This window comes from Dermacentor silvarum, chromosome 10, assembly GCF_013339745.2.
Source record: "Dermacentor silvarum isolate Dsil-2018 chromosome 10, BIME_Dsil_1.4, whole genome shotgun sequence".
Classification (NCBI taxonomy): domain Eukaryota; kingdom Metazoa; phylum Arthropoda; class Arachnida; order Ixodida; family Ixodidae; genus Dermacentor; species Dermacentor silvarum.
In genome coordinates, this window is record NC_051163.1 from 22280976 (window position 1) to 22421758 (window position 140783).

At 46.5% G+C, this 140783-nt stretch overlaps 4 protein-coding genes and 1 non-coding gene across 5 annotated transcripts; 4 read left to right on the forward strand and 1 right to left on the reverse strand.

Moving 5' to 3' along the window:
- The first annotated feature begins 8640 nt into the window (after positions 1–8640).
- On the forward strand, positions 8641–66456 carry LOC119431409 (focal adhesion kinase 1-like). Its single transcript, XM_037698901.2, is given in 31 exon segments — positions 8641–9131; positions 18315–18546; positions 18702–18877; positions 20599–20686; positions 21600–21676; positions 23868–23985; positions 24800–24940; positions 27666–27743; positions 28675–28779; positions 29857–29968; positions 32726–32755; positions 33341–33362; positions 33470–33531; positions 34069–34119; positions 36197–36294; positions 36942–37029; positions 39933–40033; positions 40473–40553; positions 40555–40589; positions 41567–41757; positions 43072–43276; positions 46486–46565; positions 47641–47672; positions 47949–48326; positions 49251–49289; positions 50172–50288; positions 53255–53345; positions 54307–54386; positions 55326–55526; positions 60839–60919; positions 61638–66456. Coding segments are annotated over 31 exon segments (3684 nt in total). The 5' UTR covers positions 8641–8991; the 3' UTR covers positions 61992–66456.
- A 10520-nt stretch (positions 66457–76976) lies between these two features.
- LOC119465996 (transmembrane protease serine 6) lies at positions 76977–82095 on the forward strand. Its single transcript, XM_037726477.2, has 7 exons — positions 76977–77133; positions 78675–78811; positions 79184–79272; positions 79570–79648; positions 80397–80592; positions 81151–81272; positions 81764–82095. The coding sequence occupies exons 1-7, from the start codon at positions 77076–77078 to the stop codon at positions 81920–81922; spliced, it is 840 nt and encodes a 279-aa protein (XP_037582405.1). The 5' UTR covers positions 76977–77075; the 3' UTR covers positions 81923–82095.
- Positions 82096–85651: 3556 nt separating this feature from the next.
- On the reverse strand, positions 85652–85835 carry LOC119432087 (U2 spliceosomal RNA). Its single transcript, XR_005188144.1, has one exon. It is a non-coding gene; the product is annotated as a U2 spliceosomal RNA (small nuclear RNA).
- A 1312-nt stretch (positions 85836–87147) lies between these two features.
- Positions 87148–136830, forward strand: LOC119430924 (uncharacterized). The gene is made up of 14 exons (XM_049657496.1): positions 87148–87507; positions 88306–88411; positions 90045–90099; positions 90164–90232; positions 94153–94208; positions 106365–106441; positions 117896–118001; positions 125733–125799; positions 129415–129556; positions 131090–131192; positions 131272–131326; positions 132863–132931; positions 135003–135058; positions 136725–136830. Exons 1-14 carry the CDS (start codon positions 87389–87391, stop codon positions 136770–136772), a joined length of 1128 nt encoding a protein of 375 aa, XP_049513453.1. The 5' UTR covers positions 87148–87388; the 3' UTR covers positions 136773–136830.
- Positions 115154–122451, forward strand: LOC119431188 (2-iminobutanoate/2-iminopropanoate deaminase-like). Its single transcript, XM_037698659.2, has 6 exons — positions 115154–115277; positions 117896–118001; positions 119915–119969; positions 120097–120165; positions 121014–121069; positions 122321–122451. The coding sequence occupies exons 1-6, from the start codon at positions 115192–115194 to the stop codon at positions 122399–122401; spliced, it is 453 nt and encodes a 150-aa protein (XP_037554587.1). The 5' UTR covers positions 115154–115191; the 3' UTR covers positions 122402–122451.
- Positions 136831–140783: the final 3953 nt, after the last annotated feature.

Below are 140783 nucleotides of genomic sequence, written 5' to 3' on the forward strand. Positions count from 1 at the left end.
CCGGGTTATCGAAGCATGTCCAGCATGTTCTGACGTAACTGCGTAGGGTGCGATGCGACTCATGCATAACCCGATAGAGAGGTAGATGCTATATTGGGACTGCTATACAGGGCGTTTCACTTAATTACCTCGGGCCAAAATTAAAAAAAAATATGCAAATGGGCCACGTAGCTGGACAGAACCAAGGTAATGTTGTTTGCCGTCGCTTGGAGATACTCAGATTATTTTCTGCATTCCGCCTAATTACATAATTATAGTCTTCATTAATTAATCAACTTATAAAATATTATAATTAGATGAAAAGTGTCAATGAGAAAATTGTACAGCAGCACGAGAAACTCCCATTACAGCTTTCTGTTGCTCAATACGTGCTACATAAAAGTGTTTTTCCGGGCGTGAAAGATGCCCGCGAATACATGTGAAGTGCCTCGAGCGGCCAGTCGCGCGGCAGTTTTGCGTGTATTCGTGGGCTTCTTTCACGCTCGGAAAAACACTTTCATGTAGCACGTATTGAGCAACAAAAAGCTGTATCGGGAGTTTTTCTTGTTGTTCTACAATTTTCTCATTGACACTTTTCATCTAATTATAACAGTTTAGAAGTTGATTAATTATTTAAGACTATCTAATTAGGTAGAATGGAAAAAGTAATCTGCGTATCTTCAAGCGACGGCAGACAGCGTTACCTTGGTTCTGTACAGCTACTTGGCATTTGCATATTTTTAACGTTTGACCCAAGTTAAGTGAAACACCCTGTATAGATTCAGGTCGTTTATGTGGAGCACTGTCGCGCAGGTTTACTCTGATATATCGAATGACTTGATACGACGAATTCTATAATTTAGCGCACGGAGCAGTTCGTGATAAACCGGGTCCTATATATTGTGCGCCGGATGGATCGATCGGACGCCAAATCGTACCGCAAGTCTTCAGAAGTATACCGTTTGTCCCAGCTAACGTTAGACAAACTTTTCAAAGAAAAGATTAAAAAAAAAAAAACGAAAAAAAAAAACGTGCGAGATACAATTATAAAACCTACGGCATTTGGTCGTCAGAACTGTTTTTTGTAAACCTCTCATTTTTGTTTTCGTTGAAAAGCTTGGCTAACGTTAGCTGGGACATCCTATATATTTCACACGCGGTACGCGTCGAAAGCCGATGTGCTCGTACGTACACAGATGGTTTCTTTCCCCTTGGAAAGAAATGGGGGGGGGGGGGGGGGGGGGGAGTAAAAGCTAATGCACGATCGAGGCGTCATTGCCGGCGTTCTCTCGGTGCACGCAATCGTGTGAAGGTCAAGGCGCTTTCGAACCTCGAAGAGGGACAGCTGCGCGGCAAAGGATGAGATGCTTAATTTGCTCGTTCATCGGTTCGTTTGAAATGTCAGTGACCGCGCGCCTGCGCCTCCATGTATACGCGCGTTCGTCTCCGCCGCTCGATAACACGTAATAGAAGAAGGGCGTTATGCGCCTCCTCCTCCTCCTCCTCTAAGGTTTATAGTTCGTGATTTCGTACATCCTCCCCCTCTACCCCCTCCATCAGCCCCCCACCCCGTGCTCTCATCTTCCTGGGCGGGGCGCGTGTAAATTTAGATGACGGCTGCGCGTCGCCGGCGGCGCTTGTCGCGCTCGCCCCGGAAGGATATGCGCACTTTGACGCCCGCATCTCGCGTGCGGCGCGTTCAAAGGCCGAGAAAGTCGCGACGGCTTCGTTTATACCAACTCGATTCGAGGAGGTCGAGTCAGAAGTCGAGCTGAGCCAGCTCGACTTCTGCGAACTCGACTCGATCGAGCGGGTCGAGTTGGAAGTCGAGCTGAGCCAGCCCGACCCGCGACCGCGTTTACCCGTCCATCTTTTCCAAGCGAGTTGGGCGAGACCCAACTCGATGCTTAAATTGGTCGGCCCGACACGCTATAGCGCTATAGCGGTACGTCACACTGACGTACCGGCGCTGTGGTTCCGGCGCGAAATTAAAAAAAAAAAAGGTCGATGTTGAGCCTTCATTTTCTCTTACCGCGAAATAAACCAAAATATAGTTTTGAAAGAATAGTTTGTTTACACTCTCTAGTGTGCCCTTTTTTAAAAACCCCGTGAATCAGTCGCCACGTGCGCGATGGACGTTGCGCGCTCGGTCACAAGAGTCTCGCCCACTGAGTCAGACAGCGGTGCATGCACGCGCGAGTGATCGCACACGCACACCGCCAAACACCGGTATACGTGACTGCGTCGTGCCCGGAAGGGTTCGCGTTTCCGCGCGGATCGTCGTTACGCGAAGGCCTAGCTCGTCGGACCGGAATAGCTGCGATGAGACATGCTCTTGCGAAGACGACGGATCGAGTGGCCGGTGAAGTGATCTCCTGCGCTGTCGACGCTTGAGGGGTTCCATATAGCGGGCAGGACAAAGCTCACAAGAACGAGAAGGTTATAGGCACGCGTGGTAAACAGGACGCAAGAACACCCGTGTCGTCATTTTCGCTCCTATTGTGTCCGTATCTTCTATATATATACAGTGGAGTCCGGATATGTAGAATACCGGATAATGAAACGTATCATCCGAAAATCGTATTATCCGAAATGCATTGATACTGTAAGACATTGGCTGGGAAAAGAACAAAAGAACGTATTATCCCGAAAAACGTATTATGCAGAATCGTATCAACGAGATTCCACTGTATGCCTAACATCTAACCGGCAGGGTGCGTACAGGTCCTTGAAATCCTTGAAAACCCTTGAAATTGAAAAGTGCATTTTCAAGGCCCTTGAAAGTCCTGGAATTTTTTTCCTTCCTTGAAAATCCTTGAATTTCGTGAGCAATGCACTCTGATATCGACATTGCGACCTCCTTTCTGTGGTAGAACGCCGTCGATCTGACAAACTCCCCATTTCAGAAACAATACGCCAGCGCGAACACACATGGTTCCGTTTTGCAGAACTGCACGGAAAAAATAAAGGGCTTCACCTAGTCAAACCGGGAACGGAGCGAGAGAACCGTGCTGCGCTTTGGTGATTGCTCGGCTGGCAGTGTTTACGCTGCTTTCCTCACCCTATCGTTGGTTTCACTCCTCGCCCGTCGGTCTGCCTTGTCCCACTTTCACTCTTGCGCGCGAGCTGAAGCTAGTGAAGCTAAAGAGAGCTATAGTGGAGGGCAACTTTACTTACCACTGATGCTCAGTGCCTTTGGGTGGAGGTTTGTTATAATATTATTTATCATAAGATAAGTGCAATAACATTGCCGTATTTTCCGGTCGCACCTTTGTATAAGACGCACCCCCCTCAAAACAGCAGTTTTTCCGGGGAAAAAAAACGTTGTATAAGGCCTACCGGTGCATAAGACGCACCTGTTCTTTCGCTACGCGATTTAAAAAAGTTACAGTGACGTTTCGCTTCATGAACGCGGGTCATGCGCAAGCGTATGGGAGCCATATATTTCCACACCAGGCACATTTCTGCCGTCGTGGTTGCCGCGATGTTCCCTACAAAGTCCAAGGGCGATAACATCGTCCCCGTGAGTGAAAGCATGTGACGGTGAGCCGAATCGCGCACAAGGGAGGAAAGCGGGGGAGGCGGGGGGGGGGGGGGGTACAACTACGCAGTTGTACTCTCGTAGCAACTGCGTAGTTTGCGCAGCGGCACGTGCCGTATCTTGACAGCGATCTGCAGATGCGACGACTTCGGGGTCGATCGACTCGCGGTCGGCCTACCGCCGCTTTTGTTGCTGCTCCATCCTTCTCGCACAGCGCTCGAGAACTTGATCACGAGAACGCGGCACCTTGATAGCGCGCACAAAACCCGTAGCAATTAAGTCAACCAGCGCGCTTCGCGTGGCCATAGCATCGGATATGATTTTGAGGGCAGCTTTTCCGATAAAAAAAAAAGAAAGAAAACGCTTAACCTTGTACTCGTCCGCGCAACGCTTGAAACAGCGAAGGTGGGCGATCATAGTCCAGTATTTTCCGGAAGTGCGCGCGAACTTTTCATCTTATTACTCATGATGATAATTTCTTTTCGTGCGTCTCGGACTTACGGCCGTAACTGCGCGTTGCATAGCGCAGCTTGCAGCATGGACACCGCATTGCTATGCCGACAACGCGTTCCAGCAGATCCGCTCCGTGAATGAGTCTCTCTCTCTCTCTCTCTCTCTCTCTCATAGTGCGCAAAACCTCTTCACCTTCACCTTGCGTTCGCACGCAAGCTGTGGACGAAGACGAAGGCGCTCAAACGCAATCATATGACTCACATAAATGCATGCTCTGCCAGCGTGGCTGTATAGCCTAGAAAAAAAAAAAAGAAAAAAAAGCTGTTAGCCTAGCGGTTACGACGCTCGCCTTTGGACCCGGGGGGTACGTGGGTTCGAATCCCACCTCGGCAAGAAAGTTTCTTTTCTTTTATTTCTTCACAGTTTCTTGATACAAACCACAAATTATGGCTGGCTTAAACAGCTTCGCTGTTAAAAACGTACATAGGTCGCACCGTTCTATATAAGACGCACCGACGAAAAATTCAGCAAGAAACTAGTCTTATACACCGGAAAATAAGGTATGCTTAATGTTTTGAAAATGTTTGATGAACCAACCCAGCTTATACTGCAGAAGCCTGAGCAGCTGTTGTGAGTTTTTATTGTGTTAACTTTTAATATTGCGGACTCGAGAAATGATCAAGATAAGACATATTTTACAAAATTGCAATATACATCTATTTGTTATAATATAATGGATGTGTAGCAAGACTACACTGAATGGTTTGGAAATGTTCGGTAAACTTGGCCAGTTAGTACTGGAGAAGTCTGAGTAGCTGTTAAGAGCATTCATTGTGTTTTGTGAACTTTTTTTTTTAGTATTGTTGTGAACTTGCAAGGTGATCAAGGCTGCACAATAACATCATTCGGATATGCATTTATTTCTTTTTATTTTAGTGCAATAACCCTATGCGGAATATTTTGAATATTTGTGGTGAACTTTACCCAGCCTATACTGGAGAAATCTCAGCCGCTGTTGTAAGCGTTCATTTTGTGTTGTGATCTTGAGAAGTTATCAAGGCTAGACATTTTTATTATAATTGTGATATACATTTATTTATTGTAAGTGCAATAAGACTAGTCATTTTTGGAAATGTTAAAGTAGAGAAATCCTACTTTTGATGCCGCTTTGAGTCCTTGAAAAACCTGTGACAGGTCCTGGAAAGTCCTGGAATATCCTTGAATTTTTGCTTTAGAAACCTGTACGAACCCTGCTAGTAACCGGGATCGGTTGCCGGGCATAACGATGCGCCCCACTGAATGGTCCAGCTCCGGCGAAAGTACGTAGGTGTGCTTTCGTGGTATATATCGGTGTGGTGGTGTTATTCAAGGCTGAACGGTCGCGGACAGCTTCGAGGATGTTGGAACAGTTTCTGCGAAGGGGCGTTGAACAGACGCGGGCACTGGGAGCTATACATAAGTAAAACCTCGTTGTAACGAAGTTGAAAGGGGGAGCCAGAATTATATTCGTAATATCCATTATTGCATGTACTGCACTATGAATCTCGAAGGGGATTTCAAGAATTTCACTTAATTCGTTATATCCATCATTTCGCTATATATACCGTTCTGACCAGAACTCAAAGGAGTACAGCTGATGTGGATCGATTGATACATGCGGTTTAACATCTCACAGCACTGCGGCTATGGCATTGGAATAGTATAGCGAGATCGGCAGCAACCACTAGAACATCGCCCCCCCCCCCCCTCCCCCTCCGGTTCGACACCCTGGTTTCGGCACCATTTCGTGTGGCGACCCGCGAAGGAGGAAACAGGAAAGGGCAGTCGGTCAACAAACATGGCGGTGTATAATGGAATAACGAATAGCTAGGTGATGATGATGACATATAATGATAGCGGGGTGAGCCAGAAAGAAGAAGCTTCAACAACAGCCAGAGCCGTTTATCGTTCGCATTATACTCCTATAACTGCGGGTGCATAACGAGCCGCCAAAAGCCGGCCCATCATTGCTTGCTCGCGCGGTGCCCTGCCGTTCGCGCGTGCACGCACACTCACACGCGCGCGTGCGTGCTTATGAATGGACCCGCGCTCGCTCGGGGCAAAGGGTTGCTCCTTTGCCGGGCCGGTCGCGTTCTTTTTTCGTTTTCGCTCCGGTGTTCGCCGTCCGCCTCCTCGTGAGCGACCGACCGTCGACCCACGCGCCTTTTTTTCACCGCCAACGCTTTTACTTTCCGTGCGGCCGGCCGGCCGATCGGCCTTCTCGGCAACCGGTCCTGTCCTGCTTGCCGCCCGTCGGTGGTGCTACAAGCCGCTCGTCGCTTATTTCTCGGGAATCATTGGGCGCGCGCGCCCGCCGGCGGCAAGCTCGCTTGGTGTCACAGCGTACTATACACAGAGCGCCGCGGTCGCACCTGCATCACCTTCCTTCCTTCTTTTTTTTTTTTTTTTCGCTTTCCCTCGTATCACCAGCGCCGCTAACGGAAACGCGTTCGTTTGCAGCGTGCTCGCCTTTTCTCTTGTTGGTTCTCTTCGTGATCGGGTAGGCCCATCTCGTTCGCCCCCGAGGATCGCAACAGCGTGGGCGACGGTCCCTAGCGCGCGAGCCGCCGCCGTCCCTGTCTTTCGAGGTAGTGCGCGCCCGACTCCGGCGCTTGCGCGTGTCTCTTGCGAAGCCTCCGTCGGAATGGATGGGACTCCGGCGGACTGGTCGGCGGTGCGCGGCGAGATTCGCTTCATGCGTGTGCCCGCATAGTTCGTTCGCTCCCGTGTGAGCGAAAGCACCGAGTCGTCGAGCCGCTCTCCTCGAGATTTCTTTTCGTCGGTTTAATCCCGAGCCTCTCCCTCGGGAGTCAGCTGCGTGACTGAGTGACGTGTCGTGCGTGTTTTCTTGTGCGTGTGCGCGAGGTGGACGGAGTGAGCGGTCGTCGTCATCTCCTTCCGTGCAAGTGTCTCGTGGGAGAGCTTGTTGCTGTTCCGGTTGTTGTTTATCCGTGCGCGCGCGCTTTTTGTGTGAATCGGTGCGCGCGGGTGGGCTCGACAAGTGGTGCTGTGTGTGGGTGTGTGACTGTGCGCGCGCGCGCGTGCGCGCGGTTGACGTTGCTTCTACGCCAAAAAGCCGCGCACGTTTTGTTTTGTCTCCCGCCTTTGTTATTTTTTTTTTGTCTTTGCGCTGGAAAGAGATTTCTACCTGCTTTCCGAGGTTCGTCGGCGAGTGTTATAGCTGCTTTTACCTGGAATACGCGACGACGTTGCCGTCCTGTAGGCGAAAAATCTTGGTGCGCGGTTACGTAACGTCCGATCGACGTTTGCGCGACGGGACCGCCGAAGTTCGACGCCGTCGACGTTGTGCTGCTGCGCAAGAAGTAAGTTTCCGGTACGTCTTCCGTATTCTACCGGAACAAGCCTATATACACGCGGCGAACCGCTGAAACGTCAACACCCCACTGGACGACGCCGATCTATCAACGCGAGAGAGCAGGAACCGTTTACACGAAGGTCGAGTGACGTCACTTGCTCAAAATACCAGCACGGGACAAAACGCATGGCCTACAGTGGCTCCGCGGAGAGCCGTCTCTTCAAGACGACGGTCACCGGTTCTGTATATCTCCTCCCGACGACCACGTGAGAACCTGAGTGTCACGGGCTACTGCGCGACTCCACTCGCTTTCTTCGTTCACTGAACAAAAAGATAACTTCTAGCAGGCCGTCTCTCTCTCGTTGGCCCACGGCACAGTGTTTGGATTGAGAAAACCGTTGCGTTTGAACGGAGTGTGAGATAAGCGCCGCTGGCGCTGTTTGCTCAGTGGCCGTCGCCATCACGACGACCGCGGACGACGCGATTGTGTGTGTAACCACTGCGAAAAGTCTTCGACATAGCGGAGGATGGCCAGCGGTCGCTCCAAGACGTCGCGACACATTGTCAGAAGAACGTCGCGCCGTGGCGGAGGAGGAGCTCGCTTCTCCGCGAAGAGTCGTTTCACGGTGTCGAGAGGCTTCGAGGCGCAGGAAAGGCTCAACGGCATCGCCCCACGAAGCGACGCCTCTTCTAGGTGTCGTGGACTTTAAACAAGGCGCGAAGCGTCGGTATAGAAGCTGAACATTCCGTAATAGCCAAGCGGTGACGTGCACCGTGCTGTATCCGGAAGAACTGCATTGTGGTTGGAGTCGACTGTCCCCAAAAAAGCGTCGCTTCAAGGGCTGCCAGGATTGCAAGGTGCCTGTGCACATAGTTCACTACCTGTGATTCATTGCTTGTGGTATATACACTGTTGAAGGACGTATATATATATAGTCACAACGCAACATGGTGTTTGAAGACGGTTCGGAGAATTTTCCTCGTCGGTGGGACTCGGCGCTTCGGAAGACGGTGGCCCGCTTCCAAGAGATTCGACTTTTCCGGAAAGCCGAGTGATTCCGAAAGGATACGCGCTTATTCAAGTGAGTGCGCTCGTAAAATACCTCGCGAAGTCGGGATATACTCGACCCCCTGAATACGCTAATCAGTTTATGTCGAAATCTCAGTGCGAATAGGGGGAGTGAAGTGAACGTTGCAACGAGGAACTCTCCCCTAGGAATCGCGCTGGTTTAGGTGAAAGTCCTCGATTTCCTGAAGACCCGCCGAAGTGACCGCGAAAGGACTGGAAGCGGGTTATACCGTGTAGGAGCATTGGTTGGAAGACTATAAAGTGACCGGAAGGGCTGAAACGCGTTATACAGTGTTGGAGCATTGGTTGTTTGGAAAGCTACAGCGCGTGCCTGAGGACACGGCTTCGCGTGTGCGGAGCAACTTGGAGCTGAGTGTCCGAAACCTGCGGGAATACACTGGAAAGAATAGCCCCCGAGATGGCCGAGGCAATGAAAGAGACTGCGATGCCCTAATACCTGTCAACGCGAGATATCCCTTCGGAGGAGACTGCTTGGAGGACGTGGCCCGGTTCAAGCGTGGACTAGACCTGACCGGCGCATCGTGTGGAGGTTCGCATTTTTTTTGCGTGGTTCCACCTGCGGCATGCCATGACATGCTCAGCTGGTGCCTGGCCTGCTGCTGGAAGGACGACACTTGCTGCAGCTTCGTGGGCGCCGAGCGCGGACTGCCCCGGCACAGCGACGAGAGGACAGAGTCCCTGCTCTACTGGCGTCCGCCGCCCTGCTTCGTCAGGTATATACACGCCGGCGCCGCCCCGCCCCGCCCCGCCGAGGTGGCTATTTGTGGCGTGGCCCTCTGCTGCCTGCGGAGCACGAGGGTTCGATTCCCCCTCGCGGTGGTGACCGCATTGCGAGGGGGGAGCGGAGTGCAAACGCGATCGTGTGTTCTGCGCCTTGGGTCACGTGTACGTTAGAGACACTCAGGTGGTCAAAAGCCATCCGGCTACCCCTGCTGCAGCGTCTATTCGTAGCCCGTGTGTTGATATCAATCAATCAATTCGTAGCCCGTGTGTTGATATGAATAGATCAATCAATCAGCAGTCAATCAATCAGCAGTCAGTCAATAATCATGTCGCCCGACTGTCAGGTGCACTTATATTGGTTACATTTGCGGAAGAAAAGTGTAATTGATTTCCCTTATCAGTTGCAGCCAGGTGGTAGTAGTGGAGCAGTTAGGAAACCGCAGTTCGATTGCTTATCAGACATTATTGCATTTTGAGAAGTTCTGTATGCTGATCATCGCCGCTGATACATGATCACTTTCGCCAGCAGTTGTTTCTTGGAGGCTTTCAATCACTCAATCAGTCAATCAATCATGTCGCCCGACTGTCAGGTGCACTTAAATTTGTTACCCTTGCGGAAGAAAAGTGTCATTGATTTCGCTTATCAGTCACAGCCAGGTGGTGGCAGTGGAGCAGTTAGGGAAACGCAGGTTGATTACTTATGGTACAGTGCATGTTGACAAGCTTTCTATGGTGATCGCCGTTGATGCATGTTCATTTTCTCCAGCAGTTGCTTCTTGGAGGATTTCAATCAATCATTCAATAAATCAATCAATCAACCAATTAATCAATCCATCCGCATTCGATTAAGCTATAGACTGAACTCTGGGACATTTGAGTCTCGAATGTGTAGAGGCATGAGTACGTGCAAGATAATAAAACGCATGGAAGTAGTGGTCAAATTTACAGTTCGGTTATTCTGGACCACGTTGACTGCGTGGCTGTTTTCGCGCTTCATTTCTCGTAGTTCGTGGCTATGCATGTCGATACTTGCAACTATGAAAATACTGCAGGATGGCACCGCGTTGATCCACCACTTCACCCATTTCGTGACGCGTCACGGTGGAAACTTCGTCGTCCACTGCGTTTTGTCTCTCTATAAGGCAGGCCTTGGGTGTTATAACCTCCGCTGTCATTGCTAGAAAGAGGAAAAAATAAGATATGAAGGGCAGGAGAGGTTAACCAGATTAACTGCCCCGCATTTCGATTGGGGCGAAATGCGAAAACACCCGAGTACTTAGATTTAGGTGCACGTTAAAGAACCCCAGGTGGTCTAAATTATTCCGGAGTCCTCCACGTGCCTCGTAATCAGATCGTGTTTTTGGCACGTAAAACCCCATAATTTAATTTAATTTTAAGATTGACTGTCCGTTTGGCAACTCTGCACTGGCGGAAGGGAAAAGGGTAGAAAAAATGAAAATGAGAAAAGGAGAGAGGGATACGAAGGTGATCTGTCCGCACAAGCACAAGACTAACGATTACAGTTTTTCATTCAGTCCTATATAATGCTCAAAAAAAAAGGGGGGGGGAAGAAGACACTATAACGTCTTTAGAGCAGTTTCGTACTGACGTCAGCTGTGATCAAGATTATTGCATAGGTCTTATACCAGGGTCCTTCAACACAAACTATTGAAGGACCCTGGTCTCCCGAGAGAGTGCTGGACCGCCAGCTTCATTTGTAGGCGCGATGCTTCCGAGCAACATGCTTGTTGGAAGGAACCACTTCCAGGAAACACTTGCATCCGAAGCAGACTAAATAATCCTGCGCCAAGAATGACTCAGTTGTCCACTATGTGCTCAATAATTGGAGACGCTTAAGCTTCGCCTTTAAGAGTAGAACGCGATACCATTAAAGGGTCCCTGACTGCTTATCACGCTTCCCGGCAACTGCAGCATATGCAACCGGTAATCTTTACTGGGAAACGCATGCGGCGAACGCTATGCACGAAGGCGAGCTTTCTGGTTCTTTTTTTATTTCTTTGTCCCGCATGGCCGGCGTCGCCGCTGTCGCATGGATGCGCGGAGGCGAGCGCCATCTGGTAGTGCTGCATGGAACCTAGCTGCGCACGCGGTGTGCGCCGCTTCTGTGATTGGTAGAGACGCGCCGCGCTGTGATTGGTAGACAATTTTCGGCTCACGGTCAACGCCGGCGTCACCGTGCTTTCTGCGTAACGGGGCCCTTAAAGCTATGGCTTTGATAAGACTTGACTTGGGCTAAAATGGTGTAACATCGTTCTGTTTACTGCGCAAAATGTGTGCGCACATGTGTGTCAGTTTCTTTTATTTTGTCCTTTGTGTAACAGCATATCGCAGTAAACAGAACGACAGAGGTGCTCGCAAATTAAAAAAAAAATTGCAGCAGTGTGAAGTCCGCATGTGCGAAAAACACAGCGCGAAATTGATCCACGTGAAATGGGTGGGGTGATGAAGTTAGGAAATTTGCAGGCCCAAGTTGGTATCAGCTAGCGCGAGACAGGGGTAATTGGAGATCGCAGGGAGAGGCCTTCGTCCTGCAGTGGACATATATATATATATATATATATATATAATTTGATTACTAATCTTCGCACGGCGCTGTGCGGAAAGCAGGAGGGTCCATATTAATAGTTCGACCGCCATTCGGGGATATCACTTTCCGTGAGCGCCGATTGGCTAAGCCAGCGGCTGCAGAAACGCTGCCGTTGATCCAAACAAGTGTTGTCGCGCCGTACGCCCACGGTCAGAGTGAGTGAGTGAATGAGTGTCCCAATAAGTTGTCAAATGGGGTCCAGCACCACTGCGTGCGCTTATATGAGATTTATCTTTCCGATATTTAATCATATTCTGATCGTGTCATTTCTTAGAACGCACGTGCGAGAATGACCGCGAGCCGCGTACGTAATAGCGTTCCCATTTCCACGTGTCCCTCCCTGTTACACCTACGCCCGTCATTAAAAGCTGCGCTGGTATGCGGAGCGAACGATGCTTTCTCGGGCGGCGCGCCTTTTAAACACGCACGCGCGCTAATTAGATTCCGATAGCGCTGATTACTCGGCGTCCTTCTTGCCCTGGCCAGTTCTTCGCGAATAAATACGCTTATTTATTTTTCTCACCTATATTGGTGATGCCAGGATCAGATTCTAAATTCGCGCGCGGATTGTGTTCGACCGAAGAACGCGCGGAGCGTATTAAGCATGAAATGCTTTTAGCTCCCGTTGTCGGTGATCTTCAAGTGACCTTAGCCAGAGCCGTTATCCGGGCACTCAAAACGAGAACATGCCGGCAAGTTGCGAGAACAAAACGAGATCATCCGGGCAACCAGTCAAATAAAACTTAACAAAATGCGGTCTTTGGCCCCAACCAGGGCCGCATTACATACGCTATCGTTACTCTCCAAACAAGCTACAAAACACATTGCTTCCGAGTTCTTCCTAATGCTTCTTCACAGTATCACTCAAGCTGTAACTTCTAGTACGCTGGAGTTTTATTTGTCATTTCCAATAGCGGACGTTCAAAAGGTAGATACAGGGGACCTAAGGCCGCACACTTGCAGACTTCGATGCGACAAAAATGGCGATGGCGGCAGGCGATGAGCGCGTTGGACTGTTGCTATAGAAGAAACGCGGTTGAAGGCGGCGCCACCACAGGCAGCAAAAGACACCATATGGTAGCCATTTCATGCTTACATCTACTCTCGATTATTTCCGAGAGAGAAGGGGTTCTGTGCCAGGAAGGGAAAGGTTGGCATTGGAGAGTTTTAGGTGTACGCAAGCCTCTTGCGTCCCCTAATCTAAAACTCTCTGCTATCTTCTGCACCCCTTGAGGGAGCACGGCTCAGCGCCAGTTTTAGAGAACACCGATCTCGGCATCTCTCTCCGTCACCGTGCTTTCCTTGCGTCGTCGACTCTACGATATTGCTTAGCGCGCATGCACTGCATTACCGCTGCGGCCGAGGGCGCGCTTCAAACTGCAGTAGTAAAATCGAGCAATTTATTTCCCGGAAAGAACAGTTCATTGGCTAAAAGTTATGGACAGCTTGACAAGGCCAATGAACCCTTGACAAGGCATTTGGGACGACAATATATGGCCAAAAGGCAATATACTTAATACGGTAAATGTAAAAACACTGAATTTTTTGTACGTCACACTAAATACTCATACGTGAGCAGGTGCCACCACAAACTTGCATGTAACAACCGTATATAAATAAATAGGCTATATTGTATTCATAAATGAGCGTGAACTCAAGCCGTCAGCTCTCGGTATAGACTATTTCCCTGCGCGAAAGAGATCCATATGCGCGAAAAGGGCGCGACGGTCCGCTGACGTCACTTGCGGTGCGGTTGCGGCGCGAAATTCGAGAAGGGAAGCCTTGTCTTCATTTTCTGCGTTGTCCAACCACCGCCGTTAGTCGAACAAGTCTGGAGAAGCGCACGGAAGCACCATCTACCACTTTGTAGACTGATAGAGGGTAAGGCTTCGTCGTCCCTTCGAATTCCAGCCAATGGTATTGCAGCATACTGCCAACCCTCCAGATTTTTCTCTAAAGTTAGTTTTACGAAAAATAAATTCTGTCTGCGAAAAAAGTGCGCATCATATGTACAGTACTTGCCATTGTTCACAGTCATGTTCAGTGCTACCCTGCTAAGATCATCCTTGGGGATTGAAGTAACAACAACAACAACAACAACAACAACAACAACAACAACAACAACAACAACAACAACAACAACAACAACAACGACGACGACGACGACGACGACGACGACGACGACGACGACGACGACGACGACGACAACGACAACAACAACAACAACAACAACAACAATAGTAATAATTAGTTTCGCTCGTTGGTCCCCGAACCTTGAACCTCAATTCCGTTGGAAATCAACATCAAAGTCGCTGTAATCTAAATGTTGTCTGTCAGTATTTGCTGTACCACGGCTGACAATGTTAAAAAAAAAAAAAAAAAGTGTGCTGGCTTGCATCTCACCTCCTCGACCTGCATTGCGCCCGCAGAATTTCACGAATTAAACAAGAAATACAGGTTGGCAGGTATGTCTCGGCGCACGTAAGCGCCTGTGCTTATTAGTGTATAAAGCAGAGTGCTTTGATAGCCTTTGGCGTAAGCAAACTCTGGAGGGACTGTGCGTTTGAACGCACTTCGTTTTGTTACAGAAAGAGAGAAAGAGCTCTTTATTGAAAAAAAAAAAAAAAAAAAAACAGACATTGTTTAGCCAGTGTATTTTCGCCTACACGTGGGACGAAGGGGAAGAAAGGCCGTAGAAGAAAGTGGGCAGAAGTAAAAGGAGAGAGAAAAAGAAAAGCTCAGTATATGAAATTGACTAAATATATAAAAACAAGCTTTGCACTCGTTTGATGGGAAAGGCCAGGGACCCAGCATCCGTGTCAATGTCAAGGCCTTGGTCGAGCTAGCTCTCTCACGTTCATTTTATATCGCTGTCGCTCGTCTCTGTAAGCTGGGCATTCAAGGAAGATGTGCTTTAGAGATTCCAGGTCGCCGCATTTGTCACAACGTGGATTTGTGGTCTGGCCAATATGCGAAAAAGAAGATTGTTCGGGTAGCCAACGTTCAGTCGAAGCCGGTGATAGAGTTGCCGCTTCTCCCGCTTTGTGACACGCAATAAGTGAACGAAGTATAAGATTGTACGCGCATTTGTGTCGGTTGGTACGCAACTTCATTGGAAGCTAAACATTTCGACAGAATTGCGCCTGTTTGGTTGGGACAATTAGTTGTCCCCCCCCCCCCCCCCCCTGTTACGGAGAGAACGAACGGGGATACATTAAGCGAAAAAAATGGTGCTGGGCAGGCCATGTAATGCGTAGGATGGATAATCGGTGGACCATTAGAGCTACAGAATGGATACCAAGAGAAGGGAAGCGCAGTCGAGGACGGCAGAAAACTAGGTGGGGTGATGAAGTTAGAAAATTTGCAGGCGCAAGTTGGAATCAGCTAGCGCAAGACAGGGGTAATTGGAGATCGCAGGGAGAGGCCTTCGTCCTGCAGTGGACATAAATATAGGCTGATGATGATGATGACGATGATGTTACGGAGGACTTGTAAAACCTGCACCCCGCCACCAACCGTCCCTGTGGAAGGAGCCGAGTTGGCTCCTTCCACTTAACGTCAGGTTTAATAAATCCACATTTCGGCTGAAGTCGTTCCCAAATTGTTAACTCCATTGGATACAGGGACTGGCGTCGTTCATTGCGTCGCCTGGACGCGATGCCCCATCTAGGTGGCGTGACGATCGCTCCTTGATCGCCGCGTCACCCCTCCGAAACACACCGGCCGACAAGAGGTACGGCGGCGTGGGACTAACCAGACCTTGAGTTGCGCTGTTACGACCGTCTACCGATCTCGCCAACGCGCTACGTTTAGGGTCTTAGGTCGCTTCCTGTCGTGGGAAGCAGCTACGGCTGCCTCGTCGCTGGCAACGGCGTCGGACGGAAGCGTGTGCTTCAACGCGGCTTGGGCGCGCGGGACGTTGCCGCTAACGTTACTTCGGATATAACCAGCCGTACACTCCCGTTTTGCTGGTGGCAAGGCCGCGACCTCGGCGTGTTGCCACGCTATCGCGATCGGCGTCCGTCCTGGTTAGATGTGTTTCTGTAAACATCGTCCGCGCTGGCTTCCTTCATTTTCGTTTCTCTCTCGCTTCCCGCCGAGGTGGCTCCGTGACATGTGGCTTTCTGCACGCCGAGCGCCAGGTCGCTGGTTCGATTCCCGAAATTACGCTCGTGATCGCGCGTTGGGTGCACGTTACAAAGGGGTAGTACTGGCCTGATATCTCCGGATTCTCATTTTTTAAAATTATCAATTTAATATATACCGTCGAACCCGGATGTAGCGAACCCACGTATAACGAATTATTGTGTATAACGAAATCCCCTTGAAAATCTCCATGAACTATTTATTTTATATATCGAATTACCTATATAACGAACTTTTTTATGATCCCTTCAGATTCGATATATCCGGGGTCGAATGTAACGGCTTTTCTGCAGCCAGTTTCGGTTTCGTTCCTACTGTGTTGTGACGTCATGTAGTCACCTGAGACCAGGACACGCGGGCCGGGAGCTTTCGGGTCGGCCTGAGCCCGTGCAGTGTTCCTCTATCGTTCGCTGCTTTCGTCCTTTCCTGCTTAGAACAGCGTGTGGTCGCAACGAAACGTGAATGACGTTTATGTATGCGACTCGCCGCGAGCATTGGTCACGCATGAGGGCGCGTGACTTTGGTCAATGCGTGTTTTGGTTTGTGAGCTCTGGCCGACGCGTATTTTCCCCGCTCTTCTGCTGTTGCAATGGGTGGCATAATCCTAAACGTTTCGGAAAAGATGAAAAAAAAAAAAGAAGTAATTCACACTTGCCGCCTTCAGACATAATTAGCACAAACATGACAGCTTGTGGAGAGTATAGGTGTAGTGCTGTTTCTTAACAGCTGTGGCAGTAGTTTGCAACGGAGTAATTGTACAGTGTACCGGTTACAGTACACAGATAAACACAGAACAGCCTGTAAACCTCCTTTCTTAGCTTCAAATGCCATCCAAAACAATACAGAGAAGTTTTGAATAGGTTTACCGTAACGCGATTAAAAGACAGGACAAAAGAAGACACACAAGGACACACACGGCGTCATTGTGTGTCCTTGTGTGTCTTCTTTTGCCCTGTCTTATAATCGCGCTACGGTAAAACTATTCAAGATGCGTTACCAACAAGCTCACATTGCAACCAGCAATAAATATAATGCTGCTATCATGTGTAATTAAGCTGTGTTAGTAAATTATGCTTCTACAATAGCAGAATGGCCACTGCTTGGTGAAGATTGGTGAGCCGGAAAAGACGTGAATACGAAATACAGGTGGTAGCGCTGTGAAGTTGCCACTCCAGCTTGCGTTGACGTCATTGGCTGTGACATCATATACTAAAAGGTCTAGTTAATTGTTTGTTGATAAAGAAGCACAAGGGTTCATTTTAATGGAACAAAACGACTCAAAACAAAACAAAAAAATGACCCCTAGTGTTCGGCTTATTATTTTTTTTATCCGCCTCATACGTTCCCGGAATACACGCTTTTTCGGCACAAACGTTCAGTACATCGCCAAACTGCGATCGTATTATACGTTTTCTGGCCGCTGGATCCAATGCAAAAAAGAAAGAAAATGCGCGAGGCGCGTGCAGTCGAAAACAGTATAAGCCGCCCCCCGTGGCAGCTTCACCGCAATACTCGCTCGTCCGTTTCACGTGAAAACGCCGGCGCGCGCTCAGCTTATTATTCCAGTACCAGCAAATCACCTCCGGGGTCGTCGCACGCCGCATTCACAACTATCGCCGCTGACCCTATTGCGATAAGCATCTTCGCCTATCTGTTTCACAGGGGGTGGGGCCTAGTGCCGTTGATAGCGTACTGCACGCTTTTAGTAGGCGATAATCCAAACGCGTCGCCGTTCCCTGCCGCGGGCGGTGCGATGTTAGTGTCACGTTTCACTTCGGCGGCATTCGGCGTCATCCGCCAGCTCATTTGGTTTCGGTTTCCCGTCGCCGTCATTAAACACTTCGCAATAGGAAAACAACACATGTCTCGGGCCGCCGAAGCTCCACCAGCTCGTCGCGCGTCGGCGTCTCGCGCCTCGTGCGCAACGATTTGCGCAACGCTTTGCATTACGCAGATGTCAAATACAGTTGAGTCTGTCACATTTTTTAGGTACTTCGGATAGTACGTTTTCTCGGTTAGTACGTTTTTTTCTTGCGTTTTTAACCAGAACATATGAACGAGGTTCTACTGTATTTAACGAACAAGTGGAGTTGTGATAACACACTAGGCCATTGAAAGTGGCATTAAGTTTTAATGCCATTAGACATGTCTATGTGGCAGCACACTAATAGCAATAAACTGTAAGGCATTCTACAGTTAATGTCATTATTTATGCTCGTGTCGCATTGGTGTTGCCTGTTTAATCTGATTCAGTATTGCTCTTTTGTATTTCTATAATTGTCCGTTGCTGGTCCTTGTTCTTGTCTACGCGGTTATCGACTTGTCCAAGTATGTTGGAAAAAACAGAGCTGCACGGTTGGCATAGCATGTTTGCAAGATAGTGAGCGAATGAGTGAACGATCAACTTTTGGTCTCGCAGACTGCAGGATGAGCCAGCGAACGAGTTGCCCGGGCTCCGCGATGCTGTTGCTGCCTCACCTTGCCCTCCCCGCAAGCCCGTGCTGTCTCCGACGCGGACTGGCGGCGGCAGTCGCCCAACGTCGCCGCTCGCGGCACGAGCTGCTTCTGAGGCACCTATGTCTCCGTTGAAGGTGCACCTGTCAAATGACACCTTCAAGGGAGTCAAGTGCGGCGATGCAACTGATGTCAAGGTGTGTGGTGGACGCCCTCCTACGTTTTTAGTACATCGAAAAATTGGCACTCTTTGGCGCCTTCCTTGTCTTGCAGTTTGTTGCAGTTTCTGTGGATGTGGTGTCGTTACGCCTGTCTTCTAATCCTTCCGACACCTACGTACACGCACGTGCAGGGCATCCTGCGGCTGCTGTCGTCGCAACTGTCGGAACGGCCACTGCCCCTGGAGTGCCTGTTGGCATTACGCCTTTACCACCCTGCATCCGGGGAGGTCCGGTGGCTCCACCAGGACACCACCATGTTCCAGGTGGTCGAGAAGTACCTCCCACAGCACAACACCAACGACTGGAGGTAGGTAGTCACATGAAGTGCTGTACTCCTCCTGTCCACACAGGCACCCTTGAAGGGGCCCTGAAACACCCTTTTGTAAAACGTGAGCAACATAGTGGCATGAGTGTGACACCTTCCAGGTTTTATATTCCCACAGAGATGGTTGAAAATGACATTATATGAATGGAGGTATAATGAATGCACTGTTTACTTTCACTGTTCCCCTCATCTAGAGCTGGCAATGATAGCAGGGTGCTGCCGATTGCTAATTTCTCCCTTTTTGTCTTCCTTGTGCGCCGTGCTTTTGGTAACCAGTCCAAGGCTGGCATCTGACAAGTGTGCCTGTTGGTCACAGAGGAGTGGTGACAGGGGGGATGGGACGTGTTAACAACCGTCGCTTCCCCATTTCTTAGAAGCTCTGGTAGAGTTAATAGAGTGTGTTGCTGGGCTAGTCGGTTCTTACTTGCAGGTTTAACAAGTGCACACCTTAGATGGGACAAGGAAGTAGACACAAGACAAGCGCTAGCACTTGTCTAAGGCTAGTAGACTAGCACTTGACTAGGAGTTTAGAAGACTACATTAGAAGACTAACGCTTGCCGCAAGACTAGTGCTTGTCTTGTGTCTACTTCCTTGTCCAGTCTAAGGTGTGCGCTTGTTGAACCTGCAAATCTGGTAGGGTGTGCATGCATGTGCCCAATTGCTGGTGTCTATGGGTCATTGCACTTCAGTAAACGTCATCACTGATTTTGGCCAAGGCGGAAGAGCAGCAGGGATATTGGAAGCCACAAAAGAGATTGTAGGTTCCCTGCTGCATTCGGCGGTATAATATCTGGCTCGCGTGTTCATGACATCATTGTCTACAGATTGAGAACATTTATCCTACTGTGTTAAAAAAGAGTTTCAGTGCCCATTTAAGGTTGGATCTGTTGAAGCTGCTTGTTGAACTTGGTCCTTGTATTACTAGTTTTGAATCTACGCTACTGCTGCATGCTTGTACTCAATTTCTAGTTGAGTAGTTAGCTTTGTGCAGTATGGTTCACTGTTAAAGGGAACACTGAATTAATGTTTTGTGAGAGATTACAGCTCAGTCTTGACCTGAAGGCATTGGCAATTATATTTCTCAATGGTATTGTTCTGTAAGAAATGTCACATCAAGTACTTTATTTTCTATGAAATGGATGATACATTTATGTTGGTTGAATGCTAATTGGGACTTTTTATTTGAGAGTGCACCAAACTGTCCCTATAAGCTAGGGTTATGTTCACCCAATGCAGTAAATTATAGCCAAGAAATGCTTTTGCATAGTAAGAAACATCAGAATATGCATCCTACAGTTATTGCTGTTATGAGTTTTTGACTTGGGTTCCTTCGGAGTTGTTGGTGTCTGCTATTACACATTCAGTTTATAGGCTGACTCCAGCATTATAATTGAAATAGTTCATTTTATTACATTTCATCTGGTTGTGAAGCAGATTCGTATTACAAGGATATAAAATGAAACACCGACCAGGGTTGGGTTAAAAGGATGGAAAAGATGGAGTATTGATGTGTGTGTCTGTGTGGTAGCATTAATACTTCATGGTCTGTGTACTGAGCATGCATTTAGTAGTAGGCTGGAAATGCTCTAGACGCTTCTAGTGTTCTTTAAGGTTGTTCCGTCATGGGGCGGAAATTAAGTGGGAAAGTGTGAGAATGTACACGTGAAGTAAAAACCACAAAATTGTGTTGTCATTCTTGCAGGTTTGAGCTAAGGGTACGCTACCTGCTCAGTAACTTGAAAGAATTCCATGACAAGGACCCTGTGCTCTTTGCATACTTCTACAGACAGGTGAGTCGGCGAGTGCCTTTGCCATATTGAAAGTATGTGTGCTCATGTCTATACAGTCCGACTTCACTATAATGAAGTCACATCCGGCATGAAAATGCCTTCGATATATCTGATATTCATGTCAGCATATTTTGTTACGTGCTGATATCGGCAATAAACATCTTAGGTTTACTTCGTTATATCCGATAATTCTTTATATCCAAAATTCGTTATATCCATGTTCGTTATACTGAGGTTCAACTGTATTTAGACAGTGCAGGATTTTCGGAATACAGTGGAGTGGCGCACCAGTTCACAAGAAAAATTCAAGTACCTAATTGACTATGGCGCTCTGCTGCTGAGCATGGAATTGCGGGTTCGATTCCATGCTTCCGCAGCTGCATTCCACTTGGTTTGGAATGCTAGAACGCTTGCGTACTGTCTTAAAACGAACCACAAGTGGTGAAAATTGATTGGTAGAAAAAAAGGTTTCGCCACTTTTGTGCCAACCAGCTCACGTTATTGAACAAAATTCCATGTTTTCTTAGGGTAGATTGTACAAGCCTCCTTTTTTTTTCTTGAGGTGAGAAAATTGTAAAAAGAAGGAAGAGCTGGTAGGTTCTTCATCTGCAGGTTCTGTTTGTGTCAATTTCGTTTGATTTTGTATTCATTTCATGATAGTTGAATAGAGCTGTTCAGTTGAAGCCAGTAGCAGCTCTGATCAGTATCTGATTGTTTTAAATCTGTTCATATATATATGTGTGTGTGTGTATAGATATGCATGTGTGTGTGTGTATTGGAAGAGTTAGCAGAGGTAAAAGATTGCAAGTTGGTGCTTGTGTCACTTTTGTTTGAATTTACTATGACTAAACAGCGTTCAGTTCTGGCCGGTAGCAAGAAGTGAGATTGGGACTGTGTCCTCCCATCCCTCCAGGTCAAAAACGACTATCTGCGAAAGTGTACGAATGTGGATCAAGACCTGGCGATTCATCTAGGTTGCTTAGAAATTAGGCAAGTATTTATCATTTTCTGTGCATTCCTATGGCGTTTCCTTAAAAAAAATTTTGTCAGCTTCATCTTCTGCCCTTTAATGCTGAGGTGCTTCATTTGCTCAATGTGCAGCACTGCTGGACATGTGATCTATTGATCCGTGACAGGTGATCAAGGCGGTCTTTGATTCGTTGCCAAAAGGCAAGGGCAGCGAACTTTGTGAGCAGTCATGAAATATTGTAGGGTTAATAAGGTAAAAGTTTGGGCTAGCTGGTCGGCCACCCTGACATTACTTATAGAGCAAGACTAAACATGGACAGAGACAAGAAACAATACAGACAGTGCCGACTTCCGGCTGACTTTGTTTGTAGAAAGAACCCTAGGGAACGTCATGGGGTTCCCTAGGGCCTAAAAAGAGTGAGAGCTGCTGTTATGCAGTGTTCTCCATATTTAAGGTTGTGTGCCAAACATCACATAAAAGTTGTGGGCTCTGTGCCACTGCCGGACAGATGGTCCGTTGATCTATGACAAATGATCAAGGTGGTCTTTGATCTCTCACCAAAAGGCAAGGACACATAATTTCCTGAGCAGTTAAGAAATATCATAGGGTTCTTTAGGGCCTAAAGAGACCAGGAACTGCTGTTGTTCAGTGTTCTTTATATTTTCACATTGTAGTGACGGTGAAGAAACCATAGATATCAATAATGATATTGTGAAAACCGTCAGTGTAAAAAAAATCAAAGCAATGCAAAAATGATAATAGTATTTATGTTGTGTAATAAGCATCACAGAAAAGTTCAGGCTCCCATGACATTTTTACTTTCAGTGTCTAGAGCTTTAACTGCCATTGTAGCTCAGTGGCTGTGGTGCTGTGCCGTTGAGTGTGAGTCGCAGGTTCAAATCACTGCTGCTGCAGATGCATTCTAGTGAAGACGGAATGAAAAATGCTCGCACGTTGATCCTTAGGTGCATGTTGGAGAACACCAGGTGGTCAGAGCTAATCCGAAGCCCTCCACTAGGACATATCTCTTAGCTCCCGTCTTGCACTGTGATGTTGAACTGCGGTAATCAATCAGTCATGTTCTGTCGCAACAACGGCTTGCAGCACTTTGAAGTCTAGGGCTTGTGTTAGTGAGTCAGTAATTAGATCCGGCGGCATTTTGAACAGACTGGAGGAGGGCTTGTCCATTGTGTGTTACAAGTCCTTTCGCATTTCAGGCAGCAGTGCGTAGATAGCAATCAGAATGCACGTGCAAGTGGGGGAGCCCTTGTTCTTGTTCCGTTTTTTGGTTGACTGCGTGGGGTCACAAGTGCTCTATGGAACAAAGGACACAGCACACAGTAGTATTGATGACACAGCACACAGTAGTAGTATTGAAAGGGCATTGATTGCTCTTTCTTTACAAGAATGCTAGCTAGCCGAAATAATTACAAGGAATAGTTCTTTGATGAGGCAGGATAAGGAGTCGAGATGGCTCCTCAGCATGCAAGAATAATGATCGAATAATGTTCACCAGGCCAGACACCGTCGTCCAAGTCATTCGGAAACAGAAGCACATGCGAGGGATTATGTTTAGCCATGTCGGTGCTGCAGTACGAAACACAGATGAAAAGCCCCCTACATGTTAGCCCCGCGGAGCACGCTGACGAGTGCACGGTCAGTCCTTGTGTGCCAACGTCCTGCAGTGAAAGAGAAGGGAGAAAGCTTTTCTCACGCCCGAGTTATCCATGCTGTCAGGTGGTGCTAGCTTCGAAACACTCCCGCCATCTCTCATCATAGCTGCATAACTACAACACCGACTCCCTCGGCTGCGTGTTTGTTATGCAGGAAAGCCGAATGCCAGGAGGCGTGAGTTATGCATGGGGAACAAACATCTGGAAGACGGGAGAGAGTCGAGCGTCCCCACAGCTGATGTGACTGATAGCTTTTGCTGTACTCCATGGGTTTGGTGAGATGGAGTATATGGTTTGAAGTTTATCTGTCTAGAGTACCTTACAACTTCTGTTGGCTTTGTAATTTTAGGGGTCTCTTAGTAGATGCACTAGCCTTGTCGGAGAAGTTTAGTAACCAGCTCAGAAAATGGTGTATTACTTGGTTCTCTCTGAGTGCTACAGATTTGGCAACCTTATGCTCAAGCACTTGGCATGCTTATTGTAGGCAGCTGTGCTGCCTTTGTCCAGGCATCACCTGATTGCAAATCTCCCTGTGCAGGAGATTTTGCAAGGACATGACCCATGGGGCGCTCGACAAGAAGTCCAACTATGAGCTGATCGAGAAGGAGATTGGGCTTCACAAGTTCCTTCCAGCCCAAGTCATTTCATCTAACAAGGTGCTGTCCCCTTTGTTGACGCATTCAAGGTGCCACATGTATATGGGACACTGACCCTTAGCCATTTGCGGTCATGTGTTGGGTCGCCGATAACTTACAGCCAATAAGTTTCGTACATACTATCCTTTTGCGAGATTTCGTGTGACTCGACCCTCGATGTGTCGGCGAAATCGGCCCTAGCATTCCTAGCGCCCTGCCAAGCTCACTATCTGTGCACAATGCCAGGAATGCTGTTGGACAGAAGTCCGATGCAGTCTCTCGCAAAAGTGATAGCAGTATTTCTAAAAGTGATCACTCGAGAATACCACTCCTGTGCGTTGGTATCTGTGGCTAACGAAGCACAAATGGCGACGACAATGCACTGCTTTCATCAAGAAAGCTCATTAAAAAAGAAAGAAGGAAATTCTCGTCTGTCAAATTAAATTCTGCATGTCTTGTTTTTTCTGATTGCGAATGTGGGGAGCATGCTAAATTTTTCTTTTATGAATCGGCGGCTTGTTACATTCAGGTGCACTTTTATTTTCTTACTTTAAGCCAGCAAAAATAGGGTGCGCATTAAATTTGGAGGTGCGTTAGATTCGGGTGAATAAGGTAGTCCTGTGGTAGAATGCATCGCAGGTCAATAATAACCACACTGTGAAATGCACGAAAGTGAGACTTCTATGACAGCACTAGTACTTGCGTAGGTTCCACAGCGTTGCCTGCAGAGTGTGAAACAGAGTATAATGTGAGCCTTCTGCATTTGAACTGTGTGTGCTGACCTCAGAGTTGTCTTCGGTTCATTCATCGTAATCGCTAGTGCTCAATTCTACAGCCGAAGAATCTGCGCAAGCTGATCCAGGCACAGTTCAAGAAATGCTCGCAGCTGAGCGAGACCCAGTGCATGATGCGGTTCCTCGAGTTGGTGCGTCAGGTGCTGCCTTACGACCGGGAGAACTTCTCCTGTGCCCTGGGGGTGAGCTTTCTTTGAATTTAACTTGTTTAAGCAAATTAATTTATACGTAGTCATTACGCCATTTATTGCGCCTGCATTTGTGGGAACGGTGCACAAATGCACGATGTGCCCGAATGCCTCGCGCTGGCGATATCGTGAAGCTCTACTCGCTTGCATAGTTGCAGTAGTGTGGTAGATGCCGACTATTGCCCACGCTGTGAGAGCATTCGTAATGTAATTTTACACCTCGGCACTGGTGTGGCGAACCTCGGTGAGCGCACTCCAAACACAACACCGTATAAAATACACACCTGGGCTAGCGCGGGTAGTGGATGGCGAACATGAGATCGCATGCCGTACTTTCTTGGCATGACACTTTGTAACCGCTCCAAGAGATAGTGAGGGATAACGTTTAATGGCAAGAAGGGCTGAGTGGTGTGCTTGCTTTCTATTTTCATGATAATTGAATCTCTGTGCCATGTTTACTTTATAACTCCACTAAAGAGGAAGAAAATGAGTGTTCATTAATTATTTGTGAAACTTAAAAATAACCTGAAATCCAAAGTTTGACGGCAACCCGTCTGGCCGGGAGAATACATATTGAATAAACGTGAATAGATACATCGACCAAAAGAACAGAAAATTTAATTATGTTTCGGCTCTTGCATGGGGAGCCGAAATATGCGGGAGCCGAAACGTCATTAAATTTTCAGTTCTTTTGGTTGGTGTATCTTTTCATGTCCCCCATATTCCCATAATCTCTCTTAATTATAAAATTGCTACCGCATTTTGTTTTTCCAGGGCAGTAGGGAAACGTTTCGTAATCATTTTTATGTAACACCTCTAAACAAGCTGAAAATGAATGTGTAAGAATTTTCATTTAGGTCCTAATGAACTTACACACTTCACTGTTTACCTGCACATCGCCCCCCTAACATGGAACCTTTTCCTTCCAAATAACTCTGTGAAAGCCAACCCGCCGTGGTTGCTCAGTGGCTATGGTGTTGGGCTGCTGAGCACGAGGTTGCGGGATCGAATCCCCGGCCATGGCGGCCGCATTTCGATGGGGGCGAAATGCGAAAACACCCGTGTGCTTAGATTTAGGTGCGCGTTAAAGAACCCCAGGTGGTCCAAATTTCCGGAGTCCCCCACTAAGGCGTGCCTCATAATCAGATCGTGGTTTTGGCACGTAAAACCCCATAATTAAATAAATTTTTTTTTCTGTGAAAGACCGAGTTCTCCTGCTACACTGCAAAAACACACATGCACTGTGATGGATTGCATCTAGTCACACTAACAACTTCGCTGTGAACTCTAGTGACTGGTGTTAAGTATGTTAAGTTAATCGTTGATTAAAATAAGAAAGAACTTGTAGAATGTGCGTTCGGACAATTCATTATTTTTACAATGTACATTTTTCTAGCCAGCTATTCTGTGCTATGTTAATGCGGAAGAGGAACAAGATCGGTGACGATGAGGACAGAGGGAACAGCCTAAGGACAAATGAGAAGATGTACTTGTAGACTTGACTCTGGAACTGTATGGTCTTAAAAAATGAAGAATGTAGGTGTAGGCATCCTGAAAAGTATCGGATGTTTCAGCTAATGTGAAGCATATCACGCGCACACGCGCACACATGCACACGCACGCACGCTCACACACACACACACATGTACAAGAAAGCTCTTTGGATAAAATCAAGTGGATGTTGTTAGCAACCTCCTGGGGAAGCCTTCAGTATTTTCTATTTTTATTAATGGAGTAAGTAGTGCTCATTAATTGACAAACCTTTTATCTGTCAAGTTTAGGGCCGAAAGATCAATAATGTAAGGTTTGTGGGGCACATTTTAAAGCATCACTTTCAGTTGTTTCCGACGGGTTACCACTTGTGTAGCTCTTTATTTCATGCTTAAAGGAAAACCCGGAAACTGTTAAGAACCTGTCATGGCCTGCTACTTGCGTGCCACAGTGGCTTTCTTCTAAACACAGAAGAAAGAGCTGCGCAAATGATAACATGTCGCAAAGAACTGAAAGTGGTGTCTTCAAATGTGCCCTACAAACTTTGCATTGACATTACGGCTGTAAGCTTAATAACTAAAGAACTTGTTAAATAATCAGTACTAATTACTCAATTGATAAAAGTACAAAATATACTGGAGGCTTTTCCAGGAGGTTGCTAAAAACATGCAGTTGGTTTTGTTCGTGCAGAAAGTTCCGCTTTTTTTTTTTTTTTTAGCACGTGGTTCGTGTTAGCTGGGACACCCTATGCATTTACAGCCCCGCCAAGCGCCAAATATGATGTCCTCTGACAACGGTTGACTGTTGACACAGGCAAAAGTGGCAGCCAACATCTTTCGATCTTGCGAATATTGAAGGCAGTTGAATTGTATGTTGTCTGGATGCTGGCATAAACAGCAAAGCCACGGTGGCCAGGGCGTTGGCGCTCCTATGGTACGCCCATGGGATTTTTGTTTTTCTTTGCATCTGATGGAATAATTAATCTCGAAACCCCGTCACACAATACAACATATTATTTTTTTTTTTCAAACATTGAGACATCAAATTTGCTTTTCATGGTGTATTCAAGCACCAAAAAATTTAGGAATTAAATGTTTTTTTATCTTGTCATATGCAGGTTACTTTCTTCGTAAATATTTTTTTTTGTGGATCTTAAATTATTTCACATATTCGGGCGTACATACATTAAAATTTCAGGCTTTTACAGTGTTCTTTCCGTCCTATGCAGACTGGTTGGAGTGTACCTGTGGAGTTGGTTGTGAACCAGGAGCTTGGCATCGGCTACCTTACAGACCGGAATGGACAGGTTCGTGCCTTGTGCAGAAGTTTTTCTTGTAGTATGTAACACGCATCCCTTGGGTGATAGTCTTCGTTGCTTTTGATCGCAAGCACGCATTTAATTTTTGGCGTGGCTTCAGTATTTTCGTTTGTTGCACGAAAACTTCACTACAACGATGCTATTTGTCTTTTGTTTGCCTCGCACAGCTAATTTGCACCTTGTGTTTGTGTGTTGTTTGTGCGCGCTGTGTTTTTGAGTGTTTTATTTATTTATTTATTTATTTCAGTGCTGCCGACCTGAGTTGCAGGCCTTAGACAGGAATGCGTTACAGCACAATAATGAAAGCAACAACAAACAGGCAATACATTAAAAAAGAAGGAAAAAAAATCATTTTGTGCAAAACATTGTGTGCTGTGCACAATGGACAGTACAGATACAGGGTAAAGTCAATACAGTCACACTTCGATATAATGAACATGTATGTAACGAATTATTAGATATAACGATGTAAATATAAATTTTCTTGCTAAGATCAGTGTGTAGCAAATATATATATGTTTATAACGAATACCGTATATAACAAAGGTATTTGCATGTCAGGTTCGACTTCATTATAAGGAGGCTCAACTGTAGTGCAATAATGGAAAGTATAAATATAGGATAGAGCAAAAAAAGGGAATGTCTTATGCACGGTGCTTGTGTGCATGTGTGTGTGTGTGTTTCTTGTTTGTGTGTAGCGATTAGCTTGTGTGTGTGTGTTGCTCGTACGTGCTTGTGCTTGCATGCACATGTGGGGTTTTGTGTGTGTGTTTGTGCCTACCGTTACACGCTTTTGCCTATTGTTACAGGTCAGATAAGTGGTGTTACTCTTTTCCTCATTTTTTGTTTCTTTAACTGTAGTTAAAGAAAAACGTTCTGTACTTGTTGTCCTTTCTTTTTTGTTTTTTTCTTTTTGCAGCTGAACCACATAGCAAACTTCCAGCAGGTGCAGAGCATTCAGACCATAGTCAGCGACGTCAGCCCAAAGCCGGTGCTTCAGCTGAAGATTGCGGGGGCCTCAGAGGTGAGCGCTTGGAATAGGTGGCGTGGCCACTTGGAGCGAGTGTCACGTGATTACACCGAAAACGCAGCTTAGTAACGCTAACTAGTAAAGAAGGCCACTTGTAATTAGTGTCACGAAGATTGTACGTAAGGTTCAGTGCTCTAAACATGGAGTACTTTTAGTGATTGAAACAGGGTGGTGCAGAAGATAGCACGCCGCTGTTTTAGACTTTAGAGAGACACTAGAGAGAAACATTGTTTGAGTTGCACTAATAAATTATCCTTTTACAATACCAGTAAAGTCACTCTTAGCTAGAAAAGAGGCTTGGTGAGCCAGAACAGACGCAGAAACGGAAGGCGGGTGTCGACGCCATCTTGAAGTTCCCTCACTAGCTAGCCGTGACGTTGTGGATCTTGACGTTTTATGCTCGACCCTAGTTAATCTTTCATCGGTAAATATGGACCATAACATCCTAAAGGAACTAAAGACTTGACTGAGCAAGTTTCAAGAACTTTAGCCGAGCCACAGTGACCCCAAATACGAGAAAATGCTTTGAAATCCATAATGTCACACCGACGTATCGGTGCCGGGCTTTTCCTGCGAAATTCAAAAAATGAAAATTTTACCTTCGTTCTCTCTTCTAATAATCAACCTATAACAGTGAAACTAACAAAAATAAAGTCCTTAAAGAATACTTTATCTGTGTAGAGTGATTTAGTGCATCTTTTTAGGGACCCTTTAGCTAATTAAAAAAAATGTAATTTTTGAGGTACATGTCTCCTCAGAGGCCTGTCCTTTGTTCCTTTCTTTTTTTTGAAGTATACACTAACTAGATGCATGGCAAGTTCTCTTAACCCCTTAACTGCCACACAAACGTGAAAACATTTTATGAGAAACGCAGATTTTTTTTTAAAACCTGCATTGGTGGTCTAATACAAAATGCAGCAAAAAAGTGCACAGTTCAACTGCCAAGAACAACATAAATTCAATGTGAAATAACATAAAATGGATTAACAAATAATCAATCTATTGCTCAATCAATTAGTCAAAGGCAGACACGCTTTTCTGTCAGTCAAATCAAATCAAATTCCATTTCAGGTGCTAAGCATCTCCTGCCCGTCACTGGCTGTTGCGGAGAGCATTGCCGACTTGGTGGATGGCTACTGCCGGCTGATCCAAGGGACACAGGCTTCCTTCTGGAGCCGTAAAGGTACATCTTGCCGGGAGAAATGTCCCGGTCACGTAGACTCTCGTAGTGTGGCTGATTTCTGTTGAAATTTCAAGCGTGCCTATAGTTGGTAATCAATTATGAAAGCTGGTCCCTGCGAAAAAATTTGTGATGCACCTATCTTAAGTTCCTCCGCCCTTCAAGCAATAGTTTTCTCGCCGATCTCACCAGCATGTGGAGGGGGGCCCCCCGCAAGCAGGCAGTTATTATCTCAGGTGGGGGCTGTGAAAATTCAAATTGCTGGTTGTCTGCCGAAATTCTTTCGATGACACCAGAACTACGGCTTACGCATATGATTCTATTTAGCTTTCTGCCGTGTCTTAAACTTGTGATGGCAGTTTTTTGGTGGAACTTCGGATTGCATTGGCTTCAGCTGCAGCATTCATGGGTGGCCATGTAGCAACACACTTGGTGGCCACCGAGTTCAGTTCTTTTAGGGGCGAAGCTCCTTAGGGTGTGGGTCGGTTCCCTCCTCTGTAGTAGTAGTAGCCACCTCTAGTTTATGAATTGCTCAATAGATGGCGTTGTGTGTCCGTACGTGAAAGAGACGCCGCATGTAGTCTTATGAAGTGTTCACTAGAAGTCCGTAGCTCTGGTTGGCATGGAGACCTGCTATGTATGTATGTATACGCATATATACATATATATGTATATGTATAGTATAACCGGAAGCCGACTTCCGCTTCCGTTTCCACTTCTGGTTCCGCTTCCGGTTCCACTTCCAGTTCCGGAAGCCAGCATCCGGCTTCCGGAGAACGCTTCCGGCGTTTTTCTCTCTCGTCCGTAGCTAGGTGCGCTGCGGTGCACAAGGGCGTACGTTCCCGACGCGCGTTCTCTTTCTCTCATTCCCGATGCGCGCTCTCTTTCTTTCTCGTCCGTAGCTAGGGGCGCTAAGGTGCACAAGGGCGTTCGTTCCCGACGCGCTCTCTCTTTGTCGTCCGTAGCTAGGGGCGCTGCATTGCACAAGGGCGTTCGTTCCCGACACGCGCTCTCTTTATCTCTCGTCCGTAGCTGTGGTTTACCCTAGTTTACCCGAATGATCCCCCGGTGCTTCGCCCACTCATCATCATTCACTTCGTGGATATGCTGTGATTTTTTAGTTTAACGAGCTAAACGGCACCGAAAGTTGGCGCAAGTTGGTGTGCATTCGTGGTTGTAATGGTAAACGCAGCCTAAGAAAGGATGTAAGGAGTAGGACACAGGAAAGGACAACACAAGCTTGTCTTGTATTTTTCTCTGTCCTGTCTGTGTCCTTTTTCGCGCTGCTTTTGCTATTCCAGGTATGCCTAACGAGTGTTAAGCCTGTCCACGTGATTAGGCTATGAATGATTATTGACAGTCTCGACATATTCCCGACAACCTTGCGGACTGTCTAGACTATGAATGATTATCGACAGTCTCGACGTATTCCCGACAACCTTGCTGACCGTCTGTAAATTTCTGCTGCATTGACATGAAGCTTCAACTGCATTGACACGAACTAACTCTGCTGATTGTTTGAGGTTCAGGTATTTGTTTTCTCTCTGCCTGTCCGTGTGATAACTTTCGTGTGACATGTGTGCTTGCTTTGCTAATTCGCTGCATGCTTCAGTGCTTTTTGTATTCTGCGCTGCGGTGTTGTGTCGGAATGCGGCGAGTTTGACTGCTTAACCTTTACTTGGCTCTTCACATTCGTGTGTTGATTGGTGGTGGCATCAAGGTTCAGGAGGAGTCATAACAGTACAAAGCTCTGTATGTTCAGAAGTGTGCAAAGTATCGCGAAGGCTACTGGATGACCATAAAGAGCACTTCTAAAAAAATGTTAGCTTGCGGTTTTAGGTGATCATCGCAGGCTTCTATGCTGGTGTTTGCAGATTTATGATTGTGGCAGTCGAAGCAGGTCTTCCAGGATGTGGTAGACATTAACATTCAATTCTGTTTTCATACCAAACATAAAAGTGGGCATGCTTACTGGGCCGTCATCATGCTGGGTGACAAGTTGGCCAACACTGCCCAGAAACGACATTCTGTTGGTCACAGTATCACACGAAATTGACTGTAATTGTTGGATTGTGCGTTTTGTTCTAATATGGCCACCGCCGCTTTGTTTGCGAACTGTGTCAGGCAGTTTGTTTGCCCACTGGGATGATGCCTACATTGTGGATCTGTGAATGAGGTCGACGCAGTTAATTTAAGCGAGGCTTAGGAGTGCAATAGTTAGTGTTACATTACATAACTAGTAGAGTTGAAGTGCGAAAGGAACGCAGGAAAGACGAGACAGACACGGATAAGCACAATTCCCGCATATTTATTGGTGCTGTTTTGCTGAACAAAATTTAGTTGAAAGTTATTGCATGTCCTTGTCTGACCTGTCATACCTGTCTTCCTTTCTTGCTTCATCTCTGCTTGCGATAAATTTGCTGCTCCTGTTTGGCTTAGAAAAGCTGAGAGCTAGTCAATGTGTTAACAGTGTCAGACTAATGTATCCACCATATTTTTTGTTGTTTAAGAATTTAGCATAGTAATATTCCTCAAAAAACATCTCTTTTGCTACTAACAAATGCTTTAAGGCTTTATGTCAAGCGTAGACTCACAGTAACTCCTTTTCTTAGCAAGCTGCGATGAAGCACTGTGGAAAAAGTGTGCAGGTGTTGCTGGTGTGATGTTTGCTAGCCGTGTTTGCCTGCTGTGTGCCGTGCCTCTTTAACGCTTGTCGCTTGACCTTGCTCTCTTCTCGGCTGCTTGTCTCTGTCCTCGTAGAAGCCACTGTGGAAACTGAAAGTGAAGAAGGTAGGCTCATTTCTCCTGCTGGCATTGTGTGGCTCATATCGAAATAAGCTGACTCAGTTGTAGTTGTGCGTAGTCATATTGTATGGTGCGTAATAGTCACGCTTAACTGAAAAGACTTGTCTAGCATAGCAGCATGTGTTTTCAAATAGCACTCACTGCATTGACAGTTGTCTCAAATGCCTCTTGTATTTCTGATTGTTCCACAGTATTTTGTAAATACAACACGTGGGTGCACGACTGCATGATGTCACCACTTGGACACCCCTTGTCAGTTTTGAGAAACAATACCACAATGTCTGTCTTTGTCACCTAGTACGTTAGCCCTAATCTACTGTTTAGTGGTCCATTGTTGTGAAAAACTTATATGTTTTAAAACCGCTTCTGTGCGTGCAGATTGCTGAAATTCTTTACTGCTTTACAAGTTGTAGTCAACGAGAAGCAAAATCACTGTTTCTTGACGATGTGGAAATTTTCTTTGTAATTGTCTTCTAGACTACAGTGTTAACTTAAATTGGTTATTATGAGCATGGCGATAATAGTGTCTATGGGCAATGTTTGACGCTGCATTTTACCTTTGATTTTCAGATGCACATCCCCCTAAATACAGGTAAGGACAATTTTTTTTTGTTTTTTTTGCATTTCATTGTAGCTTGAAGTGCGTGGAGAGAGATGGAGGGTTCAATAATGGCATGGCTCTTGTATTTTCTTACCTAGGTCAGGTGTCAAGCACAAGAATCATTCCAATCCCTCTGGTCCGAAGAAGCAGGGTGCTTCAGGTAACAGTGCTTCTAGACCGAATGGTTTTTTTGTTCCTGTCTTGCACGTTTCATAGGACTAGTTGGTGGGACATTGAAAGTCCAGCAAAAAGATTTTATAACAAAGCCGCTTCAGAGATGAAAGTATCTACATTATATACTCTGGTAGTATTAATTGTAAGCGTGCAGTATATTCATTACGTGCTGCTATTGGTGGGACACGTTTTAGGTTTACTCTGTTATTCACAATAATACTTTAATGTTTGGCGCTCTTTGGCCACAGTTGCCCTTGCGCCATAAAAATCTACCACTAACTAATAATACTTTAAAGTACCAATAATCATTATGTCGAGGTTCGACTGTACGTAGAGCATGAACAAGCAAGGTGAGCAGTGAGGATGAGACGGGATGCAGACGAGACACAGAGAGGAAGCGTCCCATTCTCACTTTCTGTACTTGTAATTTTTCTGTATTGTGATAACTAATCAGGGTTTGTTCTTTGCGCTCCTGTGTCAGGACAGAACGCTTTCACTCTTAACAGTCTCACTTACCTTGCAGAGGACTATGCCGAAATTGTTGACGAAGAAGGTGACTACTCAACACCTGCAAGTGAGCTCCCTTTTGCTTTTTTCTCTATTTGTATAGCAGCCTGCATTCTTACTCTAACAGCCTTAAAAGAAGATATTGCTCTTGCAGCTGCTTTTATATTGCTTATGTTTTGTGGCAAGATAACATTTTAGGTCCGCATCCCTAACAAAACATTTGGAACCTTTCCGGGTATTGTTGCTAAAAAAAAAAGAGTGGCAAAGAAAGTCCTATGTGCACCTTGACATCGAAGCACCAAGCAATGTCAGAAATGTTGAATGCTCTTGCATTTAGTTCCCTCTTGGAAACTAAATGCCCTGAAAAATCGAAGTGAACTTTAACACTTCGTGTTTTATTTAATGTTGCAGACAAAAAAATAAAATGCGATCCTGCTGCAAAATTTGAGTGAAAACAAAGCAGCAAGAAGCGCAACATCTTTTAAAAGTTGTTGGAACTAAAACGTCAGTTACTGTAATGTGATTCATGGAAGTGTGTGAGTGCATAAACTAGTATTTCTGTCACAAGCGACAATGAACCTACACTTCTGTTACAGACATTCATTCTTTCTTACTGTGATCCACATATAGCTCCATGGCTCTCTCCATCATCGCACAACACACACCAAACCCGCCAGTTGGAGTCCCGCCACCTCGTTCTTTGTCCAGCAACTACAGTCCCCTGTGCAACACTCGCGCCATCTCTTGGCATTCCCCTTAACTACTCGGAAGTCCACTAGCACCGTCCTTTCTTCTCACAGTACTACAAAGCAACGTGCTTAGCAAAAACATTTGTCATTGTAAAGACATAAGAGCAGTGTTGAACAGCTGTGTGAGTACACATAACTTATAAATGTGATTTCATGAAGTGTTGCTTAAATAGGAGCGCCAGGTGTATCTGACTCTTCCAGGTAAATCGCCGGCTGATTTCCGCTCGAATTTTGCACAGAGATAGCACTTTGGATTGCATGAAGTTTAATACCATGTTTGCGAGCCTTACATTTTGTTCGAAATAAAGCCGAACTGTTTGTTGTTTGCGGCGATGCCACTCAAAAAGTGTTGATTTTGCTGCAAGGGAACGGTGGCGCCATCTGTCACTGCTATGGTGGATTGACGCAACCATTTCACTGCAGCAAAATTTACATTTTTCTAGTTCAACACCCACGCACTGGCAGAGTCTCCAGTGGCTCGTAGGGCAGCACGCGGGGGTAATTTCTGTCCTGAGAGACCCACAGACGCTATAATAGTCTCAACGTTCTAGCTCAATCTCTCATTCACTTCCTTGCCGTTAAACAATTGAAGCGGGGATGTCAGTGCCGAAGCTTGTCTGATTTTGGTCATGTGACCTGAACCAAATAATCATGATAAAAAGTTACCTGCGGTTAAAGCATTAATTGAGTAATCAGAAGAATTCACTTCCTTGCCGTTGAACAAGTGAAGCGGGGATGTCAGTGCCGAAGCTTGTCTGATTTTGGTCATGTGACCTGAACCAAATAATCATGATAAAAAGTTACCTGCGGTTAAAGCATTAATCGAGTAAGCAGAAGGTTAATCGATCAGTTGCCCAGCCCTACCGAAATGTCATCCTTGTTATGATGCCCACTCTTGTTTCGATGAGTGCAATGTCTAGACATTGGCAAAATAGCATCTCAAGCTGCTTGCAAGCTCAAGCATCTAAAGCTCAAGCAGGTTGTGTGCTGAACATAACTGTTATTTACAGGAGAATCAGTGAGTCAAAATAAGTAGTGAGAAACAAATTGCAGTTGATTGGTAATTGCTGTCAGTTGCGAGCAGGTTGCTTTGCTTGAGCTTGAAGAAGTTCTGAGTTCCTTTATTCACATGAAGTTCAGTGAATCTGGCTGGCTGTGACTGAATTTTTCGTTGGAGCAAGAGCGAAACCAGGTGTCTTCTAGAAAAAAAAAATATATATATTTTGAGAAAGCGAGGACCATTTATGTCATGCTTCTGAGAGTGTTTGTCACTACAAATAATAAGAGCACATTACAGCCCACTTGAAATTTGAAGTACTCGTCCCAAGTAAGAAGTGAATGTTTCAGTGACAATGGGCTGCATGCTTAGATCATGTTTTTTTTTTTTTTCTGCAGCCAAAGACTATGAACTTTGTCGTTCCCACATCACGCTTGGTGACATCATTGGTGAAGGCCAGTTCGGAGATGTTCACAAGGGGACATACACTTCGAAGGTGCGTCATTATAGACCATGCAGTAGTTCATGGAGTGCCTCAAACCAGTTTTCATGAAAAATTGTGAGAATTTTTTTAACCTTTATTTATCCCTTTCTATTTTCTTATGCATTTGTTGCATTTACAGAGCAGTTGCACTCAAAATCTTAACATACTAACAGTGCACTATTATGATACAAATTATCTGTGGTTTACATAGTTTGGCTTCTTGTTCTGATTCAAAAAGTTTAGTTCCTCTGTAGTTGAGAAGGAACTGCAGAAGTATAACTTTGGCCTGTGTTTTCAACAGAGCGCTTAGTGCTTGTTTCATGTGTGGGACCAAATTCAATTAGTGAGGATGGGGCTGACAAACATGCAGTGCTCTTTTGCAAGGTATGTTAAACACACACTGAACGTTTCTCATGCTTTTCATGCAATTTTCTTCTCAGCCTCTGCGTTTATGTGTTATGAACACTTTTTCTCACTTATCCCTGAGCAGTTTTCCTACCTAGCTTATTCTACCTTTCTTTTGAAGGAATATTGTCAGCTTTGTGGAATTAAAGGGGTTTTCTGTTCCAACTGCAGGATTTTGGTAATTTTGCTGTTACGGCCTAAATGCTTACATGTGGTGGCTGTCATGTTGCAATTCTCCGGAACTTGGCACGCAGGCCGACAACCAGGTGGTCCCTGTGGCCATCAAAACCTGCAAGGTGGAGACGGAGGATTCCATGGGCGAAAAGTTTCTCGAAGAAGCCTGTGAGTTTAGCTCTGCTGTTCCGCATTTCTGTCGTAGTAGTAACAAGGTTGTACACATCCAGGAACTAGCCTTATTTAGAATGAAGCAGCACACATTTCATCTTTTGCCGCATTTAAAGGGCCCCTTACCACCCCTGACATTTTGAACACATTTTTGAAAGAACATGCTTATTGTGTGCAGAAGGCCATGACGATAGTCTGTATTGAACATGGCAGCGCTACGTGCTGTGAGGAAGGCACAAATGAAAAAAACAATCCCGCACTCCTCTTGGAGCTTTCATCATCATGATGCCTATATTTATGTCCACTGCAGGACGAAGGCCTCTCCCTGCGATCTCCAATTACCCCTGTCTTGCGCTAGCTGATTCCAATTTCCACCTGCAAATTTCCTAATTTCATCACCCCACCTTGTTTTCTGCCGTCCCCGACTGCACTTCCCTTTTCTTGGTATCTATTCTGTAACTCTAATGGTCCACCAGTTATCTACCCGGAGCTTTATCAGTCCCTTTTTCACACATCATGACGTCGGTGGGACCACGCACTTGATGTCACCAGGGTTAAACCTGTTGATTGGTTTATTAACACTTGATGAGATTGCCAATATGACGAGGCCAGATGTGTGCTCAGAGAAGGAAGAGCGGCTCGCCAATTGTGCGCCACTGATCTTTCTGTGAAGCTTTCATTCAGTCAGTGTTGCAAAGAGGGTGAACAGAGGTGCATAATGGTGGAGCCCTTCTTCGGGTTCTCTTTTCTAATCGGCTGACGTGACCTGCAACGTTTGTGGCAAAATAGAGAGGGCGCACGTGAGATAGCATGGTCGCCGCTTAGGTATTCATCAAACACCTGCAACTTTGCTATTACGGCATCATTAAAAAAAAAAAATTTTGCAGCTGTATGTTCGTTGTAGACTGTTGCACAGCTGTCGCCATATAACAAATTTTCAAGGTCAGAGGGGTTTAGAGGCCCTTTAAGGAGGCCCTGTGATACTTTTTGAACATAGTGAACAGACTTGCTTAGCCACTGAGAAACATTCTCATAAACGTCACAGTAAGGTGCCACTCTTGTCTACATGCATCCAGAAGCCCACAATCGGCCGTTTTTTCAGCTGTAAAGCTAGCGTTCCTTGCGAGGCACTATGCCAAGCTAACGGCGATGTAATGATTTTTGCAGTCAGTGCATCTTATGACGTGGAAATTGTAGATGTGGTTCTTGAGATGAAACTTTTATGCAGGAGACAAGCCCTAGCATGTGTAGCTAGCTCTTTGTCTTCATTTTATGCACGACTGATGCCACCAGTCTTGTTTCATTAGGAAAGTTCAATGCAGAAAAGTGCATTTGTGTACTATTAGGAAAAGGGTCTTCACTGTTTCAAAGTCATTGCCACATTTTTTTTTCTCTTAGCTATTACAAAAAAGTGAACATAACAGCCAATGACGCATTTAACTCATCAGGGCTTCATATCCCAGTCGTCTGTGGAATAACCTTCCTGAAAGCATAGTTGTAGAAAGTAACCCAGACAAATTCCGGCAGTCACTCAATGGTCATACTGTCAGTTAACTCTTTCCCTACCATGGGGAAAATAGGTGTTTTTTGTATGTTATAGCAGATGCTTTTTTCTGAAGGAACTACTGCACTCAATATTTAATGTGATGCATAAACAGAAAGCAAAATGAATGCACTTTTCACGCATAAAAGTTTTATTAACGAGATGTATGTCATAAAAAAGATATAAATTGTTAAAATCAAGATTGTGTGATAAAATTGAACAAAGTTTGTATCTACTAAGAAAAAAAAAGTTATGAAAATTATGAGATATAGAAAATGTATTGCCGTCTATTAGGCACTATCTTTGAAAAAATCAAGATTTTTCATTGAACAGGTATTCCGCTACAAAAATTTAACTGGAAGCACTACAGTTGGGCATGCTGGGCTGCGGCCGCCGATGTTCCGGGCTCGTTTGCGTCGTCGTCGCTTTCAGACTCTTAAGTCCGACCAAAAGTCAGCATCCTCCGACTTGCTGCTATTCGATGTATCGAAAAGATCAGCCGCAGAGGCAGCAGAATCGCGATATCTGCGATCTCCCGAAGTGCGCGCGCTGTTTCCGGAGCCGCACATTTTTGTGTTCTGCTTTGACGATCGGGAATCTTCGGAGCATGTTTAAAAATCACTGCCTGGCGGGAAAAAATCGAACTGCATAGAAAAAAAAAATATAGTTTTTCCTCTTTCATGTCCGATGGCGCAGTGTGTCCGCGAGCAGCGGAAGGTATAGAAAGCGGCGTTTCAAACCATCGATAGAGAGCTAATGATGCCCAATGGTCGCGGTAGGGAAAGAGTTAACCTATGCCCATCATTTTTTATAATTTTTTTTATTGCAATGATTTGTGCGTTACAGTGCATTGTGTTTAGAAAGTTTTAGCGTGTCCAGTATTCCGGCAAATGCAGGCAGTTAAGGCGGATTGCCGGATGAGCAGAGGTGTAAACGTGAGCGGCCTAATGGTGACATGACTAGGTGGCGCAGTGCTCAACCAGACAAACACAGAGCTATTATTGCAGTTACCAAGTGTATCCTACTTCGCTGCTGGTCTAAGTTTTTGTAAGCGATGTAATCGTGTTCACGGTGTCTAGCATTTTTGAGAAGAGATTCTATATTGGTGGGGGAATTAGCTGCTTTACTTTTAAGCTGCTAACTTCAGACCACTGACGCGTTTGATAAATATGCAATAACTAACACAGAAATGTTTTTCATGCTGAATGTTAGCAATTCTTTGGAGTATTCATACAGCTTAGACTTCCCATGTTTGTTCTGTCTACTTTCCTGTTCCCAGCTGTTGACTTTTGACATGGAGCGTTGTATTTTAGTGTACAGCCTGTGCTGAACAAACATGATTGTGATTGTCTTGCAGATATCATGCAGCAGTTTGATCACCCCCACATTATCAGGCTCATCGGCATCTGCTCAGGATCACCCATTTGGATCGTCATGGAGCTGGCCAAGCACGGAGAGGTAGGGAACGGGAAGTGCGACGCTCTGCTTTCTGTGTGTGCTTTTCCAGCATTTGCAGAGAGAGCTTTACTGTTCATGGACCCAATCTGTCCAGGAAACTTTTAAAGCAAAGCGTCCCTTGCATTTGTATGGACTGTCTGATCGTGTCCTCTACAATGTTAATTGATTTAAGCATCGGTGGCAAGTGATCATTGTTACATGTGTGTATGTGCGTATTTGGTTGTCTCATTATTTCCTCATGTCATTTCTGTGTTCTCATTTGACAATCAAATGTGGGAAAGCTGATGACGAAATGCTGCCAGCATTTTAAACATCATATTTGGTACATTTGCAGAGTACACTTCAGTTGGTCACTTAAACTAAGAACAGCCTATCGGATTAACCAAATCAAATTAAAATCTCCACACTTTCAACTCTAGATGATTTGCGGGCATTTCAGATGCGAGCCTACCTGCAGAACAACAAACATCGGCTAGACTTGGCCACTCTCATTCAGTATGCCTACCAGCTGAGCACAGCAGCTGTCTTATCTGGAAAGCAAGAAATATGTTCACAGGTAAGTGGCTGGCATCTTCATTGTATTGTGCTGTATAAACAGACTTTTAATGGGATTGTCCAGTGGCATTAAAGGTAGAAAAAAAATTACAATATATATGAAACATGGCTGTCAGTGGAGTTAGGCTGACTAAATCAACATGGATATAAAGCTTTAGCTGATACGCAATTGATGGGAGAACTTTGGGCGTTTCTGAAATTCAGTTAAGTACTTATGCTGTCTAAAGGAGCCGAACCCACAACCTCCGCATGATACAGCTCCATACCTGCCAGTGCTCCCAAATTTTTTATATAATTTATGAATTTGGGCTTGTCTACGATTTTGGGAATGTTGCATCAAATTTAACGAAAAATAAATTCTTAAAAAAAAAAACAAGAATATTTAGCCTGCCAGTCTCTGAGCCTTCTGTTGGAAGTCTTCTGATAGTGAAAGAACACCAGAGAGAGGTACTTTGCTTTGAACAAGTTTATGTAGACTTGTTCCTGAAGCAGGCGACATGGCCAAAAGCAAAGTTAGTGAAAAAGTAATTGATCTAAAAACATAATGTCATCTCGTGCCGTTCCAAATTTGCTGTGGTTTGTGTGCTATGTCTAAAGGTAAATCATTGTTAATAAAGAAGTGTATGTATCCTACGAGAGTTGTTTGCTCAGGGCAAGCTCTGAAAAAAAATGTGTGCTATTGATGGTTTTTGCGAAAAAGCACTTTCTTTGTTCCGTGTGCAATTTAGAAGAACAAATGTTTGCTCGTTGTGCCGGACAGCGCTTTATTTTCGAGGCTGTTAAGCATGATGGTGCTTTAATTCTTGACAATTGTTTGTTAGGGCCTTGTAAGTGCTTGAGAAGCCTTGAATCTGTTCTGCAATGCCGGCTACAAGTGCTGTAAATCCTGTGAATCAGTCAATCAGTCAGTCACACACAACGTGCGCAGGGCATAGATGCCTGCAAGATGTGTTCAGTGTATGCGACACCACGGTGCAGGGACATAGCAGCGCGAAACGTGCTGGTGTCATCGCACGACTGTGTCAAGCTGGGGGACTTTGGCCTGTCCCGCTGGGTGGAGGATCATTCCTACTACAAGGCTTCTCGCGGGAAGCTGCCGATCAAGTGGATGGCACCGGAGTCCATCAACTTCAGGCGCTTCACAGCTGCGAGCGACGTCTGGATGTTTGGTGAGCCATGCCCTTTCGTGGCGCGATCGAAGTTATTTTACCATGTCGTGCTTGTGTGTGCGTCAGTAGGAAATCCCATCAGAATCACCGAGAAGTCTCAGGAGTTGTTACCCACCACAGTAGCTTAGTGGCGATGGCGATACGCTGCTGAGCTTGAGGTTATCAGTTTGATCCTGGCTAGGGTACACCAGGTATTTCGATGGGGGCAAAATGCAAAAACGCTTGTGTACTTAGATTTAGATGCATGTTAAAGAACCCCCCCAGGTGGTCAAAGTTAATCCAGAATGCCCCACAATATGGTGTGCCTCGTGAGTGGCACATAAAATTCCTGGATTTAATTATTTAATCAGTCAAGAGCATTTGAAGCTAATAATTTTGTTAGTGAAGCTGACAGGTACTGGGTGCTAAGGAGGTGCTTTTGGGAAGGAGAATGAAAGAAGAGCCTGTTGCCTTGAGGTTTGAGAATAACTTGAGGTTTCTCTATAAATTACTGAATGCTGCCAGCTGCCCTTTCACATGTGTGGCAGGAGAGGATTGAGCAGGATGTATCGAAGTTCACAGCTGCTATGGTTGGGTAGGTGGTAGAGAAGGGACAGTGCTTTAATCGATCAGGAGTGAAAGAAAGCATCGCTGCATCCTCTTTCACCCCCTCCCCTCCCCCCCAAAAAGAAATAAAGAAAAAGGAAAAAAGTATGTCAAAGTGTTTCTTGTGGGGGAACTGCAACACAGCAGAAGATTGCATGATGAAACATTCAACTGTTCAGTTTATAGGCATCACCAACATTAAACAAGGTTCTTTGTAGACAAGCTTGCAAATGTGTCGAGAGCTAATGTAAGCTGAAGAGTTTCATGTCACATGTGCCCCTGTACAATGGATAATTATGGTCTGACTAAAGAAAGCAGAGAATTGTGATATGGGAGTGTGGAACTGTGATATTGGGGAAAGAAAGGAAGAAGGAAAGGTAATACTAGTATCTATTTGTTTATTTAAGGCATGACAGTTATTGTGGGCATTTATTATAAATTAATCTAATCTCAAATCATTTTATTGTGTTACCAAAAATACAGCTAAGTGTACAGAAGAGGGTCCCATCATCATCATGTGCCGTGCTGGGTATTTTCCAAGTCTCTTGAGCTGAATAAAGGTTATCTCGACTGCTGTCTAACAGTATTTCTGTTCAGTCATGTCTTCTGTTTGACTGTATTTAGATATTGAAATAAATATTTGGTTTCACTTTGGCTTGAATCAAGTGGCGATCGTTTAGGCTCTTTGGAGCCATCCCTGAGGACAAAAACACGGCCTCGTCTCTGCAGGTGTGTGCATGTGGGAGATCCTGATGCTGGGCGTCAAGCCCTTCCAGGGAGTCAAGAACAACGACGTGATTGGCCGCATCGAGGACGGCGAGCGGCTGCCGCTTCCTCCCGACTGTCCTCCGCGGCTGTACAGCCTCATGTCCCAGTGTTGGTCCTACGAGCCCTCCAAGCGGCCCTGCTTTCGCGACGTCAAGCAGGTGCTCAGGTAAGGAACGGTGGACCCACCTTGAACCTTGGAACCTTTGTGGTCATAGTGTGAGTAGTGTGGCCATACGTATTTGGGCAAACAAGCGGATAGCTTCCTAACATGGAGGAAGGAAACAAGATGGAAGATCACTTTTTTGAAGCCAGATATAAAAAGTCCGCCACTTTAGGCAGGCCATCCTCCACTAGTAAAAGCCATTCAAAAGTAGAGTGGAGATAGGTGTAGTGTCCTTTTTTTTATTGCGATAGCAATTATATGGACACTTCAAGTGGATTTCTGCCGTCGCTGTCGCCGTGAGGTTCCGTATAAAGTCCAAGGGCGATAAAATCGGCGCCGTGCTCCGTATGCACGAGTGAAAGTGCGTGGGGGACGTGCGCTATCACGGAGAGCAAACGCACGGCGGAAAGCAAACGCGACTTCCGTCGCGCGAAAGGGTGTGGGGCTATGGGAGAGAGGGAGGCGGGGCGACGGTGTGCTGCGGCACCAAATGTGTATCTTGCAACAGGGCGCAAGGGGAACTGGCCACTCAATCTCCTACGCGAAAGGAGGAAAGAGCGAAGGCAGCACGGGAGGGAGGGAGGGGGGCAGCTTCTAATCTGCCAACAACTGTGTTGTACTTTGCCCGGCTGTGGTGGTCGCCCGCACCGTCTCTTAAAAGCAATCTCCACACGGCTCTGACCTTTGTGTGCGCTGTGCATTCGCCGCTCAGTTTCCGTTGAAGCAATAGACTACACAAACCTTCGCTCGCAGCGGCGGCTGCACTCGCTGCCAGATTTTGACAGTGGTTGTCTGTGGTCATTGAGTGTGATCTATTCATGTTTGCTTGTGCGCGCTGACACCACGCTTGTTAATTCAGTTAGTACCGTAAAAACCGTACTATAGGTCGAACCGGAATATAGGTCGACCCCCCAACTAACCAATTCTAAAAATGAAAAAAATGTTTTTCAATGGCAAAAGTACCGATAGACACCCTTACCTTTAAACAAATGCGACTCGGTCGGTTGCACAATGGTGACAGTATTTATTTAAATGCTGCTCCGTGCCGTGATGATAAGGTGCTGACAAACACGCGGGTCGATGGTCGCGCGATACGAAGCCCACGGCAACGTTGCCGTGGGCTTCCGCGTACTCAATCGCCCTTTTCTTGAAGGCGACGGTGAATTGCCGTCGGCTTCCGCTCATTTTAAAACAAAATGTGTAAAAGCAGCCTGAATGCGATGGCGAAGGCGGCTGTTTACTCCATCTGCCCATTGTTGTAAGAGTTCCGTAGTTTTTCTGCCAATGTCCGGTATATAAGACGAGGGTCGACTTTTCGCAATGGTTTTTTGAAAAAAAGTTCGACCTATATTCCGGTTTTTACGGTAAGCGAATGGGTCCAAGTTTATGCAGCTGATAAAACTACTATCCCTACTCTGAATGGCTGTCTACGAATCGCAATTGATGCTTCGCCTTTCGGGCGAAACTGCAACATTTCTTAAAAATTAAAACATTGAGGAAACGCATTCGGTGTAGTTGATTACTGTGTTCACCTTTCACTAACTATTTTGGGCAATGGCATCAGAGTTACATTTCTTGTTTTTGACGAGAGCTACCAATTCAAGTGGTGTGCTCCAGTCCAGAACATGCCGTTGAATGCACGGGAATGCCTCGGCGGAGGGTTCAGTTTTTTGTCTTTCTTGGAGAGTCGTCACACTTTGAATATGCACCTCGGGTGGTGTTGTGCCTTCCGTTGAGCGAAGTGTAGTCGTTGAGCGAAGTGTAGTCGTTACTCCTTAAGAATGCTGCATGGCTATTCTCGAGTTGTAATTTTGCAGCTAGGTGCTTTCAGTGTCAACTCAAAGGCACCAGTGCGGGAGCACACGTCTCTCCTTTTCCCCACAGGAATTCTTAAGGCGCCATACTTCATTGAAGGTGTGGCGCTGCACCCATGGAATTTCCTACAAAAATAACTAGAGGGAGCTCTGGCGCTGCGACCATTTAGCTACCACGGAAGTGACTGGTATTGAATGCCATGTCAAGCAGAAGTGAAAGTATTTCCGAAAGTGATTGATTGAGAATATGGGCCCTAGTGTCAAAAGCAAGTGAGGCCAGCCCAAGCACACACTAAGAGTGTGAGGAAGGCATAGGTGACTGGTGACTGCTATTTATGCCACTGTGGTGACACTTCTGGTCTGTGAAAGACGAAGCCTCTCGGGCAGCAGCAGCGGAAAAAAAATTCAAGGGGCACCTCGTTATTCCGATGTAGTTGAATGCAAAAGCATTGCAACCACCAAAGGTTGAGGGTTTGACTGCCACAAGGGTTGTGGCTTTGAGTACATTAATTATCTTAATGAACTGTGCCTTAATTTTCCATTAATTAACACCAAAGGTTGTGGGTTCGAGTGCCTTCATTAACTCTATCCTATTTAACTGTGCCCTAATTAACTATGCCTTAATTAACTTTGCCTTAATTAACACCGACGGTCGTGGGTTCAACTCCCACCAATGGTCGTGGGTTCGAGTACCGTAATGAACTCTATCTTAATTAAACCTGCCTTAAATAACTTTGCCTTAATTGACATCATCAACTGCCTCGATTGGGTCACTGGGGCTCACTTGACTTTTTGGGCAATCGGGGTCACACCAATGCCGACTACGTCGGATTTCCCACCTCATGAACCATATAATGCTTTCGCATTAATAAAGCAGACTAGCTCTCGCCCTGACAAGGATTTCTGTCCCCTAAGCCTTGTCTCTTCACCGCCATAAGATGCAGTTGGCATTAACCCCACAAAGGCCAATGTATAATTTTTCATACGCTGATTTTGGTGCCTAAAAGTCTGATTTAAGCACTGGAAACCCTATGCAGGACCCATACAAGTGTTTTTGATATACCGGAGGGAGTTCTGAGTTGTGGATAGCCCAGCAAATCAATTACTAAGTAATTAAATACCGTATTAATGTACTAATTAAGGTGCAGACAATTATTGTTTCAATGTTTTCTTTGTACCAATTACCCCACTATAGCCGTAAATAAATGTTAATAAGCTGTTTTAATTTTCATTGATGTGGAATAGCATTCGGGGTTTGTGGGGTTAAGGCACTTTGCCGTACATGCACTGTCACATTATCCTTTCCCAGCGATTGTTTAAAGGCTGCATTTTTTGGTGCTCGGAGAACTGCAGAAAACTACGAAATAAAGATGCGTCTGAATTGTGCCGTGTTCACAGTGAAATTCTGGCCGAGGAACGGCATCAGCTGGAGGACACCATGAGGCGGGAGAACCGCCGGGTGCAGGCCATGTCCTGGGGTAAGTTGCGTCTCGCTCGGCCTCGCAGCGCGATAGAATATTTCCTTTTGGATTGGAGCTCCCTCCCACCTGATGTTGCTACTTCTGCAGCAGAGGCAGTCAAGGGTTTGACGAAAACTCGTCTGGTCAGTGAAGGTGAAATTGCAGTCACTGACAGAAGTCAAAGAGGAAAAAAGTATGGATGTTCCAGAGCCCATATTGGTTCCTCGGCCACACCCAAGGAACTTGTATGGTCAGTGACCAAGAAAATGAGTGCGAAGGGGTGTGACCAAGGAAGCCGTATGGACTCTGTAACGTCTCTACCTTTTCTTTTTTCGTCCTGGACACTATCCTTGCTACTCATGTACAATTTTGGGCGTGTACCGGCATGGTAAAAATAAACTTAAAACTTTGCCAGTGACCACAATTTCACCTTCACTGATGTTACAAGCTCGTGGTGTGTTGATTCAGTTTTATCTACTGTGTTTCCACTGCTATGACACACTGTGTTGTTTGTTAACCCGTGTTGTACTTGATATTTTGTTCTACATTTTTCTGGCCTTTCCCCTCCCCATCTCATTGCTCGGCAACTGAACTCTTAGCGCTTGGTGACATACACGCTGTTTTTTTGCTGTTTTTTTATCTTCGTTTTCGTTCTTTATCTCGCCTGTTATGTTTGTTCTTTACCTATTGGCCTTGGTTTTCCTTGATTATTTTCGTTGTTGCGGTTGTTCTCTGCATTAGGCAAAATCACTTAAGACTAAAATATAGCACCTCTGTCTTGGCTGCCAACTGGTAGCTGATAATTCAGAAAAAAAAAGAATGAAAAAAAAAATTCTCAAGCTGTTTTCTGTGACTAGTCACTGGTCCTAAATGGAAGTGACAAATGATACCTGTTCCTCGGCTAGCAACGAAAAAGGTGGCTGGACGGCAAAGAGTTTCTGGACGCTCATTCCTCTGTCCAGTCATTTCTTTGTTGTATTGTTTCATGTCTTTCGCACTATAAGGAAGTGACAGAGAGTAGTTTTGCAGATAGATTATTATTCTTATTCTTCATATTATTATTAAAACACGTATCATTATGCTCATTTTGCAGGTTCTTCTGGATCTGATGAGCCACCACCCAAGGTGAGCAGCAGCCTCGCAGATGCTTACGAAACAGTCTGTGCACGCACGAGCAGCGAATGAAAATAGATAACCTGGTATATATATAGATGGACTGCGTCTAAGCTGCGGTATCTGATTTCGCATCCGCCGATTGTGCTAGCCACTGCCTCTGCCTCTGCTTCTTCTCATCGCGGACTCAGTCGAACAGCTTACTTGTTTCAAATTTGTTCTCTCACATGCTCGCATGCCTGCGCTACCTTTTGCAATTGTGCCAGGGCTCTCCGAATCGTGTCGCAGCCTTCCCGGCACCCCGTCGACCGAGGGAGCCGCGCGCAGACGCCGACCCCGACCGTGGGCACCTACATCGTGGCCCAGACGCCCGAGGTCCTGGCCCAGCTGCTACAGGAGAATGATGGCAGCCTGCCCCCAGCGTGGGCCTATGTGGCACCTGCTTCGCCGACCAACACATTCACGGTACAGGACCTAGCTGGTGGTGGTGGTGGTGCCCCGAGCGCCCCGGGCAGTGCGCTGGGGAGCGGCGGCAGCAATGCCGATGGCAGCAGCACGACGGGGGGTAGCATGGCAGGAAGCACGACGTCTTCATCGGCGTCCCCTCGAGGGGGCGCTGCCGTGTCAGCGGGAGCAGCGGGTCAAAGGTCAAGCCTCGCCTCACAGGTCAATGGCCTCATCTCTGCAGTCGGGGAGCTCATCTCCCTTCTTTGTGTGACGTTTACTAACCTCCCCCCCCCCACTTGGAATTTGGATGTTATTAACTGTTAGCTCTCTTGTGGCTCTTAAGCTTGTCTTAGTGTATAGCTTGCTTTGAACAGTGTGACCACATCACTTGGTCAGTTTGTAGCTTGCGTGGCTGGTAAAAAAAAAAAAAAGAAAGCTAGCAATGTATGCGCACCTGTCAATTGAGCAAATGGCATACACATGGCCAGTGTTTGCCATATGTCAGTGAGTAAAATTTGAGACAAATCAGGTAAACAATGATGCTGTGTGTTCTGTTAAATGATGGGGACCAAGAATTGCAATCTTGCTGTGGAATTTGAATTAGAACGAAGCATTCGTAAGCGTGAAATTTCGTTTTAATGTTGTTAGAACAAAAATGTAGGCCACTGTATACCTGAGAATTCTTTTCACTGACTACATTACTTAGTGTCTGTATATATGTACATATTTTACAGACACAGGGTGATACAGATGTAACAGGAAAAAAAAAAACATAAAAACTTGATAACTTGAGAAGTATAGACTATAGCAAGATGCAGTTCTCATATAAATGCTTAGAGAAGCATGGGGGTTAATATCAAAAAGTTCTTATAGCTAGAGTCGGTTGCATTTGTTACCAGCAGGTGGCTCTTCAGTTGGGCCACAACAGCACTATCTCTTGGTGACAGATATTATGAGAGATACAAACTCGACATGTCCAGTAAATCTAAACATTGGAGACTAGCGCTTAAAAAGCAGTTGGCTCATAGGAGCTCTGCTAACTGTGCCTTCGTAATCCTTGAAAAATATTTGTAGTTTGTAGATTGGCCTCCACTACCTAAAGTCTGTCTGGCCTCCACTGATGCTGTTCACTGCCCATTTCAGGACCTCGTGCTTGAGCAGGAGAGTTACGACAACCTCGTGGTATGTCACAATTGGTTTTCACCAGCTTGCTCGGCCGTGCTCTGCCAATATCTAGTGCTTGCGTCTGCCGTATGTGTTGGTAGTCTCCGTGCCGTTGGCATGTTCCCATAGCGTCGGTAGCCTGGTGAGCCTCCCAACTTGATTTGATGAAGCTGTTTTTGGTTTTTGCGTTTGCGGCTGCATGAGAATAAAAGCCAGCTTGTGAGGCGAGTGTTTGCATTGCCCGCTGTGTAGCTGTTGTTATAGCTTGCTTCCTGCGCATCATTGACGTTGTGTTCCTTTGCTGTGTGCCATTTTTCTTTTTGCGTGGTATGTTTGTTCTGGTTTTTACCTTTTGTTATGCAGCCTGGTTTGTGAGGCTGCTGCTGAGAAGATGACCCCTTATACAGTTGAACCCTGTTATCACGAAGTCGCATCTGATAGAAAAGTACCTTTCTTATATCCAATGTTCATTATAAACATGCATGCTGACACCGGTTAAAAAAACATTGATCTGGTCTATGCTAAAGAAATGCAAGCTGCCCTTGACAGGCCAGCAAAGGGTCTCCTGTTGATCTTGATGGGCCATTGGTGGCTTGCCGTGCCAGTACATGTCATGTAAATGAGATCAAAGTATAAATGGCGCTGCGCCTTCTTATTAAGATGTTCAAGCTCCACAAATCAATCAACTATGCACTCAAAAATGCAGATGGTACGCATCATCATTTATCAAGCTGTTTGAAAATAAGATCCATTTATTATGAGTGTAAACCTTAATGTAAATTGTAAGCATAAATGTAAGCTTGCTTGTAAACATTCTCATCTGTGCTAACGTGCCATCCTTGGACAAGAAACTCGGCTGGTGCATGGCATGATGGTGTGCGGCGCTGGGAATTCGTGCAGGACAACGATACCCTGGAACAGCGGCTCCTGGAGATGAAATTGCAGATGCAGCAGCGGGAGACGGAGGAAGACTCGAGGTGGCTGAGTCAGGAGGCAACCCACTTCGACCCGCTTCCGGTGAGGCCAGCAACTGACGCACTGCTTTTACAGTGAAGCTGGTAATATGAATGGCATGTAGTGTAGCGCAGCAAAAACAAGGACACAAGAAGAAATGGAACACAGAAGAGTTAAGAGGAGTTCCACAGCCATTTTCATGTGGCGCTGAAAGCTGGTGTGCGTCAGTGTGCTCGGTATCAAACGTTAGTCAAAGAACATCCAGAGTCTCAAATTCCTGCTTTGAAATGTAATTAGGCAGTTTTAGGTGTTGGTCACTCAAAGTTAGGAAACGCAAACTGCTGGGTGTACAAATGAATGCAATAGGACATGGGTTCTCAAAGTGGGTTCCGCGGAACCTACGGGTTCCGCAGGCCCCTGCTCGGGGTTCCGCGAGCCACTGATAAATTTTCCCTGGTCCCGCTCTCGACAAGTGTCTAAAACGACGAACACGAGGCGCGCTTGATCCAAAGAACCTCCATTACCCAAGTCCGAGTGTCAAAAAGCACATCACAGCGCGTAACAGCAACGCGCGAACTGCGCAATAAATACGCGAGCAGCTTTTAGCCACCCAACCTCTGAGAACGGGCAGCGCGCCTAAGCTTTCGCACTTGAATCTCGGAGGCCGTAGCTTGCCGCCTTTCTCCTATTTGTAGATAGGGTAGGTGCCGATAGCGTGCGCACTGACGTATACGTTGGCGGAATAATAATAATAAAAAAAAAAAAAAAAAAACGCGGAGCACCGCAAATGCGCGCCGCAGAAGAGCAATAACGGCGTAGCGTCCAACCGAAACGAAGCGGCGCAGTCCGCATCGCCGTGGTCCTCAGCGACAATCGTACGCGGCACGTGACTGACAGCAACGCCGAAGCGCTTCGTGCCTAATTGTGCCTTTAAAGCCTTTATTCTTGCGTTTACCGCCGCGCGTAACACCGCGTTGGCGGCTAGCCGCGTGCCTCCGTAAGCTCCGTAAGTGCGTAGTCGCTATCTCTGATCGCGTCGATAACCACCGCAGTTTCGTTCGCAGCGGTTGCGGCAAATAGTAGTTTCGTTTTCACTCGATGCGCGCGTCGGCTGCGTGCCTTCACAACTGCGTCGTCGCCTCCCATGGCAGCGTCGGTAGCGACCGCAGTTTTGTCCGCACTTCTTGCAGCGAATTGTAGTTTCGTTTTGCCTTGGTGCGTGCGTCAGCCGCCTGCCAGTAAAGTCGCCGTCCATGATCGAGTCGATAGCGGCCGCGGTTTCGTCCGCAGCGGTTGCGGCAAGCAGTAGTTTCGGTCTGACTCAGTGCAAAGCTGTCGAAGATAAAAAGCACCGGCTAGGAGGATACAAAAAAATGCAAGCACTACGTGGGGTTTTGGCGATGCAAAGATGCTTGGTTGCGTTATTTCTAAAAATTCCTGTTATCAATGATTATAAAATAATGTTGCCTTGTATACAGCACATTCATACACAGCAACTTATTTCGCCAATAATCTTATCATTCTTGTTTTTCTCGTTGCGTTTTCCCAGCTTCATGTCAGAGCTCAGCTGGGAGTTTGTGCGGCTGCTACCGTGAAAGCTGACGGTTTAGTGCTTCACCGCAGCCTGCATTGGGAGCTGTCACTAAGAACAGCTAGCGAACAAACATTGGCGACTTGGCTAATTGTTCTCTCTTTGAGGCAGCACTACCTTTTTTATGATGTTTGCAATGTGAGATGGAAGGAGGTTCGTAATTCAGGAGTTTTTGAAGTGGGCTAACGTGAAAGTTATTAGCAAGTTGCCTACTAATCTTGAAACAGGACAGTGCTAAAGACGTGGACACAGTAAATCTACACAAGAAGATAGCAGTGTGTTGTGAAATGGCTCTGTGTTTAATTTAATTTTTTTGTGTTCCTTTTCTGTGTCCGCATACATATTGCTGACTCGGGGTGCTATTCTGGGGTGGGATAATGTAACAACTCTTTACCAATGCCATTCATTTTTGTACTTTCTCACTGGTCAGAGCGGTGCTTCTCCCACATTATCAATGGGATCAGCCGGCCGTGAACAATGGATGATAAGAGTGGCATAAAATCGAGTGTAAAGAATCGCTACATTAACTAGCCTTGGACACTATCAAATTGCACCATCATGCCAGTTCTGATTGGCTGACAGGGACTGCTACGCCCTCTCTGATTGGCTCAGAGTGCCAAGATGGAGGAATTCAACAACATGGTGGAATTTGACGATGTCCAGCATAGCACCCCTGTTTCTGAGTGTTGATCTGCGGAATCCATGGGTTGCACAGTTTGCCCCCTTTCTAGCTTCTCTGAGCGCCCAGTGCAAATGCCCCTTGCACTCTTTCTGCACCAGTGCAGCCATACCAATTGCTTGCGGACTCAGACATTGCACTCATAGGCACACTGCTTTCAGTGTTTCCGTTCAATAAGCCTAATAATAGATGTCCTGATGTTCTGTCTGTTCTTGGACTTCTAACAGTGGGCTGTGCGTCATCTAGTGCACCACACTAAAGGCACCAACCTGTTTGTTGTCACGTTTTCAATAAAATTATAAAATAATACAGATCTCTTATTGCTTATGATAATCTAATAACGTCTGCAACAAATAAGCTAACTATATTCGACCCAACGTTTCGGGGCCAACTCAGATCTTTTGTCCAAGGTTAAACAATGGATAGTGGCAGAGTGCAGCTTTATAGGTACTGAAAACTTCATAATTAATTAGCCTAATGAGACAGGAAACATGTTTAGCTTACATCTCTCATTGCTGCTTGTGTAAGTGGTGGATCAGAATGCGAGGGTTATGTGACGCTTTGGAAAAGCCAGGTGGCTGTTCCCCTGTGGCAAACGTTTGTAAGCCTCTTTCTTACTAGTCATGCTAAGTCGCTGCTGGTATGCCCTTTGTGATGTCTGTAAAGCTGGTGAAGCTCTTTCTGTGCATGGCATTTAACGTGAGCACTTTTCCCACGGTGCCCGGAGGAAGTGCTTGACGACATGTCGTTTCATTCCAGACAACACCCAATCGTCCTCGAGCGTCTTGCAGTGATGCCTCCGATGCAGGGAGCATAGGCATTGCGAATGGTACCGGCCCATCTTCCCCGGGTAACTGCTTTGACCTTCTTATTGCCTTTCTAAGTGTCAGCTCTGTGACAGCATAGGAAATAAGACTAGTTTGTGCAAGTTTGTTGTTGTATTTTATGAAAGGGATGTTATTGAATTAACCGTATAAGTGACGTTAACCTTAAAGTCATAAAGCAGCACAGTATTAGACCACGTAGAAAAGCATAGTTTCAGATATTGTAGACATAGAGCAGCCTTCATGAAAAGCTTTTGTTTGGAATGCAAGTTGATAAATTATGAAAAGCTTTCAAAAGCAGTCGTTTTCTGTACGAAAACTGAAAAAAAGAAAAATGAAAAAAGAAAAACGGTCATTACTGCTTATCGGAAACGATGAGAACCAGCGCAGCACCTTGGCACGACCTCCGAGATCAGGCATCGCCCACAGCACACTGAAAATTTCAGAGACTATGGCTGGGATTTGCGTCATATCCACTAATCACAGGGTGTGTGCGTCATCTGCTTAGGTGCTACGTAAAGGCAATTAAACATAAGGAAATTAAACAATTACCAGCCCTGCGGCTTTGTCAGGATTGCCTCTGTAGTGTGTATTACTCATTTATAACCCATACTATAGCCAAAGTGAAATTTTATTATAGTTGCATTTGGCCTTTAACATTATGTATGACGAGGCCTTTAGTTTTACAGTGCTGTCTGTGACCAGCATTATTAGCCGCCGCAGTGGCTTAGTTGCGATGGTGTTGCGCCGCTAAGCTCGAGCTTGCGGTTTCGATCACGGCCACGACGGCAGCATTTCGGTGGGGGCGAAATGCAAGAATGCTCATGCATTCAAGATTTAGGTTCATGTTAAAGAACCCATTGTGGCCAAAATTAATGCCTAGTGCCCCGCCATGGCGTGCCTCATAATCGGAGCGTAATTTTGCCACGTGAAACCTCAGAATGTTTTTTAAGCAACATTTTTACTTGTCGTTCTCTTTTCCCGCAGTTGTAACAAGCCCAGGACCACTCAACCAAGATGAAGTTTCCATGGGATCACTAGAATACTCCATGGTAGATAAGAAACCTGTAGGTGTTGTTGTTTCTCATTTAACATTTGGCATGCATCCTATCTGCTTTGCTCATTGTTCAGTGTTCAGGCTTGTCAAAGCATTCATGTCTCTGTCGCACTAAGCCTCACAGTAAGAACACTATAAAGCTGCGTATTAAAAGGAAAAGGCTTAATCACATTTCCATTGCAACAAGAATATGCAAAGTGTATTGAGCAATTCCATCAAATTCTACTGACACGTTATTACTGACCAACTAGTATCGTTTTCTAATTTCGATGATTGCACCTAGTAATCAATATACGGGACACAGCAAAAGGCAGCGCTTGGCAAAGATGTTCACCACCACTCTGTTTCGTGATACCCAGCCCACTTGCACTCAACGATAATTCTTCAGTACGCCATGACAAGGTTTTCAGCTTCCTAGAGTGGACACGCTACTTAAACTTTCAGTGTCTTAAAGTCAACACATTACCTAAACGGAGTTTGAACACACCATAAACACTAAAGAATGAAAAATGTTTGCTGACAAAATCCATAGCGCATGAATTGGCACAGAATTGGCTCACGCTGCCATTGTACTATCACACTCCAAATACACTTGCACAATATTAGGACAGCTCCATAAGCGGTACATTATAACAGCATGGTATATGGAGGAGTGCATTAAACAAATAGTTAAGAAAGCCACCCAATGTTCTTTCAGAAACAGCCAGCATTTATATTGTTACGTGCAGGAGAGACACAAACTGACAGACACAAACGAGATCAGCGTTGCCAGAGACCAAAATAGTAACCAGCTAGTAACCAGCTAGTAACCAGATAGTAACCAGAGTCATTCTGAATGTTGGAGCAGGTTTGAGGAAGAACAGATTGTAACTTCCGGTGATTTGACAGCATGCGAAATGATGTATTGAGAAAGAAATTACAAGCGCTTGTAATGCCTCATAAAATGCAGAAAAGCCCCATTGTCCAGCAGTCACAGCCGTTTCCGCCTCCCAAGCCAGAGATGATGCCAGCAGGGCAGCCTCCGACACTGGAAACCGACCGGACTAACGACCACGTGTATGAATGCACCACCCGCGTGGTCCGTTCAGTCATGCAGCTTTCCCAGGGAGTCACGGAGGCCAGGGCGGAAGAGTACCTAGACTTGGTCAAGGTGAGCTGAACAGTGGTCCCACTGAAACTGGTCCCAGTGGTATTGCTATGTGTGGATTGTTTTACATTTTGCCAGTGACTTCCTTTCACAGGCTTATCACTTCTCAAGCTATCGCTTAGCACTAGACACACCTGCTGTATAATGCTGTAAAAGAACTATCATGAATGTTATCGCCAGACCTATAGTGAAAGCGACATGTCTAATCAGATTGAGCACACTTTGGGAACGGTGCTTTGCAAACATTCTGGAATGTGTGCAAGTGCCAGTGATTACTCTGGAATGTACGGCGATGGACGAACTTGACCCATGAGATAAAATTTGATGAGCGATGGCTGCGCTTGCTGCAATTGTTGTCATTTGATTGTTGCTTTCTTTTCTTGGCACAAGTTTGCCCATGAAGAGTTTGATCTGTCTTCACACTTTCTGGTTTTTCACTGTCACTGCATGATAATATTGCCATGTGTGTATGTTATTTTTACATTTTTGACAATGACGTTTTTCACCTTGCTATCACTGCGATTGTGCCATCACTCGGTGCTCACTGTATTTCATATTTCGTGACCGTTGCTGCCGGTGTTTTTGCTTCGGCATTGTCACTACCTGAAGACAACATAATTTTTCACAGCAATCGGCATGTTCCAGTCACATTATAACCTGAAGGTTGTTCCTGAGGGAGATCATGTTGTATAAAGTAGTGGTTCATGGGCCACAGTTAATTAATTAATTAATTAATTATTTATTTATTTACAGTACTTCAAATACAGTAAACGACCGATTTTTCGGACAAGCCCGATAATTTGGACGCCTTCGCGATATCGCCATGTACCCCATAAGATTCATGGTATAATAACGTCTGAAATTTTGGACGCAAAAATCCTTTGCAGTCTGATTTTGCTGACTTTCTGCCGTGATCGCAGGTTCGAAACGGCATTAGTCGAAGCGACCACCGCTGCCATTTTGATTATCACGCAGCCTCGAACCGGCGCTCTCGCTCGCAGATCCGCTGGCAGACACAGTCAACACCGTGGCAACGCTAGTCCTAGATGCTTCGACGTTTGCTACCAAGCTTTTTGATGTTCGGTACCATGTTTTTCTTTGAAACAATTCGCCGCTGTCAGCAATGGCGCCGACTCCGCCTTTGTAATCCTCGCCAATGGCTTCGAAGCTCGGAAAGCACGATACGTTGCACAATGCCATTTCCAGAAAGTCAGCTTCGCTTCAGAACAGCAGTGGTAAGCGGCGAAGCATATGCGAAGTATTGCGTGAAGCATACCAAGAGTGGGAATAGGCAATTATCACGGGACACGGTACACATTCCTTAATTATACACGCGTCAGGGATGAAAGTGCTGTGCCAAACCACCGAGCTGTGCCAATTTGTGCGAAAACACCAACTTCGAATGAAGTCGCTAAATTTTGCGAGATGTTCTTGTTCTGTGCAATCACACAGCCATGTGTTGGCTAGCATTTAGTCCTAGAAGCCAAGCTGAAGAAATCTTTCAGCGTCGGCGTCATTGGAGTGAGGGAGTGTTTGTTTGGTGGCGCATTGTAACTTGGCCACAGAAATACGAAAATCTTCTGTGCTATACAATGCATTATGAATGTTTTATATAAGACTTACGCGTTTGCGTAATATGCAGACCAGCTAAAGATGACTTGAACTGGCGCTCTTTTCATGGTGCAGTGGGAAAGAAAGCCGCGCTCTCAGCTGAATGAATAAGCTTTACGGCCTATCGTATTAAGGCTCGCTTGTACGCCCTAAAGCTGCGTCGATTAATGGTTAAGACAGGCATGTAACATTGAAATATATTTCGCACATGCAGTGAAGCCTCTTGACCAGAAATATAGAATGGCATCCGTAATCACTCAAATTTGCACTTTGGGAACTCTATATTCTGCACAACCACACTATACAAGATCAGACTTTCGCTGCCACAAAACGCAAACCGAGGATGTAAAGTTTCGGTTTTAGTCTACCGTAGCGGCCGAATGGCGGTTGTAAAGGGTCGGAGAAAATGCGAACGACAGAAATTGCGTTCGCGGCAATGATGTCCACGACACGAATTGTGCCAATCGAGTCGATAAATTAAAAAAAAAAAAGAAAAACGTTTGGCATTCAAAATATCAGTCTCCGTTTTACATTGACTTTATGGGGCAGGCCTAATAATCGAGCTTGTGCAAAATAAAATATTGGTCGGCGATGCTGATCGGAAAGCCACTGAACACTTTTTTCCCTTTATTCTTTTCATAAATGTTGGCGCTTTCTTTTCTTTCTTCTCGCCTAGTTATGCAGAATACTGGCAAACATGCAGTGACCAACAGAGTAACTTCACATTTATTCTGTGGTGCTCTGCTATTCCAACTGAATGCCACCAAGAATTGCATGTTGATGGGTGTTGTTCACGGTTGTCACAGTCAGTATTTCTTGTTCATTGTGCACGAATGCGTCTAATTAGCTTACTTTATACGCTTGCCTAATCGACGAGATGTCAATGAAAAAGTTGTGGAGGATGTTGAAACATGAGCGATAAATCGATTTAGGGCAACCTAGGATTTGTACTATCCAATATCCTTATCCAATAAGTGAGGTAATAAATGTTAGCTAATTAAACTTAAATATTAGCTGCTTGTGCACAATGAAAGAAAAAGAATCTTGACTAGCATTAACAAAACCCTATCAGTATACAGTGGGTGCTATTTGAGTAAATCCCTTGGTTATACTTTGTTTCTTGGCCACATTTAGTTGGCATATCCGGTATGCAACTAGTGATTTCCGAAGAATGCAAATGGGTTTCCTTTGTCGAGCGTATGACATTTTTTTTTTTCCTTTAGTGAACTTTCCTCCACCTTGCAAGCTTCCGCAGAACTGATTCGCCGTTACCTAATAGTGTTCTGCAGAGTCAAATAAAAAACATTTTAATAATTTTGCTGCATTTCACTCATGTTTATCCATACCTAGCATGCTCCAAAACGCATATCTTCTGCTCCAAAATGAACAATTCCTGCTCCAAACCTGCTCCAATATGCCAAATTTGCTGCTCCCAGAGCTGCTCCACAACTCTCTTGGCTGCTTCCATCCCTGACGCGTGCGCCCCCCATCTCCCATCACAGTACGAGCACCGATACGCCTAATAAGTGTGCTGGTAGGCCTTCAGAGCTATTTTGGGCGTGCCTGTGGTGATTTGAGCCCTTGGGGGCAAGGCATGCATTAATTTTTTGGGCTGCCCAATTTTTCGGGACGTTTTCGTGGCCCCTGAGGAGTCCGAAAAATCAGACGTTGACTGTAATCCTGTTTGAGGGATTTTACATGAGGGGTGGGCGAGCACTCAAGTTAGCGGAAGCTTGCAATAACCCACTGCTGCAAGTACGTAAATCAGTAAGTTATAAAAACAGCAAGATAAAAATATATGCACAAATTGGCAAATACAAACGTTATAAAGAAGGACAAGGCAGAAAAGGATCAAATACAGTATAACCTCGGTGATACGATCCCGTTTTGTACAATTTCTCGGTGCCAACGTTCACAATCGAGAACACAAAAAATTACCCAGTACAATTACATTTTTTTTTTGTTGCGGTTGATACATTCGCAGAAAACTCTTTTGGCACAAAAGGACAGTCCATCGCCAAACCGATCGTATGATACGTTTTCCAGCCGTTAGGTCCCATGTATATCCCCGTCACTTCATGCGATTTCGCTATGCTGTGTTCTAACTTTTTTGTTTGTAGAAAAGCCGCCAGGCGTGCGTGATCACGAACAGTAGCTGCCCGCTGCAGCAGCTTCCCCGCAGTACTCACTCATGAAATGTCATGTGAAAATGCCAGCATGTTCTCAATTTCCCATTTCGGTACCAGCAAATCTCCTTGTGGGTTGTCGCAGCTAATTAACAGCTATTGCATCCAACCCTATTGCGATACGCTTGTGTGTCACAGCGTGCATGGTGTAGTGTCATTAAGAGCGTGATGCACGCTTTTAGTAGGCGATCACCCAAACGCGCCGCCGTTCCCTGTTGCAGGTGGCACGAAGTACGCATCATGCTTTGCTCTGGTGTCATCATATTCTGGCGAAGCCCACCAGCTCGATTTAGTTTTGGAAACACTATGCAATAGAAAAACGACAATGCACGTCTCGGGCTGCTCTGGCCTTCACCAGCATCGCCGCTCGCCGGCTTCTCGTGTTGAAACGATTCGCGCAATGCTTCGTCTAATGCATAGATGTCCAACTACATTTGGGTCTGCCAAATTTTTTGGGTGGCTTCGGATTCTACCTTTTCCCGCTTAGTATGTGTTTTCTCTCTTTGAGATGCAAGAATAAGGTTCTACTGTGTAGAAATAGACAAATAGGCTATTCATTGTGTACATAAAGAGGCTGTAACAAATTAACAGGTATAAAAATACAAATTAAGAGGTATAATTAGTGACACAGGTAAGTACAGAGCCATAAAATTCTATAAGCGCAGTAAGGCATCGGCGGAAACATGGTAAAGAAGGTGCTGCAGATACTACAAGCAGATGACGTAATCAGGCGAGAAGTGATTCAGTGGCTGACTTAAAGTCCCGCAGGATCAACATGAACAATGATGCTGACGGGAATATTAATCTGTTTGGCAGGTTGTGTAAATGAATGAAGATGGGCTATCGTTCGTCCATGCGGTTGGTGAACAACTTTTTCTGAGGTTATTGTTTGTGATATCATTGCCTGCTGTCATAGCTGAACCAGATAGTACTCGCCGTCTTGTCCTCTACAAATGTTCCAGACACCATTGTTGTCAGGCCTTCACTTATCTGCTTTTCACCCATCGCAGCAAAAAATCAGGCATTACCGTGGGCTGGTGTGTTATTTCGTACAGTTGGAACCTTAATACAACAAACGTGAATCTAACAACCAAGTAAATCTAAAATGGTTTTTGTGCTGATGTAAGCAAAGTTATGATATAAGCAAAGTGTTGTGAGGGGCAGTGTGAATACGAGGTGCGGCGAAAAGAAAAAAGAAACAGCAAAACGACCAGCGGCGGCGTGCTGTCAAAATTACCACTACTGCCATTACTCTAAAGCAATAAAGCATTACGTACCCCTCTCAGCGATTGTAGTGAGGGTTTTCAACAGCTCCACTGGACATCCACTTTCGCAGAGCTGTGATGGCAAGTAAATTTTTTTTTTCTGCCTTAATCAGTTGGCATTACTATAATGACCTTGAGCTGTGTTTCTTCGTGCAGGATGGCCAAATATGTACACAGATTGCATGTATGTATACACAGTATACAGAGCTACACAGCACCAAATTTGATGATCATGATGGCTTCTTCTTTGCAGAATGTTGGTTTGGAGTTGCGAAGCCTTTTGGCCAGCGTGGATGATCTCATGACTTTCTTTCCCCTATGGTCCAAAAAGGAGGTGAGCTTATTTGCAGTCTCTCGCTATGCGCTTCGCTGTTATATCGTGGCTATGCCCTCCGCTTCCCAGTGGCGATGCATAGCCTAAAGCTTGACCAATTTTAAGAGCTAATCCAGAATATGTGCAGCACACGACACACACTGTACATTGGGCAGAACCTAAACTGAGCACTAGTCATGACGAACGGATATGTAAAGTTATTCTTCAAATGTTACCTTAAATGAAATGCTAGAAAGGATGAAGTCAAGCTGTGTTATTATATTATGCCTCTGCAACAGCAAAACTGCCACTCTTATCCTGAGAGAAGGCTTTGTATGCAAAAAGAGGCACAAAAAATGAAATACTGATGGTGACCTATTAGGCTGCCATGACGTCATGGATTTTGCCAGCGTCTACTTGTGTCAAGTTAATTGTTTATCAGTAATTAAGGACTATGCTGCATTTCAATTGAACCAAAGGCTAAACTTAGCAACTTTCAATACTTGTCCTGTGCCAGAATAGCCCAAATATGAGAACATAATTGGAAATTTGTGATTCTGTGCTTAGTACAATCTAATTTTGATTTAATGAAAGCCAATTTTACACATATCTAATTGAGTGCAATGCACTGAAAACCTTGACACTCTGAATTGAACTCGACATCTCATCCAATAAAATGCTTTAGAGTTTAGACAGCCGAAACCTTGCACCAAAGGTACGCTCGCGCTGTCTTCACCAGGTGGAGATGGCTCATCGTGTCCTGAGCAAGGACATGGCCAACCTGGTGCAAGCCATGAAGCTGGCCATCAAATACTCAAAGACAACGCTTGACGCCGAGTACCGCCGCGGCATGCTGAGCTCTGCTCACGCTCTCGCCATCGACGCCAAGAACCTACTGGACGTCGTTGACTCGGTCAGGCTTCGCATCCAGATGTCGCCATCGCAGGTGGCACCTACAGCGCCTCCTACGTTAGCCTCGCCCGTCGCATCCCGAAACGGCCAGGCGGCGGTCGAGGACGAAGAGGCGGCGTCCACAAGCTGTGTACAACGAGAAATTCAGCAGGACTGTGAACCAAACTACGACGTTGCTTAACAGATTGTAATCTTATATTGTGTGTGCAGCTATTGCATGTTGGATGAGAAAGGAAAGAAAACTTGGACCGAACCACTTGCAAGGGGCGTACAAATTTTAAGGCACTCTGCCGTGTTTGTAGTGCATTTCGCAGTTTTAGCTGCTCTTTTGACAGTCTTGCAGCGAATAGGTGTGTGGCTCTAATTGTTGCTGCATATCAAAGACCCTTGAAGGCATCTTCAGGTATAGTTGCATGTAGCAGCTGGAATTTGTGAGCTGCCTCCATGTGATGTGGTGTTCTGTGTGACTTGATAGAATAATGAAATTCGTTGCGGTGTTGCCGAGAAGCTTGTATCTTCTGGCATAAAATACAAACTGCACGGGCACGGCTCATTGCAGCAGGGATAGGAATGCATTTTCTCAATTGCAGTGTGCCTGTCGTGAATGGTGCTCCTAATGTAAAAGCTGACTCGGCGCATCCGGTGTATGTAATGTTCGAGAAAAGCATCTCAAATTGTGCTGTTGTTTGCGGGGACCATGTCTGTTTGTTGATGGGAAGAGAATGGGGAACACAACTTTTAGCATCTGTATACCTGCAGCTTTACTTTTATTACGTCAGTCAGCTGATTTTCTTTTTAACCTGTAGGAATGATAAAACGAACAAGATTAGATCGTTTTTTTTTTCTTTTACGAGCGAGATCCTGCTTTTAATAGGCAAAAGTATTCAATTGTTGAGTTCTTATCACTTGGCCATTTGCTTAGCTATCAAAGCTTCTGAACGAGAGTTCTCACGGCATGTGTTGTCAGGCTGCTAACAAAACAAAGGCAGACTTTTGCACAGCAGTAAGCAGCCTCTAATTGACTTGCCCGATTTGCCTCTAGTTAATTTATTGCCCTCAAAGGACCCGCTCTGTCATTTTTTAGAGTTATCAACTGATTGTCTTGAGAGATTAACTGCACAGGTGTTCGATTAACAAGAGACTCCAAGCACATGTGTAGTAGCAGCCATGAAAGCTTGCTGCAGAGCTGTTGCCACTTTCGAGTAAACGTATTACCTTGAACGTTCAGTGCCTGAGTAGTGAGCGACAAATATCGGTGATAAAACAGCTTCTAGTTGGGAGGAAGTGGGAGCTGTGTTAGTCACACACGCAAATGCTAAAAGACAGCGGACTAGTGTTATTGCTGGGCAGCTAAGCGAAGGCAACCAACGCAGTGATGCCTAACTGTCACATCTCTTTGTGAACTTAGTTAACAGTCTACACCGATCCGGGCAGCATGTTCGTACGACGGTAGCTGTGTGCTCTTCTCAATAATTACTTTTTCTATGCAGCTTAGCGTGCGCTCTTGCTGTACGACATTTTTTTTACACCATTGTCTCCTGTTTGTCTCGGTCATTATCCATTTTTCGTGCAGAGCAGCTAACGAAAAAGAAAGAAAACTGTCTACTCTCGGAGGTGTTTAAATGCTTTGCGTTTACAGGGTTTCCTTGCACTGTCTTATGTGGGCGGCATACTAGATGGACAGCAGGTGGTTGTCTGCTTCGTCTGTGCACTGCTTTTGCAGTTGCTGTTCTTTAAAGGAGTACTGACACATGCTTTCGAAGTTGTATAAATTCTTTAACGCTTCTTGCTCGTAAAAGCCGTTATATTGATGTCATGATGCGGAGCAAGATTTGCTGACGTTGTGTAGCGATAAGACAACGTACGATGACCTTGCTCCTAAAAAAAAAAAGAAATCTGCAGGAACTATCAACGATGATTGTCAGTTTAAGCTAATAGCCGAACACTTAAAGAAAACTGCTTGTTTTATCAAAAGAATAGTGCACTTGACTGCGTACATTTGTTGCAGTGAAGTTATTTAGGTTAACTCTGTTGTTTCGTTCCGTTATTCCGTAGAGAACAGAGCCAGTAACGAGCACATCTGTAGCGGTGGTATAGGTGGACATCAAAGGCGTCTCAAAGAGCTATAATAGTTCGCATTCGGCAACAAACGCGCCCAGCAACTCGAGTGCGTGTGCCCGCGCGCATGCCCTATATGTCCGCGCGAAGTCCAACCTTCAACCACCAACCTCAGGCCACCAACCAACCATAAAAATGGGCAAAAGAGCCAAAGAAAGCTGTTCGCTTTAAAATATCCCGTATTTATTCCTATAAGGTGGTCATGATTATAAGGCAATGGTGCGATTAAGATTACTAACACAGCCAAAATGCAAAATGGCGACCATGAAGTAGCGGTGGAAGGGAGCTTCAACTCGCGGCGTGCGGGTTATATGCGAATTTTGCCTTTAGGTGTGGCTTCACGGCAGTGCGAATTTCTCCTGATGGGGTGGCTTCACGGTACCACGGTGCGCGCTGCCGTAAAGGCACAGTGTAAGGCGAAGTTCGCGCTGCCGTGAAGCCATACCTCAAGGCAAAATTCGCATATAAAGAGGGGGGTGGCTTCGAGGCTAAAAATTGTGGGAAAACCTTGCCTTGTATTTGAATAAATACGGTAAGCAGGAGTGCTGCACGCGTTTCTTCCGACTGCACTTGCTTGTGGCAGCCGCAGCGGTGGCAGAATGGATCAAGCCAGCATATCATGTCATCATGACGCATCCACTTTCGCATCCACAAAACCAAAACTGGTTCATAAAAACAAGTATTATAGTAAATTATGTTTAGGAGGCTCTGATAACTGCCAGTACTTTTTTCAGGGTTAGAACCTTCATTTTCAACAGAAAACTGCCATGTAGAAAATTTTATGTGAGTACTTCGTTAAAACCTGCCACAGGTCTATTGCTTCACAGCAATGGCTGTGTAACATTTGTCACAGGCCACCCAACGAAGTTCAGGCTTACTAAAGTGCATGTGCACTGCGATCAACTTGGTAGCTAATCGTGCATTCCGCAATGGCAGTGGCTCATGTAGCAGTTGCTTTAGATGGTCCTGTTTCTGGAAAACAGGCATATTTGCTATAAAAGGAGGCAGCAGCAAACAAAGTTTATGCAAAGCTTGCTCTGTCGGAAGTTCTCGGTGCACTTCGAGTCTTATTCCTTTAGTCTTACTCCTTTAATCCCACAAGCCCGAGCTGTCCTTGTCCTGCCAGTTTGCACCGATATTGTTGAGAACGGATTCAATTCGTTGCCGGTGCACTTTGTTCTTCTCTAGCAACTACTCGAGCACATCATCTTGTTCCACCAGTAATTGCTGGCTTTGGGCTGTCACGAGTGCAGAGAAAGTTATCGCAGACGTTGCTCAGTGTCTCCATTGAACACAAGGGATAAACCGTACAACTAGCCTTTTATATAACGAGGACATCAGGCCAACGTGCAGAAAATTCGTAAATAAATTTATCAAATTTTATGCAGTTTTTGAGTAAAGAACTTGGGAGTTAAAAAGTTAAGTTGAGGGCCCAAAGTTGTCGCCAAGCATTTCTCTGTGACTGCTTCACTGCAATGCTGAGACACTATGGAACAGATTCTTGGCCTGTAAATGCAAAAGCATTTGAACGGGTCTGTATTGTAGTTGGCGAAGCTAGCTGCAACCTGTGCATCATGTAGCTATCTTCCCATTTGTGAAGTGCACAGCGCTTTATAAATATTTTTAGCACTTAAAGCCGCAACGAGGCTTAGGTGTCAACGCTTTTGAGAATGCTTGCGAGAGACAGACACATTGTGATAGTGACCGACTTCTGCGTGCGACCGGGCTGTACATTTTTCAACTACAGCTGCAGCTACTTACGTCAGATGTGCAGGATTTTATTTCGAACCCTTTTATTTTGCAGCAGCAGCGCACGTGTGTACCGCATTTGAACTTGTCACCATTTTCACCGACCTTCCCACAGTAACAAAACGGGTTGCACCTATCTGTTCATGCTTTTTTTTTTTTTTTTTTACGTTGAGGCGATGCATCATTTACAATGCTATGAGCCTTTACATGGGAAAGTGACTTGCAAACAATGGTTTCACGGTGTGTAAGTGTGGCAGAATGAAGGCAAAATGCACGCGAGGGACTTATTTAACATAGCTATATGGCAATTTTTTTTTTTATTATCTTCTGCTCAGCAAAGTTCTTGTGCTTTATTCATTGTCATAGGACAGTGATATATACAGATGTTGTATCTCTGGTATCTATTTATCTCCCATGCAACTGCTGTCCTGCATTGTAGCAGGAAGAGACGGCCAACTGGTGATAAAATGTCTCGGCACAGGAAAATGTTTAACAAATGCAGCGTACACTTACTTCTAACTCTGGCTTGCAAAAATGGCAGCAAACTAGTCACTGTTTGAACTTACTGCATTGTAAATCGAAACCTTGACTTTTTTTTCAGAGTAAAATTTAGCATTTTTTTTTTAAATCTCAGCTGTATACACAATAACAGCATTGGACTTGCTATTATGGCCTTTCTCATGACACACTCTTTTTTTTCTTCAATATATCGGCATGCATGTGTGTGTATGTCATGTTTACATGTTAATAGAACTTATTAAATTCAATTCGAAGTCACAGTGTGGTCCAATTTTATTTTCAGAGCACTGAGCAAGTGCTCTGGAAACAGTAGCACGTGTGAAAATGTCATGCTGTGGCTATACAGGTTGCAGTCCTTCCAGCGAAACGCAACTTGAAGGAGAAAGAAAATGAATGCCAGGACTCGTAATTAATTTTTCATGCACACTGTCATTCACAATATCGCCAAACGTACATCTTTTATAGATATGTTAACCATGTAGCTCATTGGCCTGGCTGGAGCCATGTTTCATTCAAGGAAATTTCCTTTGTAATGTTGTTTGCATTTCTTAATGCTGTCTAAAAGATCATGCGCTTGACGTTACAGGTGTGCAAAGAACCTGTTCGTGTTGTCTGGTAGAGCAGCTCAATTGTCACTAAATAACACACAAAGGGTAGAAATCGGAACAAAAATAACACAGAATGTGACAGCTGGATCAACCGTGACAAGCTCAAAAACATAGAAAGACATCCATAGACCATGAGTGGAAATAGTAAGAGAAGCCGAGGGTCTTATTATTATTTTATTTTTTTTATAGTTACAACCAGAAGAAGAAAACGGACCATGATAGAGCATAGGCTAAATTGTGTTTAATTAGCCCCGAGCGTGACCTAGAAGGGCGCTGCAAGTACCGCCTGCGTGACGTCGGGTTGAGGCATCACACCTGTCTCCCCACTTGGGAGAATATTGGGCACGAAGGCGACCACTGGAAGCGTCGGCGCTGGAATTATTATTGCGTCGAAATTGGGATCACGTGACATCGCTTCGCCGCGGTGAGAGAGCGCATGGCGATATTCTCCCGCTATTTAAGAGGTTTATATTTCTTGGGCAATGGCACACACGACGAAATACGAGAAAGAAGGCAGGACAAGCACTGGTCTAACAACTGAAAGTTTTTATTTGAAGAAAAGGATTATATACCCAGTAATCATGAAAGTCATGGATTGCATGTAAAAAATCATCATACGCTCACGAGCGATCAATGTTTGATGGGGAAACTGACGACTGACTTATACAAATATTCATGTTCTTGACTATGTTGTATGCCTCGTAAATCTCACATGTGTGCGCTGATTGCGATGTTTCATAATGATTGAGGTATCCTCAAAGGAAGGCGCGCAGCCGCAATCATGACAATGGCTGGCAAGATGCGAGGATACCACTCTCTCTAAGGAATTCACATGTTCATGTAGCCTGATATTTACACACCGGCCAGTTCCCCACGTTGTTTTTCATCCATTTTCATTTCTATTAATTTATCATCTTTAATTCAATTAGTAAGTACAAGTAATTTCCCTGTTTTTCATACATTTTCATTTCTATTAATTTATCATTTCTTTAGTTCAATTAGTAAGTACAAGTAATTTCCCCTGTGTTGTCCTTGGTGTCATTGTTTGTTGGCTTCTTATGATAAGATTAATAAAAATCGGGCACCTCGGTTCCCTTTCTTCTCGTTCATTACATAACGAGGGCTTGTATCCGGCAACATTGATGCCTTCAGGTAGCATATGTGGGTTCATTGACCAGTTGCCTGCACCCGAAAAGATCACCGAAAAGATCTGCCTGCGGCAGAAAGAATGTTCCACATTCGCGGCCTAGGTTTGTGAGTGGTGGTGCTGGCTAACACTCTCTCTCGGGTTGGTTCTAGTCGTAAGACATAAATACATCAGAATGTGGATGGGGAAAACGGCGCCGCGGTAGCTCAATGGTGAGAGCAGCGTCACAGAACACCCATACAAACTGCAGCGTCTCCTCTATCTTTCTGTGCCTGGGAAAAGGAGCGGAGAACAAAGGGAACCGGCCGTCGGCCCTAGTACGGCTTTTCGCCGCCACGCGCCGCCGCCGGAGTAGGATCACTAAAACCCCCCTCCTCCGTTCCACTGTCGCGCTCGGCGCGGCCAGCGCGATCGAGGCGCGATATCGACAGTGGCGCCGCCTATGTCGGGCCTGCCGTGGCCATAGAGTTTCTCACTATATATAGTGTGAAACTCTATGGCCGTGGCAGACGACAGATAACGTGCTACCAGAGGAAATCCGCGGAAAACTTCGATCGCGCCCTGCGGAGCAGTTTTTGAGGCGCGATGTTCCTTAGTCAGTCAGTAACTGGCCTTAATAATGCCGTTCTGGAAGTAGCCACGCGACGAGGCCAGACGGCGCAAATAGCAAGTGTGCAGCAAGCGTTTGCGTTCGCCGGATGGTTAAAAAAAAAAAAAAGCATTTTGCCCTTGCCTTGTCGGTTGCGGCAACTTCAGGCGCAGCAGCATGCCATCACAACGAAGTTCTTGTCCCTAACACGTTTGATCCGTTTGTGCGTACAGCACTTTCGTCGCACAGGCCCGAGAATGGCGGTCGGAGCGTGCTGGAAAGAAAAAAAATATATATACAAAAGCGCAACGCCTGCTTCCATGTGACACGGATTGGCCAATAGGGGAGCGGAGGAGGCTGGGGCGACAGGAAGACGGCGAGGAGGAAACACCGGGGTGAGCGCGGGGGCGGCAAGATCTAAGAATGGCGCTACTTTTTATGTATAGGGGCTTTAAGGATCACCGCCGCGCCGTTGCTCATGGAAACGCTGGCCGTGGCTAGGGTGCCGTGGCTGTATTCGCCGCTCCTAAATGGTTGAGTTTTCGACTGTATTCGCATTGTTTGAAGTACAATCAAAACTTTTGTGAACGGAAACCCTGAAGCACTTGTCGCTCTGGGCAATCAGCCCACTTTAGAGACATGTGCCGTTCGCTGCTATTGGTGTTCGATGCGCTCGCGCGTCGTCTGCTGCGCCGATATGAGAGCGCGCGCCAGTTGAAATCCAATACGTGAAAATTGTCCTGTCACCGTTATGTTCTCTTGTCTGAGAATCGATTTTTTAAAGCAGTGTTTGCCTGCAGCTAATACTGAACGCTAGGGCGCTGATAGAGACTCGGTGCGTGCTACCGTCTACTCGCGTAGCAGACTGCACGCAAGCCGGGAGTACATGCGCTATAAATAATAGCACGTAATGTCGTTAGACTGCTTCCAAAGCGGTGCGTGTTCCTGCGTTCCCTTCGTAAAGTTATTGAGAATTATATTTGCTGCCACCGAAAGAAAGCCTCAGCTGGCGCCAGAAAATGGGGAGCTTTGCCGTGTGATTCCATCATTCGAGAGCTTAAAGCAATTAAATCGTGATGGTACAAAAACAGCGCGTTCTGCCGCGCGCTTCCTTCAACACTGGCCTATGTGAGCGAACAGATACTGTTATTCAAATCTAAAGTCGTAGTGTTCACTGATAACTTGAGTTAATGCGATACGCGTGAAAAATGCGCCCTACCGTCAGTGATGTCAATTATGTAACGTGAGGCTCTGCACAACCTGCATGCAGATATCACTGCGCAAATAGAGCGGTTCATGTTTTCAAGATCATTGCGTTGCGAGTCATGGTTTACATTGATTGGACCATTTCAACGGTGGAAATGAAAGCATTTATTGCGGAGGCAATCGCCCACATGTCATAGAAGCGTATGTCACTTTCACGGTTTCGCGTACTTACGGTAAAGGGGCTTTTTTCCGAAATGTTTAACTGCGTCGTGCCTATCAGTAACATTGAATGCATAGTTGCAGAGGTTCGATTTGCACAATGGTACACAACAGTAAGACATACTGAGGCATGCGGAACACGTGCTTGCAAAAGCCGAAAAAAAAAATACACGCACAAGCTCCTCCGGGAGTTGTCTAAGTATGCATAAGCATTATGCCACTTGCTCATCTCCACACAGCCCGGTGTCATTATCAGTGTTATCACACTTGACCCGGCCAGTACAAACGACAGCGCTGCGGCGACACGAACTGATGCGGAAGGCGCGCTGTATGCGCCATGTGCGCTGATGACGTTCGGATCATCATAAGCTGTTATCGCTGTTTAGCTCCTTGTCTATCCGTGTCGAGAGAGAGTAAAACATCTTTATTAATAATATTTGAACGGAGAGAGGAGCGTGGCAGGAACCCTCAGTCCGGGGTCCCTAAGATGCTTCCGGCGATGTTTCGAGCCCGTTGTATATCATGGCTCGGAGGACCTCGGGAGGTCCGTCGCGGAGGGAATCGTCCCACAGCTCTTTGTTACGTAGAGGGTAAAGGAGAGTTGGCAAGGGAGGAAAGAGGTTTGCAGTGCATTCAATCGTGATGCGGAAGATTGTGGGCGAGCTGCCACAGCCAGGGAAACGGTCCGCATAACAGTCTGGGTAGAATGAGAGACAAGATTAGGAAAAGTTGCGGTTTGCAACTGGCGTAATGCCGCTGCTTCCTCTCGAGAACGACGGGGGTGGTGCGCCGTGGGTGCGACGAATGTGTGTATAATGACAGAGGATGTCTCTGTAACGGAGCAAGGGATTCCCCCCACCCTGGACTAGTCGCCTCACCACGCCGAGCCGCCCGGAGGGAAATTTCTCGGTCGAACCGTTATGAACCGCGATCGAAAGAGTCCGGCGGCAGCACGAACAGATCAAACATACTATGGCACTGTCGCGCGGAGCGTATCTTGAAAGCGATCTGTGAAGCGGGCAGGGAGTGCCGACTGCTGATAACACCGCGCGCTGTCTTTTCGCCGCTTCGAAGTTTACTTCGAAGTTTACGTTGAAGCGCCAGGCAAGACGAAGATAAACTCGCTTGCTGCTGCGGGCTCTATCTTGAAAGCGATCGTCTTACGCGAGGGACGGACGGATGCACGGACAGCTTTCTCGTTGGGTAAGCATAGAAATGCTTACGCATTAAATAAAAAAAAAGAAAAGAAAGAAGGAAAAGAAACACGAATGCAAGTTTCGCACTCTCAGCGCGGCCGGACAGACTGCATGCGGAACACGTGCGTGCATAAGCCTGAGAAAAAAAATCACCGCATATCCACGAAGTGAATGATGATGAGTGGGCGAAGCACCGGGGGATCATTCGGGTAACCGTGAATCCCCGTACATTGTCCACTCGAACATGCAAATGAGTGACAACACATGTGTACAGTATATACAATGTTGCTTTATTGGTCGTATATGGTATTGAGGTGCGGACTTCGTTTTCCCTTCATTAAGACTGTCTTGTGATCAGTGCAGCAGCACGGCGACGCCGGCAAGCGGACCCAGAGGCGGCGAGAGGCGCGGTAAGCGGCGGCAAAACGCTGGAAGCGTTCTCTATACCTGAGGTTGGTGACGCCGATGCTCGGATCAAGCACGAGCTTCGCGAGTCCTCAGCTCCGGGTTCGCTTGCCGTCGTTGCCGTGTTGCTGCAGCTTCGCGAGCCCTCAGCTCCTGGTCCGCTTGCCGGCGTTACCGTTTTGCTGCAGCTTCCCGCGCCCTAGACTCCGGGTCCGCTTGGTATCTGCGTCGCCGTGCTGCGGCAGCTTTGCAAGCCCTCGACTCCGCTTGCAGTTGAGCCGCCGCTCTCGCCTTTTCATCCATATAGCGGGCGCGCCGTTATCAGAAGCGACCGTTATCATCCATGGCTGAAGCACGGCCGCTGGATAAAAAAAGGTTTTGTAGCGTTAGCTACACTGGCCTAGCCAAGCCCGTTTCGCGCGGCACATCAAGAGCCGTGCTGCGCATGCGCAAGGATCAGTGATGTCACACGGCTTGCGCACCGGAGCCACCGGAGCCGGCACCTCTCGCGCACTCCTGCCGCCGCCGCGCGCGACTCACCGCCGCCGGTCTGCGCATTCCAGAGGAGTGACGTCGTAGCCGTGGTAGACGCACTGGCGCCGGCGCTCGCTCGCTGTGCAGTCGCCGTCTGACACTGCGCTGGAGCCGCTGCGCTTCTGACTGGCGTTTGCCAGTGTGGTATAGCCATGGAGAAGGAGAGCGCAAATGCTGCTCAACAGCGCAGAAGAACGGAGAAGCTTGACTCATCGGATCCCGAAGTAGTTGCCTGGCAGTTAGCGGTTGAGCGTAGGAGGAATGAACAGAAGAAGGCTATATACATGTGCCACATAATACGTATACCGCGTGTGTGTCATTGGAGCAGCAGTAAGCATGACAATCAAGCTAATCCTTGACAATCTAGACAACCAGGAAAGCTAAGAATAATCAGCTGAACCTTTGCTAACGCTACGTATATCCTGGCATAGCCGAGCTAAGCCACTGCAACTTTTTTATTGCGATAGCAATTATATGGACACTCCAAAGCGGATTTCTGCCGTCGGCGTCGTCGTCGCCATGAGGTTCCGTATGACGTCAACGGCGATGAAATCGTTGCCGCGCTCCGGACGCTGTATGTGCGAGTGAAAGGGCGCGAGGGACGCCCGCTTTCACGGGGAGCGAACGCACGTCGGAGAGCAAACGCGCGTTCTGCGCCGTGCTCTCTGAAGGGCTGCAGAATTAAGCGTCTCTTTCCTCCTTTACAATCACCATATATAGAGAGCAAACGCGACGAAAGGCCGTGGGGGGACGGGAGGGAGGGAGGGGAGGCGACGTCTAGCTGCGGCACCAAATGCGTAATTATATAAAAACGTTGCGAGGCTAGAAGGTGGGTAAGATTTCCGACGCTGCTCGACGAGTGTCCCATTCTAATCTCGTCGAAAACCTCCGAGCCGCCCCCAGAGGCACCGGCAACAGTCACCAACGCCGCGCGCGTTCGGTGCGAACGCTGGCAAAACGCCGACGGCGTCTACAACAGTTCTGTGCGTTGCTGGTGCTGCTGCATGTCCAAGTTTATACAGCTGATAAAACTACTATTCTTACTCCGTATAGCTCTCTACTAATTTGCTATCGCAATTGATGCTTCGCCTTTCGGGTGAAACTTCGACAATTTTTTTATTGCGATAGCAATTATATTGACACTCCAAGCGGATTTCTGCCGTCGTCGTCGTCGCCGTGAGGTTCCGCATAAAGTCCAAGGGCGATAAAATCGGCGCCGCGCGCCGTATGTTGTATGTGCGAGTGAAAGCGCGCGAGGGACGCTCGCTTTCACGGAGAGCGAAAGCACGGCGAAGGGCAAATGCGACGTCTTCCATCGTGCGAAAGGCTGTGGGGGGATGGGAGGGAGGGAGGGGAGGCGATGTTTAGCTGCGGCACCAAATGCCTATCTTGCGACCTTGCGCAAGGGGAACTCAATTTCGTGGGCGACTCAATCTCCCACGCGAAAGGAAGAAAGCGGGAAGGAAGCGCGGGAGGGAGCGGTTGCGACATCTACTCTGCCAGCAACTGCGTACTCGTACTTTGCGCGGCTCCGGACTGTTGCGTGCACCGTATCTTGAAAGCGATCTCCGCACGGCTCTTACCTTTCTATGCGCTGTGCTTTCGCCGCTCAGTTTCCATTGAAGCGATAGACCGCACGAACCTTCGCTCGCTACCGTCGCGCTTGCTCACACCAGCGTTTTGACAGTGGTTGTCTGCGGTCATGGAGTGTGATCTATTCATGTTTGCTTGTGCGCGCTGACACCAGGCTTGTTAATTCAGCTAGTAAGCGTTATGCAACCGATAAAACTACTATCCTTGCTCCGTATAGCTCTCTACTAATTTGCTATCGCAATTGATGCTTCGCCTTTCGGGCGAAACTGCGATTATCATCCATGGCTGAAGCACGGCCGCTGGATAAAAAAAGTTTTTTTTTTATCCAGCGGCCGTGGCTGAAGAGAGAAAGAGAGCGCGCGTCGGGAACGAGCGCCTATGTAGCCCTTGTGCACCGCAGAGCCCCTAGCGGACTCCATTCAAACCAGAGCTACGGACGACGACGACGACGAGGGGGGGACAAGGCTCGGCCCTAAGGTGCTTCGCTCCTAAAAAAACGAATGCAATCAAACACGGATGCAAACACGTATTCCTGGGCTTCGTAGTGCGCGCGGCCGCTCAGCGCCAGCTTCCTGTATTCTATAGGGTGCCTCAATGTCAGCGCCAATCGAGGCACCCTAGTATTCTACTCACACAGCGCCGCCCCGCGGTAGCTGCGAAGCGGGCGCCTGACGGCCTGAGGAGCGCGTTCGCCCAGGCACTGAAAAAATAGAGGCGCAAGAGCATCGCACGCGTATAATGCGAAGACGTGGGATCGTTCCCCACCTGCGGCCAGTTTGTTTTTTCATCCATTTTCATTTCTATTAATTGACCGTTTCTTTAGTTCATTTAGTAAGTATAAGTTTATTTTGCAGGTTCAACTGGAGGGTTTTCTGGCAAAAAGCTGCCTGCGCAGCTTGACTGTGTCCAGAAAACCCCTACAAGCAGTAGCACACGAGTGGTACAGGAAACCTTCAACAAACACGCATACTATAGTGACATTCAATAAAGAGAACATTCACCATTTATGCATATACAAAGTCTAATAATCTTTGCACAAAACTCGAACAATAAAATCGAGAATCGAAACGCTGAAATGGTCATACATATGTTCAGAAATAATATAATAGTAATAATCAAGCAAAACATGCAGCACATACAAGCGAGGACATAAAATCACATTTCAACAAAATATTTCCGCAGCTCAGCCTTGGTATATCCTATATTGTATGTTTATACGTGTTTAGAACATGGGGCAGTAATTTCCCCTGTGTTGTCCTTGGTGTCATTGTTTGGTGGCTTCTTATGATATATATATATATATATATATATATATATATATATATATATATATATATATATATATATATATATATATATATATATATATATATATATATATATATATATATTCTCGAGCGCCAGTCGCGCGGCAATATTGCTTGTATTCGCGGGCTTCCTTCACGCTCGGAAAAACACTTTTATGTAGCACGTATTGAGCAACAGAGGGGTTGCTCAACCACAGTGTATACGTCGCATAGGCGCAAATGTGCACATATAATGCGTATAATTGACGTAACTTTAAGTCCACAGGGTCGTCCTTATAGTATGTGAAATAGTTATTCTGTAACAAGCGTCACAGAACTGCTCGGTGGAACGCGAGGATCGAGTGAGACTTCGTCTCTGACCGCACTGTGAAGCGAACAGTGAATCGCACGTGCGTTTCACTAAATCACTGAATCGAAATTTATACTCTTTCGATTCTCCAGGTAAAAATATGGAAATACCGATAATTTCCGCACGATATATCCCAATACATATACAGCTAGCCATTAAAAAAATAAGAGGATTTGCACTAAATCACAATTGAATTATTCACTTTAGGATGTATGTAATTAAAATCGTGAAATTGAAGCCCAGTAGCCGTGAAGCCACGTCCGCCTAGCAGAAATACTGAAATATTCACCCCAATAATATGCCGTTCTCAGCACGTACCCGAATGGGAAATTAAAGAACTTCAGGTAATTACTTTTAAAGCGTTAATTAAGCTTTTTGGTGAACTCCCCCAGACATTGCTGATCTCGGCTGCTTGTAATGTCCCGCCGAATAGCCTACACAAAGAAAATAAAGGAATTACGTCTATGTGTTGCAGTAAGCTATACCAACCTCATGCGTTTTAAAACATTTGCACCAGGCAGAGACAAAGAACTCATTTGTGAAGGACGGCGATGTTTGTTGCGGCATTAAAGGGCTCCGAAAGAGGTTTGCTGCGTTGTGTTGACGATAGATCGGCGGCAATACAAGGATGGAAACTGTCTGGACCTAAAGGTTTGGGAACAGGTGATGTCATGGCATTCAGTTGAAGATGAGGTTGGTCCTCTGCATTTTTATTACTTCTAATTGCAGGCCGCTTGAAGGCACAACGCAAATGAGTTCTTGAACATGGCAACGAAAAAGATTCTAATCGACAGGAAAGTGGGACACGATCATTATAAGGAACTCATGCCACGAATCACAATGTCGTTATCCATAGTAACCGAATAAATCGGCACCTCATAGCCAATATAGTGATCCGGACAACATACACTTATCTGGTTTCCACCATCGCGACACTAACGGATACTGTATTTCTTGTTATATTATCTCTTCTCTGGTTCAGTGCCGAATGCCATTTAATCAATCAATTCCATGCAGATTTTTAGCTCAATGTGCAGGAAATCGCAATCCCAAAGCTCATCTTCTTTCTGGGTTTTACGTGCCAAAACCAGTTCTGATTATGAGGCACGCCGTAGTGGAGGGCTCCGGATTAATTTTGACCACCTGGGGTTCTTTAACGTGCACTACAACGCAAGCACACGGGCGTTTTTACATTTCGCCTCCATCGAAATGCGGCCACCGCGGCCGGGATTCAATCCCGCGACCTCGTGCTCAGCAGCTCAACGCCTTAGCTGACTGAGCCACCGCGGTGGGCAATCCCAAAGCTCAGTTCTTTACAACTTGTTTATTCTAAATATTTCTTTTCTTCTCAAGCCAGTCAGTACTGCGGACATTCGGAGCGATAACGCCGTGCCCATCTAAGATCCATATTTCCGCTTCTTTCTTTCGTTTTGACGAAATGAATTAATTGATTGCGTCGATGGCTCACTGCAGAAACGGCAACTGTCGGTTATCTGAGGTCCCCCTCCCCCCCTTTTTTTTTTCGATCAAAAATCAGTTTTATCTTGACGCCGCACATGCTCGAAGTCACGACTGATGTTTCATCTTTGATACTGAGAATAAAAGAAGCGCAAGATAAGTAAAATGGGCGAAGAGCATAAGTGGAAAGGGAATATACCTATAAAAAGCAGTGCTGGATCGCCGCTGGCCACACACCGATCGACCGCCAACTGACCGCCGGCACGCCATGGATCCCCGTACGCTCATCTGCCTGGTCGTTGTCTGCTGCATTTCTGGCATATGTGGTGAGCCCGTTGTTCTTATGTCGAGTTAATTGACTATTTCTAGTCGAGCCATCGCTGTCCGGTGTCTACCAGTATCCCCGGTCGTAGTGCTGCTGAGTCCAGTATATAGTCTGAGCGTTTAACGTCATTTTGAGCCACATACAGTGTCTAGTAGGGCATAGCTTATGCGCTGTGGGCCGGTCCAACTCTCCCATGCGTAGGGAATGAATGTCTGAACGACTTACTTCGGTTAACCTCGGCAAGTCTTGCTGGGCGACAGAAAGTGTGGGCTCTTGGCTTCTAAGCGCTTTCCTTCACGCTTTTGCTAGCCTATGGCTGTTAGCTATACAAAAAACAGCCGCCGAAGTAAGGACGCACATTGCGGTTAACGTATATTACATATACATGCATAATTAAAAAAAAAGTATTGTGACTCAAAAATTCTAGGATGCATCGACCAAGTGTTCTGTGGAAGAATCGTTAGTCTGCTTACCGTCCTTGTGCCCTGAGCTTTCGCTGCGCTCTCAATGCTGTAGCGTTGAGGGCGTCGTGTCGCAGACAATTCCTCGTCGGCGAAATATTCCCTGGGCGAACAATTCGGTATATATTTAGTTACATGCCTTGCTATATGACATGCGGTGTATTCGGGTTATATTGCCACACCATTCTATTGCTAAACTTGCTCATACCTCGTCTTACGTTCTTGTCCAGTTATTCCACTGTCGTGAAAAACACCGACAGCGCACGCCTTTTCTAGTAAATCTTCTCAGACTGAAATATAACAAGTGCGCAACAATAACATAACCCTGATCATTATGCGATTTCCTTTGGCGCGGCTATTCACTACCTCCGCGATCGGCCCACGCAAGGCCACGTTTCTACCAGAAAGCTCACCTTCGTCCAGACTTCACCGCCAGCTTTTCCCGGTAAACATTACTGTTACATAAGCTACAGTCGCCCGGACGCTTAAGAACCAGTAGGGGATCTTTCAGTGCTGTCGCGTTCCACTCTTAAAGGCGAAGCATAAGTAAAGTTTTTTTTTTTTTATTCTAGCGCCTGGTTCACAACAGACCGGCTATTTTGTCGTCCATAGTTCGCACATGCACTGTGCAACCAAGTATAGTACGTGCCTCCACGCGGCCCACTGTTAAGGTCTAGCGCACACTCTCCGTGCTAAAGTGTTATTCGCTCTTTCATTTGAATTCTGTATTTTTCGCGTGTCTGTATTTTTCGCGTGTCCTTGTTGACGCAGCACTCTCGCCGTGCTAGTGCCAGACATGCCGGCAACGGTGACTTCAGTGCGCCGTGCTTCGCCGCGGATTACCACTGCCATCTATTTATCGCTCGGCGCAAGAATTAAGAGCTTGTCGCGCTGTCACGGTTCTTGTTTCCGCCACGATGACATCAATGCGCACAACCTATTGCACACAGCACGTTGACCTTAAGGCGCAAAGAATACGACAGTACCCCATTGACGTGTGCCGCATGTCTAGGCAGCCATAAGCTCCACTATACGCCGCTCGACGTCGAAAGGTACTCGATGTTCCTTTTGTTTGTTCCAGCGGCCTCGTACCCCTACCAGGCCTACTGCCAGGCATGCGTGCCTCGTAACTGTGGCAGGCCCCGCGACCCCTGGGATGTGCTGCCCGGACGCACCTACGGCGGTACAAACTCCACGAGGGGGCGCTACCCATGGCACGTAAGTACGCTCACATGCGATGACGTTAAAGACGCAAGACATTGTTTTACCTGCAATTCGACCACCGTCATAGTATAAGCCCATAGACGAAGGATGTAGACCACGAGAGAGCATTACGTGTCGCAGCCAGCCTTCGACAGACCCTATCAAACCTTCGATTGCTTTTGCTCGGTCTGTCCAACGCGACTCGGCGCATTTGGCCCAGTGTGCTTGGTCCACAGTATACGCTTTAATCGACGCCCACTTCGTTCTAGTGTTTTTCCAATCGTTCTGTGCAATTTGTCCCCGATATCCTGTGCAGCAACTCGCATGCTATATGTACCTTGGTTGCAGCGTGCGATTCCAGTGTTCTCTGCCTCTTTCCTTGTGCAGGCCATCATCTACGCCGACGGTGCCCCAATAGGCGGCGGTGCCCTCATCTCCTGTAACTTTGTCCTCACCACGGCCTACCTTGTGCAAGAGTGAGCATTCGAGTGCTTTATGCACTGCCGAAATTATACCTCATTTGCAGTCGCATATTGCTAATTATGTTCAGTCTCCAACGCTCTTGGGGGCGCGCGCCCCCATAGGTTCCATTAGAGCCGACTCTCCTTTTACTTTAGTACATAAGCCTTCGTGGCGCTGTCTTCTGACACCCCACTCATTAGCGATCATCGACGCTCATTTCGCTGTCACCAATTTCATTCTTGTCTTCACTATTCAACCCAGCGCCTGTAGTCTACGCGCGTTCATTGCTATATCTCCTTGTCCCTTTTCAGCTACCGTCCAACTAGGCTTCAGGTGAAGCTCGGCAAGACCAACCTGGACAAGGAATCTCCCACGGAACGCACTTACTTCGTACGTGTGCGCGGTCCTGCTCTTGCTAGTGAAATGAGTTTGCTGATTTGGTAGACTCGAAGCAGTTGTGACACTACAATTAACTGGCATCTAGTAGCACGCAGTTCTAGCTTGAAAAACGATACTTGTAACCTCGGGCGCCGTTTTAAAAAGTGGGTTACGATCGAGGGACCCAAGTGGCAGAGGGATCGGGATTCTTTTCGCGGATGTGGAATTTTAAATGTAAACCCAAAGCGCGGTACAGTCAGCCCAACGCACAGCGTTCGAACGCTCTAAGTGTGCTGGCGACTGCACATCAACGTTTGTGTATCTCCACCACCGTCCCCGGGTCCAGTTGTAAAACATGCACGCTGCTCCGTTTTCACGCATATGTCGGCGCGATACATCTCAACCCTTTACCGTTTCTTGACGTGTTTCCCATCGCTCAAGGGGAAACCCTTGTTATCCAGCCCTGCCCTACCGATTCAGCTCGCACTGACGGACAGGGGCCAGGAGCTGCTGGGAACATATGGGTCCCGTAACTAGGGAACCACCCCGTCTGGTGCCTGTGGGCACCACCGATATATTTTGGGCCCAATAAATGTTTATTCATCAACTTGACATGTTTCCGCTAGCCAAGCTCTCGCGTCATCAGGAATTTGACAACTGAGGCAATTTGGCCGGATTCCATGGCTTTTGTTAGTCCCGTCTTACTTGCCCTGTTTATACGGCCTCTATGATCAACCTTTGCTACGTGCGCGGCTGGCAGGTGTACCAGCGTGTGCTGCACCCCGCCTGGGAACCCGAGCGTGACCTCTACAGCTACGACCTGGCCCTGCTGCAACTCGAGCGCGAGGTCGACTTCGCCTCGGCCAATGGCTTCATCAACACTGTCTGCCTGCCACAACCGCGCGTCGACGCTCAAGGCTGGCTTACGCTCACCGGCTTCGGATACGACCAGCAAGGTGAGTGCATGTTCAACCGGTATAACTGCTTGCTCGCACCCAGGCTAGGTCTTATCCTACAGCCAGTGCCTGTAATGAGATGGCATCGAGTTCGCGTCATTCGATCTATCGTCATGACGCGTCGGCTTCGAGTGAAACCTGTCATCGGGTTCGTGGCTCCCGCAAGTTGCCAGTTGGTGTCACGTTTGAGAGCTGAAATCGGCCGGCAATTCCGTTAGCTTTTCTTTGGAACTGTGGTACGACTGTCCAGATTGATCGAGGTGGTGGGGAGGAGTGGGGGCGGGCTGACCCACCACGTGGCGGTGGCACAACTGGCACAGCTTCCCACTTAAAGGCTCGCGGGATTTTTGCTTCAGTTTCATGACCACCGTCGTTCTGCCTGCGTCTTTGTCCCATATTCTCGTGCCTTTTTTTTTTCCCCTTTACTACTACGTCGTTCTCCGCTGCGAAGTAGCCATGACACCTTCTGCACCATGCTCCTTGATTGCTTGTCGCTGTTTGGTTCCAATCTTACCGTGATCTAATCATGCCATTTCTTCTGTTATCGTTTATGTCCAGGCCGACGCAACAACTTGATGCAAGAAGCGAACATTCTGAAGCTCAGAGGTGACCAGTGTCCCCTGTTCAGGAACAAGCCGTACGCCTTCTGCGGACTGGGAAAGAAAGCCGGAGCCTGCACGGTGCGTATGCGCTGCCACCTTTATTCCCTTCGAGACGGGGCAGCTTAGCATTGCGAGCAGTGCAGACATCCAGCTACATACCAAGGTGATTTTCTGGCCAGTTTAATTCTGCCATATTGTCGAATTGCTCGGCTCGAGTTGGCTCACAGGACTGTTACACCTGCCTTCCTCGAGTGACCAACAATGCTGTAATTCCATAATATGGCGCAATTCGACGGTCCTGCAGAATGCATCGATGCTTCCACCAGGGAGCATATCAAGTGAAAATTTTGAAGCCTATAGCCACTACGCATACCAGTTTATCGAACATACGCTTTCGCCACCTCATGGGCAAGTGGTGATCTCTAGCCGCCGAGTATGGGACAGAGTACAGCTGGTTGCCAGGGCTGGTTGTGCTGAGTCGCTAAGAATTGCCAGCGCCCTGAATGGTCCGGCACCCACGTAGGGCCTACTTAGCGCTGTCGATACTGATGAGCTCCCCTCCTTTGCAGGGTGACCGTGGCTCCCCCGTGGTGCAGATGTCTCCGACCGGCCAATTCATGCTCGTGGGTCTCGCCAACGACTATCAGTGCCAGGAGGGAGGCACCGACGTCTACACGCAGATCTCCTACTTCAACAAGTTCGTGTGCAACATCCCCGTCGAGGCCTAAAACACGCCAGGCCCAGCGCCTCGCATAGCCATCCGCATCGTCACAATGCTTGTACAAATCCCATCTGCACGCGCAGTCATCTCGCCTCATCTCAAGCCATCTGTAGACGAAACAAGGGATCGCAAATCGCTGTAACTTGACAGGCCCCTCAATAAACAAAAGATGGGCGCATACCATACTGCGTTTGTTTCCTGATTAACCTGTATATTAGGATTCCGTTGTGGCTTCGTGCCGCGTAGATGACTTTACGGAGTTGCGCCAAGATATGCAATCTTGGGGCACCTTCGTTATGCGGGAAGGCCACTCCCTGTACGCGTAGGAGCCGGTCTCGAGCGGCAATGCTAGTGGTGCTTTTTTGTTTTTCGCTTTTTATTTTGCGAGTACAAGTCGATCACTCGCGTCATGCATGGTTACGAGCCTGGATTTTACGCTTGCGTGCCTTAGCTAATTACTCAAACACGGCGTACGTGAGACTAACACGGTGGAAACGTGTGAGCCTTTCCAATTTCTATGCAAAGCTTCAAGTATACAGTAAACTCCCTTTGACAAACTCGACGGGACAATGACACTTTGTTCGTCTTATAAGTTGCTCTTAACAAACTTTATCTTGCTTCAAATGGTTAATGAAGTAGACTTAAACGGGAAAAAATAACAGCATTTAGCTGAACTTAATATACAAGTGGTCTTCATGCTTTGTTTCATCCAGTCCGTGGACATTTGTCGCTTCTGTGCAAATCGGCGAGCAGCCACAAACGACGTCATCTCACCTCATGACCTTAAAAAAATCCTTTGTGCTGCTGGAAAAGTTCACTAGGAAGTTCAAGCAGGCATCTGTCTCTTCATAGGTCATCGGTGCAGGCTCCGGCATTCTAGCCTCCAGGATCGGTGGTGGTCACTGCGAATGTTCTTGAGAACATTCGGAGTGACTACTCCGAAATGGAAAAAAAAAAAAAAAAAAGCCCCGTCCAGACGCACTCTTCGGTTAAGAATCTTAACCGAAGAGTACGTCTGGACCGGTTCATCGGATTTATTGAGTATGGAACGTTCACCAGTTCCTTATATGCGAGAATTCGGCTTAACGGAGTTCGTCTTACCGAGAGTTCACTGTATTGCCAAGCTTTAATAGAATAGCCGTACTTCTTACTAGGCATGCATGTGACCGCTGCTCGCGACAGCTGGAAGACGTGAATGTGCGTATTCAGGAAACAGCGCTGTCGCGTCCATTCCTTATGTGTGTAAAGTAAGGAAGCTAAATGCGATCCGCGAGGAATTGCATGCACTCGCACATGGTTTGCAGGCGGCGTGAGGGAAAACGTGGCGCAACTACAGTTTCAAAGCACGATCCGTGTGCGAATTTTGACCGCTGAGTGTAGCCGCTATTACAAATGCACGTGGACCTGGAAACGAAATTGCTATGCCTAAACGGCGTATTGGAGCGGTTTCGAAATCGATCGCTTTTAAACTTGTATAACAGTATATAGCAGACAATCTATAACAGCTGTTTCCCCAACAAGCACTCAGATTTCGTATTCACTGTCATTGTTAGTGGTGTATATTTGGCCTCGTTCTGCGATCTGCTGGCCTTCGATGGTTAGATCAACTGGTTGAGCGACCACCTCCTATAGTTGTTGGTCCCGGGTTCGATCCCCTACCAGAGGTCATATGCGCAAGGGCTCTTTGCCAATGGCCGGCCACCTCTAGCGTCAGTATTGGTTACGACCAATGCTTGCAATTCTTGCGAACAATTCTAGCGTAACAAACCTTATGTAAACACAGGCCGCGAATGACTTTAACTGCGAAGCTTAATCGTTCTAGTATCACATGGCAAAGTATCCCTTCATTTTGATTCTCCGCTGTGCAGTACATTTCACGTAGGTACATACGTCTTGAGTCCACATTTCTCAAAACCCTTGCGAGCCACTTTTTAAGAAAAGGTAAGTTGCGCTTTGAGTATAATTCAGTTCTGTAATCGCAACGTGCAGCCTAGTGTATTTGAAGCTATTTTCTGTCATTTAGTAAATTCCTAATGGTATTAGTGATCATTGTGTATATGAAGTCCGCCGCTGCTATGAACATTGATAAGTAAAGCAATTTTACCTCGGTGCCCGATGTTTATTAATCATAAACAGTAGCCTCTAAACTCGTATACGTTGTATATGAAGCTGTTAACGGTCACGCGTCTTTTGACCCAGCGAGCAGATTTTCGTTCTAGTTTTACGTCAACAGCTTTTACTCCCAACGGACTTCCGCCAATTTTACAACTTAATTCTCGAAGAATTTACAGTTTGTTTCTAGCGCTGAATTTCTCACCGGAAGAGACGTCCGCTTACCATTTCACCGTCTGACAGCTGGGCACTGAGGTCTGCGCAGTGTGCTGTCGCAATAAAAATAAGTTACGAGCACCGGTGTCAACCTCAAGAGCACAAATACGGACCGCCATATCCGTTCGTCCTGTCATTTTTCTCCTGTGTGTTGTCGGCTGCGTTAATTTGAAGTTTTGTGAAACAATTGAAGAAATCGTCGTCGTCGCCTTCGAGCCGCTATCGGAAACACGAGGCGCGTCTGCTTCATTACAACAATTACAATTACAATCGTTGGGGCCTGATATAATGCCAACGCCATCTAGAGACATAAAGGCACTCTTCGAGCGCTAAAGCCGCCCTGCGTTTGTGCTCTGTATGTTCATTGAAATCCTTTTATTATAGAAAGTCATGTCACAGCGGCCTGAAGTGACACAGTTTGGCATTCCACAGTTTTATAATACCTTGTTCTTCATTATTAGCATTGTTAGTCGACCTTAAAAAACCGTAACAGATGGTAGTCCCACGGGGCACTTTCGATCTGGATCAAGCCCGATTGGAATTGAATACCTCGATTGCGATTACGACCTTCCGCAGCTTGCGCTAAGGAGCAAATCGCGATAGAGAAATTCAATCCCGATTGGGCTCGATCGCCTCCAAAAGTGCCCCGTGAAATTTGGGTATACACGAATCGCCTTCCTGTGCAATTCTGTCGTTATTACTAATAAAATCAAGAAGGCAGGTCACCACAATATTTTCCGTCGCGGTGATATATTTCGATGCCTGACCTACTATATATACGCGCCTGCATTTCTCCTGCCAGCGGTGTTGAATATAGCATTTTGCCCCTGAACAAAGTAAATAAACTCACTGCTGATCAGTTTGCAGCTGTTCGCTAGGCAGCCAGATATCTGAGGCCGGTGCGGCGCACACCAGCATCCACGTACAGGTTCACGAACACACACATACACTCGAGTATTATATATTTTCTTTTATTTCTTCAGAAATATAATTTATTCAGGCAGACCAACATTCCATCTGCAAGAAGGTTGGCGAAGTCACGCGAAAGCTGTCGGCTGTTGCCTTTGGAAGGCGCGAGGTTTATGACGAGCTGTAAAAATGCTATCGCCGCTTAGGCTGCAGCCACTCATATCCGCAGAAAGGCAAAGACAAGAGCATTATCTGCACTGTATCTTTTCACCTCAGCAGCAGTGTCTGCTGCAGGACGTGCATACAGCCACTTCAGCTGTCACGCCGCACTACAGTGACTACACACGTACGGGTCTAAGGAATGGGAAAAGTCACGAAAGAAGTCGTCACTAGTCCGGATGTCTGGAAGTCCGCCAGTCCATTCAGGTATGGTCAGTGGCGTACATAGCCAGGGAATTTTTAGAGCGAAGCTGTATACGGCTAGTTTCCAGCGGATCGATGTCCGTAGACAAAAAATCCCGAAGGTAGTGCAATACCGGTCCGACCCGCAGGTGGAGGTGAAGCAGGCTCCAAGCACTCCGCCAGCTTGCAAAAATAACTTCAATATCTTGGGTTCAAATACAACCAGTATAAAATATTAAGCTCATAAGAACAGATAGTTCACTTTGACCCGCGTCGGCCATGTCTACGTTCGCACCATACACGTTTACGCCATATCCCGCGTATTCAAACTAGTGCCTATCTGAGTCTTCCGTCTCCTGACGTCATACTCTACGTAGGCTCCTTTCCTCACTTCTGCTCTGACTGTGAAATGGGTAGGTCGCGTGTTGTACGGTCTGAACAAGTACAGCGTGCCTACCAAAAAACGACGGCGTGAAGAGAAAAGGGAATGGGCGCGGCGGCGGCGGAAGGAGACCATGCACGACGTCGATGAGCGGGCCGCGGACGCGAAGCGTAAAAGCGTGCTGCCCGCCAGGACCGCGAGGCGGAAAGAAATGCGAACCGCTCATGTGGCACCACGGCCCGAAAACTTGGAACGTTTCACCGGAGCAACGGTCAATCACCACATACACAGCTTCGCTGGTCATCCAACTTCACAGAGTGGAATGCCACTGAATTTTTGTAGGAAGGGTCACGCACGTGAACGGAGACGAGGAAGGCGTATGCGGGGTGCTGGGATAGCGGAACTGGTAACACAAATTTCGGGGGACACTGGGTGGCACGTGCCCGGTGTGTGTCATAACCTCCCCCCTCCACCCTCCTGGCTACGCCCCTGGGTTTGGTAATCATGATGGTAATTTGGGTGAGATCGAATGGCTGAGAGATTGTTATGTGATATCTCGAGATGTGAACTGCCATATGCTGGAAAGCGAATTTGTATAATTTTCTACAGCTGCTAGTTTCAGGCCGAGCTCCTTTTCATTCACGTAACCTAAAGGCCCTTTTACAGGCATTACATAGGGGGGTTCAGAAAAAGCAATGAATGAACATTATACATAGCACCGCACGTAAAAAGGAAGAAACCCTTCACGAAATACAATATACAAGATCACAAATACACGATTAAGATATACAAGTGCATTATTGAAAAATACAAATACAAGTTTATGATTGCGTGGGAATATATATATATATATATATATATATATATATATATATATATATATTGTGGTAAGTTGAAAAAGTGCAGAGGCATGTAAAAACGCAAAGACACATTTAATTTCGACGTTTCGGCCAAGGTTCCTCCTTCATCAAGAGTGGGATTGATAGCAAATTTAATTCTGTGTGTTGGCAATATATATCGACAACGGTGCTCCTAACTCTTTTCAACGACTGCCGTTATGCCGTGACACAAGCACAGTTTTACTATCTCTGTACAAAAGCCACTAAAAAAACAGTATCAAGTACACCCTTGCATTTCGTACTCAGTTATCGAAACCGAAACTGAAACTTTTGGTATTCCGACAACACTGTCAACCGCTGCTTGTTTACAGCAGAGGAGTTGGATCTTTATTCTATGCTGGAGTTTACACTGGAGCCACCGCGCTAGGTCTGTCGTCTACACCGAGAACTCTTTCGTGCCCCTGCCACGAGATAACCTTGATCCAACTGTTATCTCGAGACTGAAGAAGTGTCTGTGCGACAACGCCTTCGTCTCGTCGAGGCGGCGGTTACCGAGCAACGCCCTTGTCTACCAGGAAGGACACGTCGAGAGATATAACCGGTCGCGCGGTGCATGTTCGCTACGTTTGTGTCGCGGAAGTTTCGTCCCACCGTCTTGGTTAGAAGTATGTCGAAAGTAACGCGCGAAGTCATAACATCGGAGCATGCTCCCAAAGCCTTGGGGCCGTACAGGTGAGCTCTTCGAAAGCCGAAAGCCGAAGTGCAGCGCTTGTTTGAATTCGCCTCGCAGTGTGCAACCCTTCGAAAGCGTTTTGTCGAGTTGTCTGAACGTAGGTAGTTGATACAGTTTGCGCGAGATCTCAGGATAGGTTGTTCGTTGAAATTTCCAAGCCACGTAAACGACGCTGTCAATTTCAAGAGGAGACACCACTGCACCGTTGATACTGCATACATTACAGGAACCACAGTTCCATGCAGTTTTTTTCCGCCGCACTAGGTTGTCACTTGTACCGTCACTTAGATGCTTGGTCGCTAAACGTGTCAGTGAAGTCCGATTATATTGCTATTAGTTAAAAGAAAACTTGACGAAGCAGCGGAATACTATTTTCATACTTCGTTTTCGGTGCTGTAAATTTACGTCGGCGGAGCTTGTGTGATATTTGTAAACAACTCTGATTGACATACTTTCAGCTACCCTCGCAGTTACAACAAATATGTGCAACAGTCTGGTTCTCTTATCAAAAGAAAATAACAGTTAACTTGCCGCCTGCATGCACTCAAGTAATGACATATGTTTTATGAAGACACCTTGAAATTTGCTGATTTCTGTGCACTTTGTAGCACTGCATAAATTTAGTGTAGATTATGCGTTTTTTACGGGACATGCAAAGGTTGTCATGTGATGCCGTTAATGTGATGTGAACGAGTTGTTTTGCATACATTTAAATTTCCTGGTTGACACATTGAGAAGTTGTGTTGATAGTAAGAATCACGGTGTAATATGGTAAGAATATTGCAATATTCCTACAGCCAAGCCATCCGAGCCGGTGATACCATGTATGTGTCTGGGCAGCTCGGCGTGGACCCAAGTACTGGGAAGCTGGTCTCTGGTGGGATTTCAGCTCAGACGAGGCAGGTGAGTGTTTTTCTCGCTTGCTTTATCAAATAAGTACTAGATTTTGAAATGGCTGTTTGTCTTTGACTGCTTCCACAGCAGCAACTCTTAAAGATGCTTTCGGCATCTATGTGAAGGCGATACAATTAATTTTTAAAATCTCGATTTCTTCTTCAATTTCTCATCTCAACCTCCATAGTTACTGCAGTGAACTGCATGGAATTTGTATAAATGTTTCTTCCACACTTGGAACAATCGTAAAGCATTAACCATAGCAATAAACTATTCTAGTGCTAGCATATATCTTTTAATCTAAAATTGTTCCCGGCCACGGCGGCCGCATTTCGATGGGGGCGAAATGCGAAAACACCCGTGTACTTAGATTTAGGTGCACGTTAAAGAACCCCAGGTGGTCCAAATTTCCGGAGTCCCTCACTACGGCGTGCCTCATAATCAGAACTGGTTTTGGCACGTAAAACCCCATAAATAATTAATCTAAAATTTTCATTACTACAATATGTATTTCTATGTACGCTATTCTAAACACTACCGTGGTATTAAAACTGATCTTAAAGGAGCAGCACTGGCCGTCTCCTAGGTTACGAAACCCAAAAATGATTTGAACAAATATTCTAATGACATATGTATACAACTTGTAAAACATACATGTATAATACAGTGAGCTAGAAGGGCACATTGACCAAATTACATGCATGGTATAAAGCCAGTTTGGGGAAAAAAGACAAAAAGATAAATGGTCCCTGAAGCATTACCTTGCTGCCATCGTTAATAGCAGAAAATCTGGCCTGCCCAGCTTTGAGCGAAGCCTAAGGTTACCTTAACAACATGGCAACTGCATCAACAAGTTATAGCAGCTGTTGCCAAATTAGGGATACAGCTACCACTGTTGATGGTGGTGGCAATGTTTCTGGTGTTTAAAAACCCCAGGCGGTCAGAATAATCTGCAGCCCTCCCCCGACCCACTATGGTGTCTCTTATAGCACATGTGTTTCTACGGTACCCGACAAAATATTGGACAGTGCAAAGCCTAGTTTCATATAATGTAAATATAGAGGCGCCTCAGTGCAAAATTTCACGTAGAAAATATGAGTGAATGAGAGGTGAAAAGCTCACAAAAAGCAAATTTTGATGTTGAAACTGAAAAAAAAAGAAAGAAAAGCACTCATCGCCATTATTGTTTATCAGAAGTGATGTAGAACCCAGAACGTTGCAAGCCAGTGTGGCTCCTTGGCATGACCTCCGAGATTAAGCAGCACCAGCAGTGCACTGAAAATCTCAGAGGCCATGTTCTGGGATTTGGGCCGTATCTACTAACCACTGTGTGCGTGCACTGTCTACTTTGATGCTAATTAAAGGCTGTTAATAAGAAAATGAGTCAATTACCAGCCCCACAGCTTTGCCAAGATTGATTAGATAGGGTATGCTACTCATTTATAGCTTTTGTTACAGTTGGTATTGAAAACCCACATTTCCTTCTATCAAAAGGGGCACCTTTAGTAAGAAAGATTCATATTTTTGGTGCTGTTTAATGCGAATAAAAATTGAACTTGTCTCGCAACTCCGCAACTAAGACAAGAAGGGGATGTTGTGCTTGTCGACAGTTGTCTACAAACATAGTGTTGCTCATTTTCAGGCTCTCATAAACTTGACTAAAGTCCTGGAGGCAGGTCGCATGTCTTTGAAATGCGGTAAGCTGAGACACCGGTTTGTTGTTGAATGCACATGCTATATGACATGCCTTGTTTCTTCCAGTTGCCAAGTGCACAGTCTACCTTGGGGACATGAATGACTTCCAGGAAATGAACAAGGTCTACTCTGAATGTGAGTACAAGGGTGCTTTGTTGTCTTTATTGCTGAGCATGAAATGACTTATATTCAATCATGCAAGTCAATGTGATATATGACAAGCATGAAGAGTAACTGTGCCGTATGCTATAAACCATTTTACCTTAAAAATCCATACCGGTAGTAGCACAGTGGAATCAATGCTTCATTTGGTTTTATGGATTTTGTAATAAACACAATATTATAAAAGGTTTGCACATATTTTCTTGTGCTTTATGTGTGGTGTATTGTTTCCAACACACTTTACCTTAATATTCAAGGCATGCATCTGAAAACATGAACAGATACACACTGTTTAATACTAGACATGGCGGTTTAAAAAAAGAAGTTGGACAGTATATTCCTGCTCTTATGAGGCACTGTACATGAAAGTTAAAGGTTCCTCTGCTGGGAGTGAGAAAAAGGAAGCTATATTGTGATGCTTTTATTACTCTAATGCTGTCTTCTGTGCTATTGGATAGCTTGGTTGCTTAAAAGTAGGAATGTTCTTTTATGCCAAGAAGTTTCAATTGCCAAGAAATTTTGAGTAAAGTGGTGAATTTGTGAACTTCCTTCCACCAAAACAACCAAAGTCAAGTCATGTGGTGTTTGACTTGACACATCTCGGAAACGGTTTTTGATAGGGCTGTTAAACACAGTGGAGAATGATAAAGCTTCTGCTCAATACAAAAAGGAGCTTTTAGTGACAGGAAATATATTGTGATGGGGAGATCTACAGAAGGGGGGGTTTATTTACACTATGTACAAGGAGACTAAATGTGGGGCTGGCATTCCCGGTGTCAATGCAATGAGTCACAACTTTTGTTTGGCTCAGATGGGTCGCTGTAAAACATCGCTAGAAAGCGACGAAGGTCGTCAGACACTGAGCAGTGTAAAGGTCTGGGGCAATCATTGCATCAAAATGGGCGTGAAATGAAGTGCTGGTGCACGGTCGCTCGATGAAACGCACGAGGTGCGGACTGCCACGTCGGGCGGTAAAGTATGGGCGGAGCAATAAAGCGAAAGTTGACATATGCCGCCGCTTTTTTAGAGGAGGCGCCACTGCTCCGGGAAGGCACCGCGGGAGAGGTTTCGTGTCTCGCTTGCACGCCTTTTGTCCGCACAAGTGGTAATATAAAAGTGTTGAGGTCCTTGTCGTGTTGCATGTGGCAGGATGCTGCGCAGCTGTTGCGTGCCGCTGTGAGCTACTCACGCAAGAAAAGATCCACAAATTGGGCAATCATGGCTGAAAAACATTTCGCGACCGGGAACAAGTGGCAAAGGAAACATTTGGGAGCCAAGTGACAGGTTTTTAATTGGTGTGTTCGCTTCACTTCACCGATGGCCACACCGAGGAACAGTGTAAGGTGCTTCTAAGCAAATATATCTGTTATGGCCGCTACTGGCGAACTGGGCCGGGGACCTGAATGCAACTGTGGAGCAGTTAAAACTCACCTGCAAGCTTTGTCATGGAAAGTAGTAAGGTTTTAAAGCTGCTGAACGAGGCAATTTTTCGTGGCTTCACATCATGTAAATAATGAAAATAAAGATTGACACAACCTCGAATTGCAACTACGGCCAAGATATTGCAGCCCGCGCTACACAATAAGCCACACCTTCTTGTTCTTTAATCCAGCGGCCGTGCAACCTCTGTCGATCTTTTCTTTTTTTCTTTCACCATTGCAATTGCTGTATTCACGCCGAACAAAGTTTTTTTCATTGCATTGTCTTTACATAAGTATGCTACATGCCGGCAATGTGACTGAATGTACGATCCGTTATATACCTACCTTGGGTCCCCCAACCTACCCAATTTTTCTAGAAAGGTCAAACTAAAGAAATCAAGCAGAAAATAGTTATCCAAATCTATGTCGATCGTTATACAAGAAATTTCATTTTACTTTTTTTTCTTTTTTATACCAGCAAACAAGCACTCAAGTGAGGAAAGTAAATCGGCACACTCAACAAAAGCGCCCACTGTATCAGCAGTACTGCCGCTCGATAAAGAACTCGCCTGCTCTCTTGAACTATGGTCATATATAGCTCGAAATCAGCGGCAGAGGTGCGCCTCTCGGGTCTATATGTGAGCCCTTTAGCGGCCCAGTACCGACTCCTGGGTATAAAGATATTCTTTCAGGCAGCATTGAGATTTTATTTTATATTTTAGAAACAGAAAGCACAACTCTCGCGTCAAAAATGTAAACGCTAATCGCGGCCGCTGCGCAAAGCATGCGGACGCAGCCAAAGGAACGCTCCCACCCGCGTGCTCCTGTACCCGAGCAGTGGCGTGGAGAACTAGGTGCATCACACTGGTTTCGGGTGACGTGGCAGGCTGCACCACGTGCATTTGATCGAGCGGCCGTGGCTGGTGTCAGGGCTTCCAGAAGACTGCGGAGCATCGATAGTAAGGACCAGAGGGTCGTGTGCGTCTAAAGGATCTATGCTGCCCAGAGTGATACCTTCGGGAAGCAACTGAAGCATGCGTCCAAAGTTCAGAATAGGGATACGTGCCCGGTTCGCAGAAACAGTCACAAAGGAGTGAGGGAGGGCTACACACCTTGTCAAAAGAGAGCGTCTAGGGAAGGAGAGATCAAGTAGTCCGCTGTCACAAAGCAGGAGGATCTGAGGTCAATGTGACATAAGTCGCAGTAGCTGGTCGAAGGCGAACAAACTCAGTAGCACACAAACGCGGTGGTGATTCGGTGGTGAGATCGGGCAAAGAAGAGAGTTCTAACTGTAGAAGGCCAGAAGAGCAGTCGAGGGCAGCATGGGTGGTCTGGAAGCCATGGCTGAGGATCACTTCATGTGAACACTGATGCAGAATGGTGAATAGAACTGAGATCTAGGGGCTAGCGAAGCTCGTATGCGCAGTACACATGCCAACGACGCAAGATGTACCGCCGTTGGCAACTCGGAACGACAGGCGACGTGGCGGGCGTAAGAACCCTGCGGGGACGAAGAGAAAGGCGAGCACTCATAACCGATAATTGCGCCCCCGTGTCCATAAGCGCCGAAACAGGCACGCCATCCACTTCGATGTCCAAAAAGATTTTGTCGGGTGGCTAGGGTCAACAGAGGATTTCCAGCTCGGTTGACCAATGCAGCATCACCTCTGGGAGCTGCACTCGTCAGTTTTCCGAAGAGGGACGGCGAGGGTATGGCGATAGTGAGTCACGGACAATCGGTGAGCAAGAACGCTGGTTCTGTGGGGACAGTGAGCGGCGGTCATAGTGTGGCAACGGAGCAGGAACATCGTGGTGTGGTGGGTAATTGCGGGCATGAAAGGGTGAGCACCGGCTGTCTTCCGGGTGGTAATTGTACGCAGGACTAGGAGAGGAAAGTCGACGATAGCGACAATGGCGGGAAATATGACATATCGCATTGCAGTTAAATCACATTGGCTTGTCGTCATGTGTGCGCCACTGGTTTGGGTCGCAGCATCCGAGATAGGTTGATTGTGGGCGGGCAGGTGAAAAGAAATGGCCGACTGTAGGGCTACTTACAGCACAGATGGGATGGATGCCTACTTTCGCCAAGTCCTCTAGTACGACAGCTTGAATGAAAGATACAGCCAAGTGGGACTCGTCGTAATAGCGTGCCTGAGGAATCGATGGAGATGCAGTCTCAATCTCGTGCCAGACAAGACGCAGCAAACTTTTGGCACCAGGCGGCTGGACGTCCTCACGCAATGAGGTAGCGACGGTATTAGGGAGCCGAACCAATTGTTGCGAAACACGATGGCTCATTGTTTTGTTGAAAGCACGAGTTTTATTCTGTTCGATATTTCTCTTCAAACTTCCATCGAAGCTACTCGCAATTTTTGGTTAGGTTTAATAGGTTCCAATAGTAACATTAAAGCTAATAAGTGTTGCACTTCAGTGACTTTTTCTTTTTCTTATGCGTTTGTTTCCTCCCAGTTTTCACTGAAAAACAGCCAGCTCGTGCAGCATTTCAAGTGGCAAAGCTTCCTCTGGTAAGTCTGCTTTTCACATGCCAACATTCATGCATACTTGGACAGTTGACTCGTCTACAGTTATGCGTGTGAAGCAGTGAATTGGGTTAAGAAGCTACCTAACTGTGGGAGTTATGTGTTATTAGAATAATACAGACTGAAATTGCTGTCATTCAAACACAGTATATCTTGTAGTACATCATACTGGTACATTCAAGCTGAGGTGGCTTGTAGGGGATTTGTCACTCATACCAAGAAGAGTATACCTGCCAGTTACTGATGACCTGGTTCTAACATTCTTGAGACTCCTGATGTGCACCCGCTTTTCTCACCTCACACACACACAGAAAAACGAAAGAAAGCAAGAACGCACTCTTCACTGCATTGAGGACCATGGTGAAAGGGGGCTGACAACAAACTGCAATACCATATTTACTCGTGTAATGAACGCACTCGCATAATGAACGTACCCCCATCTTTAGTCGTCAAAATTTGGATTTTTTGTTTCTCCCGCGTAATAAACGTACCCTGAACTTGCTGCCGTGAAGTAGGAGAGACACAGTACGATTCGGCGTCCAATATGGCGTCCCGCAGGTACGATTGTATCGGACGCTGAATCATACCGTGTGTCTGCTACTTTTATTGCGATAGCAATCATATGGACACTCCGGGCGCATTATTGCTGTCGGGGCCGATGACCGCGGCTCTATCTCCCGCGTTCGAGGGAGGAAAGCGGGGAGGGAACGTGCCGTATTTAGTCTCGCACTGCCGTGGCTGCGCGCGCCCTATCTTGAAAGCGATTGGCATTGGGGGCTGAGTCTAGGTGCGATGGTCACTTCGCTCGCTGTTGCTGCTGCGCTTCCTCACACCAGCGTTTCGACAGTGAGTGTCCGCTGTCATTGAGTGTGATTGGTTCGTGTTTGCCTGTGCGCGCTGACACCATGCTGGTTAAATTACTTTGCAAGTTTATAAGGCCGATAAAACTACTATCCTTACTTCGTATAGCTCTCTACACAATTGCTATTGCAATTGGTTGTTCACCTTTCGGACCAAACTGCGGCTTTTTTAGAGGTGGCCACGGAAAAAAATCGCTCACAACTTTAGTTCGCATAATAAACGCACGCCGCAACTTTGTGCATATTTTTGGGAAAGAAAGTGTGTTCATTATGCGAGTAAATATGGTATTCCTTCTTTTTTATTATCTGTGGATTTGGCCTTGTATGCATGACTTGTATTACACTCTACTGCTCCTCCAAGACATAGAGACCTCTTGGCACACGTCACCTGTTGAAGATTTATTCTTGCCCATTAAGTACGGATTATCAAGCGTGGACCTGCCACAGTGGCTGAGTGACTATATGATGTTCTACTGCTGAACACGAGGTTGCGAATTCTTCGCCTTTTTCACGGCGCGACGGTGCATGCACCCTTCTCTAGCGGATTAGTAGTGAAATGTTTTGGAAGGGTCACCGTGCAGCCTGATCTTGGGGGATCAGGCCTTAGAAAAGAAGTACTCGTACGCGTGCTACTGCAAACGCTCGTGCTGCGGAAACTCCAGTGGTAACGCGACGTCGCTGTGGTGCCAAAAATGTGCGTAGCATAAGTCTGCAACTCCGCTTTAAAATGAAAAGCTGCCCAGACTTCTTTGGGACCACTGAGTGGTCCAGACTGCACCGTGAATCACGTGGTTGCCACCTTTCATTGATGGGTGGCAAATTTAACAGAAAACCCCTGCGTCACACTTGGGCGACACTTAAAAACATTCCGTTGCTGACGAAGTATTCTTGCAGCGTCGGCCCTCACTTGCAGGTAGTGGCAGCGTGTGCCTGACTTCACGTACTTGCTTAAGGCGCGGTAACACTGGGTTGATACGAGACCGACAAGACGCTCATGTCAACTATTAGCCGACTATTCAGCACAGTGTGTCGCTGAGACCGTTTTATCATACCAGGCTGCCAAAAATGCAATCGACACACACGAGTTGTTGTACTGCGACGGCCGTTTTTTTTTGCTGATGGCTCTGATAAAATCAGCGTGCCAACCACCATTCGACCGAACCTCGCGCGATCGGCCATCGAACCGACAACGCAATTGCCGTAGCGCTTTCACTTGTATATATAATTAATTGCACTCAAATTGAGCCAAAACATGCCTATGAAGTTGAAATGCACTAGCTTCTACCCTCTCAAGCCGGGCACATGAAGTTTGAGCCAATCTTGATCCTGTTTAGCGAAGGTGAGTCCTGGCGTCGTCAACTACCCTTTACCAGTGGACCTGAACTGAAAAAGTAAGCAAGCTAGGATGAAGGAAACTGCTTTTATAGTTCAATTCTGGCCTTTGTGATTTGAAATCAACTACTCTTCACTTCGAACGGCGTATACACAATAAGCACCAAGCGGCGACACAGCGCTATGCCAATATCTGTACATCACCGTTCCCGTATATGTTGCCAGTTGCATTTCGCTACATAGATGGGTGGGTCTGTACGTGTTGTCATGTTGACACATTTCTTAATTCCAGAGATGCACTGTTTACCTCTGCGTCAAATCGCGAAACAAGAGACGGCGCATTCGGTGCAGCAGCATAAACCTCCGCGTTTTCTTGAGAGAACAACATGGGCGATAAATGAGCGCTTATGTGAGCACAGTTTTCCCTAATAGTGTTTGATGTCACGAGCAAACTGTAAGCATGATGAAGTTAAATAAAAGCGAGAATCAGTAAAAAATTAAGTCTGTATCTGGATCACAGTTGCCATTGTTTAAGTGGCTCGGCTGCTCATAATGACTCGTCTTAGGGTGGAACAATGTGGCCTATGTATGCAGATATGTATGTTTTGGTATGTTTTGACATTATTTCAAATAAGTGATGCACCTTTTCCTGGATATTTGACGCTAAAAGCGATCTGTGGCTGTAGATGTCGACGTAAACAAGTGCACCGCTTTGCTAAACCCGATGCGGAAGGCTGCGCTCGAAGACTTCTTGAATATGCGAAATGTCTAAAGAATGTGTCAAAAGAATACAAAAAGGGAGTGCAAGTGCAGAAATCAGCGACAACAAACTTCAAGGCAGCCGCGTCGGCAGAGCGAACTTGGCAAGCTTTTAGAGGCAGCACTGTTAACACAATAGTGCACTCAGGCCTGCTCACCTTGTAGTCGCTGAGCACTACATGGCTTCCAGGAACGACGTGTTGCCCCGGAGAAGCCATCAATAATTATTTGCGATCCATGAAACGCACAACCAACGCACACTCAACATAGCTGCAGGTTCACAAATCAAGCAGCGAAAGCCCCGGCACCCTTCCAAAACGTTTTCAGCGGCGTGCGGCAGAGGGCAGTGCAGGAAAATGAGAAATGCGGATTCCTGGCCATGGCAGCTGCATTTCGATGGGGGTGAAATACCGAAATGTTTACGTTCAAACTTTAGCAGGGAAGTTCCAGGACTGAGCTCGTACAAAAAATCACTTATTCAACTTACAAACTAACGATACTAGGTCTTGTCTAAGTCTCCTTAGCTATCTACGCACAGCTGCCACCATTTCTGGAGGCCATAGAAGCAAGCAGTAGAAGCTTCATCTGGGATGCTTTTCCGCACATTAGTCGGAGCAGTTTGGATTGCTGCCATACCTTCATGACGCACCCCATTCATTGACACGGCTTCTTTATAAGGCTTCATCACCGTGCACAATTACTGGCACCTAAAGGAGATTAAAACCAGCACTGAATCGCAGTGTTCTTTCTTCTGTGGGGTGCAGCCAGATTTTTTGTCTCGTTGGCAGCCAGTCACATTCACATAAAATTGCTCACCCTCCTCGTGCAAGGCAGTTATCTTTGTAGAGAACCCTTATCATCTGGAGTTTGTCTTCTCATATATTAATAAACCAACTAGAACACACTACTTTCACCCCACACCCACCTCTCTCTCATGCACACCTCATGCACACCTCAGCTGCATGCAGGTGTAGGCACAGCTCTGGGGCTGCTGCAGGTGTACTTCTGAGAAAACATTATAGCGATGACTTTGGCAAGGAAGTTCACTCGGCCATAACGCTTCATTCAGCGTTTTAATAAGATGCGTTGGCATTCATGTTAAACATCTCTTCATTGTGGCTTTGCGTGCCTTCAATAGCGTTCCTGACATCTAAGCAATGCAGTACAATGCCTTGTATAATACCGAAAAAGACGTCAATCTGGACTAACCCTATCTCTGAGAGTTTGCAACAAAAATTACTAGAGCGGAGCTCTGGTGCTAGGGTCTACGGGAGCTGCAAGCTATGTTGATGCAGCCAGCATGGTAATGATGGTTAGTGCACATATATTTGTCTAAACTTTGTCCTTATGGCTTGAATGGCTTTGTGAATTTGCAAATTGTTCATTTTCAGCAAAATGCCGTATAATCTTGAGTAAGGGCCGCACCCGTGTATGGGTCACACCCCCAACTTGATAGCCCAAAATATTCTCTGAAAGAAAATCCAATCGAGAAGTAGACGTGTTCGATGTGCTGATGTGCGCACACAGCATCAGTGAATTTTCACTGTACAGCGGAGTTTTTGCGTACCGCTACTAGTTGACGAGAGCAGAGCTTTCACTTCTGACATTTGAGGCATGACGACCAGGTCCTCCGTGTTTCTTCCTGGCAGCGCGCAAATTGCCGGTGCCATCTTTTCTTTGTAAGGCTAGTTTTCAGCTCCTTCCGCTCATCTGTCGTCTGCTGGGAGTCCGCTATGGAGAGGAAGCGTTTGATGGTGTACGACACTGTATTTAACCTGAAGGTTGGTGCGTACGCACAGGAGCTCAACCGACAAGCAGCGGGCCGCAACTTTGGCTTTGATGAAAAGTGAGTACATTGGTGGCTGAAGCAGAAAGAGGAGCTCGCCACAACAAACAAATCGAGGAAGGTGTTCTGTGGGAAAGTCTGCGAGTTCCCAAAATTTGTAGTCGAAAAAATTAGACCAAGTGGCCCGGTCCTGTGTAAGGGCCGCACCTCGTCAAAATCGTGAAAAAAAGTGGGGGCCTTATGCGAGTCTATACGGTATTGTGTTTTAAATGCAACAATTCATTAATGATTATGCGTGTGCACAGAAATTTACTGCCTGTCTCTGTTTAGAAAACTATATTTGCTGATGAATTTAAAAAGATAAAGCTTAATGAATAGTGCCACAAGAATGTCTGAAGCCACTAGGACAAAGATTAGGCAAATCCATCTACTATTCCCATGGTAGCTTAACAAGTGGGGTGCCAGTGGGATGTCCAGTAATTTTTGTAGGAAACTCTGTGGTATCACCCCACAACTATTGCCAGTAAATTTCATTGACATGATGTTAGGGATTGTGCGGCATTTTTCATTCATTGTTGGCACTTGGATTTTCAGGGCTGTCAGGCTTTTTGAAGTTACCTACTGTACCACTTTGGCGCATGATTTGCCTATTTGTATATTTTCTTTCTTTGCTCTTTCTGCAGAATGCTTCTGTGGAGATTGAAGCTATTGCTGTGGACTGCCATTAAGGATTCTCCACAATGGTCATCACATATGCCCAAAGTTGTCATTTGACACTGCCGTTGTTACAGATATGTGTTTATTTTTTGACTGGGAGAAATCCTTTTTTTTGGAATAAAATACAGAGAAGCATTTACACATTGTTAATATACTGTTGTTTATGAACAACTTGGGAACAACAACAAATTGACTAACAGGTGCTCTTGGTGCTCACATATTGTTCTTCACTGTCAAGTTCAAATAAACATGTAAGCCTAGACAGGTGTCCTGTTCAGGTTCTTTGTTCGACACATGGACTATTTATGGTTCCGGAATCCTGGACCATAATTATTTATGTTGTGGTGTATGAATTTGTTAAGAGCTTTCACACATTATGACAAAAGACACATCACAGGAACTGCACTGCATGTCCTGTAGCAAAAGAAAAAGGGATGCTGTCTTGCTGGTGAAAGATGCTAAAGTGCAGAAGCATTCATGAGAATCTGGGTTCGGTAACTGGGACCACTAGCCTGATCCTCCACGATCCCAATATCAGCCTCCACTGACAGCTGCTACTCAACTCAGCGACAAGCCTAGATCGGCAGACTCGGAGGAGGCAACTCTGGTGACTACACAACGAGAAAGTGGCATACCTGTGGACATAAACATCTACGTTGACATTGACGATGTGGAAACCTGCAGGGCTTGCACCATAGAAGGCATATGTTAAAGACAACACCGATAAGAAACAATGAGGAGGTCCGCTATGTATCTGTTCGGGCTGATAATTAGGTAAGGACACTGCATAAGAGTCGTTCTTCTAAAATGAAAGACTTGCACTATGCGTTGCTTTAAACCAGCTAGATGGAAGACCTTTCTTGTTGGACAGAATCCTTTCACCATGGTCTTGCACATCCCAGCTGCAGAACGCCGCAAACGCGCTGCTGCGATTCCTGACACAACGCTGAGAATTCCAATACCTTGGTGACTCCAGTGCAACTCTTGATTTATATTTTCCTCTCCTTCCCTCAGTGCAGGGTTTCGTCAATTGGGCTCAGTCAACACTACCTACGTCATCAACACCACCACCTTAGTCAACCTCCCTGCATTTCTTTTCTCCCTCCGTTTCCTTATGTCACTGTGGCATCCACCTCTTCTGGGGGGATTGGCCAAGGTTGTGCGTGCGCATACCCAGTGTGTGTGCACGCACACACACAGAGACAGACAAACCAAAGCCTGAGAAAGCCTAGGGAAAGTTAATTATGTTTAATTAAAACATGCGTTTGGTCCCCACCTATAGCGAGTTATTTTTTGTCCGCTTTTGTTACCCTTTGCCTTATTATTTACTGTCTGCATGATTTTCATTTTAGTGCTGACGTCGCAAAGTGTACTACAGTGACGCCGCCGCATGGGGCAAAACTAAAACTTGAATCATGGCCTCCAAGATCCGGCGGCGTGCGCAGCCCGATCTCGGGGGACATGCATGAATATCAAAGCAGTTGATGTCACCCGCGAACTGTTGCGTTGTTGGTCGCCCGAATAATCCTTTTAATTGCTCTCCGGGAATGATTGTTATTTAACAGCGAAGCTGTTCTAGCTAACTGTAAAAAGTGCCGCCTGTTGCCGCAAAATCTCGCCGAACTATGACGTCACTGCGTTGCCTAGCAACCACTTCGCGGAGCGGCCTGTGCCTCGCGTCCTCTCCGTGCCGTGCACATGGTGCCTTGACATGGAACGTTAAGGAGAGGGAAGGAGAGCATGCGCGCGGCGCGCGCAATGCTCGAGAGAGGGAAAGGGAAAATGTGTAGCAGCACCAACGAGGCAACGCGCTGAGCTCATGCCGACGCTGCCCGCATTGCCAAGCCGCGCATGCGCCGAATCAGTAGCGATGACGTCATCTCGCGTTGCCTAGTACCGCCGGCAAAGATGCGCGCTCGCTTCGCCCGACACAGACACGGCTCCGCCGAGCACCCGCCAGCTGCGCGCTACTGCGCATGCGCCGTGACGTCATCCCTGCGTGGCGTCTGCTGCACGCCGCCCGTACACTGTGCATAACTTTCGACCAGTATGCATGCGCTTGGCCTCGGAGTTTGCCATAAAAGGGGCTGCGCCTAGTCGTGTCAACTTTCGCTAGATATCGAGCGGCTAGCGTCCAACGAGTTCTGCGTCGGCAAGCAACAGCTTTCTTTGCACTGTGCCAACCTTGGTTAGCCTGCCTGCGTTTGTGGCATGCCAGGAACGCTGTCGCTCGTAGGCGCCGGCGCGTCCAGCGCTAGTCACGCGAAAGGGAAGGTACCTCCGAAAATGATCGCTCGAGAATACCTTTACATGCGTAGTTAAGCTAAACCAAGTTAAGACCTAGCTAGCAACCAATTTAATACCTAGCAGTAGCAGCCATTAAGACTTGATGATTGCCAGTTTCCCTAAGCCTAAGCTTTGCCGTTTTTCTTTTTTTTTTTTTCTCGACGCGGCCGTGTCTCCGTGACGAGCTAGAGCCCAGTGTGCACTGCTTGAATGTGCACGTTTGTTGACATTGCAGCGCCTGCGCACTTATAGCGTGATCACTGCCGTGTTCAATTTTTCAAATTTAGTTCAATTTTCTTCGACTGCGCTTCCGCCTCATGGCACTGGCCATAGTCGATTGTTGCCTTCACCTTTGCCTTGCTCATCACCGCGCGCGTCGTTTGCGCGTTTTATGTTGCTCGCCATTTCTGTCTCATATAGCAGCTCAAAGAATCACGCAGCATGCTTGCCCGACGCACTTTAGCAAAAAAAAAAAAAAATGAGAGCGACCTGGAAAGAGGTAATCATAATGCTGAGGGCATGTGCAACCTAAACGATTGCACTCATTTTTTTGTTTTCCACATTCCTGTAGGTTTTTCCGTGTAATCAGCCGGACATTATTCATATTTTTACTTGAAATTGCATTTTTTGACGCACGCTCACAAGGTTATTATTGTAGCTTTGTCACAGAAGTGACAAAGCTACCTTTATAGGCGCGACAACGGTGCGCATTGATGTCGGTTTAGCTATGAAAAAAACGGTGCTTTTCTGAGTTAGCCTTCCTGTGGATTTAATAGTGCCCTTGGAAACCGGTATGGTAACAGCGCACACTTCTATGTTGACATTCATGTGCTTGTACGTCGCAGGCACTTTTCCTTAGGACGCGTGGCTGCTGGCTTTCGCCATTCATCTTGCACATAGAAAACCTGACCACTTCGCCGCAATTTTACCACTTTGTCGACATTTCAGCTCACGAAGAACTCGTTAATGCACACGTGCCACAATCGGGCTTTTCTTACCACTGTTAACGCCATCGAACGCGGGTTGCCGAGGGCGAACATACAGAAATGCATGATGGGAGGTGGAGAGGGCTGCACAACAAGTATAAAGCCGGCGCGTCCGCCAAGCTTGTTATTTTTACCTTTGCCATATGTGGACGCTCCAGGTAAAATTTTTCGCCGTCGCCGTGATGCTCCGTGAAAGTCCCAAGTGCTATGAGATAGCGCGCCGTAAACTGCGAGTGCGAGGGAAAGCGTGCGATGGTGTGTCGAGGAGAATGGTGGCTTGGTGCGTTGTGGCTTCAACAGGAATCGCCCCCTTAAGAGCGCCCGCTACAACGCTGGCCCCTTTGCTTGAGGACCACCACCTGTCGCGCACAGTGGAATCCATTACCCTTCATCCTCCGTCTTTCTCTATCCACTTTTACTTCCCATTCCCTCTCCCCATACGACGCTTAGCCGTGCTCCATCAGGGCTTGTAGAATCAAGCGTCATTTCCTTCTCTTGATCACTCACACACGCGCGCGCCGTATCAACGCGCGTCCAATGTCGGAGGTCACGTGATGAAGCGCTCGCAAGGGGGAAGGTGAGCGCGCGTCTCCTCTAGCCCGGACGTGGCTGCACATGGCGCGGTTGGACGCATGCGTGACCCGTGCGCCTTGAGGTAATCTGCGGCCGGTGCAATGCGTAGGCGAGCCGAGATGACTGGTGGCTTCATGTGCACCGTCTTCCCGAGTGCCTATAGCATAGTGTGGGAGGTCGCGAGTTATCAATTTTCGCATACGCGTTGAAGCGAGACGCGGAACGAAGCGTTCGCTAGCCGCTGCCGGCCGCCAGCGTTGTGACAGCGATTGTTCGTGGTCATCGAGTCAGATCTGCTTGCGCGTGCGGGTGTGACACCATGCTTGGTAATATAAACAGTAAGCGACTATTTACTGCAATTTATACGGCCGATAAAACTACGAACGTCACTTTGTGTAGTTCTCTAATACTTTTATAAAGCATGAATGCTTCGCAATTCAGGTGGAACTGCCACTTTTCTTTTGTTGCTGTGTTTACTCTTTGCCATGTGCATCCGTGGCTAGTAGTAACAGACCACTGAGTCTTAATTTTTGCCCTATACAAGACTAAGATTATTTTCACCTGTGCATGTTCGTTAACTATAGGTCGTCAATACCGGAACTATTTTCCTCTAATTTCACGGTAATTGGTTGATTGAATGGAAGATGGTGTTGCAAGTTAATTATGAATTTGCGCCGAAACCCCAGCGCAGGTAGTACCGCGTGACGTCTCGAATTTCAAAGCATATAGCCCCCCCCCCTGCCCCCCCCCTCCCCCCCCCCCCTCATATTTGGTCCATTGCTTAGGTAAAAGTATTTGAAACTTGCTATGTTTCGTTTTTGACTCTTTTAAAATTCAATGTAGTCTATATGGAGTGTTTTCCTTAGACCATACAGAATTTAAAAAAAAATCGCCTGTTGCAGATAGCGCAATTGTAGCCCTGGAGGGGGGGTCCTTGAGGTTGAGGTAGAGGCTGTTGCAGTGGACGCGGAGGCGTCGGGACCTGGAAGATCTCTTGCGAGACTGTGGCCGCTGAAGATTACTATTGGTTCGTAAAAAAAGAAACGAAAAAAGAAGGGAAAAAAAAAGACTACTGAGCTAGTTTTGAAATAATAAACGTTGTATTCATCCACTCATAAAAGCTACAGTAGACGAACTTGTAGGGACCGCGAACTTGCGTTCTTTTTATTGGAAGTATCTTTTATCAGAAGTAAACCGAGAAACTAAAAAAAATTCCTATTCCTAATACACCTATATGTCCACGCCAGAAAATAATAGATAAAATAGCATTAACATCTTAAAAAGTGCAGTGGGAGAATATATTTATTGGATTTCCATGATTAGAATTGGGGGACTATACATATGCACTCAAGGACTTGTTTGCGGGGGATGTTCAAACCTGTGCGTTGTCACAAAAGGTGACATTTCACCTGGCTCGCTCAAAAATTCTGAGCTGTCGTCGTGATATTGAGAAAAATACACGGAAGTGTATTTCGAAGTGCTCGCAGGATATTAAGCTGCATGCATCAGGTGTGAACATTCGGCCGTTTCCTCGCTGTGTAATTATTGTGCAGAGGCACCTTGATGACCTCATAATCAGATGGTGGTTTTAGCACGTAAAATCCCGTAATTAAATTAGAGGTGTGTTACTGGAAGCGGCGCACATTGCTTGCGCGAGAAATCGAAATCCATAATTGACAAATTAACGAAATTGTACTAATGAAGTTGTAAATTTGATTACTTTATGGCATGTATTGCAATTTACGCGCCAAGTAATTAACTAAAAGATACTTAGATAACTTTTGTTACTTAGTCGATTATGCACTTCAATTTCTCGTGTAAGTAATGTCTGACTCTGAGTAATACAGCTCAATGACTAGAATTATGCTAGCTTCCACAGGTGATCTTTAAAAAATTCTGTATGGTCTAAAAAAAGAACACTAGATATATACAGATAAAAAATAAATAGGTCCTAGCCTATCTATTTGTTTTAGAATCTTTTCTGGCTTATAATGTCTTCTCGCGATAAGAGAGGCCGTACTGTAAAAGGGTAGTTTACCAATACAGCTCGACCTAATTTTCTTTTTAACGTCCCTTCAAAGAACGAATGGAAGGAACAAGTGCTTGCTACTTTTATTTCTTGCTACTTTTATTGCTTGTTGCGTCCATTTATTCTCAGTCCATGTCCACCTTCGCACTGTTTATCCATCAAGATGAGCTCGCATAACCACGAGGCTGCTGAAAAGAGCTGACGTAAATTTTGAATTCCGTTCACGCTCGCAAAAAAAAAAAAAAAAGAAAGCAAAATTATAAAAAAAAGACAGATTCATGCAGCTTTTCCCATGTTGGTTTGAATCCAGAAAAGGGGAAGTACGCGAAGCTGGCTGTGTTTAACGTGGCCAGCTATATTTAGTTCCAGCCCGGGCCAGTAACCTCGCAGGTGCTTTTATCAATAAAGTATTTTCCGTCCGTCCGTCCGTCCGTCCGTCCATGCTGTGCCCGGGTTGATGACCTAACTTTTGTTTCTGCTTCACTTTACGTGCGTTTCTGTGACCTGAGTTTCAGTGTATCTGTGTGACCTGACTTTATACGTTTGCGTGTCTTTTATGATTTCAATATTTTCTTTCGGTTACTGCTACAATTCCAGTGGCCTTTCTCTTGTTCATGCTTGCATGCTTTTGGTACGTACAAATTCTACGTTAAAGGGAGCATAAGCGGCGTCAATTAATTTATTCGCTGGCTCCGCGACCGGCATGGCGAGCATTGTTCATAAGACAAGAAGTATCAGTCCAAGTTTAGGGACTGGCTTGGTGTAAAAGCTTTATTGTACATATTTTAAGCTTTTCATATTTTCTCCACACAGGAAGCCTGCGTTGAGATAGAGGCTGTTGCAGTGGACGCAGAGCCGTCGGGACCTGGAGGATACCTTGCCAGACTGTAGCCGTTGAAGATTATTATTGGTTCGTAAAAAAAAGAAACGACAAAAAAAGAAGGAAAATGAAAAAAAAAAGGACCACTGAGCCAACTTTTGAATAATAAACGTTGTATTCATCCACTCATAAAAGCTACAGTGGACGAACCTGTAGGGACCGCGAAAATGTGTTCGTTTTATCATAAGTTTGTCTTAGCAGAAGTAAACCGATAAACTAAAGATCTCCCATTCCTAATTCAACTCAAAAAGAAAAAAAGAAAGAAAGAAACGCCGGCAGAACCCACGCCCTGTGGGAATCGATGTTATGCGGATCAGTGTGCGGGGAGCCTACCATGTTAACGAAACGACCATGAGAGCACCAAGACGTAGGCGGCTCTTTCATGACCTACATGACACGCATGTCATTAGTCCTCAGGAGTACCTTTAGTACACCTAAGAGATCTTATGGCGAAAGCCTTAGTCATGCTCATGAATATATGATTTCGATAATAAACCTTCAGCCTTTTCTATCACTTAGTACCACGTCCGAACCCATTTCAGTGGTTCTTTAGTGTTAATCTATTTCATTTCATTTCATTTCATTTTCATTTTTCATTTTTATTTCCTTAAAGACCCCCGAGGGGGTATTACATAAGGGGTGGGGTTTACTTTTTTTTTTTTTTTTTTACACAGATCAGTGCGATGATACATCTGTTATGATACGCATGAAGCTTGATGGGCAGGTGATAGTGACGATGTTGCGAGAAAGGCCGTTCCACTCTTTTGCTGCTCTGGGAAAAAATGAAGCAGAAAATGTTTTAGTACGCGCACGTGGGCGAGAAACTTGTAGTGCATGACCAGTGCGATGAGATATGCGAGCTGCACGGATAATGTACGGAGGGCAATTGAGTGGTGAGTGAAAGAACTTGTGAAATAGAGAGAGTGTTGCAATGCAGCGGCGACAAGACAAAGGTGATAAGTTACACTCGGCTTTGAGGAAAGAAGCACTGATTTCATATGAATACGAAGCATGAATGAATCTAGCAGCACGGTTTTGAACGGATTCTAGGGTATTAGTGAGGCCTACTTCGGGTGGGTTCCAGATGGGAGATGCGTATTCTAATTTAGCCCTGACTAATGATTTGTAAGCAAGTAGTTTAACGTGACTCGGAGCGTTACGCAAATGACGTTTCAAGAAGCCCAAAGTTCTGTTAGCAGATGACGTGACGTTAGCAATGTGCGTGTTCCAGGTCATATTGTTAGGTAAGGTGACTCCAAGATATTTATAAGTGGTTACTGATTCAACGGGGACGTTAGCTATGTTATGTTATATATTTATTGAAGCGATAGCGCGCTAAGGGCCCCGTGTCGCAGAAAATCCTGCGTCGGCGCCGGTGTTCGATCATCGATTGAGATGCGTTCATGTTTGGTTGTGCGCGCGTGACACCATGATTGTTCATTGAGTCAGTATGCCTATGTTTACAAGTTTATACGGCCGATAAAACTACTATCCTTACTTCGTATAGCTGTCCAATAATTTTCTATCGTAATCGGTGCTTTGCCTTTCGGGCGAAACTGCCACGTTTTTTTTCTTCTTCGAACAAGCCAATCTAAGCACATCAGTTTATTCATCGCGTAGATTCTCGTCAGCACTAGAAGGAGAGTAATGTATAAGCCGAACCAGTGCTTTTAAGAGAGGTGGTAAGACCCTGCGGGCCTGACATTGTGCTGGGATATAGGCTTACCTTTTCTCCTTTCTTTTTTTTCGGACAAGCCAATCTAAGCATATCAGTTTATTCATCGCGTAGATCGGCGTCAACTGGAAGGTGAGAGAGAGAGAGAAACAACTTTTATTGAAAACGGCAAGTGTAAGAGGAGTTTACCTCCCCTCCCTTAGATGGCTGCCAGGAGCCCTTGGGTCCTATAGCGGCATCTTTGGCTTGCCTGATGACTTGTAGTTGGTGCTCGCTGTTTGAACTGAGCAGCGCGGTCTCCCGCTCCTCCGCGTTCGTATATGTGTTGTTTGACCCCTCCACTATGTTGGAGCAAGCCCAGATTATGTGTCTGAGGTCCGCCCGCTGATTGCAGTCTTTGCATTTATCTGAGCAGAGCTCTGGATACAATGGTTATAAGCGATCGGGTTTGGGAAGGTGTTTGTTTGTAGTAGGCGCCATGCTGTCGCCTGCTGTTTATTTAATGAGGAGCGTGGTGGAGGGTAATGCTGCCTCCCTAATCTGTAGTGTTTGGTGATTTCATTATAATTGACCATGTTTGGAAGGAGAGTAATGTATAAGCCGGAGGAACCAGTGCTTTTAAGAGAGGTGGCAAGACCCTGCGGGCCCGACACTTACCTTTTCGCCTTTCTTTTCTTTCGGACAAGCCAATCTACGCACATCAGTTTATTCATCGCGTAAATCGGCGTCAGCACGTGGATTAGGTGTGACGTATGCGCCGGACCCGCGCTTTCAAGACGAGCGATTGAACCCGGCTGGGTAAGTATTGTAATTGTCTAAAGGCTTATCTTTGTTTCTTTTTATTTCAGGCAAGCCAATCATCGCGTATATCCGTTTATTCATCGCGTAGATCGGCGTCGGCGCGTACCTGGGGAGTGATGTATGAGCCGCACAAGTGCATTCGAATTAACTGATTAGAAATAGCTTCGCCAATTTTGGAATGGGCCGTTGGCTTATGTCTTTTTTCGTTATTTCGGGCAATCTAATCTGGCGATATCAGTTTACTCATCGCGTCAATCGGCGTCATCACGTGCAAGAAGAATTATGTAGAAGTCGAACGGGCGCACTTTCAAGAGAAGTGGTTGGACCCTGCTGGCCCGACATTGTACTAGGCTATAGGATTACCTTTTACAGCGTAAGCTGTTATGGGCTCATTCCAATAACCTTTTTGGCTCGCGATGGTGTCCGTCGCTGACAGCGTCCAGTGACCGTAACCGCTATTGCCGGAAATGCGAAAAACGGTACCCGGTTCCCGCCGGGATCGAGCCCGGGCCCGCTGCGCGGGAGTCAGATATTCTACCACTGTCCCAGCGTGGGAGTAGCCCGCTCTATGGGGCCTTGCGGCCCGTAGCCCGCAGGACCTTACAATAAAGTTATCCCACCCACCCACCCACTGAGCCACGCAAGCGCTTGCGATCGGGTTGCGGAAAAATGGCCTATAAACGCGTCCTAGGCAGGAGCGCCTGCCTAGGACGCGTTTATAGGAGATTTTTATTAAAAAAACGCGATCCCCAGCGTCCGCCAGTATGGTGGCGCCATCTAGTTAAGGCGCCTGCAAACGTAGAGCTACGTGCGTGGCTACGACCAGGCATCATCGGGCTCAGCAGACTGCTGTGCAGAGAGCATTACAAGCTGCAGCTCGCCGTCGACGCCGGGCGGACAGTTCAGATCGTTCTCGTCAAAACGAGGCGAAGGAACTGCCGCGAAGACCATGTTGTGCGTGGTGCCGAAATTGGAGCTACTCTTGAGCCGCTCCACCAGCTTATGCGCTGTGACTGTGCTGCATGTGCCGCGCAGGCCTGTGACTTTTTCCCCCCTTTCGGACAAGTGAATCTACGTATATCCAGTAAATCAGTGCGTAATTTAGTGTCGCAACGTGCATGGGGGAGTGTTTTAATCGCCGAACCAGCGCTTTCGAGAGAAGAGATTGTACTTGGCTTGACTAACATTGTAATGGCCTTGCTGAGGTAACTTGTAATAGGCTACAGGGTTATCGTGTTTTCTCTCTTTTTTCAGGGAAACGGATCGGCGTACAACCGTTCAATAATAAGCGTAAATCGGTGCCAGCACGTGCTTTAGGAGTGACGCATGCGCCGAGCCAGTGCTTTAGGGAGCAGTGACTGGACTGCATGGCTGAGCTATCTATCAATCAAATGGCTTACCGATTCGGGGGTTGTAACCCCCCCCCCCCCAGCCTTTTGTTTAATCCCTTTTCTTTCCTTACGCATTTGAGTACTGCAACTAAGATGTGAGACGCGCAATCGTCTGCACACTCGCAAAAAGCGCATTTTTTTGACAATTTCCCGTGAAGAAATCGAAATTAGTGCGGGCAAACCACTAAATACTAACAATCTTAGGCCCATCTCCTTAACGTCGTGCATGGGCAAATTGATGGAGCACATGTTCCTGGATAGACTAACAAATTACCTAGAGGACAATGACCTATTTCCATACACCATGATCGGCTTCCGTAGGCATCTCTCGACCCAGGATACCATGCTGCAGCTGAAACACCACATCATAGACTGCACAGGCCACTCCACTAAGGCCATTCTCGGCCTAGATCTTAAGAAGGCCTTTGATAACGTCACACACAGCACCATCCTAAATCAGATCAATACCCTAAACTTGGGCCTTCGCACGTACAATTATATCAGAGCATTTCTAACGGACAGAACAGCCACCATCACCGTAGGTGCGCTCACATCGTCCGAGATAACCATGGGAAGCGTGGGCACCCCGCAGGGTTCCGTGATATCTCCGATGCTGTTCAACCTCGCCCTCCTAGGCCTTCCGTCACAACTTCAGACAATCCCCGGACTCCATCATACTCTTTATGCCGACGATATCACCCTCTGGGTATGCGAGGGCAGTGATGGATCCATAGAACAAATATTACAGGAGGCTATTGACACAGTAGAACGGTATCTGCAAGGGACAGGACTATCCTGTTCGGCGGAGAAATCCGAGCTACTGCTATATCGCCCTACACTCAAGGGCCGACCACCCAAACATCACCAAGCACAGACACACGCCGATATAACACTCACGACAAGCGACGGTCACATCATACCAACCGTGGATAAAATTAAGGTGTTAGGACTGATAATCGAGAGTAAGGGCACAAACGGCGAGACAGTTCGCAACATTGACGCAAAAGTATCGAACACGATGCGCCTTATTAAACGCATCAGCAATAAACACAAAGGCATGAAAGAGTCTAGCATCCTCCGCCTCATCCAATCATTCGTACTCAGCCAGATCACGTATGCGGCAGCCTATCACCGATGGTTCGTCGCAGAAAAAGCAAAACTCAACAGCCTCATTAGGCGAATACATAAACAAGCACTAGGATTGCCGCAACACGCCAGCACAGACCTCCTTCTGAAACTGGGATTACACAATACCCTCGAGGAGCTTATCGAGGCGCAACAAATATCACAATACGAGCGATTGGCCAGGACTAAGTCAGGCCGCCAGATACTCGAGAATCTCGGCATCTCTTACCACACCCAACACGGCGACAAACATGACATACCACGCGATATCCGAACTAAACTCACAGTTCCACCGATACCCAAGAACATGCACCCCGAACACAACGAGGGCAGACGCGTCAGTAGAGCCAAAGCTATGACTAAGATTTTTGGTCACAACGAGGAAGCGGTCTTTGTCGATGCAGCACGCTATCGGGACCGTCACCGCTTCGTAGCTGCGGTCGTAGACCACACACATCAATGCAAAGCAAGCGCATCAATCGCCACAAGACACGTAGAAACGGCGGAGGAAGTGGCTATCGCGCTGGCGATAGCTCACACCAATGCCTCGTACATCATCAGCGACTCTCAAACGGCCGTGCGAAACTACGCCAACGGCAGAATCTCCCCTGAGGCATTGCGGATCCTTAATACAGGCAAAACTTATGAGGCAGACAAATGCGTACAAATTCTCTGGATCCCAGCCCACACACCTCTTGATCAGCCGGAGTTCAGTCCAAACGAGGTGGCGCACAACGTGGTTCGAGGTCTCACGTTCCGAGCCGGGTACAAAGAAGCAGCCACTCGAACGGACACCTCCGCGGTGGTGTGGGAATGGGACGATCGGCTCACTAAATTCTGTGACATTACTCAACATTATCGAATGCAAAGGCTTGAGTATCCACCACCTCACCCCAAGCTCAATAGGGCCCAGTCCGTTCAATGGCGGCAGCTACAAACACGAACATACACGAACCCTGTCATCATGAACCATATATACCTCGAATTATATACAACCAATCTATGCCAGTATTGTAACACCAGAGCCACACTAGATCACATTCTATGGGCATGTCCAGCATTAATCAGCAATACTGGGGTCGCGGCCTCCAATGAGGGCCTTCGGGCGCGTTGGGGGACTGCGCTGCTCAGTTCAGGCCTGGACCAGCAACTGTGGGCTATCCAGCAGGCCGAGGAAGCTGCCGGGAGACACGGTCTCTCCGCTAGCTCCTAGGTGGGAACCCAGCCCAGCAATCTGCCGGAAATAAATAAAGTTCTTCTCTCTCTCTCTGTTTAGATGGTATTGGCAAACTGTGCGCTGAAGCCAGAATAATTTTTCGGTAGGGGAAACAGCGCTCGTTTCGTCGTTGCAATAAAGGCGGGCAAGGCGACGACGCATACTCTGTCGTTCACAAGTCCGCTCGTGGAAGAAGCGGTGCCCCGTCCGTCCGCTAGCCGGTTTTACGCAGGAATGGTGGCGCTCGTTTCTGTTACCGGCGCTTACTTTCCTAAATTTCGAAGCTCCCACACAAACAGTCTGCGGTCAGGTGGCAACAAGGCCCATCTCATCTTGCTCACCGCCGTAAGCACCATGCATCCTTGTATCCTGACCCACCGAAGTCGCCGTCTTGTGCCTCACGTATTTCGCGTCTTATTCAGTTGGCTTTGTTGTTGTTGTTGTTTTTTGTTGCTAACGGAAAACAAATAGCTGAGACTTCCGGAAAGGGAGGCAGAGGCAACGTCAGGCAAGCAAAAGCAAGACTAAGGAATGGCAAAGGCGAGGGTAAGGCAGGGCGCAGCTAGGGAAAGGCGTCGGTAAGGCGTAGGCAAGTGAAAGGCAAAAGTAAGGCCGAGGTTAGGCAAAGAAAATGTAAAGGCAAGGCTACGTATAGGCAAAAGGAATGCAAATAAGGCACGACAAATGCAAATAGAGAGTTAATTACAGCACGACAAAGGCCAAAGGTAAGCAAAACCCAAAATGAAGGATAAGGACAATGACATAGTTACGGCCAAAGTGAAAGGCAAGCAAATGCAAAGGCATAGGCAAAGGTGAAGGCAGGGCAAAGACAAGAGAAAGACAAAGACAGGACAAATACCAAAGGCAGTCAAAGGAAGGCAAAGGCAAGGCAAGTGCAATCACAAATACAAAGGTTAGGCAAAGTAAAGGCAAATACAAAGGCTAAGGCGAAGGGAAGGCGAAGGCAAGGCAAATGGGAAGCAAAGACAAAGAAATGGCAAATACAAGGTAAAGCCAAGGCACGCAAGCAGGCAGACAGTTTAACTGTTTAATCTAATCTCTCCACGCTGCCTTGGCGTCGTTGTCATGACTGTTAATTGTCGGGCGTGATTCTAGAGATGTAAAGGCCAGAAACAAACCCAGAGAGATAAGAAAAAAAGTTTTTTTTTTGTTTTTTTAAAGCACAGAGAAAGTGAAAAATAAAACATTAAATTTTCAAAATACAGTTATACTTGCCATTCTCTGGTGTGGAGCAGATGATTCTTGAAGCGGCGCGATGACAAGAAAGCGGAAGCTCAATTGTTTTTCTAAACTTTTCTAATTTATCTTCTCCAAACCGCCCAATTCTTGGCCGTACCCTCACTGTGGGTACGTGCCATTTGTACAGAGGATAATCTTCCTCATCGCTAATTTTCAAGTGTCTTCTTTATAGGCTTTAAGTTTTGTTTTGAAAAGGTGGCGTAGCTTTCAAACGTAGCGGAATACAGGACGCCCTCTGGGTTTTGGCCCACGACTGGCGTCTGGGACTCCACGAAGCACGGGAATCCGTCACCCTGGTGCCAAGGCCTTTGCACTTATCAGCCGCTCACACGTGTAGCGCTTCTAGGCTGCTGCAGATACTTTCGCCACCTGCAAGTTGCTAACGAAACTGGTCTTTGTTTGGAAATGTTCATAACAGGATTCGCAACAGGCTCGCAAGTGTTCGAAAGCTCGTTTACGTACAACCAAATTTGAATGTGGTAGCAGCCGTGATCGATTCTAATGGGAACGTGTAAAGCGAGAGAGGCTGGGGCACTGAGTTACCTTTCTCTCAATTATCATATCAGCAATCTTTCGCAGAAGAGAACAAGGCGTTTATTGCATTGTCTTCGCGTTCTCTGCTAACTATCGCATGTATTTAAGGATTTTTTTTTATAAATTTAGACTATTTCTACTGGAGCTTCAATATCTTTCAAAATTTCCTAAAAGGACAGGAAAAAAGAAACAGGGCCCGTATTCACAAAGGGTTCTTACGCTAGTAAAGTTCGTAAGAACAAGAACAGTCCAATAGGGACAGCAAACATATCATTAACGCAGGCCTCCGACCATTCAGAAAACGTTCTTACGAACGAAAACGTTTGCGTACATTCGGCTCCAGATTTCTTCCTCGCGCTTAAAATTTCCGGAAATATTGCATCCCTGTATACATTCGACCCCTTCAAGAGAGCTTACAGGCCTGCTCGCACGTGATATGACGCGTGATTCGGGAAGGCTGACGGTTGCAGAGCGAGTTAAGGGATAGGTATAGATGAACGCGCCAAGTGTCGTCTGCGTTCTGTTTTTAACGCACGTGCAGGTTGTCTGCCAGGAAGTGTATCGCTAACCGCGGCAGGTCGGCACGCGACGTTTACAACCGGTTTACTGTTTTGCACACATGCCCCGGGACCCCGATTAGAGGGCAGTGCAGCTGTATATACGCACAGCTGCCGCTGTTGCTCTGCGCGAAGGCAGCTGCTGCACGCAATAAAAGCTCCGGCGTGCAGCATCGGTGCATCCACGGCACGTTCCGCACTATGGGAGTTGCCGCAATGGATCTCACCAGAACGGCGCAACGCGAAGTCATCAACAGTCCTCGAATACCCATCGTCCCACGCTTTAGGTGAGTTACTGTAGGACGTTTCATGACGTCACGCGGCCGCGCTCTCCCCACGTGGCGGTTGTGAGAGAGGAGGATGGCTGTCGCGGTCTACGCCGGCGCATCGGGCCGCTGGAGACGCCGCACGTAGAACCTATACTGCCGCGACGGATGGGCTGGTTAACGGCTGTGTTTTTTGCGGGATTGCACAATGAAACAACAAACGCTACCTAAATATCTTAATTGCATCACCTATACGCCTTCAAGCGCATAATTCCTTTAATCAAGCGAATAGCTTTATAAAAGCGTTTGGCTATTCGCTTGCATGGACAACCATCGTCGATGGTTTGTGTTTTTTTTTTTTTTTAATGCGAGGCATACCTTGCCTCCCTCCGCGCACTCGGTGAGAGCAGTAGCTATCCGCGACTCGGTCTTTAGTGTCCTACTTTCGGGATCAGCCCAGCACGAAACGTCGCAAAATCGATAGTCACTACAGGTGGCCAAAACAACAAATTTTTACAAAGCTGCATTCGTTTTTGCCATCGTTTGCCTTAACAGAGAACATCGTGCAATCATTGCGCGCCAACAGTGCGCTGCTGCCTCTGTTATAAGACAAATACACATCGTGATGCGTGCTGCGTAATTTATGCAGATTATGCGTTCAAGATTACGATGCAGTTTTGATACACCCTCCGCGATGGCTCAATGGCTGTGGCGTTGCGATGCTGAGTATGAGGTCGCGGGTGCGATTCCTGACTGCGGCGGCCGGATCCCGATGGATGCAGGATGCAAAACCGCTCGTGTACCGTGCTTTCGGCGCACGCTAAAGAACCCCAGGTGGTCAAATCTAAGTTAATCCGGAGAGCTGTACTGCGGCCTCATGGCTCACTGTAGAGTTTCGGGGCGTGGAGCCTGTAATTTAATTTTAATGCGAAGTGTTATTCGGATTGATCACCGGGTTCCTTCGCACGTCTGGCCAGGTAGTGGGTTTAATATATATCAACAAAGCAGTGCTGGTGGGAACAACACTGCGTAACCAAACAAATCGCGGCATGAAACCTTTACACATAATGTTGGCTCATAGGTATATCCAAAGTGCAATATCGCACGATACTGAACCCCTTCTTTGATTTCTTATATTTGGGCCGCACATTCCTTGTGCAACTGCGTGCCACCGGCTTAAAACCACAATAAAACTTTGTCACCGTCGTCATCGCCTAGTTGCTGTCTTAACACACAAACGTGCTCGTCCGTCTGGTGAAGCTAACCCCAACCGATGCTGCAGAGCCAGCTACCCGCGAAATGCTCCGCATAACGTCGATACCATCAGGGCGTGGAATCGGGGTATCTTTCTGCCCGATTTCTGCCGTCGTCGTCGTCACCGTGAGGTTACGCATAAAGTCCAAGGGCGGTAAAATCGGCGCCGTATGCTGTATGTACGAGTGAACGCGCGCAAGGGACGCGCGCTTTCACGGAGAGCGAACGCACGGCGGAGAGCAAACTCGACGTCTTCCATCTGGCGAAAGGCCGTGGGGGGAGGAGAGGGAGGGGAGGCGACGTTTAGCTGCGGCACCAAATGCCTATCTTGCGACCGGGAGCAACGGGAACGGGCGACTCAATCTCCCACGCGAAGGAGGAAAGCGGGAAGGCAACGCCGGAGGGAGGGGCGCGGCTTCTACTCTGCCAGCAACTGCGTACTTGTACTTTGCGCGGCTCCGGACATTCGCGCGCGCCGTATCTTGAAAGCGATCTCCGCACGGCTCTTACCTTTCTATGCGCTGTGCTTTCGCCGCTCAGTTTCCGCTGAAGCGATAGACCGCACGAACCTTCGCTCTCTGCTGCCGCCGTGCTTGCTCACGCCAGCGTTTTGACAGCGGTTGTCTGCGGTCATCGAGTGTGATCTATTCATGTTTGCTTGTGCGCGCTGACACCAGGCTTGTTAATTCAGTTAGTAAGCGTTATCCAGCCGATAAAACTACTACCCTTATTCCGTATAGCTCTCTACTAATTTGCTATCGCAATTGATGCTTCGCCTTTCGGGCGAAACTGCGACTTTTATAATGACTTCCTTGACGAGTTATCACCACTGTTCGGGCATGTCTCTTAGTAACCTGCTTCCAGCCTCTCTCGTGGACCGATCCCGAAGGTAGTGCCGTGTAAATATCAACATCGTAGAGGCTTGGGCTAGTCGGCACATACTTGATAGGGGAACAGCGCAAAAAACACGACAGATAAGAAAGGAGACACACCAGCGCTGGTGTGTGTCTCCCTTCTTGTCTGTCGTGTTTCTTGCACTGTTCCCGTGTCCGTCTAAATATAAGTGCCACTGGGGCCACTAGGTATTTGCCACAGGGTATCTGCAATTGCGGCCACTGTGTACGTCATGACTGTGGTGATAATGCTGATCGGGATGATGACGGCGACGATCATTATGATATGAGGATAACTGATGACAAGACTTTGTAAGGCGATTCAACCTATGTGTTTCAAATCAGGCGATTCAACTAGGTGTTGAATCACCTTCCAACTTTTTTGTGTGTCGTTTTGACAGGTTGTAGTATTATTTACGATCATGTATGTTCAACATTTGAGATCGTCTCTCTCTTTCGTTCGTGTGCACGTGACCGTCCGTCATTTCGCAGCCAGGCGATCCGTGTGGGCAACACTCTTTACGTATCTGGCACGAGGGGCATCGACCCACGAACGGGCAAAGTCATCGCAGGTGGCATCGTGGAGCAGACGCGACGGGTAATCATGCGTCATGATTTGGGCGTTGTTTTATACTTCTCTACGCTATGTTCAGGTATGGCTGCTCAAAGGTGTGCATCGCTTGTGTCAGAAAATAAATTGTGCACGAGTACGATCGGGTGAAGTTCTCGTATTTCTTTATGCTGCGAGGGTGTTTAGCATGAAGTAGTAACGACAGGACAACCAGACGGTCAGTGTCGTTGCTTATACTTCGCGCTATGTACTATAACTGTACGTACTTGCAGCATAATGGAATACGAAACTAGCCCGATGTGCCACTCTTCTCGTAATGCTCTGGATGTGTAGTACGACATTGCGAGCGAAAGCTCTGTCCTCTTATACCCCAAAAAAACCAGGCCAGAACTTTGCACCGCTAGCTCTCTATAAGTATGATATAGCATTGTGACGTCTCGACAGCTGTGCGCGCATTCGGCACGGGCCACCTTTCACATTCACATTCATCAAAGTGACGTTTCTGTACTTCGTGTCACTTTACAAACGTGCGATTTCGTGCACGCTATATATGTGACGCGCTCGCATGCGCTCAAAACACCTCGCGTTTTCTCTTCGATACATCCAAAGTGGATGAAGTCCGCATATAATGCCATGAAAGTAGCGAAGCGATTCAACTGGAGAACACTACCTTTAAAGCTATTCGCACTTACTTCAACTTAAACTAGACGAAGTTCTCTGAATTTTTTGTCTCAGCAAAGATTGTTGGTCTGGTGCTTTTTTTTTTCTTTTTGCGAGAAACAACAGATATGCTTGCTTTGTTTTCGTTCTTGCTCTTCGTCAAGCAGAAATATATTTGCATAATAATGCGCACCTTGTGCTTTTTTCTTTTGCGTCTTTGTACAAGATTATTTGCCTGTATAGGAATATGTGATTGTATTTTATGTATTCCTGTAAGATGGTATAAGGTTGTATTTTTTTTGTACATGACTTTCTTTTCTTTATTTGCGTAATTTCTGTAACTTCTGAAATGTTATAGGCAGATTGTGTTTATGTCAGTGCTGTGAGCGCCAATGCGGGGGCCTGAGGCTTTGTCAAGCTTTCGAAATGACAGCTTTCTCTGCACGCGCCTTCGTGTCATTACACTGTACTGATGCGAAAATAAACATCATCGTCATAAGAAAATGCGTGACCGATGGTGGGGATCGAACCTCTGTCATCCAGCACAGCAACACAATGCTCTAACCACTATAATAGCCCAGGATTGCACGCATGCTTTCTTCGATCGTCCCCAAGTCGCTATTTCGAACGTCTAGCACCGTGCGTCACGTGACAGTTTCTCTCATTCTTCGCTTGTGGCAGCTAGCGCTTTGAGACGCCGTGTTAGACTGCACTGCCTTCGGGATCGGCCCACATACCTTGTCAGACGGATAACGGCGAAGTAGGTGCAGTCTGCCTATAATGCTATCGCATTGAACCTCCCTTCTCGGTCGGGACACACGCGCCCTAGTCCTTCCGTGTGTCCACTCGCTTCCCCGTAACCTATCTCGGGCGGATGAAATCTCTCTCCCAGGAGCCTTCGGGCTGGGGAGGCCTCCTGATGCCTTCCGTCACCTCGGCCTGGGGTCCAAGACCTGAAGAACACCGTGAACGGTCCAAAGTTTGCAACTCCAGCATCTACAGGCACACATTCACCACCTGTCGTGCCTTTGCCCAAGAACAAGGGCTATTTGAGAGAAAATTCTAGTGGCCGCCAAGGGGATACGACCGGATAAAACGGACAGTTAAGGGCGTTGGTTCGTGGTTGGTAGTTGGCTAAGCCACTACTGCAATCTCTACACGAAACATCTACACATACATGTCGCAGTCCGAGCTTCTCTGGACGGCCTGCTGATTTCGAAACTTTTTGCATCAACTTTTTTCACTTCGAGATGTTCTTCTAATCGTGCCATTTGTTTCAGGCCCTGCAAAATCTGAAATGGATTTTAGAAGCCGGACGAATGACTATAGGAGATGGTGAGAATAAAATGTGAATTTTAGAGACTATATCACTTTATATATAGCGATCACGTTTAATCCGCAAGTTCCTGACCCGTCTTTTTTTTTTCTTGTTTTTTTTTTACATGTGTGCGTTCATTTCCAGTGGCAAAGTGTACGGTGTTCATCACTAACAAGAATGACTTTGACGCTGTGAATGCAGAGTACATAAAAGGTACGTAAAAAATTGCGAAATGATAAAGATGTCGTTGTGGGCTATAGAGTGGTTGCTGTCGTCGCGCAGATTTATCAAATGCTCCAAAAGTTACCATTGCTGATGAAATCGATAATATGACGGAATCCTGTCGGGTCGGAATGGAACACGATGCAAGACGAATACAAGCATCGAATAGCAAGAGTGATGTATAATGTGGCGGCTTCCACACAACCTTGTTGTTAATCTTCAAGCTTAATAGGTTGCTTATCTCCATAGCCTCCCACGTCGATTGGTTTCTTCGTTGTGAAATTTCCACGCAGTAATCAAGCGTAAGCCAGTTAATGCGGAAGATTACAGAGGCGCGAAACGTTATCATTAGAGCACAGCATCGACTTCCTTGCCTGCTAAAAAGTTAGCATTTCTAAGTTTAGCAACGCAACGTCCGGGATAAGGCCAAATACCTTGACTGCTAGTCTGTCAACGCGTCAATAGACTGCTAAATTTGCTTTCTGTTGCTGCTTAATTGACGTGAGCAGTGAATCATTGGCCCGATATAAAAGAAAACTGTCGCAAGCTTCTAAATAAACTGTTTCGAGTTATAGCGCCAAAGTATGTCTTATCAATTCTTCGACTGTCCTTGTCTGCAACGCACTAAGCGTCTACTGCTCGTATAATGGATCACAACAAAGCCCAAATTTCAACCTTTCTTTTTTTTTATTACGTCCATTTCTTTTATACAATACATGGGCATCACTGTCTGGATCATTAGCCAAAGGCTCCATGCAATTATGCGCGGCTTTCCTGCGTGGAAACGTTTTCTGCGCATCCGCGCGTCCTCAAATTGCTGACCAAAGCTGCGTGCTTAGTTTTCAGCAAGGCGCCACCAGCCAGGACCGTCGTTCAAGTTTCGTGGCTGAACGAGGTACGTACATACGTCAATGCTTGTGGCACTGATTGTGGCCGTCTCATTACGCTGCTGAGCAGGACGTGCCGGGTTCGACTCCCGACAGTAGCGGCCCCATTCAGATGAGTGCGGTATGCGTAAAGAGCTCGTATACTTTTGTTTAGGTGTTGGGCTGCTGAAGCACGAGGTCGGGGGATCAAATCCCGGCCAGGGCGACCGCATCTCGATAGGGGCGATAGGGGGCACGTTAGAGAACCCTGCAGGTGGCGCAGAATAATCCGAAGGCTCCCCCAACCACGGCGTGCCTCATAATCAGACGGTGGTTTTGGAACGTAAAACCTCATAATTAACATTTTGCTTTTGTTAAGATACACGTTAAAGAACCCCAGGTGTCGAGAATTAATGCTGATCCTCTCCCACTACGTCGTAGCTCATACAGCCCGTGTATTGCTTTGCGATGCCAAGCACCACGATTGGATTTTTTGAGCGATCGTGATTACTTTCAGCGCACCCGGCCCTGTGGTCGTTTCGCTGGAGTTTATGACACTGCGCTGCAGAGTTCGAGGATCCAGGGTTCGATCCTGGGCTCGGCGGCCGCAGTGAGCAGTGGGCATTGGGTGCACGTTAATTAACCACAGGTGGTCAAACCTAGTTCGTAGTATCCCTCTACGGCGTGCCTCGTAATCAGACAATGGTTCCGGGAAAACAACAACAACCTAGAATAATTTTTTTCTCGATGCACTGTGCATGGTGACAGATGGCGTGCTACACTGCATCTTCTTTCACTCTTATGGCATTGTAAAAATATATTTTTTTTCCGCAGGATGACGGTAGAAAGGTCATTTTGTTTACTCGTACATGTGTGTACGCTTCAATGTGGTTGACAACTGTCCCGAATTCAGCGCAAATGTTCCGAGTCCCTAGTCGACTCTGTCAGGACAAATATTAGTCCAGAATTCAGGCCTGATGAGAACTCATGACCGGATCACCTATCATAAACGTGGCTGTGTCACAATAGTATATTTAAACAACGTGTGGCTTGAAACAGAAGCTCTTGTTGAACTCATGCAGTAACTGTCCGTCGTATTGGCGTGGGCAACCTGCCAGCGAGGACGGCATTCGCTATTGTGAGGAGCTTGTGCATAAACGACCGAATGAAATTCGCGTGTGGAACACATTATGGCGGACCTTAAAATGACACTAAAGATCAATGTTAAGCTGATTTAGCAAACTCTGCTTGACACGTCTGACTTATAGTTTTTCTTTCAGGATTCGCTCGTCGAGATCGAAGCCATCGCAGTTGATACGAAAATGACGTGTCGCTTCACACCAATTCAGTCTCGCCTCTAGTTGTGGCTACTTGGAATTTCTGCATTAAAGAACGATAATCGAAGCTTGCATTTTTTTTATGTGTGGCTATGTATATTACACGATTGTTGAGAGGCACTGTCATCTTGCTTCGCCAACGTTTAGTGTGCTACAGAGTGAAACGGCGCGCAGTCATAAAAGAGCGGCTGCTCTATAGAGCTGCGCAACACGAAATCGGTGAGAGACGTTATCATCGTAATGATGTTTACATACCGGAATAGAATGGTTTTACGTATCAAAAGTAGAATAAAAGATACTTTGCATGTAGTTTTTGCCGCTGAAACAAGAAATTAAGAAAGAAAAAGAACGCCAGTAACTAAAAGATCGAGCTCAGCGTATAGATGACACGAGGGACACGAATCAGGAGACGCGATATGCGACTTAACAGTATTGGGGCATTGCGACGATCGTCTCTCCTGTCAAACTGCGCATGCGCTTAGAATACTAACAACGATGGCGCCCTGTGTCTACACTCAACCCTTACATACATAAATCCTCGCATTAATACGAGTGCGTTAGTCAGTCCCATGCGTATTAGCATTTACAGAATACAGGAGGCGCAGACGTGAGTTGATGATGATGATATTTTATTGGCATCTCCTTTGAAACGGGACGGTGACAAATAATAACCTACCCTGCTTGAGTTAATCAGTTATGCTATACATGGGCTTTTCATTCCAGCATTTTTGTGTACACCTCCTTAATCTTTTTGCTCTTCCTCAAAACTTCTATATATACCTTGTTCCGCTACCTATTCCTGTAGCGGATGCGGTCGTATAATCTCTTCCTTGCTTTTCTTCCCACCAATACACTAAACGTCTCTTGCTTATCTCGACTGCTGACCTGTTGATGCTTCCGGCCACTTTAAATCCAAGCGATTGTGGAAGGTGTACGTTACCTACGGGTCTCACTGGGTGAATTCCTTCGCATTCCATTAGGACGTGCTGAGTGGTCTGCAGATTTTCGCTGCAGCATACACGTGCCTTACGTTGTTGCGAGTATTTGCTCCGGTGTGGTTTTGTCTTTAAAGCCTTAGCGCCGGTGGCGCCACCTTGTAGCGTGGAGTTTAACTAGAGCGCACAGAACCATGCCTGTAACAGACCATGTTGCACTTAGCTGCTGCTGCTGTAAGGCGTTAGCCCCGAAAAAATCGTTAAGTGCCCTTCGGTGCTCCTTCGCCGAGGGCACCTTTCTAACAGAGAAACGTTTTAAACAAGCTGTGTTTGAATAAAACGTTGCTGCTGTCTTACCTAATCTACGTATATCGCGCTCAGCAGCTATACAACGCGCAAGTGCATGCATACCGAGTGTCAGAAATGACTAAGCACACAATGTGAGAAAAGCATAGCAAATTTATGTTTGCCACAAGAGAAACAGAGTCGAAAGACGCATACTGTTTCCAGCCTCTCCAGCTGAACCGTACCCATCCGAGGCCGCCACTGCTGTGATGGTTAAATTTAAACAGCAGCTGTTTATAACTCGAAAACAGTGTCAGGGATATTTTCCTCGTGCTATTCGCCGAATAAATAAAGAACGAAATAGATCGGTCGCTTTTCCATATCATTCCCTGTTTTTTTTTGTTTTTTTTTTTCGGTCTTTACAATGTTTGCGGGTGTGCTCATTTGCGTGCACCTGTGCCTAACGTTTTGTAACTTACGCTCGGGCTCTGTTAGAAATAGTCCGGTTGCGAGAGCGACCGCACTACTGCGGAGAGCTTTAGGTGCACGGTCCGTAAACAAGGTCACCGTCTGCGGAATACCGGGCTAGTGGAAAGAGTGGCAGCAACAACGCTAGTATAAAGATGCAGAGTTTAACCATGTTAACCTTGTGACGCACATGTAGCTCAACCAGAGGGCGCAAAAAGCTAATACTGTATAGTAACGAATAAAGTTTTACGCCCGAAAGTTAAGCATATGCGTTCGCTGCGCAGTTAATTCGAATAGGGCCGTATAGCCAAAGGAGGTGTGTGTGTGTGTGTGTGTGTGTGTGTGTGTGTGTGTGGGGGGGGGGGGGGGGATCACACCGGGCACGCCCCCCCCCCCCTCCCTCTCCCCAAAATTTTTGTGCACCCTGGCATAAAACGACATGCAACAACACCCGTCTGCCCCGCACCCCTCCCTAGGTTAAAGTGCGGTGGCCACATTGCTTGATTGCTAATCGCATTAATATCGTCCGGCATCGTGAGATACGGTCTGCTGGAATTTATTCTATATGTTTTCTCTTAATCTTTTCTACCCTTCCCTCTTCCCGAATGGCAATTTAGCCAACCGGACGGTTACTTTGCCGTTAATCTCTAATTTTTATCTCGCTACACTGTTTTTGAACTGTACAAAGTCAAAATGGAATTCTGGACACAATTCGGGAAACATTCAAATTCCGCCATGTTGTCATTTCGAGCCAGCCAATCAGCAAGGCCGTAGCAGCCCTTTGAGCCATTCGGAGTTGACAAGATGACGAACTTCGACAGCTTATACGGCGGAATTTGACTCTTTCCAGAATGAAAACCCACGGAGTTCGAGACCCCCCTGAGAAAGTGCAATGCGCTTTATACCGTGCGCATGCGCGCATTTTTTACCCAATCACTTATTTCTGACCAGCTCTCTCTTTCCTCTGACAACCCTCTCTCGAAAGCCTTAATTAACCCTGCCTTTGTGTATTTTGCACCGCCCTCGCCCTGCCAGCGTCCAGAATCTCATCAAAGTCAAAACGTGATGGAGAAGGGGCTGTTTCAGGTAGCGCCCGGTCACGATTCGCTTAAGACCGCCGCTGTAATTGCACTAAGCAAAGAAGTACAGCGGCCGCGTACACGCTTCGCCTAGCAGCGGTAACAAAGCGCCAAATGCTTCTGTACCGTCGGTAAAAAATATAAAATAATTATTGCATCTTCCGGGTCCCACGCGAGTGCCTTGTTAATAGCGAAGACAAGTGACCGAAATTGGCGCGCGTTAGCACGTTCCGAGTCACGCTGTGGAGCTTTCGAATCATTTTAGGGTTCGCTTAACTGCGGTAGTTTTACCTTCCGTCGCGTCAGAGTGGGTTTTATTTCGACGGCAAGGAGTAAAGAAAAGTCGTCTTACCAATATACTGTTTATTATTTCACCTTCCACCTTAATCGTCTTTCGTATATGGGATGCCAGGCTACTATCTCCTGCAGCTATCATTAAGGTTCCTATTCTGTGTACATCAACCGTTACTGCTACGTATGCACTACGTGGGTGGTCCCGCTCATTTGAAGGCGATGCGTCGTTAGATATATTACACTGCTTAAATGGATTTTAAATCAGCCCATCTTATGTCGCGGTGTATATTTCAGGCTGAGAAACGCCAGGATGTAAATTTTGAAAGGGATCCGCACTGCGGTGTTTCCAAGATTGACGCCCGTAAGTGAATTCAGCTGGTATAATGTTATTACGCGGTAGCGATACGGCATAGTCGATATTTAACGACTTAAAGCCGTACGCTTGGTTGATGCATGAAGCATTGGAAGTTTATAGTTGTGCGAGCTTACCCCGCGTTGTTGTGGGTGTCGTTTGCTGAATCCATCGCTCCAACTCTTATAAAAAATCGTACATTACATTCAATCAAATTTCAACAGAAAGGCTACTGAATGTAACCATTTCATAACTAGTTTTGTATAACGGAAAGAAGGAACAGCATTGGCACTATCGTTCGTACAATAATAAGAGTGGGAAAGTAACCTGCAAAAGCATGCCTTCGCATACTATCAAGGTCAAATTTTTCCAACGCTTCAGATGAGATAATTGTTTCGTTGCAAAGCCAACACTCCCTTTACTTCCTTAACTAAAGCTGTTATAGAAACTCTTGTCTTTATACTTCGCCTTCGAAAACCTTTGAGATGCAATTTAATATCATGCGTATAAAGACAGAAGAAAAGGGAAAGGCAGGCAGGTTAACCAGAGGGGAAGATCCGGTTTGATACACTACGCTGTGGAGGGTAGGGGGAAATCACAAAGGGTACGCGCATGTTATAGAGCTTCTATTGCTAGCCTATCTGTCTAGAGAAACATACAAGTAAAAATAATACGCTATAACGTCAAATATCGTAAGTAGGCCGCTGTGGTAATGCTAATGAGATTGCCCGCGGTGTTCTTCATCGCTAACGGCGTTCGCTTTCCCGTTTATTTTTGGATTCTTTAACGCGATAGCGTTAAGGGCCCGTGTCGCAGAAAATCTTGTGTCGGCGTTGACGTCGGTGCCGCAGTCCGCGGCCGAGTAAATCATCCCGAACCACGCATCCCCAATCACACGCAAGGCCTCTGCGTGGCGCTTAGGCGTTACTGAATTAATTTAACTCCTGAAAGTAAATTGCATCAGAAAATTCGTAAAGTACGACTTACGCACAACGTACAGACATGATAGCGTCGGATTGTAATTTCAATATACGAGAAAACATAATTCTGTTATGCGGAAACTCAAACACAAAACCATTTTCCAGCTGCCGTTTGAGATCTGTCTAAAAGTAGGAGCGGCGCGGCCCGCTCAGTTCCTTGAAACACCATCAGAAAAAGAAGCAGAAAGCTCGCCTTCGTGCATAACGTTCGCCGCCAGCGTTTCCAGAAAAATATTCCCCGTTGTCCTTAGCTGTCGCCTAAGAGACGCGAAGGCGAAAGCCTTGTAGAGCCTACTGTAATTGTAAAGCCCACCCCGATCCTCCTTAATCCACCCTAAACCACCTTAATCATCCTTAATCAACCTTAATGCACCCAAATCCGCCTTAATCCTCCTTAATTCACCTTAATCGACTTTAACCCACCTTTATCCACCTTAATCAAATCACTAATCAATCATTAATTAACTTTGCTAATCATTAATCGTCTCTTATGCACGGCTGGACATGCATAAGATGGGTTCATCCATAAGATGGGACATCCATAATGCCTTGCTTGGGTCGCGTGACTTTCTGTACCTCACAACGCGACCTTGAAACATAGAGATCTAAGGCTTTCGCCTTAAAACATTATGATTACATTAGCTGCAGTTGCCGGGAAGCGTGAGAAGCAGTTAGGGATCTTTGAATGCTATCGTGTTCCACTATTAAAGGCGAAGCTTAAGCTTCCTCCCAAAGTTGGCCGAAAGCAAAGAAAATAAAAGATAAAATAAACGCAGGCTTTGTGGACGGGTCATGTGCGATAGGATTCAATGCCCAAATTAACAGCGCGGCACACACACACTTGCACGTACGCGGTGACGCAAATTAACATCAGAGAGGTTCATTGAAGTTTGGCACATGCCTTGTTTCACGTACCCAGTATAATCCTAGTTGGGATGAACGAGCTTCTTTGAACGGCGGCATATAAGTAGTGCCACATGCCCAGTAACATAGGTTGGTAGAGTAACGGCACATACTCAATATCAGATACCCGTGATCAAAGTTGGCCCGACGATTGCTTTCGAAACCGGTTCCCTGATGCCAGCAGCGCGAAGCGGTGAACCACTAGACCATAGACTACCCGGTTGGCCCAAGTTAGCACCGAAACGGTAGAGACACAGGTAGAAATACAGACAGCCAGACAGGTAGACAGCACGCGGAAAGTGCTAGAAGTGCCCTAATAATGCTAATCGCAATTAGATGATAATCGCATTAAAACAAGGACACGTTGTGTACGGTCGATCGTCCAACGTCTCCAATCACTGTACAGTCGCAACTTATTGTTTTTGCTGCAAGTCACGGATCACTTCTACTGCCGCATTCACGTATTCGCTATCTACGATGTAACGACGCCATCGACAGATACATATACATCCGCAAACTGAAAAGTGATCACCAGCTTCGTGACGACATGCGATGAACGCTTGTTCCTTCGAAGCTGGGAGGTGGCGGGTTCGAACACCTAGTGGTGTATATGGTGAACCCACTACCGGTGAAACCGTGATTACGTGCAGCTGTACTTGCGTCTCTGTGTGGAGAGCGTAATTAGCCGCACGGCGAACTAGGCCTGGACCTAATCGGTACAGTGGAGTCTGTTCGACACGGCGTCACTTTGATAGCGGCTGCAGAGTCGAATCTCGGCAGAACAACGTGCGTGGCATTCGGGTAGGAGAGACTTGGGGTGGGAATAGGTGTTAAGGGTATAGTGCCGCGCAAACGAAAAAGTCTCTGTTGAGAAAAAAAGCAGGCGTGGAAATTCACGGCTTGCTGCTCGAGCTGCAACGTCGGACGCAACAACAAAGTAATTTGGCTAGCTGGTTCTCCCAAGCCCCGCCAGCGACACACAGGTGAAGTTTGTAAGTAACCGCACCACACGCAATCTGTTGTGGTGGTTCCGCAAATGAAGAACTGCACCCTCTTCTTTTAATGCGTTAGCATTCTTGGTCCTTCACGTTATTCTTTTATCGGCGAAGATAGACTGCATTGTATTCTAAAATAGCCAAAGACTGAACATAGCAAAATTTGAGAACTGTTACTTTATCACAACGGCCTATATAAATAAAAAAAGATACTTTGAAATCAATGACGTCACATTGACGTACCGGCGCTGGGTATCGGCGCGAGAAAAGAAAATCAAACTTTGACCATCGTTCCTTTCTTTTAACAATCGACTTACTACCGCCAAGTTAACAAAAACAGAGTTTCGAAGTAATACTTTATCAGTATAAACGTACTCAATGTCTTTCTTAAGTGTTCCTTCAACACTTAAAGTTTTATCGCGCTTTTACACAGGCCATGTTCTCACTGAATTCTCACGGCGCTATTTACGGCAGAACGCTATTAGTATCTTGCTGCGAACGCGCGCATTTGGCAAGAAGACCAACTTGGAACTGTCCGCACTTCGAAATGGCATCGGTTTTACAAGCTCAGCGCTTCGCACTCTGAGAGTATCGAGGCGCGCCTGCAGTCCTGAATGCCTCTGCACTCGCTCACACTCCTATCAGCAGGAAGCCATCTCGGCAATGCCTTTTTATTACAGACCAATCTTAACACTCCCAGCTTGGCCGTTATCTCTCAGCCTCCTAGTTGGCTTGTGTGCTCCCAGCTTCATTCCACAGCAGACGACGTGACTTCTGCGGAGCACCTCTTGAGCAGACGTTCAAGCTTGAAGCAGACGACGCAGCCATGCCAGAATCGAAAATGGTCATCAACACTCCCACCGCCCCCGCGGCCATAGGTCCGTACAGGTAAGTGGTGATATCGAACACTAGTACTCCGCCACTGACGGATACAGCTTTCCAAAGCATCTTTTTCATTCAATGACTTCGTTTCGATAACGGAAAATATATAGTGAAAGCTCTTCGAGGAAAGAAGGATTTAGCCAGCGGAAGGATTCGCCTACATTTTAACGCTTCTGGGACATCGATTGGGCGTCACTTGACGGAAGAATTGCTGTTAATTTTTGGTTTAGCCCTATAATCGTGCGTGTGAAGAGCATGCTCAATTGACATTTCAAATGCATGTTCAAATGAGAAACTTTGTTTCTAGCTGATGTGAAAATGGAGAGACCGGATGGAGCAGGGGGTGGGGTCTGTTACTTTTGCGCACAAGCGTACTTACTTGCCACATGGTTACTATAATGGTAGTAACCATGTGGTACTATAAAACATGGTACTATGGTACTATAAAACATGTATATATAGTATATCGCAAAACGTTTGGCGCCGGTAAATCATGCTCCTCAGTGGTATTTCTTAGTGTATATTAGCGTAGTTTTATCTAGTTCGACAAAGAAAAAAGAAGTAGGTAGACAAATATAAAGATATTGCTGCGGTTTCAAGTTTATAGAGAGAAAGAAGTTTATTATATACCGAAGAAGGTCGGGTGTAAAAACTATCAGGATATCCTCCTAAGATTAAATTGCTGCGCAGATATTGATGTAAAAAGATGAAAAAATTTGCCGCGTATCTGCGTGCTTCGCTGCAAATGTCGTCGAAAGACGATAGTCTTCTGCCGTCCGTACTACACGAGTGCTGGTCTGATCCGCGGCCACCCGTGATGCTGTTCTCGTACCATTTCCGTCCTGGCATGAAGGTTTGTTTGAACAGATTTCATTTTACCGCATTATTTCATCAAGCGGCCATTTATGTTTTGCCCTGCCTCAGACAGCGCTTCTTTTATGTTGAATCGGCCGCATCTGGCTGGCATTGATAAAATTGAGGAGGCGCTGCGTGAGACATGGACGCCATCTGGCAATACATCGGGAAACATGAGCTTGTGCAGAGGGTTTCCTTCCTCCATGGCAGAGGGCGCTCGTCGGCGCGCAGTCGGGGAACGTCGTTCGTCGGCGCGCATAGCATGGCATTTTCAGCGCAGCTTAAGAAACTAGGGTCTTTAGAGTTACGTATCTATGTATTTTCTATTAAAGGAACACACCTCCTAATATATACTTACCTAGTGATGTTGCACCTCAGATATGCGTAATATTTACTTTGTGATCGATAACGTTCACAAGTATGAACAGCCGTACCAGTTTAAGTAGTGTGGGCGGTAAGCAAGTGGTCCAACTTTGGCCGGGTGGCTGAATAGGGTGACAGACAGACCAAATTTTCAGCGTTTAAGTTCCCCAAGAAAGACTATCGTCTTTAAAAGCACCACGGGAACCGCATCACAATGCTGGAAGACTTATGTGGTGAAGGCGTAGAGTAGCTTGGAAACTTTTGACAAAGGCTGTATACCTCGTGCGACTCAATGTTTCTTCATGTTTTTATTTTCTGCAGCCACGCTGTTCGTGTGGGCAACACCGTCTACGCGTCGGGCCAGGTTGGTTCGCACCCCGGCACGGGTAAATTCGACGCCGGCATCGTCGCCCAGACGAGACAGGTGCTGTCAAATCACTGCACGCAACCTCTAAACTTACCGGCCCTAATTTCTGCCTCACCTCTTTTTCATTCGGAAACAGACCCTGGTCAACCTTGGAAACATACTCAAGGCAAGCGGGATGACCCTTGATAACGGTAATTTGTATTCAAGAACGCCGAACGGCACACGTGTACTTTGCCAGTGGAGGCTTTTCTCTATACAAATTATTATAGTATAAACAAAGCTTCTTAGGGGCTCAAGTTTAGCACAGATGCTTTTTTTACAACCTTGCGCTTAAGTCTGGTGTTTCGTGCTCTAGTATTCGGTTGTATTGTATTTTTTTCCATGCACACCAGTAACTTTTTTTTTTCGGTTAATATTCATCGCTCATAATGTGCAATTATGCTATATATCAGTGAAATGCAGTAGCAAGAAACATGTTCTTCGACTCTGTACGCCTGATCCCCCATCTACGATTCACGTCACATGCATCCCAAAATGGGCTAGCATATGCATAATTTATTTTAATTTTCAATCTGGAAAGGATACAAATCCACTCTAGTCCATCAACGAAGGGAAGTGAATGCAGATTGCCCAATAAATACACTACACTCAAAAGTATGTATATCAGAGTGGGAACTTCAGCCGCCTGCGCCGGCGATGTAACGCAAAAGAAAAAAGAAACAGCTGCTCTGAGCGCTGCTCAGGTGGTCGGCACGCGCTCGTGCCATTACTCCCGCGTTCGTCGTCGTCGTCGTCTGCTTCCACAGCTGGCTGCGTTGCCGCTAATCAAGCCAGCGTAGAATTTCACTTCTGTTCTGTCGTCGTAATGGGGAGGCCGCGTTTACGGGGGATGAGCCACTGCTTAAGGGGGTATAAGCCATTACTTGTCTTACGTAACCGACACATTTATATCGAAGAATTTCCATGGAAATCCATCCAGAATTAACGCGCTCGGGCAAGGACTCATCTTCGACGGGCCGATTCTAGCGTGAGCGCTTCCGAAGTCCAGGCGAAATGTCAGCGAAGAGCCGCGGACCCCGAGTTAAGAGAGCGCGATGTTCAGGCCAAACGTCAGCGAAGAGCCGCCGACCCCAAGTTGCGGGAGCGCGATGTTGAGGCCAAACGTCAGTGTCGTTTAGCCCTCCAGGAACCCGACAACGGTGGTGCACGCCTTGGTAACGCTAGCGCCAACTTCCCCGGTGCGACGGCCAGGTTTTAACGCGAGTTTCTCAACCGGAACTTTGGAGCCAGGTGCAGTGCGTGTGACCGGTTGTGGTACGAGCACAACGTGGTACTCGTCAGTGCAATTCTTTCGGAGGAACACCGAAGAAACACACGACAAGTTTCGCTTACCCCCATCTCCTCGACAGAGGAGGGGCTACAGATTTTTTTCCTGGATACAAAAGTATTTTCATCTACGCAAAGATGACTTGAAATTCGTGACGTCAGACTGGCATCACCGATTTCGTGGTTTCATTCTTTAGGGACGTGTCTATAGTACTGGCTCTATATAGGAACTTCACCTTCTTTTTCAACATTCCTTTCTAATGGTCGGTGTTATTTATACTACCAGAGCCCCCTTTCTTGTTCCTAAATGAATTCCGTGTCGATTTGTCCTATTTCCTCTCGTCGTGCAAGTTGCGATGAAATGACAACGCTAGCCGTCTTCTGAACGTGTGTCAATGCAGTTGTGAAGTGCACGGTCTACTTGGCATCTATGGAAGACTTCAAGGACATGAACAAAGTGTACGCTGAGTGTAAGTGGATACGTTTTGTGTTGCGAGACTGCGCGAAGCCTTTTTTTTTCTTGTTTAAAGTACGTGGCTATCAGTGAAGCGTCTGAGAAGTGCCTGCAATCGAAAAATGTTTTCTGGGGCCTATACCTCATATTATGAGGAATGTGACAAACTGTATTTATTGTGCATTCGTTTTAGGGGCGAAGCTCCTTTGAGTGTGAAACGCTCCTCGACTTGAACTTGACTTGCCACCGCCTTGAGCAGCGCGTTCGAAACGCGTTGAAGGCGGTGGCAAGTCAAGTTCAAGTCGAGGAGCGTTTATGAATACGGGGGTTATACTCTCTCAGCAGTCATGTGATGGCGTCGGCAAACGCGGTGCACGTTCCGGCATGTGTAAACGGCTGCGTAAGACGCTGTGGCCTCTCCCCCTTACTATACTTGCGGACAACTTTCTGTGGCAATGAAGGGAAAGCTACGGAGGCAAAGAGCTCACAAGTGAGATCGCTTCTAAAAAGAGTCCTGCGTTTAAATCCACGTTAGTTTAGGCTGGAGAAGAGAAAGCATAAACACCTTATTAGCAACAGTTAAATAAGACAGAGCACACCACTGAGTGTAAAAGTTGGCTTATCTTGCGGCTTTTCCCTTCCGCGTCTGAGCAAACGCACAACTTTCGCACGTGGAAGCTGCGCCGATTCAGCGTCTGTTCCCGAGCAACCAAAAGCACTGTCAAACGCTGCCGGACTACTTGGCGCGGTAACACATATGCAGCAGCCACGCGCCCTTAGCTTTCCCTTCATTGCCACAGAAAGTCCGCGAGTATAGAGAGTACTGCACATTTCTAACGCGCTTGTGCTAGCGTCCCCTTAAGCGGGAGATGGTGCAATTATAATGAAGGGCGCTGTTATAAAATAGGAATGACGTCACATATGGCGCGTGTCATTGGTGGAAGTCAATCGTTCGATTTAGTGCGGCGAGACTGGGCGAATTACACGGAAGATTCACGGTTTACCGATGATTCCCTCCGGAGCTTCGCCCACTCATCATCATTCACCCCGTGGATATGCGGTGTTTTTTTTTTAATTTAATTCCAAATTACTGCTCCACCATAGGTAGCGTACTGCTAAATAACCTAAAAGGTTTCACTTTACCTGTCGTCATCATGAAATGATTTAACCACTTAATGTTGTGACAAGGCTGGCGACATACTCTACTCGTTGTCAACATTCCCAATCAATAATAAATGAATCAGCCAATCATCGTGCTTTTTCAATACTTTCGTTCGTGTGCGAATAATTGGTAAATGGTACTACACTGGTAAATGTTTGCCGCTAGCTTTTATTATAGCAAGAAGTGAGCTCTCAAGACTACTTTCTTCTCGTCACGGGAGGGCGATCATATTTGTTATTGTTTGTTTCATTCCAGCTCAGTATGTTAGGGCGTGTGAGTTTTCAGATTGCTGTGCTAGCAGAACTAAAGCACAGTCTGTACGATTGCGGCCATACACTCTTAAGGCATACGTCTTGTCAAGCTGCTGAGTGCTGCATCGCTCTTTTTCTTTTAAATGTGAATCATTCCTTGGCAAACATTTGCCACTTTGACAGTATCTATCTATCTATCTATCTATCTATCTATCTATCTATCTATCTATCTATCTATCTATCTATCTATCTATCTATCTATCTATCTATCTATCTATCTATCTATCTATCTATCTATCTATCTATCTATCTATCTATCTATCTATCTATCTATCTATCTATCTATCTATCTATCTATCTATCTATCTATCTATCTATCTATCTATCTATCTATCTATCTATCTATGAGCAAAAATGACAATGACTAAGCGGAAAGAGATCAACACTCAAAAGCCACTGAAATGGGTTCGGACATAACTGAGAGGTCATGACATGAATGTCATGACATGCGTGTCATGGGCATCATCATTCACCCCGTGGATATGCGGTGTTCTTTTTTCTTTTTCTGCTGTTTTTTTTCTTGTTACAAGGAATAATTAACTGCATTTGATTTGATTCGATCTAATTTTTGCTGTGAGAAAGCTCGTTTGATAGTGTTTCCGTCGTTATTGCAGTTTTTCAGAAGAATTACCCGGCAAGAGCTGCCTTCCAGGTGGCAAAATTACCAGAGGTACGTCCACAAACTATATAACCTCAATTTAGCGCCAGTTTTGAATTACCCTACTGTGACAGCAGTTATGAACTGGGAAATAGGTTTGCGCCGTACTGTCCGTACGTTCACACCATCTGTGCCCTCTACCCTTCCGGAACGCCGTGGCAGTGCCACAAGCGTCAGAACACAACGTCAACGTGGTATAAAACGTGACCATAGGTTGCGAACAGCATCAGAGAGCGATTAGCTTACTCAGCTTGTTCATCACCTTCTTCATCATCATCCTCATATTTCGTATCCACCGAAGGACGGAGGCTCTCCCAGCTATTTCAAATTACCCCTTCTTTTCGTCTGCCGACTCCCATCCTATGTGCCTGAACATTTTAATGCGATAGCGTTAAGCGCTCCGTGTCGTAGAAAATTTGGTGTCGGCGTCGGTGGAGTTGTCCATGAGTGAGTGAGTGAGTGAGTGAGTGAGTGAGTGAGTGAGTGAGTGAGTGAGTGAGTGAGTGAGTGAGTGAGTGAGTGAGTGAGTGAGTGAGTGAGTGAGTAGTGAGTGAGTGAGTGAGTGAGTGAGTGAGTGAGTGAGTGAGTGAGTGAGTGAAACAACTTTATTCGGTCCACAATAGACGTGGGTAAACTCAACGTCACCATCGAAAATTTACCTATATATTTTGATATATGCATATGTTACGCCTTGCTATATATGACATGCGATATATGCGGGTCATATTGACACACCATTCTATCCCTAAAGTTGCTCATACCTTGTCTTACATTCTTGACAAAGTGATTCCTCGGAATTTTGAGAATGACAGCCCACAAAGAAACGTCATGAAACGAAACACCGACAGCGCATGCCTTTTATGTTATATCTTCTCAGACTGAAATATTAAAAGTACGCAAAAATACCATAAACCTGAAAATGATGCATTTCTTTTGCTGTGCACAACCTCCGGTATCGGTCCACGCAAGAGGCCGCGTTTCTAAGAAAGCTCGCCTTACGGTCACATAAGATGTAGTTGCCGGGAAGTGTGAGAACAAGTCAGGGATCTTCGAATGCTATCGCGTTCCGCTCTTAAAGGTTCCGCTCTTAAAGGCTCTCTCTCTCTAAGCGTCCTCATTTTTTTTAAAAATCTCATTACACCATCCTAACCCCTATAACTCAGAAACGAGCACACTCGAGAGCTTTCAAAAGTAGCAAGGCTACGTCTTTAGAGTGCAGTGTATGCCATCTTTATTGCGTAGCCGCGAGTAAAGGCTCTTGAAATCAATGACGTCGCGAGAAGCTAACATGCCAATTTTTAAATGGCGTCCTCACCTATATTTCATTTCTGTGATTTTTTCACATCTGCCAATTGTATCTTCTTACGTGTAGGATTGACATATATCCCACAATTTCTGCGTGCAAATCTCGCATAATCCGGCATTTCTCTCTGGCGTCCTTTCAAGATCGCACGATGCATAGTTCTCGCACTTGCCGCAGCGTGGTGCCACTGTTTTCTTGATGCGCGCGAACACGGAAGAAAAAAAAAATGAGTGTGACTCAGCGCGAAGGTCGACCAGAGCAGGCTTTTCCTTTTTTCCAAAATCGAATACAATTGAGTAATTTCAGGGTTATAACGAGCATGTCGTGAGACGAAGCTGCTGACTATATTAGGATGTCTTCTTCCTTTTGCGACAGAATTCTCTGGTTGAAATCGACGCCATCGCGGTAGACCTCGCTTCCTAAGACAAGTCGTCGAAGGTACGTCGTCTTGGGAAGTCCACAGAACTCTACCATAATAAAATGTGCTAAACATCTCTTTCTGTCTTTCATATCGTGTTGTTACTTGTGCTGTCACGTTTGTGGAAGAAAGGAAACAGAATAAACTAAAGTCGAGATTTCGCTCATAAATCACCTCCGTTTATCCCACTACATGTGCCCGTGCACGACTATGAGGACGAGTTCAAACGGTGTGCCGCTTTCGTGGTGCGATTGGTGCTTCGTGGGTTTCATGCGCCCCCCAATGCGACGCGGTAGCTATTAGAGGCGCTATAGTGGAGGGCTCCGAATTCATTTTTTAACACCTGGGGTTCTTTAACGTGCAGCCTAAGCACACCCGAAGCAGCCTAAGCCCGCATTTCTAAGCACACGAGCGTTTTTTGCATTTTGCCCCCATCGAAACGTGGCCGCTGCTGCCGTGAATCGTACCAGCGACCTGGAGCTCGGCAGTAGAGTTCGATCCCCTGTGGCGGTTTTGGACAAAACATTGTTCTTCTCCATCGCCATTTGGCGAGGGTGAGGAAGTATAGCTTGACAACGAGGACACCACGACTTGAACGGTGCAAGGAAGGAGATGGAAGGACGTACAGAGCCGACGCCACCTAGATAGCACAAGGCCTGTTCACTCCGATCCATGACCTCACGCTACCTGGCCCGACTGCCATATAATCTAATGGGGATGCTCCCGCGTAAGCTGCGGCAATTTTCACGTCACCGCTTTCGTCACGCCAGCCCTGGCAATGGAAATTTCAGGCATAGTAGCATGACGTTATAAAACAGAGCGCACAGGCCTTGTGCTATATATTTAGGTGGTGTTGACAAAGCTCTGATACGTTATCAGGAACGTGGGCACACGTAGACCGTGGGCGTAGACGTGCACCCTCCTCGATAACGCAGCTGGTTATCACGATACGGTGCTGCAGGTGTCAACGGCCACGCGCTCGCGCTTTCAGGTTATTATGTAAGCAAGTCAAGCAAGTCAAGTTCTGGAGTTTTACGTGCCAAAACGGCGGTATCATTCTGACACATCTGAGATCTGTACTATATCGTGAGCAGTGTGAAAGGGAGCTTCCATGTCTCAGATAGCACCAAACATAACCCAGGGTGCTTAATCAAGCACAGCTAAGAGCGTCATGCTGCGGCCGCCGTCCAGCTTTTGTTTCTACAGTGCGGGTATTGACCCTTTTCGCGGGCCAGTTTCTTCTAGAGAAACGAGATGGCGCTTACGGCGGCGCGCCATACGTCTCCTCAGCGACCGCGCACGAATACGAAACCATTACCGCTTCTACATTGCTTCTGTGCGATCAGCTGTCGGAAATGCAACTGAGTTTTTGCTAACGCACTGTGCTCCAATCATGCTGGATTGAATCGTGTGGATTGAAGACGTGTGCAGTAGTTGGCTGCAAAAATAGTGACTGGCATGTTATATAAGGAATGTAATGAATATGTGGGGCCAAGTTCGCGGACCGCTGCTGCAACTGTCCGTACATGTTTCCCGCACTTCGAGATGTACGGCTTTCCTTGAGGATACGCAAATTTGCTCATCCGCCAGCGTTGTATTGCTAACCTTCAAAGAAAAGGCTTCAGCCTCATTACTTCGGCAAGAGTGAGTATCGCTCGTTAAACAATGATAACCGGAGTAGCGCTGCTTCCTGTCATAGTAGGTTTCGCGCACAGCATCTACACACATCTACCCCAACCGGCACGGAAACTTACGCTGACTCTTTCGCAAACGTGTCAAGAATGAGTGGATGGGCGCACACTTGAATATATGCGCACTATATACGCACTATAAGTGACGGTACTGCACCGATAACGCACGAATGGTCGAAGCTGAATGTTTCGTGACGGTCCACAAGAGTAAGCCAGTTACTAGCGATAATACGCATTTGCTACAAGGTATTACAATGTGCAGAACAGCTACGTTTCAAGCCTTGTGCACAGCAAGTTCAAATCTGACTGAATTGAGCGTACCCACGAGCGATTAGGCAGAAAATGATCAGCTAGTGACCGCACCGAGGAACCTTACTGAGTCAGAAACGTGACAGTTAAGCCGCTGTTTCAAAATATTTGCCAAATAAAGAACGAAGACCAAAACACCATAATCCTGATTCAATTCATGAGCGGAAAGTTTGGATAGCTTCGAATAGATATTTAGCCCCGCTTTTAGAGCATGCAAGCACCATATACGCTGCTCGCGCCGTTTGGACATAGCTTAATCAGCTCCGAAAGCGCTTTCGCATGTTCTCTGAAACTGCGGCCAAAGCTTCGTGTCGCCCACCCAATCACCGTCTACGATATCTCCCGAAACAGAGGTTTGCTAAGCCGCACCGGCGTCATACACATCCATTGTAAACACGGAGGCAACGGAGGCAGTTGAGGCAAGCAATGGACGCGTCACCACGTGATCAAACATGGCAGCGTTCACGGGATCGCCGCGAAAAGGGTCAATAGCATCTTGTCGACAGCAGGCATGCCCGTTCAACACGTCCTCGTTTCCGTCTGTACGCGCCACATTGACATCTTCGTTCACAGTGGTCACTGTCAAAGCATTACTTCGCATTACCATGCATTACAGTGCACGTATTTCTGATATCTAAATACACTATCACAGCCAGCTGCCATGATCACGAGCGCTGTCACGATAGTAGACAGTTAACTCAGTTTTGAGCGTTTAACTGCCGTCACAGCCATTCTTTTTTTTTTTTTTTTTTGAGGAGATGAAAGGAGGAAGACGAGAAAGAAATCAGCTAAGTCTGCGTGGATCGCACCAACTCCATGGCCGACGTTTCGGGCACCGCTCTCTAGCTGAGCCGCCGACGACCGTCACCGACTCATGGGGCGCGCCTGCATCTTTGCCGCTGTGGCGCTGCTGGGTCGTTATTAATCTGCGCGTTAATCGACATGGCTCATCTAGGGTAGCTGTCTCGGTTGCCGCGTGCTCAAGCACAACGCATGCTCGAGTCCGTGTTCGCGTTTTCTTCTGCGCGACTGTGTGTGTGTGTGCGTGTGTGTGCGTGTGTGTGTGCGTGCGTGCGTGCGTGCGTGTGCGTGCGTGCGTGCGGGATTAGGTATATACGCGCGCCGAGCCCGGCTATCAACATGGGCATACCGCTTGCGGCTCTGACCCAATCATGAAAACGATCAATTTGTCGTTGCTGGACAAGGAAAAGAAAAAATATTAAGGACTGGAAGGAGGTAGGGTAAGTATAGAGGCCTGCCAGAGGCTGGTGTTACGGAACTTCTCTCATGTCGACGCGGTCACCACGGGTCGCCGAGAAGGAAGAATGGGCCTGCGCTGCAAGATTTGGAGAGACGATATAGACCTGTGGAGGAGACGATCTGGGTTCACCGGTAATACGAAATGACGACGGCGTCCGGCGCCGCACCAGAATGACGGGCGTGTTCGGGTAATCGCGCACGACGACGGGCCTCGTGTGCAAGCTTGCACGTCGACGGCGCTTTAAACGCGCGTACAATTGGGTGCAGCGGAGAAGCGAGCGTTCGCAGCATCTATGCAGTCACTTCGGGGCTGGAATTTATGACTAGGGGGGGCAAGTATTGAAGCGCCTAGTATCCATGGGCTACATTCTGGAACTTGTTTTTCCTTTTATGTGCCAATGGTGCGAACTGGTGTTGCAACTGCATATTAGGATGGCGAGCAAACCGAGTACAAGGTGAAGCCCGGAGCCAACATAACGACAGGTGGGCTTGTCAATTTTTCAGGCCTGAAAAAGACAAGTCCGCTTGTCGAAATGTTAGCTCCTGATTTCCCCTTGTTCTCGTCGTGCTCATCGTCTCGAGTTTCCATCTCCCGCCTTCCCCATGTTTTTCCCTGAACTGCATTTCGGGTGTTTCGACGAACAAGGTTTGAGACCGCGGGCTAGCGGTGGTGTTCCGTGTTATCGTGGATTGCAGCGAACACCGGGAGAGGGACAGGAAACGACGTAGTTTCGACGAAGACTTGTAGTAATTCCC

Excerpts from the sequence above, each read along its gene's own strand:
- LOC119465996 (XM_037726477.2), top strand. The coding sequence starts at position 77,076 with ATGGATCCCCGTACGCTCATCTGCCTGGTCGTTGTCTGCTGCATTTCT. Across the intron at positions 79,273-79,569 it reads ACGGCCTACCTTGTGCAAGA|CTACCGTCCAACTAGGCTTC; the intron begins GTGAGCATTCGA and ends GTCCCTTTTCAG. Across the intron at positions 79,649-80,396 it reads CCACGGAACGCACTTACTTC|GTGTACCAGCGTGTGCTGCA; the intron begins GTACGTGTGCGC and ends CGCGGCTGGCAG.
- LOC119431188 (XM_037698659.2), top strand. The coding sequence starts at position 115,192 with ATGGGAGTTGCCGCAATGGATCTCACCAGAACGGCGCAACGCGAAGTC. Across the intron at positions 119,970-120,096 it reads ACGAATGACTATAGGAGATG|TGGCAAAGTGTACGGTGTTC; the intron begins GTGAGAATAAAA and ends GTTCATTTCCAG. Across the intron at positions 121,070-122,320 it reads AAGTTTCGTGGCTGAACGAG|GATTCGCTCGTCGAGATCGA; the intron begins GTACGTACATAC and ends TTTTTCTTTCAG.
- LOC119430924 (XM_049657496.1), top strand. The coding sequence starts at position 87,389 with ATGTTCGCTACGTTTGTGTCGCGGAAGTTTCGTCCCACCGTCTTGGTT. Across the intron at positions 106,442-117,895 it reads GGATACCTTGCCAGACTGTA|CCAGGCGATCCGTGTGGGCA; the intron begins GCCGTTGAAGAT and ends GTCATTTCGCAG. Across the intron at positions 132,932-135,002 it reads GAACAAAGTGTACGCTGAGT|TTTTTCAGAAGAATTACCCG; the intron begins GTAAGTGGATAC and ends TCGTTATTGCAG.